This window comes from Onychomys torridus, chromosome 5, assembly GCF_903995425.1.
Source record: "Onychomys torridus chromosome 5, mOncTor1.1, whole genome shotgun sequence".
NCBI lineage: Eukaryota > Metazoa > Chordata > Mammalia > Rodentia > Cricetidae > Onychomys > Onychomys torridus.
In genome coordinates this window covers 92,114,829-92,244,321 of record NC_050447.1, presented here as the reverse complement: position 1 = coordinate 92,244,321, position 129,493 = coordinate 92,114,829, and the positions used below count along the sequence as shown (strand labels likewise).

The following is a 129,493-nucleotide window of genomic DNA, read 5'->3' as shown; positions in this document are numbered from 1 at the left end:
TCTGCAGGACGGTGAAGCCTGTTGCTGTCCTCTGGCTGGAGACAGATGTATCTATTAGCAAGCCATTTTCTTTGAACATTAGAGGTAGGCTACAGGACCATTAAATGAGGTCCCTTTCACTGGTGAAAAGGGAACCGTTTCAAAGCCAAGCCAGCCCTAAGCACAGCCTTACTCTCTCCACAGCAGAAACTACCCCCCACAGGGTGTCAGGGTATTTCCTCATATTCTGTGCATTTGTTATTGTTGTTGTTGTTGTTTTGTTCTGTTTGTTGTTGTTTGAGTCAAGGTCTTACCATGTAGCCCTTGCTGACCTAGAACTAGACCAGCATACCTTGGAATTCACAGAGATCTTCTGACATCTCTCCCTCTAGAGTGCTGAGATTCAAAGGATGTGACATCAGTATTTGTTGTTTTTTAAATAAATAAATAAAAACCTGAAAGCATCCATATGCATTAAACATTGATGTTTAGCATGAGGTACTTCGGGGCCCCTCCCTGTTCTTCTGGCCCACAGTGTCCTTGGGCTGGGCACTGTTCCTGTATCTTCAGATGCAATTGGCTCAGGGAGAGCAGAGAAGCAGCTAACTTTCTTCTACTCTGACTGATGGTGATCTACTTGGTATCCCAGGAAAACAGGACAGGGCTGGAGGCAACTTTAACCAACTTGACACACTGTGGTCTCTTTGGCTCTCTAATGCTCTTTCACAGAAATTACCAATGTGTCTGTCTTAATTCTATTGCTGTGAAGAGACACCATGACCACAGCAACTTCTATAAATAAAACATTTGAGGTGCCTTACATTTTTAAAATTTTTATTTATGTATTTATTTATTTTTTGGTTTTTCAAGACAGGGTTTCTCTGTGTATCTTTGGACCCTGTCCTGGAACTTGCTCTGTAGATCAGGCTGGCCTCAAACTCACAGAGATCCGCCTGCCTCTGCCTCCCAGGTGCTGGGATTAAAGGCATGCACCACCACTGCCTGGCAAAATATCTATGTGTATGAATGACCTGTCTTCATGCACACCGGAAGAGGGAATCAGATCCCATAATAGATGGTTGTGAGCCACCATGTGGTTGCTGGGAATTGAACTCAGGACCTCTGGAAGAGCAGCCAATGCTCTTAACCACTGAGCCATTTCTCCAGCCCAGAGGTGGCTTACATTTTCAGAGGTTCAGTCCATTATGATCATGAAGGGGAGTGTGTCAGCATGCAGGCAGATGTGGTGCTGGCGCTGAGTGCTACATCCTGACTCAGAGGCAGCAGGAAATCCACTGACTGTCATACTGAGGGAAGCTAGAGAAAAAAAATCTCAGAGCCTGCCCCCACAATGACACACTTCCTCCAACAAAACCTCACCTCCTAATAGTGCCACTCCTTTTAGGGTCATTTTCTGTCAAACTACCACAATGTCCCTCCATTGCCAAATCTCAGTGCAGGACTGAGGATCTGGCTCATTTGGTACAGTGCTTGCCTATCACACACAATCTGATTTGATCTCACCATCAGCACCACATAAACCTGGCATGATGGCACAGCCTATGATCCTAGCACCCTGGAAGCAGAGGCAGGAGAATCAGATCATCCTTGGCTATATAGGACATTTACAGATAGCTTGGGCTACAGGATACCCTGTGTAAATAATAAAGAACCTTAATGCAAACCTGGAAATTACTTTGGCAGACATTTTATTTTACGTGTGTATGTGTGTGTGTGTGTGTGTGTGTGTGTGTATGTGTGTGTGTTATGTATGTATATATGCATACACACACACCACAACAAGAGTGTGGAGGTTAGAGATGGGCCTGAACCCACAGTTGCGGCGTTAAATTCAGGAGATGGGTTTGGTCACTGTCTAGAAATTTCCCTATAAGCCTTGTGCTACCTACAGATTTGGCAAGTTTTCTCTTTCCAAACATTGAGGAGCAAGAACACATTGTATCAATCTCTACAATGTTAGCAACATCATTTTAAAAATGTAATTGTTCAATTAACTGATCTTTGACAAAGTCTGCTAACATACAACCCATATTATATTATACACAGGTTTTATGTAGAGTGCCTTATGGTTCTCTCTTTTTTTAACTTTACTTATTATTATTATTTGTGGTGGAGGCACATATGTGTAAAAATCGGAGGACAACTGGTGGATTCAGTCTCCCATCTTTACATGGGTTCTGGGGTTCAAATTCACATCAGGAGGTTTGGCAGCAAGCACCTTTATTGCTGAGTCATATCACCAACACTGGCTTATGAATTTTTGTTTTTTTATTTACTTTTTTTTCCTAGACAGGGTCTTTCTTTGTAGGCCTGACTGTCCTGAAACTCACTCTGTAGCCCAGGCTGGCCTCAAACTCAAGAGATCCACCTGCCTCTGCCTTGCAAGTGCTGGGATTAAAGGCATGCGCCACCAAGTTTACAGACTTTTTTAATGCTCTCTGCCAGGTTCCTGTGAGGTAATAGCTGAGCATTGTCTCACAGAGAATGGCATATCATTAATTTGATGTATTATTTGGGGATGAGCACAGTGTAGTGGTTTGAAGGAGAATGGCCTCCATAGGTTCATCTGTTTGAATGCTTGGTCCCCAGTTAATGAAACGTTTGGGAAGGATTAAGAGATGTGGCCTTGTTGGAAGTTTCAAAAACCCACATCAGGCCCAGTCTCTCTCTCTCTTCTTACAGATCAGGATATAAAGCTTTAAACTATTGTCTCAGCACCATGCCTGTCTGCTTCCTGAAATGATGACCATGGATTAACTGTAAGCAAGCCCCCAATTAAATGCTTTCTTTTATAAGAGTTGCCTTGGTTAGCCAGGTGGTGGTGGCACATGCCATTAATCCCAGCACTTGGGAGGCAGAGGCAGGCAGATCTCTGTGAGTTCAAGGCCAGCCTGGTCTACAGAGCAAGTTCTAGGACAGCCAAGACTACACAAAGAAAAAAAAAAAAAAGAGTTGCCTTGGTCATGGTATCTCTTCACAGCAATAGAACACTAAGACACACAGAGTCCTGGGAGCCTTGACTCTTGCTACTGATGGTCGCTGACCATATACTCTCCAAACACCTCTTAGGATCAGCTGCATCCTCCTTTTCTCTTGATTTAGCCAAACGCCAAGAAGAGAGACATCTTTCTTTTGAAAAATTAAAGGCTTTTCTGCATGAGTCCTATCACTCTGGTATTTATTTATTTACTTACTTATTCATTCTGAGACAGGATCTTGCTCACTATGTAGCTCTTGATAGGTTGAAACGAAACATAGGTCAGGCTGACCTCAGGCTTACAGTGATCCTCCTTGTTTTGCCTCTGTAATTCAGAGGTTCCAGGCTTGAGCCACCAAACACAGATTCTCTTTGGTACTTGTACAATTCTTCACTAAAAATCACCACTGCCCAACCCACTTGAGCCTAGTGTGGTGGCACACAGTTTTAATCCAAGCCAAGTGGTTGGCATGCAGAGGCAGGATCTCTCTAAGTTTGAGACCAGCTAGAGCGATATTAGTGAGACCATTTCTTTAAATACATACATACATACATACATACATACATACATACATTCATATATACAGTCATACATACATTCATACACACATACATACATATATACATTCATACATTCATACATACATACATTCATACATACATTCATAAATGACCTCCCCCCTAAAAAGTTCCCAGTTATGCTGGGCGGTGGTGGCACACGCCTTTAATCCCAGCAGAGGCAGAGGCAGAGGCAGGTGGATCTCTGTGAGTTCCAGGCCAGCCTGGTCTACAAAGCGAGTTCCAGGAAAAGCATAAAGCTACACAGAGAAACCCTGTCTCAAAAAACAAAACAAAACAAAACAAAGTTCCCAGTTACACCCCGAGCAATTACACTCCATGCTCAGAAGACCCACACTCGGTCCCCTGGTCGGAAGCTACAGCCCACTCACAGTGTCTCACCCTGCCTAAGTGTGCTGTCCATTACGAGCAGGAAAACTTCCTTGGTGGTACCAACTGACACAGCAATTCAAACTGCCTCCTTCTCCATGTCCAGCACGTGCCACAGGCCCAGACATTTCCAAACCCACCAGCTGGGGTCCTCAGGCACTAAGCCTTCTGCAAGGCATCTCCTGGGTAGCAGCCACTGTGGATTAGGAGGTAAATGATACCATGGCCAGGTCCACATACCCAGACATCCAGCCTTGTGCAGGCACTCATCAAAGCCTGTGCAGTGTGTCAGGGCTATAAATAGCCCTCCGGCTCTGCTCTAGGTTCAAGGTGTTCCTGAGAGTAAAGGGCACTGCTGAGGTGAGGGAAAAGAACATTTTTATGATTTCAAAAGCATCAAGTCAAGCCTGTTATAGAATCCAGGATTTTCAGGTTAATTTCCTTTGGGATTTAGATTGGGTTTGTAGCAGCCAGAACCAGACAGTATAAGGCCAGAAACCTTAGAGACTGGGGCACTGGCTGGGGATGGGGGTGGGGTGGGGAAGGGACTCGAGACTTACTTTCCAAATAGCTTAATGACCCAATTTACTGAGAAGCAGAGAAATGTCCTACGGCTTCCACAGCAGGCCCTCAGCAATTCAGTCCCCTCAAGACACCTAGCTGAAAAGTCGCACCTTTCCAGGTCACTGTGGAGGTCAAGACCCAACTTCTGAGAAATGGGATTGGGTTTATTCCATGACTGTCCAGAAGTATGGACCCTGGGTGGCACCCAGCCTGATTCAGGGAAGAGGTACTCAGACCCTGCCTGTCATGTGCTAGGGTCTGAGGCATATGCACCTTACCTAGCTCAGATTCACGGCATTTCCGATGCTGACCTATGCTTCACTGCATGCTGTTGGGGGTAAGCCCAGCAGGATGGGCTCCAGGCACTGATTTTAATGCAAAGGCCACCCGCTACCCTGGCATCTTTATTACTATTTCTCTTGAGCCACTGAGCCAGACTCCCACTAAGAGGAAGGTACAGTTGGACCTGGAATCTGAGAGCAAAGACGGACAGGCTGAGCCTTCCTCCTATCTGCCCATGGGAGGTCTCAGAGAGGGTGAGGTAAGTCTTGTCTCTGCCTGAAGAGTTTTGTGGAGGTGGATAGTGCTGAGCAGTACCTCAGGCCCGAGGGAAAGAATGCCAGAATGCTAATGCTAACAATCCAGTCTTCAGCCGCAGGGGACAGTTTAGCCCAAAGAGAACACTTGTTCACTCTTTGTTTTGTTTGTTTGTTTTGAGACAGGGTTGCTCTGTGTAGCTTTGGAGCCTGTCCTGGAACTTTCTCTGTAGACCAGGCTGGCCTTGAACTCACAGAGATCCATCTGCCTCTGCCTCCTGAGTGCTGGGATTAAAGATGTGTGCCACCACCGCCCGGCTTCACTTGTTCACTCTTTAGAGGAAGGCAATAGGGCTGGAGGGGTGGCTCAGCAGTTAAGAGCACTGGCTGTTCTTCCAGAGGTCCTGAGTTCAATTCCTGAGAACCACATGGCAGCTCATGGCCATCTATAATGGGGTCTGATGCCCTCTTCTGGCATGCAAACATACATGCAGATAAGTTTTAAAAGATGATAAATTACAAAAAAAAAGAAATTTATTCAGGGCTCCTTTGCTTGTTTGTTTGGCTGGTAGGTTTTGTTTTATTTTTGAGGCAAGGTCCCTTGTAGTCCAGGCCTCAAACTCTTGATGCTCTTGCCTTTATGTCCTGAGTGCTGGAATTCTTATGCCCCTATACCCAGCTAGGACAGCGGGTTCTGAAGAAGTGCCTGCAACTGCTCTCTGGCCAGTGGCTTAGACACCCATCATTATGGACAGAATTCAGAGTGTTCTGCTAGAGGCAGTGTGGGCACCCAGGCCAGAAGTCTGTGTGGTAAGCTGGCTGTGCTCTGCAGGCCAGCGTTGGCTCACTTTATCCTCTGCTCCCACAGCATTTACACCATGGTCACCTGTAGTAGAACATTATTTTCAGGTGTGTTACTTTTGTTTATGTTGCATTTGTTTAACTCTGTAAAGCTGTGTTACTGTGCTTGTCTGAAACACCTGATGGTTTAATAAAGAGCTGAATGGCCAATAGCGAGGCAGGAGAAAGGAGAGGCGGGGCTGGCAGGCAGAGAGAATATATAGAAGGAGAAATCTGGGAGGAGAGATCTAAGATCTAAAAGGAGCCAGAGAAGGGGAGTACATCCTCAGAGCCAGCCACCCAGCCACCCAGCCACCCAGCCACCCAGCCACCCAGTCACCCAGCTACACAGCTACACAGCAAGCCACTGAGTAAGAGTAAGATTTACTGAAGTTAGAGAATGGGAAAAGCCCAGAGGCAAAAGGTAGATGGGAAAAAGGCTGGGCATTCATGAGTAAGAATAAGCCTCCATGTATGATTTATTTGGGAGCTGGGTGGCGGATCCCCCCCCCCAAAAAAAAGAGCCTAACAACAAAGAACAACAGTCACCACTCACAGTAGGGGTTTTGAAAAGACCCCTTCTCTGTGCTTGCCCCATATCTCCACCCAACCCAGAGCCCAGGCTGGTCTGATGTCTAATCAGAGCCCAGGAAGCCACCTCTGTACACACTGGCCACCTCTCCATTTCCCTCACATTGTCACATACACCAGAAAAGGGAATTACATACCCATTATCCATTGCAGCCCCTGTTTCAAGCTTCAGAACCCTTGTGAAGACACCCTGTGTAAACATGGGACAGAGACCAGTGCTGAATCCCAGCACCAAGCTCCACTCCAGCCCTGTCTGGCTCTGCAGTCATTATCAGAGGTTCCTGCTCAGATAGCCTCTGGTGAACTCAGCCTCTTTGGTTTTGTTTATTTAATTTTTTTTTTTTTTTTTGAGATAAGGTCTTGCTATATAGCTGTAACTGGCCTGGTACTTAATAACTCCATATGTAACCCAGTTAGGCCTCAAATTTTCCATCCTTCCTTGGCTTCTCAAGTGATGGGATTAGCAAATCGACATCATCATACCTGGCTCTGTTTCTGCATTTTAAGTAGGTTCTGGCTACGTTGTCCAGGCTGAGCTGGAACTTACGATTCTCCTGCCTTCGCTTCCCATTGCTGGGGTAGCGGCATGCAACGTGACACTGGAGAAGGCATCCACCTTTCCTGGGAGGAAAGTCTGGACTCCTCCCATAATTATCATCCAGAGTGCTGGGTTACGCATCAGACACCAGGCCCGTAGGTTGAGGACAGGACTGTTCTCACTAGAGAGCCAGGCTCACAGGAAATGCTCAAGATTGTGCTTCTAGAAGGTCCAAACTAGACAGAGCAAATGCTGTTTTTGTCGCTATATGAAGGCGTAAACTGTTCTGACTCTCAAAAACGATCTTCCTGCACACAGACGGCAGGGCTGAGCTGAACATCCCTGAGATGAGTCATCTGAAGCATTGCTATTCATTTCTTCTCCTCGTGACAGTCTCATTTCAAGCTGTTGAATCATCACAATCAACACCACTCCTGAAAGCACAGGGTCTTTTGTTCAGAAAGTTCATGGGGATCGTCTTAGCTAGGGTTTCTATTGCTGTGAAGAGACACCATGACCACAGCCAACTTCTTTTTGTTGTTGCTGTTTTGAAGTGTTTATTTTGTTTTGTTTTGTTTTGAGACAGGGTTTCTCTGCATAGCCTTGGCTGTCCTGGAGCTCTCTCTGTAGGCCAGGCTGGCCTCGAACTCAGAGATTCACCTACCTCTGCCTTTTGAGTGCTGGGATTATAGGCATGTGCCACCACCACCCAGCTCATGGCAACTCTTTTTTTTTTTTTTTTGAGCTGAGGGTCGAACCCAGGGCCTTGCGCTTGCTAAGCAAGCACTCTACCACTGAGCTAAATCCCCAACCCATGGCAACTCTTATAAAGGAAAACATTTAATTGGGAGGCTTCCAGTTCAAAGGTTCAGTACTTTATCATCATGATGGGACATGGCAGCATGCAGGCAGACATGGTGCTGGAGAAGGAGCTGAGAATTCTACATCTTTGATCCACAGACAACAGGAAGTAAACTGAGACACTGGGTGTGGCTTGAGCATATATGAGACCAAAGCCAGCCCCAAAAGTGACACAGTTCCTCCAACAAGGCCATAACTATTCCAACAGTACCACTCCCTATGAGCTTATGGGGGCCAATTACAGTCAAACTACCATGGAGATATAAAGACACAATGATGAGATTTCACATTGAAGGTAAGGGGCCATGATGTTGAGGTCAACTGTGGTAAATTTATTTACTATTATTCTGTGAGTATGCACGTCTGTCCTACATATGTGGAGGTCAGAGAACAAGTTGTGGAAGCCAGTTCTCTCCTATCACATGGATTCCAGGGATCAGACTCAGGTTCTCATGCATGGTGGCCAGTCCCTTTACCTGCTGATGCATCTCACCCCTAACTCTGGTCCCTTGTCCTTTCCTGAATACATTTTAAGATACATGGGTCATGACACCTGCTGGTCTTGAAGCAGGAGAACATTTGGGAGTACCATTATTCCCTACATGACTCTCACTACAATGGAGGCTGGGCCCAACTTCTAAGCCAGGGTCTTAAAACCCACACCTGAGGCCATTTCTAAAGCTGACACTTTTATGTGCAAGCACCTGCCTTTCTGAAAACATTGTGCATGATATCCTCTGAAGCAAGGAACCACCATCTTGGGGGGGTTCAGCCAGGCCTGCTTGCAAAAGGATTATCCCAGCTGGGCTGTTGACTCTTTACATCCCCTCATGGAAGGGTGGGGAGAGTCACAGGACTCTCATGGGTGAATCCTGCCACTCACTACTACCTACCTGTTCCATGCAATTTTGCCTTTTCCATGCAAAATTGCAATATGTCCCAAGGGGAAGAGTGAAAGTATATAGGCCAGAGAAGACCAGGAGAAGGTGTCGAGACCTATGTGGACTATGGGGAAGCCCTCATCCCCATTAGGGAAAGGCTTTCCACATGCAGCTTTTGGGGAAGGAAGACCCACACCATTGTGTGCAACCCTTTACCTGTGCACTGTAAATAAGCCCAATAAACTCATTGCTTCCCCAGAGTGAGCTTGGGAAATCATGTCTTGGTTTGTCATTGGAACCTTAGGAGGAAGGGTCAGCATTGCTTATGTCTTCTCCAGGGAAGGAATTTTAGAAACAGAGACTGATGAAGGTGTTGAATCTCATTAACACCCAAAGCAACAGGACTGTGTATACACACAAACAGGCGCACGCACATGGGTGCAAATGTGCACATACATTCATGTATGCACACACTTACGAACAGAAATGTGGACTGACACAGGCTGACCAGACTCCTCAGTCTCTCTCCCTTCCACTCTGAATGAAGACTAAGCCTTTTCAGGCAAGAGCTGGTCCTCTCTGTCCAGGCTGACCCTCATTCCTGCCCCACTTCTACAATTCTGCCTTTGCCTTCATCCATTGAACAAGCCGTTGCTCACATCCACTCATCCCTTCCGACACAGACTGTGTTGATTTTGCATTCCTGGCCCACAAGGAATGTTCGAGGCAGAGTCTGAGTATGCCTGTGTATGAGGCCAATGTGAATACCATCTCTTCACTAATTTTTTTCATTGTTGTGACCAAATGTCTAGCCAGAAGCCACAGAAGGGAAGAAAGTCTTGTTTGGGCCCGTGGATCAAGGGCAGGCAGGCCTGTGGCAGGAGTTCAGGGTTGTGGCAGCCAGAAGCTGCTTGCTTACATCTGAGCAGGTCAAAAAGCAGAGATGAGACAGAAAGTGGAACTGGGAACCTCAGGGCTGGCCGGTGACCTGCTTCCTCTAGTCAGGCTTGGCCTCCTGAGGGTTCCACAACTGCTAAAACAGCACCCCAAGCCTGGAACAAGTGTTCCACACGAACCTGCTGGAGGGGTGCGTTTCACATCCAAACCAGAGCGCCCTCCTTCAAGCCAGCTGGCTCTGGTACCCTGCTGATCAAGAGGGAGAGTCAGAGGAAGGAGTTATAAACTGCACTATGTTCCTCAAAGTCAGTTCTAGCCCTGGATTTCAGAAAGTCATCTTATTTGGAAAGATGGTCTTAAGTATAACAAAATGAAGTCATTGGGGAGAGGCCTAGTTTGTTATGTCCTGTGTTCTTGTAAAGATGAAATTGGAATGGACACATGCTTAAGGAGGACACCATGTACAAAAGAAGATGCTATTTACAAGGCAAGAAGAGGTGCCAAAAGAAATCCTTCCACCGTTTTTAATACTTGCACCTATTTGCACTGGAAATAAATTTTTAAAAAATCTGGCTCACAACACAGTAAGTACTAAGTATGGTAGTGTAGGTAGTGATCCCAGTACTCAGGATAGTTGGACAAGCCTGGCCTACACAGTGAGAAGTTATATTAAAGGTTAAAAGCGTATCACAATCAGATTTCTGATTAATCTTTTTTTTTTTTTTACTCAATATTATCCTTTATCATCAACAACAAAAACCCTGTATTTACCTATCTCAAAGAAATTAAGGGAAATATATTCTTCAAAGGGGGCCTGTGGCATGCACTTGTGGTTCCAGCACTCAGATGGCTGAGGCAGGAGAATTGCCATGACTTTGAAGCCAGTCTGGGCTATATAGCAGGTCCCAGGCCAGCCATATACATAGCAAGACCCTGGGTCAAAAACTAAGGAAGAGGGCTGAGTTTTTAATCCTAGCACTTGGGAGGCAGGTGGATCTCTGTGAGTTTGAGGTCAGCCTGGTCAGTCTACATAGTGAGTTCCAGGGCAGCCAGTGCTAAGTAACAGAGAGACCCTGTCTCAAAAACCAAAATAACGATAATGATGATGATGATGATGATGATGCTGCTGCTGCTGCTGCTGAGGACAACAACACCAGATTTCTAATGGGAGAAATGTCAATAATGAAGTTGTGTTCTTACCCCTTACATGCCCACCATGTAACTTATTTTTTTAACTCTTCTATTTTTCTGCAGCCAGCGGTTGGCAGCCCATCTGGCTCCTGTCACTATTTTTTTCTGGTCCCAGAAGTCACTTGTGGTTCCACAGCTGGGAATTTACCTATGTCTGGGGAAATGCCAGGGACACAGTGGGCCTGTTTGGAGAATTGCAGGGGCGGGAGGTTGACTCTACAGGAATTAGCACAAGTATCATTTTCCGGTAGAGACCTGGTCCAGAAAAACCTGGGGGATGAGCAGTCAGCACACCTTCTAGTAAAAGCACAGCCTTCCCTTGTCAATCCTTTCAGAGCCAAGCACACAAACTGGGGAAGAGGAAGAGGAGGAGAAAAGCATAGGTACATGTTTTCCACTCAGGGCCCCAGTGGCCTGGGAGTTGGTGGTGTCTTCTCAGAGACTGTGACTTGAGGGAGCAGCCATACAGACCAACACAGAATGTGGGCCTTGGGTTCCAGGGGCTGCTGTGAGTTTTATTTTATTTAATTGATTTATTTATTTGGTTTTATGAGACAGGGTTTCTCTATGCAGCCCTAGAAGTTCTGGAACTTTCCTTGTAGACCAGGCTGGCCTCGAACTCAGAGATCTACCTGCCTCTAGCTCCTGAGTTCTGAGATTAAAGGTGTACACTACCACTGCCCAGCTGCTGTGAGCGTCTTATACTGCCACAGCTATGGGAGGGCTCTGAGCCCCCCCCCCACTGGGGGATATTGCAGGAACTCATACTACCTGTGCTCTGACACAGGAGATTGTCCTCCTGAACCTCTATCAATCTGACCTGGGAGGATGGGTGTGGGACTGAGAGCATGAGGTGGCAGTGGTGAAGGGACTCTCTGAGATGAAACACTTTGCCTCTGTCCTCTGGCAAAAATGTCCCCTCAAATCTATAATCTACTGTGCTCTTCATTGGGGCTCAGCAGTGGGGCAGCCTGAAGCCTCAGCCATGATATGGAAGGTTCTCTGTGGGCATCAGGGCTCCCCTGGGTCAAATCTTCATGGTGCGACCAAGATGTGGTTCCCCTCACCCCACCCCATAAGGATGGAATTCAGGAGCTCAAGAATACCTTCTGGCTTCCAAGGGTACTGTATGGATGTGATGCACGCATATACATATAGGCAAAACACCATACATATACTTTTTTGTATTAAAAAGCAAACAAAGCCTGCCTGGGCTACAGAGTAAGTTCAGGAACAGCCGGGTATTAAATAAATAAGAGCTGGGGGAATATAGCCCAGTGGCTGAAAGCTTACTTATCAAGCATGAAGTCCTGGGTTCCATGCCCAGGACCATACAAGAGTCCAGTTTTACTCTTTTGCATGTGGAGATCCAGCTACCCTCAACCCATTTGTTGAAAACACTGTTCTTCTTTTCCCTGAATTGCCTTTTTTGTGGATCATCAGTTGACCATGAGTAGGTGTGTGGAGGGCAGATACAGGTTACCATAAACAAAATACTGACTTGAACTTGGGGTAATAGCCAAGATGTGCCAGATGCAACCCTTGCCTCCAGGCAGCCAAGAGGGCTCCTGTATATATCTCAGCACCTTTGAAGCATCTTGTCCTGTGGTCCTCAGTAATACTGTAGTTTTCTCTTACAAAGGGAAAACTGAGCTTTAGAAAGATCATGAGATTTAGGTATGGCCAATGAGCTAGTAAGAAGCAGAGCCTAAGGCCAGCCGAGGTGGCCCTGTTCCCAAATGCTATGCTAAGAAGGGGCCTAGCCCTGGTCTCCCGTTAAGCTCTCAGAAAAGAAATGAGTGTTCCTGAACTCAGTTGGTAGAATGCTTGCTTGCATTAGCATGCATGGATTCCCAGCACTAAATTAAATGGTGTGTGATAACACATGTCTGTAACTACAATATTCAGGAATGGCAACTAGCAGGTCAAAAGCTGTGTCTGGTGTTTTAGGCCTATAATCCCAGCATACAAGATGTAGAAGCAGGAGAATCTCCGTGAGTTGGAGGCTAACTCGTCTACACAGCAAGCTCCAGATCTGCAGCATAATGAGACCCTATCTCAACAACAACAACAACAACAAAAGTGCAAGGTCATCCTTGGCCTATATAGTGAGTTCAAGGCCAGTTTGGGGTATGTAAGACCCTGTATACAGAAGGAAGAAAAGGAAAGGAAAAGAAAATACAATACTGTTGTTTGTAAACAGAATTCTGCATAGCAGGTCTACAGTGGTCCTGGTCCACTCCAAAGGCACCATCCTAGGCGCTGGGGAGCTCAGTTTGGCCTGTAGGGTTTAGCATAACAGCCACCAGTTCCTGGCCATGTCTGCAGGCTTCAGGGCCCTCCTGCTCTGGAGGGCAGAGCGTCTGTGTCAAAGACTATTTCTGGCTCAGTCATGAACAAGCCACAGTGCACAAAAATGCTAAGGATATGTGCTTGTTTTTTTTTTTTTCTTTTTTTGGTTTTGTGTGTGTGTGTGTGTGTGTGTGTGTGTGTGTGTGTGTGTGTGTGTGTCTGTGTGAGTGTGTGTGTGTGTGTGTGTGTGTGTGTGTGTGTGTGTGTGTGTGTGTGTGTGTGTGTGTGTGTGTAGAGGTTTGGCTTCTTCAATTCTGCTAAAGGCTTAGCTATCTATTTCTGGAGAGATTTAGAACACACGGCATGCACATGCTCACAGACACGTGCACACGAGAGCTGGACTGTAGCCCAGCTCCAGAGAAGCTGCTTCCCTGGAGACAGTTATTCAGAAAGGAAAAGCCCACATGTGAAAGCAAGTCATTGGGCTGCCTAGAGTCCATCTATCAATAGGATGCTGTAGTCATCGGATATTCAGGAAATGAAGATGCTCCAGGTGCTGAGGAAGAGAGGTTCTTCCTTCAGAGAAGAACTCACAAGGGTTCCGGAGAGAGAAGAGTTAGTCTGCTTCCTCCCCAAGGGGCCAAGAAGCCCACACTTGACTTTGACAGGCAGGTGGTGGGAGCCCCACAGAAACCCACAAGCTAGAGCCCTAGGGGCATAGGAAACATGCCCCTTTTCCCCGTAGGTCCCTGTTACTTTGTAGATTTGGTCCACGCCAAAAGGGGGGACAGGCCAGAAAGGGGACACCTTCCAATAACAAATAAATATGTGTAAGTCCACATGATACAAACTATGCCTGGATAAGGAAATAACAGAGGGCTGCTCCTGGTCCAAGGTTCTGAATAATACATGTGACTGCATCCCCCTGCAGCAGGTGGAGCCTATTTCCAAAAAGCCCAGGCTCCAGGGAAATTGCAGGTTAAAAAGTAATTTAGCAGGAAAGACCCAGCAGACCACATGCCCCACACCACATGGTGAGGGGCACATGGTAGTCAGCGAGAAGTCTCTTTGTCACTCCGTGTTTGTTCTAGAAGCTCCGATCAGAAGACAATGCCAGGGAACTGAAGAACGGTCTGCAAAACATCTGACCAGGAGCCAAGCATAGTAGCTCACATCTGTAATCCCAGCCCTGGGAGGCAATGGTAGGAGGAACATGAGTTCAAGGATATCCTCAGCTACATTTGAGTTGGAAGCTAGCCTGGGCAACATGAGACTCTGTCTCAAAAATAAATCAAACCAAAGCAAAATGAAAATATTTGACCAAGGACTTTAGCGTTGTCAAAATTATTAAAAAAACAAAGGGCTGGGCGGTGGTGGCGCATGCCTTTAATCCCAGCACTCGGGAGGCAGAGGCAGGTGGATCTCTGAGTTCAAGGCCAGCGTGGGCTACAAAGTGAGATACAGGACAGGCACCAAAACCACACAGAGAAACCCTGTCTCAAAAAACCAAAATCAAAAAAAACAAAGAAAAGAAAAGAAAAGAAAAAAAAAAGAGAAACAAAGGAAGCTTAGGACACTGCCACAGCCCAGAGGAGCTTCAGCAAGCACAGTGACTACAGGATGTCCTGCCTGGCTTCCTGGAGTGGGAGACTTTGGGTGAGGAGCACCACAGCCCAGAGGAGCATCAGCAAGCACAGTGACTACAGGATGTCCTGCATGGGTTCCTGGAGTGGGAGACTTTGGGTGAGGAGCACATAGCTCTGAAGGTGGGAAGAACTGGAGCATTTGGTCAGTACAGGACCCAGGCTTGCATCAAGGGTCCTCTGCACCATTCTCTCACACCCCCAATCCAGACTCTGGCTACCTTGACACCAAGGGCTCAACTACTTTTATGACTGTCTCCTGTTCAGTGCATGGATGGTGGCAATGGTTCCCATAGTGACTCTCTTGCAGTACGTGTCCATGGCCGGAGGCTGGAGTCTCCCCGCTGTCAAGTATGTGGGCATGACCCCAGCCGCAGAAGGCACCTCCTGGTGTTTTTACATCTGCCAAGACCAGCAAGGGAAGACAGCTTTAGGGAGCAGATGGTGGGAGGGCTGGATGATCACTGTGGACAGAATTTGAGGCCAGATGGAGGCCACCTTGGAGATGACAGCGCTTTCGGCATACAGTGTAGATGGCCATTCAGTCCCAGCTCTGGAGGACAGGCAGTATCACCTCACCATAGAGAGGACACCAGAGAGGCTGCCGAACAGCTGGAGGCTCCGGGGAAGCTCACTGTGAAGGGTACTGTGGCCTCACAAGAGCTACAAATCTTTGCCAGGCTCCCTGGGATTGACAGACCAAAGAACCAACGGCACCAAATTCCCCATTGCAACGGCTCCCCAACTGCTTCCTGTAGTACTCCCGCTGGGCCAAGGACCACAAACCCAACCAGATGTCCCTTGGAGGCAGTGGGGACAGCAGACTCCCACTCAGCACCAGCTTTGAGTAGCCAGTTCTTGACTCTGGAGCCCCAGACTGCAGTAGGCTCCTCTTGCTGGATGGAATGAGTGAAGGGAGACAGGTGCCCTTGGGAAGACGCCTGTCACATTCTATCACCCCTCCCCATTCTTCTAAATAGTCAAGTGGAATACGACACACATTCCTCCTAGCCCAAACTCAGCTGACAAGCTCTTGGCATAGAGCAAGGTGGGCCCTGCCCCATTACTTCTCTGGGAGCATTACCTCCCATTTCAGAATGAGCCCCTCTTGTTGAGTTACATTAACTACCCTAGTAAACACACTCGCACATAACTATGTGGAGAAAGTAAGCAGGCCCTGGTCAGGCTCCCACCAGGTTAATTTACAGAACAGGAAGGGTCACCAGGAGATGGAAACAGACAGCTAAACAAGGTAGACCCAAGTGGGAGTCTGGAAACAACAAAGAGAAGTCAGATACCCTCTCTGTCTGGAGGCCCTGGGTCTGGCTTCCTGACTTGAGGACCCTGGCCAATCTCAGGTTCAGAGAGGGCTCTGCCCAGAATGAACTCCCCACCCTACCCTACCCCCCCATGTCTCTGGGCTCTCCAAGCTGTGGAGTTCCTGAGACCTAATAATACACACAAATCAGAAGGCAGGCCACAGTCCCTAGCCATGCAAGGACAGGAAGAAAGTTGATGCCTGCCCTGGCCTGTCCCTGGCTTTGCCCTCAGGCAGCACGGCTGCCCAGGGCCAGCAGGGCCTATATTGAGAGCATGAGCCTGCTGGTGGGAATGGCCGGCATGCACCCAGCTGTCACAGCAGCCCTGCCCAGCCACCTGGCAGAGCTGAGACCACAGGGACACTGCCATGGCACTTACCAATTCTCTCTTCCAGTTGGAACCCAACCACTGCACATGGGGAAGGGATGTCACTTAGGGCTTGACACCATGAACCAAGGGGGTCATAGGTACTGAGGAGACCCTGCCCAAAGTCTAAGTGGGACCCCAAATCTCTCATGGGGAGGGAACCACCTGGGGCCCCACCATGCCAGCACTTTCCTCAAGATCTCATGACTGCAGGCAGAGGCTCTCTTGTTACTATGGTATCCATGGTATCCATGGTCATGGCCCCTTCAGCCTTGCTCTTCAGATCCACTAAGTCAGACTCCTCAAAAATCTTCACCTCAGCAGGCAGCTCCCAGAGGGACAATCCCCTTACCCAGGTCAAAATAAGCAGAGACGCTTCCCCAATTGGCCCTGGTGTGAGGGAACCAGTTATGAAAGGAAGCTTGGTCTCCACTCTCCCGAAGTTTCTGAGATTTACAAGGTCCAAGTCAGAGAATGATGTCTGAAGGAATGTGTCTAGAAGCTTGAGGCAGGGTTACTTCCCACTGGGGACCAGAGCCCATCTGGACCCCGGAGGAGTGCCTGTCAAAGCTGCTCTCAAATTTGCCTTTTAGGCTCTGCTCACTTACCTAAAGTGAGCAACAAACCAGAGCGGGCTTGTTGGTGCCCTCTGCTTCCTGCTGGGGTCAGGCAGTATTGAGGAGAGGTCAGCTGCTGCCACGACTCCAGATCAGGGACCTGGGCCGGACAGGGACTTGCAGTGAGCCTCAGTGTGCACAGAGGCCCTGCCGAGGCTCTTTTTCTGAGTGTGGGGTTTGTTCTTTCTAAAGACAGACCGATAGGTTTTTGATTCTTCTCCATTAGGCCCACAAACTGGCAGCCAGTGTCTATCCTGGACATGTGGAACACACATTCACTTTAAGTGTCCACCTCCCCACAGCATGCCAGGAAGATGCTTGTTGCTCCCACCTCACTTGGGTCCCTCTTCTGAGAAGGTTTACAAAGCTTGGTTTAGTATCCCCTTTCCAGAGAAAATGGAGAGAATGGAAGCTTAAAGATTCCGACTAATGGGTCCAAATTACCATCCTTTTCAAAATGGCAGCCCCAGGGCTTCTGTACGTGGTTTTCCTGTTTGCTTCTGATACCTAAAGAGTCCTCCCATGGGTGCCTGTGCCCACTGTTTTCTGAGCCCTGCCTGAAGCAGCTGCCTTTGGTACCCCAGCCTGCTGCTGCTGTGCTTGTAGATTCTGTTTCCAGAGCCTCCGGTGGTGCCAAAGGGCCTGTAGCTTCTCGGCCCTGCAGGGCAGAGGCCTACTAAATCCCTGACTCTGGAAAAGACAAGGAGCTCCTAGTTCCAGAGAGTAATTGCTCTGTAATTCCTGTGTAGATTTTCAAATGCCTCTTTCAGTCCTTGCCCTCTACCATCAGATTCCCCTCCACCAACTGGAGGGCTTATTTCATGCAAGATATGAGCAGGCGCTGGTATAAAAATAGAGGCAGGCAGTGGGCGCTGCTCAGTGACTCACTAAGGCACGCAGGCTGGTGGATGGCTCTGTAGACAGCTGCTGAGAATCTCCTCCTTCCCTCCCCTGCCCCTCGGCAAGATCCCCTCCCAACTAGTCCTTTCCCCTCCCTTCCCTCTCCCTCCCTGCTCCCAAGCCTGCTTACAGAGCAGGGCCTCCAGAGCACACTAAGGGTCAGGCAGGACTGTTGTGCACAAGATAGGAGGGGCCGAGGCAGCGGGGGGCTCTCGCCCTTCAGTAGTCTCGGATTTTCTACACGGAGCATTCCAATTCCAGTTTCTACTGACAGTTTCCCTGTTGGCCCTAAGGCGCCAGTGTACTGAGGGGAAGTGAAAAGACTGAAGACCAAGTCCATGTTACCCCAGGGCGCAGACTGCACCCCTTCCCCCAAGACCCCTGGCCAGATGATTGGGTGCTGGGACCAAACCCTGGTCCTCTGCAAAAGCAGCCAGTACTCATCCCTCCAGCTGTCTCCTGTTGTCCTTATGATGTAGAAACAGTATGTGCCCCGCAATGAAGTTCACACAGTGGGGCAGCTACCCTCAGCTCCTTCCTAAACCCTACACCCTCCCCAGCCACAACCTCCCTTCAAGCCCAGCCATGGCCTTGCAAGAGCCTCCCTTCTCAATACCTGTCAACTCCTCTTGGTCCCCTGCATCCCTTCCCCAGCACTGTGGCTGAGTCTAACCCTTCTCCGTTATAGCCTGTGTGGACCTGATGGCTGATAAGCATGTACCCCCCTTCCAGGCAGTCGACTCCTAGGGGAGGAGGCACCGATTCTCTGCTGTTTCTCCTGCACCCAGCATTTACTGTCTCCCGCTGCATGCATTCCCTTGTAAACAGCACAACGTCATTCATCTTTATGCTGAAAACCCAGTTGTGTATATACACCCTGTTTTCCTCATCTTTTCCTGCCGATGGACACCTAGGTTGGTTCTGTAGCTTAGCTATTGTGAACAAGCCGGCAGCAAACATCGATGTGCAGGTGTCTCTGTGGCTTGACTTGGAGTTCTTGGGTAAATCCTCCGAAAGGGAAATGAAACTGTCCAGCAGAGCACAGGGGACGAAGGGAAGAAGGGAGAAGAGAGGAAGGGGAGGAAAGGGAGGGTGGATGGAGGAAATGCTCAACATACATTTAAGTGAAAGTGTCCTTATGTAACCCTGTGCCATGTGCAGTGAACATAATGCCAATAGGAAAAGTGAAACAATCCATTATCCCACCAGGGCCTGGCTGATCGTTAGGCAGAGACAGCCTCAGCCAGGACTGAGGTGGTGGCTCTCATGCCTCAGCTGCCCTGGCATAAGTGACCATATGTAATGTCTTTCTTCTTCTCCTCCTCCTCCTTCTTTTTCTTTTTCTTTTTTAAGACAAGGACTCACTATGTAGCTCTGGATAGCCTGGAATGCTCTATGGAGACCAGGCTGGCCTCCCAAAGATCTGCCTGCCTTCTCCTTCCTGGGTGCTGGGACTAAGGGTGTGTATCACCGCACCCAGCCTTATGTGATTTCTGAGGGACTGTGGTCCCACTCCCAGATTCCTCCTTTGTAGGGCAGGGCCAGCATGGTGTCAGTAGGACACCGCCCTCTCCCCACGTTGACTCCTGAGTCTGTCTGGGAACTCTTAGGGAGCTCAGGCAGCCCTGCCTGGGCCTCGAGGAACCCCAAGTCCTAAGCGCCCCATCTGCTCTGTGCTGCGCACTAGAAGCTGGAATGCAGATTAGGAAATTCGCATTTCAGGAAGGAGTCCAGGCACATCTTAAGCATTTGTCCTGGAGACGTCACCTTGTCTACGGTGGCTTGTGTTGGAAAGAGGGAAGGTAAAACAGTTGCATAAAAGTCTTACAAGGTGTGGGAGATAAAAGATGTGGATCCCTTGTCATAAACACAAGTTTGACTGTGTTTGATAGAAAATACTAATTTTAATGTTATTTTTAATAAATCCCACCTTGTTTTTAAACGTTTTTCTTCAAACTCATTAAGAAGGAGTTGGACTTAATTTTCCCATTGTCTCTTGGAGTGAGAAACTGCTATGAGGAGGGTGAAGTGCCTGTTTAGCTGCCTCAGTGAGCTTCTCAGTAAGGCCCTACTACAGGGAATCAATTGTTCCATTTATTCATTGGCATGGTTTAATGGGAGCCTGCCTTCCTAGGGTTGATTCCCTGGCCAGGAGACAGACCTGACCAGAAATTCTAGTCTCTTGACTAAGAGGACCTTTCTCTTAACAGGCCTTCATTGCTACGCTAACATTCTGCCCCCCAACCCCACACCCCTACCTTCTACCCCCTTACCCAGCACAGAAGTAACCCTAGAATCATCTGTGTAATACCCAGGTGTAGGGAGGAAAAACAGTCCTTGCCTGATGCCTGGAGAGAGACTGAGGAGGAAGTAAGGGCAAGAGTTATTTGCATTACAAGTCCTAGGCAGGGAACCAGGAGGCTGCAGAACGTGATATTTTAAAATGTACAAATCAAAGTCAAAGAGATTAATCAAATTAATCTCTTGATGGACTCACAAGAGCCTCCAGGTTTTGGGTCCCTCCTCTAGTTGCTAAGCTGTTCTCCAGAGTGATGAACCCAGGATCTGCTTTCTGGCCGTTTGATAGCTGTAGGAGTGTTTAAAACCAGTGATAGTCCTCTCATAAGGATTTTAGATAGGGAGAGAAGAGAGATTTAGCTATCTTTTTTTTTTTTTTTTTTTTTTTTAGCTGAGGATTGAACCCAGGGCCTTGCGCTTGCTACCACTGAGCTAAATCCCCAACCCTATCTTTTTTTTATTTTTATTTTTATTTGTTTTAGAACATCGCTGTCTTCAATTTCATACACACACATAATATATGGTGATTACATTCCACCTTTTTTTTTGGTTTTTCAAGACAGGGTTTCTCTGTAGTTTTGGAGGCTGTCCTGGACTAGCTCTGTAGACCAGGCTGGCCTCGAACTCACAGAGATCCATGTGCCTCTGCCTCTCGAGTGCTGGGATTATAGGCGTGCACCACCGCCGCCCGGCCTTATTTTTTAAATGAACATAATATTTGCAATTGTGATCATTTTTAAGTTCACAATTCAGTGGCATGAATTACATTCAAGATATTAATTACACTCATGATATTCATTAATTACACTCATATTAATTGTATTTGTGGTATTCATTGATTACATTCACAGTATTCATTCAGTAACTATATTTATGCTACTCATTAATTACACTAATTGTATTGATTTATTACATTCATGATAATATGATACTACTATCCGTTTGTGGGGCTTTTCCATCACACCAAACAGAAATTCTGTGTTTAGAAAAGCTATCATTTAATGTCCGGGCTAAAACAATAGCTGGGAATGGTGGCCTGTCTTTGATCCCAGCACTTGGGAGGCAGAGGCAGGCGGATCTCTGTGAGTTCGAGGCCAGCCTGGTCTACAGAGTGAGATCCAGGATAGCCAGGGCTACACAGAAAAACCGGGCTGAAAGCAAAATAATAATACAAACAAACAAATAAACAAACAATAGTGGACCTATCTTTCTTGATGACAAGTATTCGCTACAGTGAGCCAACAAGGTTCGAAGTCTCATATCTAGGGATTTTCTTTTTTTCTTCCTTCCTTCCTTCCTTCCTTCCTTCCTTCCTTCCTTCCTTCCTTCCTTCCTTCTTTTCTTCTTTCTTTCTTTCATTCTTCTTTTTTCTTCTTCTTTTAACATTTTATTTAGTTAGTTATTTAATTTGTGTGTGTGTGTGTGTGTGTGTGTGTGTGTGTGTGTGTGTGTGTGTGTGATGGTATATGTGCATAGCACACATGTGGAGATCAGAGGACAATTGAGTCCCAGAGATTAAACTTGGCTAGTCACACTTGGAAGCAAGTATTTTTACCTGCTGAGCCAGCTTCCTGGCCTGCATCATTTCTTTTTTTAAATCAAGAAGAGAATCATTAGTGAAATGAGAAATAGTTGTATAAATAACATCTTATATAGATTTTAGCCTAATATTTGGGGAGTGTGATCCCTTGGACTGTTGAACACACTGATCATTTTAGATTTTGGCTATGCTTTCTCATAATGGGTTTTAAAGACCATGTAGGTGTCCAGAATTAGTTTTTTTTTTTTTTTTTTTCACTTTTTGTAACGTCAAAGCCAGCTGAAGTTCTAGTTCTCAGGATCACTTGGACTTGAGAGGAACCTCTGGCTCCTTTAACCTTTCTCTTACCAGTTTTCTCATCTGTGTGAGGATATATCAAAAGGCCTTGCTTGATTGTGGCTTCGATTGGAAGAGTTGAGAAAAATTTTCCTGTGTTGACCCTCTTCATAAACTGGACACAGATTAGAATTTACCAGATATGGTCTTCATGGCCTCCCTGAGTAAAAGAACAGGTGACTTCCCATAGTTTCAGAACATTTCAAGATATACCCACAGTCCCCTGGAACCTAGTTGACCTTGGGGTCAATGTTCTCCTTTAATCTCTCTGGCCACATTACTATAGGCCTCCAAATAGACACCCAGAAAGTCAGTTACTATGGTCTAATACTTTTTTTTTAATTTTAAATATATTTATTTATTAATTTTTTTCCATTTTACATACCAACCCCAGTTCCCCCTCCCTCCCCTTCTCCTGCCTCCTCACCTCCCTCCCGCTCTACCCCCATCCACTCCTCAGAATGGGTAAGGCCTCCCATGGTAGTCAACAAAGTCTGGCATACCAAGTTGAAGGAGAGCCTAGCCCCTCCCCATTGTATCAAGGCTGAGCAAGGTATCCTATCACAGGGAATGGGCTCCAAAAAGCCAGTTCATGCATTTGGGATAAATTCTGGTCCTGCTGCCAGGGACCCCACAAACAGATCAAGCCACACAACTGTCCCCCACATTCAGTGGGCCTAGTTCGGTCCCATGCAGGTTCCCGAGCTGTTAGTCCAGAGTCAGTGCTCCAACTAGCACCAGTCAGCTGTCTCTGTGGGTTTCCCCATCATGATCTTGACCCCCTCTTCTTCTTCTTCTTTTTTTTTTGAATGTAGAATGCCGTTTATTGAAGGAGGGAGGAGATCTTAAATACAGGCTTACAGCAGTAATGGGAGAACCCCGGATGGAAGAAGTTCGCTTCTGATGTTTTGTTTGTTTGTTTGAGCTGAGGATCGAACCCTGGGCCTTGTGCTTGCTAGGCAAGTGCTCTACCACTGAGCTAAGTCCCCAACCCTGCTTCTGATGTTTTACAATCTTGCATCTAAGCTGTTAACGCCCAAAATACTGGATACTCAGACAAGGAGCTTCCCTTAAGCATTCAGGAGGGTGGAATCTCACAGGGAATTAGCATAGGGAGGATATCAACGTCAAGGTCAGCAAGCAATGCAACAGTTACCCAAAACGGGGGGGGGGGGGCAGGGACCTATAGGTTCCCCCCCCCCTTTTACTAAAAAATGAGCTTCTGACTTAGGTTGGATGGGATGTCATCAGGTCACCTTACCCGTCATGGAGACACCTGTCCAGGCCACACAGGCGTTCTGTCTTAGGTCGATGAGCATCCCCCAGGCATTACCCGTCTCTGAATACTCATTATCATACAGGCTCAATCATGTGAGAGCTGCAGAGTTAACTGTTGCCAAAGATCTCTAAGTGGCGCTGGGCTTGCAATCTGTGTGTTCGACACAGAAAGACCAACAGAAGTCTTAACCCACCCATAACCGGTAGGCTAAAGGCAACTGAGCCATTCCCTTCCTTAATGAGCCTTACTGCAAATTGGAGACCTTGTAAGATGGTATCCTGAGAGCAAATGGAATTTGAGTTTGTAAATTTATAGCTTTCAAAGCCAATTGAAATGTATATAACTATTGATTTAAATTTGTCATGCCTAATAGAATGAAATATTAATTAACTGTGGTAGCTACTTTTGCTGCCAGGGTCTCCACTGTGCTAGCTATAGTAACCAATTATGAAATGGCAATCCCAGAAACAGTAATAGCAGTGGTCATCAGTGTTATAACAGCAACAACAGTCGCAGCGATGTCAAATTCTCTTCTGGAGCATGTGGATATTCATTGGCATGGACACTACTCCAGGAACATGAATCACTGAAGTCCATTATTCTTGATCCCAGCACGACTTAAGCTGGCAGCTCTGCAAAAGAACAACTAAGAACCATAAAGGAAAAACAGGCAGCTCACAAGGAGCAGAACTAATGGTCTCATAATGGCTACATTCAGACTCACAAATTTTAAGGTATCTTCAAAGGGGGCTAAATGAATTTCAGGAGGCAAAAAAATGTTGCACAGAGCCACTCCTGATAAGTATGTACTGCTCCAGCTTGAATAGGATTGTGAGAATGAAAATGCTTAGCTGGCATGCTACTGTTAATAAATGGAGGTCAGTGATCTTCAGTGTTATCCTTAATCTCCTAGGTGTCTGGGTGACATGTTCTCAAACATACTTGAAAAACAAGTTACCATACATTACCTTCTGGAGAATCCAACTGCATGGCTGCAGTTCCTAGGCTTATGTTAATGCTTGCCAAAGCTGGCCATGTTGGGCTTTCAATCCCCATTGGCATCGGGAGGGGAGAGTTTTTCATGAAGGCCCAATAGGTCTCTGCCATGTTGGGCTTCAGCTGCAGCCACAGGGTGCACTCAGTGCTCAGAAACCCAATGATGAATTTCATTGCCCTGAGGAAAGACATAAGCAGAACCCCAGGCCCACACCAACACCAGATCGGGTTCCCTCCAAGTGTCAGTAGAAAGATCCTTCCATTGCTCCAGAGGGTGATTTGCAACAGGAGCCCTCTGGTGCTTATCTGTAGTGGATACTCCAGCAAAATCCACCAATAAAAAATTTTAAATATATAATACAAGGGAAAGAATAGAATGTGGAGAGGAATGATGAGTCCCTAGTTTCCCCTTTTTGCTATAGCAAAATATGTTTTTTAATAGTTCAAATTTTTCTTTTCTTTTTTATTTTTTTAGATTAATTAATTAATTTATTTTTCTGTTATCAGCTTGATACAGTATAAATTCTTACCTTAATAGTGTAATGTTTCATTGAGGGTTGCTCAGTAATTGAGTAAAACCAGATCTTATTATAAGCAACAGTCATCCTAAGGTCCTTCACGTCATATATATATATAGCCTTATGGTTCTGTGGGTTGCAGTCTGATTGTTCCTTGCTTTCTATCTAGAATCCACTTACGAGTGAGTACATACCGTGTTTGATCTTCTGGGTTTGGGTTACCTCACTCGGTCTAGTACTTTTAACTGCTGTATAATATTTAGATAAACCTTTCTCAAAAATCAAATACTTCAGGCACAGGCCTTTAATTCCAGTGCTCTGGAGGCAGAAGTAGATGGGTCTATATAAATTCAAGGCCAGCCGGGTCTACATAGTTCTAGGTCATCCAAAAATATATAGTGAGACCCTGTCTCAAGAAACAAACAATCAAAAGACCCTAATACTTCTAGATAAACTTTCATTAGACATACTTTTTTTGTTCTTTAAGCCAGTTTTTAAAAATTGTTACCAAGGACAGATCAATAGCTCCATCATTTTAAGCAGAGCACCAATACATTAAACTTCGGCACATTCCTTTAAAACCAGCACTCAGGAGGCAGAGGCAGGAGGATCTCTGAGTTTGAGGCCATCCTAGTGTACAGAGCAAGTTCCAGGACAGCCGGAGCTACACAGAGAAACCCTGTCTCAGGAAAAAAAATAGTATTAAATTATGACTTTACAAACTTTAATACCATATTCATCATCTCTAAGTCTCAGTTTTTTGCATACCTTAATAACTTACTCAGATCTTGTTAACTTGCATGAACTTTCTAGTTTTCCTTTGCATTCTGGAAACATCCAGCCACTGTCTTAGTTTCACATAGAAACTTTTCTTTACTAAAACAATTTCACATTTTTATTTTTGTTTGCTTGTTTGTTTGTTTTATGAGACAGGGTCTCACTATTGTAATTCTGGCCATCCTGGAACTCACTATGTAGACCAGGCTGGCTACGAACTCAGAGATGTGCATGCCTATGCCTCCTGAATGCAGTTTCCATTTTTGCATCTTTTTTAACATTCTCTTACTTATTGCTTTCCTGTCTTAATACCATGAGACATTGTAACGGAGCCCCAGCCCTTAGTAGGCCCCAAGACCTTAGCACAACTGACTCCATGATGGAAGTACCATTCAAGCTGTAAAACACAGCACATAGACAGCACTACCCACCAAAAGTAAAACGAAGGCCTAACACATAGTTCTAGAAAAGTCTTTTTTTAAAAGATTTATTTATTTATTATGTATACATCATGTATGACCAACCAGAAAAGGACACCAGACCTTTATTACAGATGGTTGTGAGCCGCCATGTGGTTGCTAGGAATTGAACTCAGGACCTCTGGAAGAGCAGTCAGTGTTCTTAACCTCTGAGCCTTCTCTCCAGCCCTAGAAAAGTCTTTAAATGTACTAACCTTGTTTTTTGACTTCTGTAGTTCTGCTTCTGGCTGTTCTTGTTAACTGAAGTATACCAACTCAGGACATGGTTTTTATGCTTAAAAGCTCACGCTGAGAAAGGCCTGGGTTCCACTGGGATCCTGAACGACACTCTCTGTTGGCTTAAGCCCATGTCCAAGCAGTCATCTCTGGTGAATACTCAGCAATAACATAATATCATTAAGAAATAAATTCACAATCTGTTATGAAAACTTTCCCTCTGGGGAGAGGGGAACTAAGCAATGTTTGTCTCCTCTTCATAAGACCCCAATGACAACCCAAACTTTGGTTTTGTCAAAGTTCCCCCTGGGGGAACTTACCTACGGAGCATGAGTGAAGGATCACTGGCACGAGAGTGGGGTTCAAAAGCAGCCCCAGTGGAAGGTGCTTACCCAGTGTGTACGAGGGCTTCCCCACAGCTGCATACATGGTCCCCCGTCTCCCTAGCCTTTCCTCAACCCATATACTTTAGCTCCTCCCCTAAAACCATCAGACCACATCTGATTAGGGCAGAGTTACACACAGCTGGCTGGGAGGAAAGGCTGGATACTCAGATGAGGGTCCAATGACACTCCTTAGCCACTCCTACTGCAGAGCACTTACAATCAACAAGCCCAGCTGTCATGATCTTTTATAAGAATCCACAGTTGGTCTTATGAGGATGGCAGTTGTTTGCTTAGAGAATACTGCTGTATAGTACCTTCCTAGGAAAGAAAGCTGAATCTAAGCTATATACAGAGGATAATGTAATAAGTTAGTATTACTTGTGTATACACTGTTAAGTTAGGCTTTGTAAGTCCTCAGATAAAACTTATAAGAAACACAAGACAATCTTTATATGTATACATCCCATCGGTTCTGTACCTTTAGAGAACCCTGACTAATAATACACCATCCTGGCCACCTAAACTAGAACCCCTGCGGCTGGGACAGTGTAGCCTTTTCCTTTACTTAATTATTTGGTTTTGATTTCACTTCAACATTTTAGTATTAACATGACATATATTTGCTGGAAAAAGAAGTTGGAAGGAACATGGAAGAATGAAAAAGAAGAAGAAGAAGAGGAAGAAGAAGAAGAAGAGGAAGAAGAAGAGGAAGAAGAAGAGGAAGAAAAGCAGGAAAACCCAACCCCAGCCCTCATGCTACCCACGGAAGCTTTGTGGTGATTTATCACTCTGACCTAATTCCCTTGTCAATTTGCCCTTCATTTTGTTCTTTTTCATGGTTCAGATGGTTCATGGGCATGTTATGTGTTAGCTTTGGATTGCAGGGCCCCCAGGCCCCCTGGCCTCCCAGCTGGTGCTCGACCTCCTGGGGACTCGACTACTCATGTTTAGTCCAGAAAACAGAGAGCTTGAAACACAGCAGCAGGGCTAGGGGCGAGCTCAGCTTGCATAACATATGTGAAGTCCTGGTTCTACCCCCAGCAATCCATAAAACAGGCCATGCCAGAGCACCTCTGTAGTCCCAGAGGATCAGAGGTTCAAGGTCATCCTCTGTCTTTGGCTAAAAGAAACCACTGGAAACAACAACAAATAAACCACATTAACAGCAGAGTTTGGGGCAAAATACCCCAGGCTCCAAGCAGGAGTTGAGCAATGCTTCAGAAGCAAGGGAGAGACGTTGACACTTTTCTAAGACCTGTGGGCTGTGTCTTCTGTCTGTTCTTGTTCTGTTCTCCTTTGCAGAGTCTAAAGTGGTGCTTGGACCACAGCTCACCTGCCTGCTACCCATGGGTTTCTTAATAACGCTGCTGTTACTTCCCACTGTTAAGCTAGAGCCCCAGGGAGGATGAAAAGTCATCTGACTGCACATTGACATGTGCTCACACTTTATTTCTTTTCTTTGTGTGTGTGTGTGTGTGTGTGTGTGTGTGTGTGTGTGTGCATGTGCCTGCCTGCTGTGATGTGGTTTGTGCCATGTTATGTTGTTTTGTGTTGATACAAGGTCTCATGTAGGTCAGGCTGACCTCAAACTTACTGCATGTAGGATGACTTTGAACTGATGCTTTTAACTCTCCACTGTTGGGATTACTGGCATGTGCTAACACATCCAGTGTGTGTGTGTGTGTGTGTGTGTGTGTGTGTGTGTGTGTGTGTGTGTGTGTTTCTGTGCTGAGAACAAAAATAAATTTCTCTCATCTTTATTTCCTAAACAATACTTAAGAACTGACATGTGTACTGAATCTCCAAACAGCTTTCAACAGCAACAACAAAAAAAATCTTACTCCAGTAGGCACCAGATAATGGTGAAAATTGTTGGTTCCCCCACTTTGCACAAATGTTTGTGTGTTTTGGTTTTTGTCTTGTCATCTTTTCCACACAAAACACTACACTGAATTTTCAGGCCTCATTTTTAACACAATTTGTCAGATGTCAACTGTAACAGGGCCCTAGACCTAAGCAGCCCCCAGGCCTCAGCACAACTGACTCCATGATGGTAGTACCATTCAGGCTGTAAAACTCAGCACGTAGACAGCACCACCTGCCAAAACTAAAACAAAGGTGTAATCCATCAAAGTCCATATAGTTCTGGAAAAGTCTCTAAACGTATTAACCTTGCTTTTTGACTTCTATAGTTCTGCTTCTGGCTAACTGTTCTTGTTAACTGAAGAATGTCAGCCCAGGACATGGCTTTAGTATTTAAAAGCTCACCCTGAGAAAGGTTCCGTTCTACACTGGAATTCCAAACACCCAGTGTAGTCCCTGGCCAGCTAATAAAGAGTTTCTATTGGCTTAAATCCGTATCTGAGCAGTCTTCTCTGGTGAATACCCCACAACATCAACAACTTTCTCCCAGAGCATGGAAAGACACAGAACACTAACAAAATGTATAATGCTTACTTCTTTTCAGTGAAATATCAGGGGAAAGAATGTAATTTTAGGCTTGATACATCTTGAATAAAATTATACAGTTCATAATTTTTGTCTCCTTTTTGCTGGGAGAGTGGGTCTTAGATGCTAATTGGTGCTCAAGGAAACCATTTGATTCCACAGTGTCTTCAAAGTTCTGTCAGCTTCAAAGTATCTTGAGTTGCTTACTGATTGATTATCACTGCAGGAGAAAAGGACCATTACCTGTTGTGGTCATATTTAAGCCTCTGGCTCAAACATGCTCAAGATGGGCATCTACCTTAGAGAATACTGATGCTTTCCCAGGCCATTTGCTATGCAAATTATTCAGGCTGTGGATGGGGTTCAGCTATGTCCAGCATTAAAGACACTATTGTGTACCAGCAGATCAGACATGCTTATTTATATTTAGTGTTATCAATAAATGCTGAGCTCCTCTGTAAGGCTAGAAAATGGACCGTTTTAAACTTTCCTTCATGCTGGGTGGAACAAACAGGTGCTTCTCAGTAAGTCTAGTACCATGTGCCCATTGTGATAAAGTCTGACGCTTTATTTAGATGCCAGTTCTTCTGATCAGTCTCCTGAGGGGGTGTGTGTGGAAACTCCTGGAGCTTGTCAATAGGAAAGAAAGGAGGAAAGAAGCCCCCAGCCACATAAGCAACCCTATCTGTAAACAGGCTTCTAAGTGAGTTCTTTTCTCCCTTGAGCTGGTGGTATCCATTTTATTTGGACCACTGCTCTTAGAAATATTGACTAGGAATAGAAAGCTACTTGTAACAGCAAGTGGGGTCTGGTGATCCTGGTGCAATGCCAGCAATGGAGAGACTGAGGCAGGAGGATGACTGAGAGCTCAAGGCCAGTCTCCACTGCATATGAGAGCCTGTCTAAGACATAGACAAGAGCAGGTATTGTTTATCTCCTGTAGGATTTCAAGCTGTCATGGTTTGTTTCACATTTGATGGTGGCTGGGATGTAGCTCCGTGATACAGGGCTATTGTAGGATGCTCAAGGCACTGGGTTGGATTTTTAAAAATGGTGAGTGGTAACCAATTCTTGTTTGTGCTTATGTTTTCTCCTATGAGCCTGGCTGCCAGCCTTGGACTTTGCTAGCTGCCTTCCACAGTCGCCTCCTTTCTGCAAACTCCAAATCTTTCCTTGCCCTCCCTCCCTGGTAGCTTCTCCACAGACCTACAAGAAGAGCAAAGGACTTCCCAGTTTGGAAGAGTCGGTGACTGTTAAGAGTTTTCATTACATGCAGAATACACGTTTTTGGTTAGCTTTGAAGATCCAATTCCAGCCCTGGCTTGAAGGCAGATTTGAGAGGAACTCTGGCCAGCACCACGGTCAGCGCCCCGCTGACTCAGCAGGCGGTGGCCGCAGCTTTTAGGGAGCTGCCTAGGGGGAAGAAGATGCCTCACCCAGCAGCCGCCAGGAACCAGGCAAGCTTCTCCAACCCCCTATGGGGGAGTGGCTACGATTCAGAAGGGGAAACCGTAGGGTTTAGGTGAGAAGACCTAACTTCCTAACTTTGTTTCCTAAGGAGCAGCACCCAGTTGGAGCTCTATTAAGAGTGACAGGTGGGGTGGGTCTTTCTCCTGCCCACCCCCTATCCCGGGTAAATAAAGACAACACACGCTTTGTTGCAGCAAAACAAAATGGCTGGCTTTAATGCTTCAAGTTTTCCATTTCCTTCCACAGGGCTTTGTTTGAAAAATAACAAAATGAGGTAAAACGAGTCAATCTCTGTACAGGACAAAAACAGGTGCTGGCTGCAGTGGTGGCGATGGAGCCATGGCATGGAGCCATGGCGGAGGATGGATGGGGCCACCCTGCAACCACAGCACGATCGTCGTCGTCCTGAGGAGAGAGAGTGAACGCAGATGAGGGTGCGCCTAGAAGCATTTGCGGTGCACAATGGAGGGGCCGGCCTCGTCGTACTCCTGCTTGGTGATCCACATCTGCTGGAAGGTGGACAGCGAGGCCAAGATGGAGCCACCGATCCACACTGAGTACTTACGCTCAGGGGGGGCGATGATCTGTAAGAGAAGAGTGTCAGGTGCCTGTGTGTCCCCCCGCCCCTGCGTCTCCGCCCACACCAGTCGCATCATCCACCTTGATCTTCATGGTGCTGGGAGCCAGAGCTGTGATTTCCTTCTGCATGCGGTCAGCGATACCAGGGTACATGGTGGTGCCCCCTGACATGACGTTGTTGGCGTACAGGTCCTTCCTGATGTCAATGTCGCACTTCATGATGCTGTTGTAGGTGGTCTCATGGATCCCCGCAGATTCCATGCCTGGTGCCCAGGAAGACGCAGTGTGAGCAACCACAGAGTCAGGACACCGATGGGTCGAGACCCGGTACTCTGAGGCGTGGGGGATGGGGTGGAGGGGGAGACAGATCCCGGTACACTAGCCTATACCATCCTAGCGGATGGCTCACCGATGAAGGAGGGCTGGAAAAGCGTCTCCGGGCAACGGAAGCGCTCATTGCCGATAGTGATGACCTGCCCATCAGGGAGCTCGTAGCTCTTCTCCAGAGAGGAGGAGGAGGCAGCGGTGGCCATCTCATTCTCGAAGTCCAGGGCCACATAGCACAGCTTCTCTTTGATGTCGCGCACGATCTCACGCTCAGCTGCAGGGGCAGAAGCAGTAGGGAAGTTTCAGGGCAAGGCCTGGGGCGCATGCTCACCCTCCGTGGCCCGCCCTAAGCGGGCGTTGGAAGCACGCACCTGTGGTCACGAAGGAATAGCCACGCTCCGTGAGGATCTTCATCAGGTAGTCAGTGAGGTCACGCCCAGCCAGGTCCAGACGCATGATGGCGTGTGGCAGGGCATAGCCCTCATAGATGGGCACGTTGTGGGTGACACCGTCCCCAGAATCCAACACGATGCCTGCGCGGGGAGGAGTGTGCATAAGCGGAGGGGACCAGCAGGGAGAGCAGGGACAGCACTGGGATAGGAAAGTGGACATCAGGGATTGGATGGGTATGGTGCAGGGCACAGAACCAGGAGGTAGGCTAGGACATTATGTTGGGACAACACGACCTGGCCCAGAGTGGGCCATATGTGGGCACTTACCGGTGGTACGGCCAGAGGCATAAAGGGACAGCACCGCCTGAATGGCCACATACATGGCAGGTACGTTGAAGGTCTCAAACATGATTTGGGTCATCTTCTCCCGGTTAGCTTTGGGGTTCAAGGGGGCCTCAGTGAGCAGGGTCGGGTGCTCCTCAGGGGCCACACGAAGCTCATTGTAGAAGGTGTGGTGCCAGATCTTCTCCATGTCGTCCCAGTTGGTGATGATGCCATGCTCGATGGGGTACTTCAGGGTCAGGATACCTCGCTTGCTCTGGGCCTCATCACCCACGTAGGAGTCTTTCTGACCCATACCCACCATGACACCCTGTAGGTGGAGACATCAGACACTTGTTACTACAAATGGAGGGAAACACGGGCTGGACTCAGCAAAGCTACCCTTCCCTGGCAGCAGACTGACCTGGTGTCGGGGGCGGCCCACAATGGATGGGAACACAGCCCTGGGGGCGTCATCCCCGGCAAAGCCAGCCTTCACCAGGCCAGAGCCATTGTCGCACACCAGAGCGGTGGTCTCGTCTTCGTCGCACATGGTGTCTTGTTTCTGCAAGGACAAGGCCATAGTGGTGTTGAGTATTAGTGTGTGTGTGTGGTGGGGGTTAGGATGACGCTCCGCCCAACCAACCTTCCCTTTGGAGATCCAGAGACTCCTTTCCCCCAGCCCCTTGCAGAGGGCCAGAGGATACTGTCCCAGTCCAAGGCTGTGCTTTTGCTAAGGGAAGCACGGTCTCTAGGCCACACTAAGTCCTCCAACTAGGTATGCAGGGGACATCGTCTGGAGACCCAAGGCTACCTTCAACCCACAGCTGACACTAATGCTATCCTCTCTACTTCCCAATGTCATCTGTGAAGGAGACATTAAGGCCGGCTGCCCACCTGCCTGTCCTGTGAGAGGGTGGAGGACACTGGCCAGAGAAGGGCAATACTGTCCCAACTATGGAGAAGTTGCCTGTTTGAACACCCACAATATTTCCAAACTCAGAAAGGACACTTGAACCTGTCTCCTAGTCCAGAGAAGATTAGCTAGGCCTTGCTGACTTTAGAAAAGCTTTAGACTCAGAGGGAGTTGCACCAAGGCTAAGACAATGCTGAATCTCTCCAAACACATTTTCAAATCAGTCTCCCAGGGCCTGAGGTATAGCTCTATGAGCCCAGATTTGGTCTCAGCAGAGAAAGGGTGAGAAGGAAGGAGGGATGAAAAGAAAAAACGATATTTCAGGGAGAGAAATCTCAAGCAGCCAAGGCTGGCACGTGGCTCAGTAGCAGAGCACTGGCTTGCTCACTTGCAGAAGGCCCTGGATTTAGTCCTCAGGGAGCGGGGAGGGGGAATGTGGGGGTGGTGATGGGTAGATATCAGAGCTTCAGGCATATCCTAAATGCCCAGTCAGCAGCTCAAATGGTCTGGAGATAAGTTTGGAGAAATTTCCAGAGCCAAGTCTCCTCTTTAAACAGTCCGCCTCTAGGGCAGAGTGTGATGCTAGACACAGGCCCAAGGCTAAAGAGTTTGATCTGCTGGGTTTTCCAGGGCACCCTCCCCACCTCCACCCTACCTGCTGCTCTGACTCTGGCCCTGGATGCCGAGGGTGGGATGTGAGGCTTCACGTCCTGTGACCGCCTGTCCCCTAGCTCAGGTTTTATATAGTTCTTGGGAGCTCTCCCTACACCGCCCCGAAGGAATGTTGCTGCCCTTCCCAAGCCATATTTGGGTGTCGGGCACTAGAGTCCCTTCCTTCGGCTGGTTCTCAGCCTGGGTCCCCGCCCGGGTCTTCTGCACTGACCAAAGAAGGAGAGGACTGGCCCTGGCCCAGGTAGCTAGGACCGGACCGGGCCATATATGGAGAGTATCATCAGATGTCTGCCCCTCCCAACCGACTCCAATGCTCACTGCAGGGCTGGGCTGGGCCAAAGGTCACTGTTTTTGCAGATGACTGGTCTGCACTTCCCAAACTCTACCTGTTTCAAAGGTCTCCCCAGCTCTGCACACCCTGGGCACATGAGCCGCTGAGAAGGTACCTGATTCCTGACCTGACACATTACACCCCGTTTATGGGTTAACTCAGGCTACTAAGCCCTGGTGCTTAAGCCCAAGCCCTGGGATCAGGTGAGCAGGGAGGGGTCACAGGCTCCAGGTAGGGATGGAAAATAAGCTGCACATTTTGAACTTCATTTTCTTTCCCACTTCAAAACCCGTCCCCCCCAATCCAGAGATCTGACCCCACCCCACCCCCCACTCCGAGCAGGCTATCAGTCAGTGTAGGACAAGCAGCTGTCACAGAGCAGACAACTGTTGGAGAGAGGGGGAGGCGGTGGTGAGAGAAGCCATGGGGGCTTTGTGGCTCTGACACATGGCATGTGAGACCAGGGCATTAGAGCTGTCCCCTACGTTCTGCAGTACACTCTTGGAAAGAATAGAGGGGTCAGTGTGTGTGTGTGTGGTCCCTAACTCCAGAACTGACTTTCATTTAGTTGGCTGGGTTGAGCAAATGATACCCCTTCCCCTTTGGTGGCACTGTGTCCCTCCCCTGGGCCTGAAAGGGTCACACCCACTTGGAACTATTGGAGCCTGGAGGGGGCTGAGGCAGAGAGGTGGTGATGGAAGTCCCTTCTAAGGAGCACCAAGACTTTACACTGGAACCCAGGAGTGGCTTCTCCCGGGCAGATTCATCTTTATATTTAGAGGATGATGCCTGTCAGCCCGGCTGCTTCCCATCCACCTTGGAGCCACCACCTGCCAGGCCTATTTATACCACTGATAGATGGGGATCCTTTGGGTTTCTAGGAGCTACTTATGGAAGGTGGAGTAGGGGTGAACAGAGGTCGTTTGTCTCTTGGCGCCTTTCTCAATTTGGGTAGGGAGGACAAGAAAGCCCAGGAAAGTGTTCTGTGGTCAACCAGATGACATACTTTGAGGGGTACATCAGAGCCAAGCTGCCATGGAGCCGTTCACTTTTCGGATGGCTTAAGCGTTCCCAAAATAGCTGTTCACATTTGGAGTGGAACTCAGCAGCTGGGACAGGTGCAGATCCTCTGCTGAGGCTCTGAGCTGAGCATGCTCCTCCAGACTCCCACCCAGCTCGTCTGAAACTGTGAGCTGCACAGCCTAAGAGGGCCATTATTAGCTCTGTGGCTTTGTCTTTACCCTACGCTGGGACAACAGAACTACAAGAAAGAAACAAGCAGCAAACGCACAGTATGCACAACTTTGGGGAATCATTTATTTGGGCCGTGAGCGTAGGGAGAAATGTGCTGATGCCCTCCCTTGACATCAGAGGGGCTGGAAGTACTGCCCCAGATTGCAGCAAGCCTGCTCACTGTGACTCTTGCTTATCCCACTACAAAGTTTTCTCAGCTCAGCATGACATTCAGCACATCCAAAGTCGACCTTGAACAAGTGTCTTCGAACTCCAGGAAACCTCCTGCACCACACCCGGCACAGCAGCAGCAAGCAGGTGAGCAGGGCAGATGCACTCTCTAACCTCAGCTGCACTGTCTTTTCCTTCCCTGACAAGGTCTCTTTCTCTGGAATCCTGGCTAGACTTGAACTCATCATCTTCCTGCTGGCTTCCCAAATGCCTGTGGGTAGAGCTGGTATGTTCACACTTCTTTTCTTTCTACTTTGCCCCTTCACTTCTCACACCCTATTCGTCCTCACACTACCCAGAGGCAAACAGGGCAGTGAGCAGGTTAACGTGTGACAGGTAGCAGCACAGGCCAGCTCTACCCTTCTAGCCCTGTGGCAGCTCTGGAACCACAGAGCCCAAGGGAGGCGCACATGTGGAGCTCAGAGGACAGCTCTGAGGAGCTGGTTCTCTCCTGCCATCATCAGGTAGATGCTGGGGACTGAATTCAGGCTGCCAGGCTTGCTGAGCTTGCCCACTGAACCGTACACTGGCCCCAGAAATGGACTCCTATGGAGCAAAACACCCCTTGTTTTAATTAAGGCCATGGTACATCTGTACATGGACCTGCCATCCTAGCAGGCGAGGAAAAAGGCTTTGACTGAGAACAGTCAAGGTGTGCCAAGTACTCACCATACCTCATATAAAACAAAAGATGGTCCAATACCGTCCGGGGCCCATTTCAAAATAGGAACCCAAGGCTTCCAGGTTAAACAGTTACTTGTGTATATTTTCTCCACATGCCTTAAGAAAATGTTCTAGCCAGGGATAGTGTTGCATACTTGTAGTCCTAGAACTTGGGAGGCCGAGGCAGAAGGACTGAGAGTTTGAGGCAAGTCAGAGCTGCATACTGAGACCTTATCTTAAAAAGTTTGTTTATTTATTATATATAATACATACATATACATGTGTATGCTGTAAAGGATATATACACATATCCATATTGTATGACATATACATATAGTGTATAGACACATACAATAGATATGCATATACATACATACACATACATATACTTTTCAGTACATATTGCATGAATGTGTAGGTTCTTGTCATTTTTGAGATGGAGTCTCACTATATAGCAGTGGCTGGCTTGGAGCTCTCTATGTACACTAGGATGGTCTCAAATTCAGATCCACCTAGCTCTGCCTCCCAAGTGCTAGGATTAAAGACCTGTGCCACTATGTCATATGTGGACTTTTTATACATGAATATATAGTCATTCTGAGGACAGAATGGGAGTGGGTGGGGAAGGCTGTAGTGGAACTGTAATTAGCCTGGAAATACTCAAGAATATGGGACCATGAAAGCCTAAGATGCCATGAATCTGTCTTGAAGATTTCTGGCCTTTCTCACAGCATCCAGTCAAGAGGATGAAACAATGAAATCTCTGCCTCTATGCCCCACACAGGCTGCCTGGGCCCCTTCCTGGGGTTTATAGAACAACATCTATGGGCAGACTGGCCTCAGCATTACAGTGTTTGTGAAGGGCCAACTGTGGTGAAACTAGGAACCACCATGAAACCACTGACCCAGGCTCACTGAGTCAACACTGCATTACAGTCAATGTAAGTACCACGTTTGGTAGCAGTGACAATTGACTGACAGCCCAGAAAGCCACACAAAACATCTTACTCACTAAAACCTTTCATTAAGATTCATCCATTATTGATGCATGTGGTGAACTTTAATCCCAGGACTTAGGAGGCAGGTGATCTGTGTGAGTCTGAGGCCAGCCTGGTCTACGATAGTGAACTGTGAATTCCAGATCATCCAGAGCTTCATAATGAGATCTCTAAAATGTTTTGTTGTTTGTTTGTTTTAATCAGTGCAGAAAGTGAGCAACATTTCCAGTGAGTTACCAGCTGTCAACTCTCATGAGTTAAGACCCACTGTTTTGTTTTCTCAGTCATATAGTAACTCAGTAAAACCTGACATTCATTTTGCTAGGTAGGTACTTCCTTCTGGCTCTGACCTAGAGATATTAGTATCCCAGAGACTTCTCAGTGTACCACACCCAGAGTCACAGTGACTCCAGAGACTGATTAGGGCAATCTTTTTTTGTTTTTGTTTTGTAGCTTTGCCCCTGTCCTGGAACTCATTCTGTAGATCAGGCTGGCCTTGAACTCACAGAGATCCACCTGGCTCTGCCTCCCAAGTGCTGGGATTAAAGGCGTGCGCCACCACCGCCCAGCTAGGATAATCTTGAAAAATATGGTTTTCCTTATTTTTTTGAAATTAAAATATAATTGAATTGTTTCCCCCTTCCCATGTCCCCTCCAACACCTCACATTATTCCCTGCTCCACTGCTCTTAAATTCATGGCCTCTTTTAATTGTTGACCTAAATATACAAACACAACCTGCTCAGTTCATAGACTATTACTTGTACATCTATTATTTGAGGGCTGGTATTAGTTAACCGATTAGAAGTAAGGGAGGCAATGTTTTGTTTCTTAAGAGAAGATCTTGCTTTGTTGGCCAGAGTGGCTTTGAACTCAGTATCTTCCTGTCTCAGACTCTAGTGCTGGGATTATAGGTGCAGGTCAAACTTGACTCAACCTTACACTCCTCAAGACAGGCATAGTTGCACAAGGGGGCAGTGCCAGAGAGAACTGCATGCCTCACTGGACCAAGGGAGGCTGGAGAAAGGGCAGTAACACAAACAATGGTGACTTCATGTGGAAAGTGAGAAGAAAATATGCTACAACTGAAAGAAAATTAGGATTATGCCCACTTCATATTATAGCTCCCAAATAAAGCATGAAAAAACCCGGCTGCCACAGATGAAACTATATAAACTTCAAGTTGATTAAAACCTAGTTTTTTCAGCCTCAAATTTTTTATAAGCAAATATTTATACAAATTTTAGAACAACCATTTCTACAAATGTCACATCTGTCCTTGGACATAATACTCATAATTTGCTTTTAGAACAAACTCAAAGTAAGGGTTGGACTTCAGGCTTCCCAGCTGCTCTGCTTGAAGTAGGTCCTTCACCTCTGGCAAGTATTCGCTGAGCTGGATGCCTGCAAGCAAGAGACACGGTCACGTATGATTTCAGAGACTCCCCAGTGGAGGAGAGGCTGGTGGTAGTCACTGGGCTAACAGGCCCCACACTGGAGCCTCCTTCCAATCACAGTGTCCTCCCTCTGACAACAGCCTCTTCAGAGCCACCTGCAGGCCCTCACTGGTCAAAGCAGCCACTCCAGGTGAGGTCTGTAGTAGAGTCTGCAATTTTCATTTCCTACCATTTAAGAGACGCCTTTAATCCCAGCACTCAGCACTGGGGAGACAGAGGCAGGCAGATCTGAGTTTGAGAACAGTCTGGTATACAAAGCGAGTTCTAGTTCCAGGACAGTAGGCGTTATATATAGAAAAACTGTCTCAAAAAGCCAAAAGACATTCCTTCAATGTAGAAGTTTTCAACTAATAGTCATTTCTGTGTTGTCCTATTTGGGGTATAATGTAGTAGAAATACTGTCACAGAGCTGGCCACGATACTGTAAAGGTGTCACAGTTTAACCTGGGTGCACCCTTCCAGCACTTAGGATGCTGAGGGAGGAGGGTCCCTTGAACCTGAAAGCCCAAGTCCAGTCTGGGCAGCACAGCAAGACTCTGTCCCAAAGAAATGAAATCACACATACTGCAGCATTTCAAGTCAAGTCAGAAACTAGGACAGTGGGATCAGGAAAGCCAGGAAGCACCAATCAATGGACTATTGAGCCACAGCAATTACAACAGAGCATGTAACCCCATTTGACAAAGAAAATGGGACAAAACTTTTGCATGAATAAGAGCATATAATCTGTTATATTACGACCAGGTTCTCTAGTTTTAAGGAAGATACCCTTGAGAGGAGTCTCTTGTCCAGTAAAAATATTCTTGAAGCATTCAGCACCATCTTTTTCTATTTGTTATAATGATTAGTTGAATAATTCTGCAACATCAAAAAACAAAGGTCTACTGAGCAACTATGTGCCAGGTAGGGGCAGGCATGTTTTATGTAGATTAAATGATATATCTTGCATGTGAATGCCACACCAGTGAATACCATTCTTATTCATTCTGCAGGATCACTGGACTTAGGATACATGTCATTGTATGTTCCTCAAATATAGCATCTCTAAATTTGAAAGGATCTGCCAGAGGTAGGTTAGCTGGTCTGTACAATATCTGGACCTGGCATCCTGTGTTTTGATCTAACAGATTTGTGTTTGTTTTTTTTTCAAAACAGGGTTTCTCTGTGTAGTCCTGGCTGTCCTGGAATTTGCTCTGAAGACCAGGCTGGGTCTCAACTCAAGAGATCCACCTGCCTCTGCCTCTTGAGCGCTGGGATTAAAGGCGTGCACCACCACCAAGTATTCTGAACTAATAATTCTTAAGAATCAGACTTGTTTCTGTGTATGAACTATACTGTCCCTTGTGCCTTTTCCAACATTCTTCATATCTTAAGCTCCCAGGATATGGAAGGCAGAAGTCTCTTTTTGAGATAAGATTCATCTTTCCTAAAGAAGTCCAATATTTGAGCCCTTTTTAGCAAATGGAATTTTTTTGCTGTTGTTTTGGTTTTGTGAGACAGGGTTTCTGTGTAACAGTCCGAGCTGTCTGGAACTCACTTTGTAGAGCAGCTTACCTCAAACTCAGAAATCTGCCTGCCTCTGCTTCCTGAATGCTGGGATTAAAGGTGTGAGCCACAAATGGTATTTCTCTCATAGAACATAGGCATAAAACATATGGTTACTTTGATTTCTAAACTGAATGTTAGTCGTAATGTCTAAAATGGATGTGTATATATCTTGCAATTTCACTTTTAAAAAGATTTTATATGTGAGTATTTTGCTTGCATGTCTGTGTGTGCACATGTGTCCTGTGTCCTCAGAGGCCAGGTGTCCTATACCCTAGAAATGGAATTACGGATAGTTGTGAGCCACCATCTGGGTGCTTGGAATCAAAAACTCAGCTCCTCTTAGAAGATCAGCAAGTGCTCTTAACTGTTTTTGCCATCTCTCCAATCCCAATTTTTAATTTAATACATTTTCTTTAAAAATATTTATGTTTATTTATTTTGTTGTTTTATGTGTTTTGCTGGCAAGTATGGATGTACATATACCACATGTGTGCCTGCTGCCTGCAAAGGTCCCTGGGACTAGAGTTACAGACAGTTCTAAGTCACTATGTGGGTGCTGGAACTGAACAGATGTTCTTAACTGATGAACCAACTCTCCAGGCCTATCACACACTCTCTCAGTGTGTGTGTATGTGTGAAGGTCAGATGACAGCTTTGGGGAGTTGATTGCTCCTTTCACCATATGGTCCTGGTGACTGAATTCAGGACCTCAGGCTTGGTCTAAGTGTCTTCACCTGCTGAGATGCTCAGCAGCCTTTGTTTTTATTTCATGGAAATGTGTTTGTGCCATGTGTGTGCAGGTGACCATGGAGGCAAGAGAGGGTTCTGTTTACTACGGAACTGGAATTACAGGCAGTTGTGAGTGAGCTTCCTGACAGGGGACTTGTGCTGTTACAACCAGAGTCTGTGTCCTCCAGTGCGGAGAGTGGAAAAGCAGCTTCCCTGAGAACAAGCTTCATCCTGTATGTGATCTTGTTCCATCGGACCCTCTGTTCCATGTCACGGTGGCAATACCCAATTCCCATGGCACGTATCCAAAATCAAGACCAACATTTCATTTCTTTCTTTCTTCTTTTTGTTTTTTTATTTTTGTTTTTCAAGACAGGGCTTCTCTGTGTGACTGCCCTGGCTGTCCTGGAACTCACTTTGTAGACCAGGCTGGCTTTGAACTCACAGAGATCATCCTGCCTCTGCTTCCCAAGTGCTGGGATTAAAGGCGTGCGCCACCATTTCTGGCTGTAACATTTAATTTCTAACAGTTAATAAACGACTTACCATCTTTTATAAGTTTCTGCAAAATCTTTACAAATACACTGTCTTTAGACACTTCAATCGGATCATCTTTGCCGTCTGAACTGGACCAGCTGGAAAAGAGAATGATGAGGGAAACTGAGTCATCGTGGCAGCTGAGACAGACGGTTTTGTTTGCTACTGTGGCTTTCTCCTGATGGCCGTGGGAGAGTCAAGTTCTGTGATCCTGCTTCAAGTTATCAAAATAATGGACTCTAAGTGTGGGACACATCGAATCTGTTTTGGCTTAACTACACCGGCAGCAGATGCCATCACAACCACCACATCACACAAGTTTAAAAAGGCTTTTTGGGGGATGGGGTGGGTGGGGCACAGCATTCTGCTATGTAGTGGAGGCTGGCCCTAAGCTCTTGATCCTCGTGCTCACCTCTCAGGTGCTAGAATCACAGGTGTGTATCATCATACCCAGTGTGAGGCATCTTTCTGAAGAAAATGCTTCAAGTAACAAATCTAGTTAGCATCCTAAAATGCTGTCTGTCTGTCTGTCTTGGCGCGAATGCGCCACAACAAGGCGAAGAAGAGCGGCTTTCTCTCCAGTGCACATGAACACACAGCGTTGCTTTCTGGGGCTAAAGGCATGCAAGCCTCAGGCAAACTCAGATCAGAAGCTCGGGCAAAGGCTGGCAAGGCAGCTCAGTGGGTAAACATACTTGCCATGCCAGTCTGATGCCCCGAGTTTGATACCTGGTAAAGGTAGGTGGAAGGAGAGAACTCATTCCAGAAAGTTATTCTCTAACCTCTACATGTGTGCTGTGGCCTGTGAGTGCGCGCGCGTGCGCACGCGCGCGCGCACACACACACACACACACACACACACACACACACACACACACACACACACGTTTTAAAAAAATTTAAACCAGGACAGGGAGTTCTCATCAAAATTAATTATACCCATACTGTGGCTCCTAATTGTCTGTAATTCTAATTTGGGGGGGATGAACACCTTCTGACCTCTGTGGGTACTAAGCATGCACGTGTTGCACAGACACACACTCAGCAAAACACTCATAAACTAATTAAAAAAAAAAAATGAGCCGAGTGGTGGCGGCACACACCTTTAATCCCAGCACTCTGGAGGCAGAGGCAGGTGGATCTCTGTGAGTTTGAGGCCAGCCTGGTCTACAGAGTGAGTTCCAGAGCAGCTAGGACAGTCAGGGCTACACAGAGCTTCAAAAAACAAAACAAAACAAGGATAAGATTACCAATGAAACTACTACTATGCTCAGAGCATGCCGAAACACCCAGAAGCACACCAGCCCATCTTGTGCACCAAGTTCCAGTTCTGGTGGGAGCGGTCCCAGCCTGTGGACCTGGCACCCAAGCCAGGACTTACTCATCTCTCTGCAGTGCTCTGCACAGGATCTCCAGCTTCAGCTCATCGGTGCTCACGTCTTCCTCCTTCACAGCAAAACAGAACAACCCGATTAAAACTAGGCTTTAAGAGTAAAACGTATATTTAAAATTTAATTATATTAACCCATAGTTAACACTGTTGTTCTACATTAATTCATAACCACCACCACCACCACCAATGTCTATAAAATTTTTTATGTATATGAATATTTTGCTTGTATGTATGTTAAGTGCACTGCATGTGTGCAGGATGCCCAAGGAGGCCAGAAAAAGAGCACAGAATCTTCTGGAACCGGAGTTACAGATGGTTGTGAGCTGCCGTGTGGGTCCTAGGAACACACCTGGGTTCTCTGCAAAAGCAGCAAGTATTCTTAACTACTGAGACACCTCTCCCAGCCCCCTTTCCTCTCTTTCTTTAAAGTGCTAGTGTTGCTGATATCTGTTCATCAGGAACTCTGAGGTTAAGATTCTTAAAGGAGGAAAATCCTAGTGAGTAAAGTGTTTGCCTTGCAAATATGAGGATCTGACCCTGGAACTTAGGTAAAAACGTTGGGTGTGGTGGTGCACACTTGGAATCCCAGCAGTGGGGAGAGAGAGAAAGGAGGATCCCTGATTCTAACTGGCCAGTGTAATCTAACTGATGAGCTCCAGGCCAACAAATGACCTTGTCCCAAAGGATGTGGATGGTGCTCCTGAGGATGATACTCAAAGTTGTCCTCTGACCACCATACTCAAGTGCACAGAAGTACACATGCACATATAAACATGAATGCACAGAGGACAAAAAAACCAAATGGTTGTTTAGCCAGGTATGGTGGCACATACCTGTGAGCTCAGCAGTTGGGAGGTGGGAGGCTGAAGTAAGGATTGCTGGCATACCAATATCCTGCCACAATTCCCCCACCCACTTCAAACCCCAAAACAGGCCAAAGGAATGGCACAGCAATTAACAGCACTTTCTTATAGAAGAGCTGGATTTGGTTTCTGGCATCCAGATGGCAAGTCACAACTGTCTGTAAATTCAGTTTCAGGGAGTCTGACGTGGTCTTCTGGCCTCTGCAGGCATTGCACACACATGGTATACTTAAATGCATGCAGGCAAACATTCATACACACACACACACACACACACACACACACACACACACACACACACAATCCCTCAACAAAAAAAAGGTGTGAAAAAAGTTAACATTACGACTCTAAAGCCTACCTAACAACTTCTGATCACACAGCCAAACAGCAGAAGCACAGATCTACTGCACTTGCATTATGACCTTTGAAGTGGAAAGGCAGCTTCCATTAGGTGGCTATGGAAGAATACCTCAAGACTTCGAAAAGTTCCATTATAAAAAATTTCAAGGACCAGTGCTCAGCAGGTATGGGCACTTGTCACAAAGCCAAATGACCTGAATATGCTCCTGGGAACCCACCTGTTAAGGAGGAGAAAACTGATTCTGGCAAGTTGTCCTCCATACACAAACATATAGATACCCATCTCCAATTTTTTTCCCCCTTGCACAGAAAAAGCCAAGTGGAAACTAAGAGGATTCTCTAGAACTGGTGTTTCCTGTCAGCTCTTCTAACAGTCTGGATGGCTCTCTTCCAAGAGCCACAGGTGTTAATATTCTGACCTGCCCTTGAAATCTCACCCCTTTGGTACCGCCTGCGTCCTGACATAAAAGCCCACTTCTAAGGAATAACTCTCCCCCTCCTGCTTTTCCTCCCACAGGGCACGCATCCCCCCCTCCTTCTCTCTCTTTCCTATCTTTCTCTTCATCTCTATTATAATAAACTCTCCAAGTGGATGCAGTGTCTGGATTGTGAATTACATTGCATGCATCTGCTTGCTCAGCTCAACGCTGCATCCGTCCAGCATGCCAGCATGTTTCCCTGCATGCTCAGGACACCCTTGGTGCTGCCACGTAATAAATAACAGGGAAGTAACCTTAGGCTCTTAACCAAAATTAAATCTTTTCATGAGAACATTTTATGATTGACCAAAAAAAGTTCTTTTCCTCCTTTTCTTTTCTTTGTTTTGTTTTGTTTTGTTTTTTTGAGACAAGGTTTCTCTGTGTAGCCCTGGTTGTCCTGGAACTTCCTCTGTAGACCAGGCTGGCCTTGAACTCACAGAGATCTGCCTGCCTCTGCCTCCTGAGTGCTAGGATTAAAGGCATGGGCCACTATGCCCCCGAGACAAAGTGATTTCTTACCTCATCAATATATTCCAACAAATCCAAGGCTTTCTTGAAATCATACTCATTGGCTCTTCTGTTCTCCTCACAGATGTATAGCTGCAACAAGTCCCCAGGTAGACAATTACCCAAGAAAGTTCATAAAGGAAACAAGTCATTGATTTCTTTCATATAATCTGCACATATTTCTGTAGCCGAGAACAATGTCACATTTGGGAGCTATATTCTGGCTACAGCAAATTGTCTGACAATGCATATTCTAAACCAGAAATTAATTTCTATAATGGGACATACGTTCTTTTTTAAAACACCAGAAAATGTATATTCTGAGATTAAGAAGATTATACAAGCTTTTCACCAGGCTTTCATGTATAATCTTTGACATAAATTCTTGTTCTTGGGCTCACAGGGGACTCAGTGCATGGCTTTTGGAATGCTACTTGTTCAAATGGCTTTAAAAACCACAACCTAGCATACAGCTGGGCTTAGTGGTGAGTACCTGCCTAGCATATGAGGCCCTGGGTTCCAACGTTCAACACTGTAAAAGAAGTAAACCAACACTTCCTGTGTGATCAAGTCTCCCTGATGAGTTAGATGCTAGATAACTGTACATGTTCCCCAAAATCCTGCCATTTTTTAATCAATATGAATTTTTCCTATCTTTCTCTGCTAACAGCTATATGTAATAGGACAAATTTCATTTTTAAGAACAGCATATAATCCTTTATCAATATAAGAAATCTTTTATAAATAACCTATCTCTCCTAGTTTTCATCTCCACACAGGATTAAACCTAATACTTTGCAAAATCCCTTTATCTCTACCTTTGAAACTGGAGAGTAGCATTTAAATGGGTGATGTGTCTGAACAAGGCTGGCACCACACTTTCCGTCTTAGTGACACATAAAATACTGGTTCTTACAGCCCACATTTTAGATCTCTCAGGTAAATGCTCTCAGGAGAGAGCACCATTCAGAAGCTCAGTGTCCACAGCGGCCTACACTCAAGACTCTGACTGCTTGCCTTCCTTTAACTACAATTAGAGAACACTCGTGAAATGCCTGAGAGGAGGAGGAAGACAGTATGCACACAACACCAGATGCTCATCTGATGCAACCTAGATGTTCTGGTCTTGCCTTGGATTATTTGGTTGCCAGGAAACAGGTGAAGGCGGTACCTGAAGCCTGTGCATTTTGCTAAGAGTCAACACAGTATCATTCTAGGGGATAGTTACCGCACAGCACACACTCCTATTCTGAGAAAGCAAACTACCATGATTCCTACGAGTCCCCCATGAATGAGCACCTGCAGAGCCAGGGGAAATGCATCCCACTAATTCTGTCTGCTCCTAATAGCTTTTCTTGGGGAAAGGTCTCTGGCAGGTGGAAAGAGGGAAAAGATCCTGCTGGAGGCTCCACAGTATGGCTTGTTGAGTGTGGAAACAGGACAAGGCCGTGACATATACAACACTTACACTGATGAGCTGTGGTGCAGTCAACACAGGCATCGCACTAAGACTCAGCTGTCTCTCGGTCAGAAGCTGCTCTGGCAGGGTCTCCTGGTGTAGCAGGAAGCGCTCTTGCTCAGCCATTGCTGGTGATAACAACAGACAATGAGATCTTCATTTCTGCTATCATCAATCAAATGCAAATTAAAAACCAAACAACTCTAAAGGCAATTCATTGCTACCCTAGAGTCTCCAGATGTTATGTCTTTGTTTATTCTTCACTGCTAACAACGTATTTACTGTTTGATCCAAGGGCTATACATGAGCGCAGAAGCAGAAAGCGGCTGCGGAGAGAAAGCTCCTTAGGTACTTCTGGTACTGCAGGCCCACTTTAGAGCATCTCAGTGGAAGAGCATGGCAGTATCATTCAGAAACCACAATCTATCAGAAGAAAAACAAAACCTGAGTTTTTTTCTATGTGCACTCATGTATTAATGGATAAGAACACCCCAGTGGATGAAGTTCCAGGCTTTTACATGTTACAGATTCTCTGCCCCATGCACTGGGCTGCTGGAGAAGAGAGGATGGACTGCTGTCTGTCCGCCCCAGCCATCACAATAGACAAAAGCACAGCATTTCTACTCACACAGCAGCAGTGTTCCACAAATTGCCAGCAAGCAAAACACAACCAAAATCATAGTAGTTACTTCAGGAGGTGGAACCTCCAAACCAACACAACCCCCACCCCTTTCCCCATAATTTAAAATTTCCCACAGGAATTACTCTGTAGTGGATAGCCATCCCAGCATTGGCCTGGAAGTTCCAACCCCCATTGAGGCTTCAGTAATGGTCATGTCCACAAGGGAGGGCGGAGGAGGAAGCGGAAGACTGAGGATCGAGAGGAGGTCGCTCTCGCTTGGTTCCAGGACCCTGGACACTCGAGGTAGACCGAGCAGAGTTCTCCAGAGAACACCGCCGGACTGCACTATACCTTTGCCAGACCCTGCAACCTACCCCTTCATTTGTAAACCCCACAAAATAAACCTCCCTTTTAACTATGTGGAGTGGCCTTAATAATTTCACCAATATTACTCATAGAACCAAATTTTATTTATTTAATTTTGAGACCTAGATCTGCCATCTTCTACATCTTGAGTGCTAGGATTAGGGCGTGCACAACCACACCTAGCTCTTCCAACTCCTCAATGAGACAGGTCTCACAGAGCCAGGCCTTCAGTTTACTATGCAGCCAAGAGTGGCTTTAAAAGTCCAGTTCTTCTGCTTCAGCCTCCAAGGTGCAGTGCTCACAGGTGTCGGCACCATGCCTGGTTTTCCTTGTCTACCTAGCCCTTTGCTATTTCAGGGATGCTGCAGGCATCACAACATTTAAACGCTAAGTACTTCAGGATCTTCAGTATGTATTTCTAAGCAAAAGGACACACCTTTAATCCTAGCATTTGGGAGGCAGAGGCAGGTGAATCTCGAGTTTGAGGGCAGCCTGGTCTACAGAGTGAGTTCCTGGACAGCCAGGGTAACACAGAGAAGCCCTGCCTGGAAAACAAACAAACCTGCTGTGAGATAGATATCTTTCTGTGTGCTGTGAGCATGTGTGGCTCCACTGGCTCCCACTGGCTAATAAATAAAGCTGTTCTGGCCTATGGCAAGAAAGCTTACAGCCAGGCTGAAAATGCAAGCAGAGATAGAGAGGGAAGAAGGGCAGATAGATGCAGGAGAGATGCCAGCCACTGCCAAAGGAGCAACAAGATGTCAGCAGACTGGTAATGCTATGGCCACGTGGCAACATACATATTAATAGGAATGGTTAATTTAAGATGAAAGAGCTAGCAAGAAGCTGAAACCATAGGCCATACAGTTTGCAATTAATATTATAAGTAGGACCAGTGGGTGGGAGAGATTCATCTGGACTGCTGGGCAAGGCAGGATCAGAGAAATTTACAGCTACATAACAGAATAAGGACATCTAATCACAAGCAGTATTACTAAGCCTACAGAAGTTAAGAACCTTATGGTAATATTATCTAATATTAAATATGCTCATTCACAGCATTCAGGAGACTGAAGTGGGAGGGCTATAAATTCAAGGCCAACCTGGGCTTCATGGTGAGACCTTATTTCAAGAAAAAAATTAGTTCAAATTTTCCTAGTTGTTCCTAAAATATTCATCAGTTGTTTGGTTGAAGGATGGCCAAAGATCCAATCAAAGGTGTTAATTTGGTGACCATGTGCCATGGCTCCTTTCATCTAAATCAGTTTGTCTTTTTGTCTTCACATTACTATGAAGAGTCCAAGCTAACCAAGTGTACAATGCCGTATTCCCTTGTGATGAGATGCAGGTGCAGGCTAAGCCCTGGCAAACGGATACGTGTGATGAGATACATGACCATGTCACAGCATACTTTCAGAAGTATGAAACATGGGCTTGTCTTATCTGAGAGACACTGAAACACAGGATTATCTTTTCCTCAAGCCCTCAACTCAATGGTTTAGCTTTTGTATGTGTGTAAAAGCCAGAGGTTGACACTGGGTGTCTTCTGCAATTGCTGTGTCTTCTTTTTTTAGATAGGGTCTCTTAAAAAAATTGGAGCTCTCTCATTTGGCTAGACTGGTTGGCCAGCAAGCCCCAGAGACCCTTGTTTCCTACTCAGCAGAATAACAATGGTACTGACGATTCCAAGTACACGTTTGAACGATGAAGATGGACGTGGAGTAAAACATGCAGCAGCATTCCTACTGAAACGGAATGCCTACAGGGGGTCACAGTGCAACTGACTCGTGTGCCTTCTCATCCTGATTCCTTCTTACCTTCAATTTTCTCTTGCAGCGTGTCCTCTGAAAGGTCTGAAGCTAATGCAGCCAGTTTACTCAAGCCAAGGAGGGTTTTTTTCTTTGCAAAGTAACGAGTTTCTGTGTTTGCCAAACCGAGCAGTGTCATGTGAGCCTCCAATAAACAAAACAAGAAAATCACAAGAGGCTCTTGGAAGAGCTCAGCAAATACCAAACCCATTTCTTCTCAAAGAGGTCTGAAAGAAGACATGCTGGTAGGCAGTGAACCTACCTGGGACCAGTGCCAAAGCACTAAGCAATACATGTTGAACTCTTTAGTGAACACTGGCAAGCACTGGAAAGGGAGAATTAAAAAATACCCACTCCCTAACAACTGTGCATTCACTCAGCACTCCGTCACTAGCACAACTTTAACCTGCACCGTTTTTACTCATAATCTGAGTTTTGCATATATTGTCTTCCTGTTTTGCACATGCACATATATGTGTGTGTATATATATATATGCAGGACAGCAATGTTTGGTGTCTTTATCAGTTGCTCTCTGATTTCTCTTATGAGGCAGGATCTCTCACTGAACGTGGAGCTCATAAACTAGGTAAGGCTGGCTGTCCAGTGAGCTCCAGGGATCTGCCTATCTCTGTCTTTCCAGTAGATTATATGTGTGCACTGCAGGTCAGGCTTGTCACATGGGTTCTCAGGAGCCTAACTCAGGTCCTTACATTTATGTAGCAAGCACTTTACTGACTGAATCACCTTCCTAGATCCCATGATTTGAATTTTCATTACAAGTCATTAACAAGAAAAGACCAGTGACTTTTATATAAAATTAATAAAATGTCTGTAATGTTAAAAATTGTAATAGACCAGATACAGTGACCTACATTTGAAGTATTAGAAGTAAGATAATGCCATTGCAGTGACTTATAGGAGGTTTGCTAATGAGATTTTTGACAACTTGACACAAACCTAGATGTATCTGGGAAGAAGGGATCTCAATGAGTGATTATTACCTTTCTCAGACTGGCCTGTGCACATGTCTGCTGGGATATTTTCTCTATTGCTAATTGATGTAGGAGGGCTCATTATGGGCAGTACTATGCTGGCCAGATGGGCTTAGGCTGTATAAACAAGGTAGATGAATGGGAGCCTGAAGAGAAGCCACTAAACAACTTTCCTCTATGGTTCCTGCCTCTGCTTCTGTTTGGGTTTCTGTCTCAACTTCCTTCAGTGCTCACTGTGAGTTTGGGATGTGTAAGCCAAATAAACCCTTCCTTCCCTAAGCTGTTCTTGGTCACAGTGTTTATCACTGCATCAGAAAGTAAATTTGGACAGGAAGTACATGTGTTAATAATCCATTAGTAGCTTGGTTTTTTTTTGTTGTTGTTTTTTTTGTTTTGTTTTTCGAGACAGGGTTTCTCTGTGTAGCTTTGTGCCTTTCCTGGAACTCACTTGGTAGCCCAGGCTGGCCTGGAACTCACAGAGATCCAACTGGCTCTGCCTCCGAGTGCTGGGATTAAAGGCGTGTGCCACCACCGCCCGGCTAATAGCTTGTTTTAAATAAATTAAAAAACAAAAAACAAAAAACAAAAAAATCCCACAACAACTGTATGTTGACACATCTTAACTATATCTATATATTCATAAAATGCAAAATGGAGTTTAAATATATACATACAAAAGAAAGGTTAAGGCTAACTAACATATCTATAGCGTACGAACTTACATTTGAGAGTCTGAGATGGCTCATCAGATAAACACAATTGGCACCTAGCCTCACCATCTGAGTTTAATCCCTAGAATCTATGGGAAAGAACTAACTTCCTCAAGTTGTCTTCTGACCTTAAACCCATCCCCACCCAGTGCTCATGCATATGCATACACATACAAAATGATGCAAAAGAATTTTAAGTCAGATATGGTGGCATTTATTTTTAATCCCATCATTCAGAAGGTAGAAACAAGTAGATCTCTGTGACTGGTCTATATAGTGAGCGCCAGGCCAGCTAGAGCTACAAAGTGAGGCCCTGTCTCCAGTGAGAAAAGAAAAAGTCCAGGCTGCATGGTAATAAACAACACTTTAATTACTAAGACTCAGATTAATTAAAAATACTGAAACTGCACAACCAGCTGCTTCTTATATCCAAACTGTCTTTCTTACCTTTTCTAGTTCTTGACTATTAATTTCATGTAACCAGCTGAGATGCTCATGGGCTTGCAAAAAATTTGCCAACTGTCCATGTTGAGAAATGGGCTGAGATAATAGTTTGCCCCGCTTTCCTTTTTCCAGGTACCAACGAAAGAGAAAGTCTGAAAAATTCTACAAAGAATACAATAAGAATGTATCAAGTTAGTAAGGCAGCTTTAAAATATAAAACACTAAGTCCCTTTCAAAGACCTCCTAGTAGAAATCTTCACATTTGTATTTTACAATTGTTTACTTGTGTATGTGCATGTGTGTGCCCTTGTGCACATGGATGTGCCACAGTGCACATGCGGAGGTCAGAGGACAACTTGAGGAATGTCTGTTCTCTCTACCATGGAGGTTCTGGAGCTCTAACTCCATCAGGCTTGGCACGAAGCCACCTTGCAGTTCCCCAAATAGAATCTTTTAGCAAGTAATTCCTATATTCTAAGAATACCTGTGCTGGGGCTGGAGCGGTGGCTCAGCATTTAAATCACTGGTTGCTCTTACAGAAGAACCAGGTCCAATTTCCAGCACCCACACATAGCTCACAATTCTAATTGTGACCCAACACCCTCTTCTGGCTTCCTTTAGCACTGGGCATGCATGTGGTATATAGACATACATGTAGGCAAAACATCCACATACATTTGATTAAAAAGCAAAGCAAAGCAAAACAAAACAAAACATGTGTTCCATACAGTTAGTGTCTATCCTACATGGACAATGCATTCTTAATTCTGAATTCAGCCATCTCTCTTGACAAACCTCTGACTGGGTCAGCAGGGAACCTAAGAAGCAATGGTATGAGGCCTAGAAAGATAATTAAGCAGTGAAAAGCACTGTTGCTCTTGCAGAGGACCACATGATGGCTCACAACCAGCAATAACTACAGTTCCGGGGGATCTGATGTCCTCTTCTGAGCTCCTCAGGCATACATATTTGCATGCAGGCAAAACACTCATAAACATAAAGAAATTAATCTAAAAAGCAAGAAGGAAAGGAAGAAAAAAAGGAAAAAAATCCCCCTGGTAGACTGGCACACATTGGCCTTCATGAGAGCCGACTGCCGAATGCTGCTTTTGGAACTTAATTACATTAAAACCTGTTTTCAGCTGGGCATAGTGGCTTTACTCCAGCACTTCAGAGGGAATGGCAGGCTTAGTCTACAAAAGGAATCTCAGGCCAGTCAGGAAAAACATCCTATCTTGGAAAACAAAACAAAACAAAACGTGTTTTCCTCAGGCACACTGGTCATACCTCAAGCCATTGACAGCCACTTACAAACAGTGGCTCCCTTTTTGGATAACACAAATATCTCAGTCATCACATGGAATTCTATCAACAGCACCAAGAAGTGACATCCTAGAATGTCACCTTAAGGTGAAGTTCCATACAGATAACCAAATGAGCAAGTTGCCAAAATGCAATTCAGAGAAGCCCAAATGTCATGTGGTCTGGTGGTCCCCATAAGGCATGCACCGGGTGTTGGGATGCTGGGAAGAATGACTGGAAAGCAGCAGTAAACAGTCCTTTGGTCTCCAAGTTTAGGGACTCTGCAGTTATGAGGAGACTTGCCCAGGACAAAAAGGGCATCTCTTTCTAGTCTCATGGCTTTTCAAATACATCTAAAACTCAACTAAAATATTACATGATGAAGCAGAAAAGCCTCATTGGCAATGTAAAAAGCAGGCAGCTGAAGCCAATTGGAGAATGACCAGGCCGTGACGTCGTAACAGGACTCCAAAGTAATTACTAAACACATTAAAGAAAAAGGACAAAAAGCAAGCGGTGGTGGCACATGACTTTAATCTCAACACTTCGGAGATAAAAGCAGGCAGATCTCTGAGTTCAAGGCCAGCCTGGTCTATAGAGCAAGTTCCAGGACAGCCAAGGCTATACAAAGAAACCCTGTCTCAAAAAAAAAAAAAAAAAAAAAAAAGAAAGGAAGGAAGAAAGAAAAAGAAAAAAGTGGAAAGAAAGAAAGAAAAAGCGGAAAACAATAGAAAATGTTAACAGACAAGAATCCATAAAAAGAATTTTAAAAAGCCATGACCTTCAAAAGCATTTGGCACTACACTAAGACACATATTGCACTATGCCTAACACATAGGCCCTGTCATACAAACTCGGTAATGACAATGTCAACACAAATACAACTGTAGACTACTCAACACCATGGCGTGCTCGAGACCATGTGCTCAGCAGAGTCGTCTGCAGTGGTGTTCCGGAGTTTAACAAAATTCCTCTGCTAGTAGACTAACTAATACTTCACTCCAAGGTGAACTCACGGGGTAAACTGGCTAAATAAGGGCAGTCTAAATCACCCTGCAGCATCGAAACAGGTACTTTGTCTAAGAACAGGAAGCTGCCTCACAGCTGCTGACAGCAGAGCCTTGAGGAACACCTTGGGCTCTCTACAGGCAAGCTCTCGCTTGTGAGGACACCTGCTTCAAGCCTCAGTCATGCTCCTGCTCCTAAGAGGTCTTACACTTTAGGGAGAGAATAGAATTGAAAGTTAGCCAGACCTGCTAGCTGGTGCCTATAACTCTAGCACTTGGGAGGTTGAGCTAGAATCTTGAGTTCCAGGCCAGCCTGGTCTACAGAGTGAGATTATGTCTTAAAAACAAAACAAACCCCCAAAAGTAAAAGTTTAACATTTCTCAAAGGCCAGGAAACTTCTCAGTGTCTATGTGGTAGTTTGAATGAGATGTCCTCTACATTTGGACATTTGGACAGTTGGTGCACAGTCAGTGCACTGTTTGGGTAGGTCTAGGAGGTATGGCCTTGCTGAAGGAACTATGTCACTGGGGGTGGGCTTTGAGAATTTAAAGATTCATACATTTCTATTCTCTCTGCTTGTGGTTCAAGATGTGAGACCCCAGCTTTCTATGGCCATACATTTGCTCTACCATCACAGACTATAACTCTCTGAAACCTTGAACTCAAACAAACTCTTCTACACATTGCCTTGGCAATGGTGTTTTATCAAAGCAACAGAAAATTAATGAATATAATCTATTTACATAAGGAAGTGTCTGCTCGAAAGACAATGTAATGTGCAAATCTGCCATCTTCCCATCTAAATCATTCTTTACCTCAAAACCAAAACAGCATTCTGGAAAGGGAAAGCCTCAGACAGTGTGGTATGTTTATAAGCCCCCTAACACACACACCAGTGTGGTTACCTGGTCAGCAAATTGGGTCATGTAGCGCTGGAGTCGGGCCTGGTTGTCTGTCTGCTCACACATCTGTACCAGGATATCAAAGTCACAGTACTTCTCTGCCAGAGAAGCTGCCCATGGATACTGGCCTAGTGTGACTTCAGGAGAAAGAACAAATGTTATGATATAAACTATGCCCACTTCTGATCCATCTGAACTTTCTGAAGAGGGAAATACAGCCCTGGATCCATCATTACCTCCCCAGGTGAGACTTCCATCACTCACTAGAACAAACCTTCCTGACTCTGGATATGAAAGAAAATTGCTTTCTGTTCAACAGCCACATTGTGCCACCTGTGCCCTTCACCAACTACTACTAGGTTCTGTTCTAGAACCAGTTACTCATGGGAAGGCCTGAGGGGCTGAGTTTGTTTGTTTTGACTAGGCCTCTCAGTCCTGGGAAACGCCACCAAGCTCAGCATGCTGAACTCAATGACTAAGAGCATCTCCACAGCTTAACTTACTGTTTTTGTTTTTTGTTTTGTTTTTTTCCAGTCAATTGAACCTCCTATGGTATTTGTACCAGAATAGTAATTTTAAAAAGTTGGATGTCGGCCAGGCGGTGGTGGCGCATGCCTTTAATCCCAGCACTCGGGAGGCAGAGGCAGGCAGCGGATCTTTGTGAGTTCGAGGCCAGCCTGGTCTACTGAGCGAGATCCAGAGAAACCCTGCCTCAAAAAACCAAAAAAAAAAAAAGTTGGATGTCATGAACACAGAAAGCTATGCAAGCATGCCTGGCTTTGTCTTTGTTCACAGGTAGATGAACTCTGCATGGCCTGCACTGGGTGAGTTCCCCAACCTCCGTCTGTCTTGCAGCCCACAGCCATTTCTAATCCCGACACTCACGAAGGGGAGAGAGGAGCTCCGATCTCTTCTGCAAGTACTCTACTTCCAGACTGCTGTATCTTTCTTGGTCACTGGATTTCTCTAGAGACTTCAGCTGGGAAACGTAACTGTCCAGAAAGCAGTCAATCAGTGCCACAAGCTGCTCCATCACAATGCTCCGGAGGTTGCTATCAGCTTGAGGGTACACCATCTGCAGGATGATCCCATGCTGGCGCATGATTGCTGTGCGGATACCGGACGGACCACTCGTAGCTGCAAAGTCCACAAAGTAACTTCCTAAGAAAGGGTTCCATGAGGGAAAGGGAAAAGACCAACTGCCTAAAAAATCAGGTTACCTCACTGCTCTGGGAAAACAAAACAGTATTCAGGTGATGCCTGTTCATGCCCTGGTTGAACCCCATCTTTCTTCTCAGTGGAGATTTCCTTATCGCAGGTCCATGTGATTCCTCTTCCTACTCAATTCTTTTAATGCTATTCTACTTACTCTGTGATATGAACATAACACAGAGCCTATTCCTCCAAAGCCGGCATCTGTGTCCATGAAGGACTTGGTACTAAAGCCTAACAGATGCATCATAAAACCCACTCAGATAAAGAAATAACAGGGTGGATCAATAAATACGCCCAAGGGACCCAGTGAGTCTAGAGATGTCACTTGACTGTTCCTTCATCTTACACATGAACATGCCCCAGGGACTAACGCAGCATCTAACATGCCAGACCGACAGGAACATGTTCCGAACAGCTGTCAACACTCCAGCATGGTACCTGTCCACGGCACATACTCTGGTTCCTCCCCTAGTGGTTCTTCCCGACTGTACATGGAGCTTCTGTTTAGGCGATAATGAGTGGCAGCCTGTAGCATGTCCTGGGAAAATGAAATGCATCATCACACAGAAGAAGCAATAGGCTGTTGTTAATGCCATAATTCAGTTAATTTCTTTCTGTGGGATGCTGTGTCTAAGGAAGACCTGCAATACCAGCCTACTAGTAAGAAAAACATTCAGCACTTACGGGTTCTGCCTTCAAAAATTTGTTTTATTCCATAATTTAACTTCATTTTGGAAAACTATGATAGCCAAAGCAGGGGGGAAAAAGGCACTATAAAGTCTAATAGGTAAAACTGAATGAAACCCCTTAGGAAATAATTTAAGAAACCAATTTTGAGTTATAAAAATAGAAGGCAGATGTAGTGGTATGTGTTTGTTCCAGGTAACTAGAAGGCTGAGGCTGAAACATGAGTTCAATACTAGAGAAACGAATGGATTTTGACAGCTACATTGACACCAATATCTCTGCAACGATATAAGAGAGAAAAGTTTCCTCAAAGAGAAACTTTACTGAAGAGAAAAAGATCACAGAAACTCATTAGGATGCACAAAGGAAATACTCAGAAATTTCATTAGTTCATAAAAATAGTAGCTGTTCTAGCTTTCTGAACTTTCCAAACAGCTGTAAGCTCACTAGATCAGGCAACAGAGAAGGCATCAGATAACCACTTTCCTGTCCCGCCCTATACTGGACTGCCGTTTGTTGACATCATTGTCGTGGTGCGGTACCTTGAGGACTGTATTGACATGGATCGCCACCTCTGCCCACTCCTGAGAGTCCAATGCAACATCACGAAGGACTTGCTCCTCATGCTCCAGCAGGCACTCGCAGATAGTATCTACCTGGGACACCTGAGGGCAGACAGAGTCACAGTCATCAGACCCATAGGGATAATGGATCCCACCTGGTAAGCTGTATCTTTCCATCATTCACCAGACATTAATATATTGACTTTATGGTGAAAGCAGATGTAAGACCAAAAAAGTCTTCAACTTTTTATAAACAGATATTGTCATTTTAGGTAATAAAAGGAACCAAGAGATGATTTACAGTACACTAGAAGATGTGTGTAGTTTGTATCTTACACCATCTTATTTACAGGACTTTTAGATTTAGGGGGTCTATAGGGTGGGGGATCTGAAACAAGTTCTCAGCATACATCAAGGATGACTATCTAACATAAAAGCAAACAAAAGGCTACATGCTCTTACCCCAGTCTTCAGTGGTAGCAAACACAGCTTATCTCTGAGTGGTTGGTACTACTTCCCTCCGTCCCCAGGACAAGGTTTCTCTGTGTAACAATCCTGGCTGTCCTGAAACTCACTTCTGTAGACCAGGCTGGCCTCAAACTCAGAGATCTGCCTACCTCTGCTTCCTGAGTGCTGTGATTAAAGGCATGTACCACCACCACCTGGCTAGTTAATACTATTTTTATGAAGCCTTGAATGGTCCTGGGCCTCTTCCCAAAGTGAGTCAATGGCAAGGTGGGGGCTGCACCTCCAGAAGCAAGCCTATATTGTCCTTTTACTTTCCATAAGGGCTACCAAAGCCAAACTCTCTCTCTATGGCTGATCCAAGCAACCCTCTCTTCTTAAAACACTAGCACCCTTTAGGAATGTGATGTTGCTACTTGCAAATGGACAGGAGAAAAGCAGTGCTCCAGAGGAGGGGTGAGGGGAGGGATGGTCACTGAGACATAGGGAGTCAGCTGCACAGAAGCTTGGGCCAGTGAGACAACTCAGCAGGTAAAGGTGCCTCCTGCCATGCCATATGACTACTTTGATCCCTGGGACCCGCATGGTGGAAGGAGAGAACTCTTTAAGTTGTCCTCTAACCTCCACATATATGCTACTATGTGTCGCATGTGCACACTTGCATGCACATGCACACACACACACACACACACACACACACACACACACACACAAATGAATAAAAACAAACAATTTTTTCTTTTGTAAAGAAGCTGGTCTTTGACAAAGGGAAAATGCCAACATGCTGGAGTGAAGCTACTCTGACCTTCTACCTGCTCAGTGCCCCAACTCTTCACTCTAGCAGCAAGCTAGAGGTCTGGGAGCCTACTAAACAAGAACAGCTTCCTGTGCTAGTCGCAAAGGAGCTGGAGAGACAAGGGAAATGGGGAACCCCTTTCTCAGTCAACCATAAGCCCCTCTTACAGGGCAAACAGTAAACAAGAGACACCGAGTAACAGGATTCATCAAGCAGGGAGCCCAAGCCAACATTTCAGTAAGGTCCTTTAACACTCTGCCCCACCAGGGATGTCCACACATGGCACAGTGTGACAAAGACACAGGAAGACAAGAACGAGGGTGTATCTGACCTCTCGAAAGAAGACATCAGCAGGAGTCAGGCTGGATGGGACCTCACACTCCCTCTTGTTCAGAGCGAGCAGGATAGCTGCATTCACCAGGTCAGGCAGCCGAGAGTGATGGTTTTTGAGCGTGATGGCAGCTGACAGCTTTTCTGCATGTTCACAGAGCAGCAGTCGGGTGGTCATGGGCGTCCCTCTGATTGGATAAGAGCTCAGACGTCTAAACAAGCCGACCTCACCAAAACAAACAAACAAAAAATCAAGCACTTGTTCATTGAAAGCACTCATAGGAAATGTGGCCACATCCTCCTAGGAGCTTCCCTGCCATAGGCCACCTCTGGCTGCCATTGTCCCCAATGTGTACAAGGTATACTCATACAGCACCCACGCAGAAAAACACAGAGGTTCTTGTCAGAGTCACCTCACCGTTTCTATCCATGGCTGTTACAGTTTTCAAACCACTGTTTAGATATCATAATGATCAAATGGCTTTTCTGATTTGTACCAGTGACCTATCCTGGATCACAAACCTTTGGAAAAGGGAAAACTTGGATTTTTGTTTTGTTTTGTTTTTTTGAGACAGGTGTAGCCTTGGTTGTCTTGGAAATATCTCTGTAGAACTCACAGAGATCCATCTGCCTCTGCCTCCCAAGTGCTGGGATTAAAGGCGTGTGCCACCACTGCCCAGCCCGGCTTATTCTCACAGTAAAAGTTACAGTTCCATGATTTGAATTCATTTTCCTGTTCTCTCAAGGTCACCAGGAGTGCTCAGGGGAGCACTTTGAGTGCGGCTGCAGCTGTGCACTAAGACCATCCAGCCACCCACCAGGACCACAGCCACAGTGCTGGCTAGCATCTCTTCTACTCCATTCAGGAGAGAGTGGCTGCAAATACACAGGGCTTCCTCAGAGCACTTGGTTGTCTATCTGTCCTGGCTATGAAGGCAAACGCTACCTGCTCAGTGACCAAGCTATGGAGATGAGCTGGGCATGATGGCTCACTCACTCTTTTGGATCTGTCTGAGGCCAGCCTGATCTACACAGTGAATTCTAGGCCAGACAGATTTATACAGCAAAACCCTGGTTTAAGGACAAAACAAACCCCTCCTTCAAGCCACAAAAAAGAAAATGCAAACACAAAAGACACCACAGAATCAGGTCTGCACAGAAAGCTAGAGCTGTTAGCAGCTGAGATACCATTAAGGCCCCCACCTTGCTGTGTGCCCACACCCAGGTTGCCTGTGGCTTCTGATAAGCAGTGTATCCATGTTTGTCACTAGCTCTCAGCACACAGCTTTTCAGTGTGACTTTGGTCCCCTGTCCCCTACACCTTAAGAAGATAGCTCCTTGGATTGGGGATTTTGCTCAGTGGTAGAGCGCTTGCCTAGCAAGCACAAGGCCCTGGGTTTGATCCTCAGCTCAAAAAAGCTCCAAACTACCCCCCAAAAAACAACAACAACAACAACAACAAAAAACCCCAAGAAGATAGCTTCTTGAGCCCTTCCATCTGGCCAATGCCTAGGTCCTCCTAACAATACAGAACCAATGTACAAAAATACAAAAATCTATGTTTTTACACAAAAGCATGAAGAAAATCTGTATGAGATTGTACAAATTGCTAGTTTTAGGCTAGTGAGACAGCTCAGTGGGTAAAGGCACCAAAACTGACACCTGGGTTTGATCTCCAGAAAGAAAGGACTCTCGAAATTTGTCCTGTGACATCCACATGTGTGCCAGGGCCCTGGAATTGTTTACTTCTGCATCAGTATACAATCCAGGTCCCTCCAAGGACATACCCAGAGGGCAGGGCTATCTCACCAGGCTAGAATGCCAGGCCCACCCCTTGGCCCAGTGCTGATGCTTACTTGGTGAAGGAAGTCCACCAGGAGGCAGTGGGCTTTCATCTTGTCCTCCAGCTGGTGCAGGATGATCAGTGATGTGTTGCTCAGCCCAGGGGCCTCTGTCAGAACACAGCAGCAGGGAATAAGGCACAAAGGCAGTTCAGAACAGTAGCTGCTACAAAGTAACAAGTTAAGAGGATGGAGAAGGAGAGGAGCACCAATCCTTTAAAAAGTTAGAGTACTCCAAGTGTTTTAGAACTGGATAGATAACTCAGTGGTGACTCACATTTGTAATCTCACCTCTTGGTAAGCTGAGGCAGGAGACTGCTGAGTTCAAGGATAACCTGGGCTACAGAGTAAGTACCAGGACATCCTAGACTACCAAATGAGACCTTGCCTCAAAAGAGTTTCTAAATTCGGAGGAAACCCTAGTAGGGTTGGTACTGAACTTACTTAAAATAAAAGGATACCCTGGTTTTGCCACTGTATGGTTTGGCTCCAAGAAGACAGCAAGGGAACTCCCTAGTCCCTGGTAAGGCTCAGCTGATCTACCTGAAGAGGGACCTTTGTGCAGAGACTTGTATCTGAGACACTTTCTGGTAATTGGGAATGCAGAGTAGCACAAGGGGGTAGTGTGTACACACACACACACACACACACACACACACACACACACACACACACACACACACTCATTCTACCAGTTCTGTTCCTCTAGAGAACTCTGACTAACACAAACACCAAATTCTTTTTTTTCCCCCCCTGGTTTTTCGAGACAGGGTTTATCTGTGTAGCTTTGCGCCTTTCCTGGAATCTTGCTCTATAGACCAGGCTGGCCTCGAACTCACAGGGATCCTCCTGGCTCTGCTTCCCGAGTGCTGGGATTAAAGGCGTGCGCCACCACCGCCCGGCAGGTTCTTTTAGAAATAAAATGCTGAGACTCATGAGGACTTGTTTCAATGTCCTCTCAGACTTTCTCTAACTGACAAACAGGGCCATCTGTTCTAGGGCCCTTCTCAAACTGTGCCATCGGGAAAGTTACCTTCAACTGCTTGAGAAAGTAAAAAAGTATGCCGAGTGAGTGATCACTGAACGCAGAAACAAGTATTCCCATCTGCTCTGTATTGTTTTAATTCCTCCATAGTAATGAATCAGTCAACTTACCCTGGGGGACTGACTCTGCCCACCGTGGGTCGGAGGCTGGGTAGTCATCCACCAGGTCCATGCTGATCTGAGTCACAGCCTTGTCTAACTCAGAGTCCGAATCCAAGTCAGTGTGAGAGGAAAACAAGTCATCAGCCATCATCTGAGCACGGCCCAAATCTTTCCTGCAGTAAAATGGAACACGAAGGGACAACGGAGGGAAACATTCCCAAACTCAGCACAGAAAAGTTAACTGTGAGGGTAAAATCACATGCATAGCTTTAGCCCAAAGGACTGTTAACAAGACCTCCCTCCTTACACAGAAGGAAGTTTCTGTGTGGCTATGGCTTCAGCAGTACTCTGAATATTTCTGACGGGGCCAGGCTCTGGACAATGACTAAGACTGAAACCAGCCCTAGACGTTAAAGTCACAGCGCCAGGAGTCAGACCACGGAACAGCAATGGCACCTGCAGAGGCAAGGACGCAAGACAGCAGCGGTGACGGGTCCTACTGCCAACTGACAGGCTCTAGAGTCACCTCTGAGACACATCTCTGGATTGTTCCAGTTTGAGGTAAAGGTTCATCCGACTACCAGACTGAACAAACGGCGGAATGGGAACGGAACTGTGTAGGCCCATTCACTGTCCTGCTCCCTGCCTGCAGATGCAATGTGACCAGCCGCTGTCATGCCTCCTCCTCCCCTAGGATGCAAAAACTGTTTCTTGTCAGGTATTTGGTCACAGCAATGAGAAAAGTAACTGACACAGCTCCAAGCACAAGGAAGGACACCAAACCCATCAGAGGGCATGGAAAGCTCTCTGCAGGAAGAGGCCAAGGGGACGGAGAATGAAGTGGGTATCAGCCACTCACAGAGCACGCTCTGCTGGTCAGCAAGGAAGCCACATCAGACATGAAAAACAGGTCTTCTAGGAAAGGGAGTCTGGGGGGAAAGTTCCAGAACCTGAAGGACAGTGAGCCCTAAAAGGAGGACTCCTCTAAACTTGGCGGACATGAGAAAATAACCAGACACCAATGGGGCCAAGAGGAAGGTAAATGTAGCCTTACATTCAGAAGGAATAAAACTGTTTAGTGGTGCCCCCACCTGGACAGGACAGGGAGTGCAGCAGATCATTACAAGGCAGTCTTAGATTGACAAGCTCAGTATCTAATACTCTGAGCAGTCACCCTGCACCACTGAGTGGGATGTCAGGTCAGGACCTAAGTAAGAACTTGGCAGTAGAGGCAGTAAATGCTAAAAAAATCATTTCTTCAAACCAAGATGTGCTAGGCAAACTATTGACCCTTCAGTCTTCTCAACCACACACAAGAGAAGAAACAGTGTCAGAACTGGGAACTATCTTGCCCAAAGCCTCACAGCTCTGGGAAGAGGCAGACTCAGCAAGGCTTGGCCATGATTTTCCCAAGTGTGATGAGAAACAAATCTGCCGATGAAGGAAAGTACGTACTAAGCATCAAACATGCTGATCATAAGCTGAAATGTGACCCTGTGCCCATGACACCTCTGCTGTAGACTTATGTCCATGTACCTAGACCTCATGGTTCTGAGGGTGTTGTGCCCCAAGCATACTCTAGTACATTAGAAATCCTGCATTCCACAAACAAGCTCAGATAGCCAGTGAGAGAGTGGAGTGGACAGGATGGTGTGCAGTTAAGTTCCAGAGGCGCTTTGGACAGATGACTCATCTGCTAAGGGTAAAGATACAGGGTCAAGACAAAAATGGCTGCAGTGATCTTGAAGTTTGAACAGCCAGGTTGAAGCTGGAAACAGTCGTACTACAGGTTGTAGGAATACTTGTACAGGACCTGACCAATAATTACAGAAGCTGTTTTCTTAATTCTCATGAACAAAAAAAAAACATTTATATTTACATTTTTTGAGTAGAGTAAAATAAAAACCAAACAATATGAAGTTAAAAAAATAGACAATGCTTGAAAGTTTTATTTTATGTTTGACTCAGAGGCATTTGACAATGTTTGGAGACAATGTGATTATAACAAGTGGGGGGAAGGGCCATTGGCTTCTAGTGGGAATAGTCCAGGGATACTGCTAAATAGCTTGCAAGTCATCAGATGCCCCCAAATGGTTACCTGTCTCAAACATCAACGCAGAGATCAGAAGCCACAGGAAGCAAAGAACTAGCCAGTCAAGGTCCTAGAAATGTGAGGAGCCCAGGCACAAAACTGGAATCTGGCCACAAGAGCCCAGCTGGGACTTGGCCAACTGCCAGCTGACCTGATCTCCAACAGCCAAACTGCAGAATCCGAGCTTGGCTGAAGAACCACTAGGTTCTGTGATAACTAAATCTCAACGAATGGGTAGGGTCTACTTCTTTCGTAACACCCAGATAACTCCATCTGCAACTCATCTGCTGTGATGTTTTATGAGAGAGATTTTATCCACCGTCTTTAAGGCTGCCAATTTTAAGGGTCATTGCTTCCCATGGAGGCTGGATTAGATCTGATGCTCTCAACCTATGTGGGGTGGGCCTCTTATAAGCTGCCACATTCAGATAATTATGTTTAAAACCCTAGCACTCAGAAAGAGTTCCTTGAAATGGTACACTACCACACTAGCTCTCACACTACCTACCAGTACACAGTAAGCATCAGTAAAATGTGTCTCATATATAAGGTAAACTGTGGTTTAAATGTGCTGTGCCAGCTGAGCATAATGGGCATGCCTATAATCCCAGAGGCAAGATAGGAGGACCAGCCTTGTTAGACAGCAAGACCCATTAAAACAACAGTGGGGGCAGGGAGAAGCTGTTTAGGAGCACCTGCTGTTCTTGCAGAGGACCTGGATTTGGTTCCCATCACCCATACCAGGTGCCTCACAACTGCCTGAACCTCCCCCTCTAGGGGGATCTGATGTCCTTTTCTGGATTCTGTGGACACACAAACACCTTAAAAAAACAACAAAAATGTGCTATACCTGCAGTACTGTAGGAATGCTGCTTTAAGTAGTTTTGTCTTATCTTCATGGACTACAGTTTCATTTTTTGTTGTTGTCTCAAAAACCATACTCTACAAAACAAAACAAGAATCAAGCTGTTGCTTGCAGGTGAAAGGAAGGTCCTGTGCTAGAACATCACACCCCCAGATCTGTTTGGCAACGATCAATCAAAGCCCTACAGAAAAGGCAGGGAACTCAGGGCTTTTTCATCATGGCCAGTGAAACTGTCTCAACTGTCCCTATACTGACCACAATATGCATTAACAAATGGAGAATGACACAGTGGAGCAGGACTAAAGCACCCTGAGAAGAAATGGAACAGCATAAACTAATTCAGGAGTACGCAGTAGGACTACTAGATAACCACGTGATCGCAAACGGAATACCTTACAGTCTACAGGAACTGCCAAAGCAAAAAAAAATTTTTTTTTCCCCCGAGACAGGGTTTCTCTGTGTAGCTTTGCGCCTTTCCTGGATCTCAATCCTTAGACCAGGCTGGCCTTGAACTCCCAGAGATCCGCCTGCCTCTGCCTCCCAAGTGCTGGGATTACAGGCGTCACCACTGCCTGGCAGCAAATTTTTTTGTTTAAATTTTTTGCTTTTATTTTTTAAGTGTGAGTGTTTAACTGCATGTATATGTGTACACATGTGTGTTTTGCCTGATGTGCCCAGAGGCCAGAAGAGGACACAGGATCTCCTGGAACTGGAGTAACAAATGGTTGTGAGCCACTATGTGCGGGCTGGGAATTGAACCCAGGTCCTCCTCAAGAGCAACAGATGCTCCTGATTGTTTAGCCTTCTCTCCAGCACCGTCTCTCCCTTTTTTTGAAACGGGGTTTCACTATGTAGCCTTGGCTGGCCTGGAACTCTTTATGCCTCTGCCTCTCAAGAGCTGGGATTCCAACCGGCTTCTTTCACTTGAATTTTTAAGGATTTCTTTTCTTTTCTTTTCTTTTTTTTAAAGATTTATTTATTTATTATGTACACAGAAGAAGGTGCCAGATCTCATTACAGATGGTTGTGAGCCACCATGTGGGTTATGGGAATTGAACTCGGGACCTCTGGAAGAGCAGTCGGTGCTCTTAACCTCTGAGCCATCTCTCCAGCCCTCACTTCAATTTTTAATTATGAAAATGTCTACACAAAGTCTCCATGTGGCAGCACATGTCTGTTATTCTAGTGCTTGGGAGACTGAGGCAAGAGGATCGTGAATTCAAGACCAGCCTGAGCTACATAGCAAAACTGTCTCAAAAGAAAAAAAAGAAAAAGTCTACGCATGAAGATTATAGACATTAGACAAGCCAGTGTCTTATGGTAAACGAACTCAAATATGTGAATTTGTCATGTATTTCAGTGGAAGAAGATACTTACATTTTGGCAAATTTGAAAATATTCTTTGAAAACATTTTTATGTTACCAGCTTTAGAGTTTGCTGGGAGATAAATACAATTGGTTGTGTTAGCATCAAAATAATGGTTCTTGTTTGAAAAAAATTATGTATATATTTCATATACTATTTAAGTGAAAAAAAATCCCTACAAAATATTATTTTTAGCCTTCTGTGACTGAAATATTTTTTTCTGTTTAAAAACCCCAAACCTACAGATAAAGTTACCTCAGGTTTCAAGATAATAGAAAGTTGGGTTTTTTTTGTTTGTTTTTTGAGACAGGGTTTCTCTGTATAACAGCCCTGGCCATCCTGGAACTCACTTTATAGACCAGGCTGGCCTCAAACTCCGCCTCCCAAAGGTGTGCGCTGCCGCACCTGGTGTAAGTTGATTTCTTGTTTATTTGTGTTTGATCTCATCAAGCCTCTCAGAATTCATCTGCTGCGGTCACTGAGATGGCTCAGTGAATACAGACACTTGCTGTGCATGTTTGGCAACCTGAGTTTGATCCCCAGAGCCCAGGTAAGGTGGCATCCAGGGCTGCCTAGCACAGGTCCTCAGGGTCTGGACAGTGAGACAAACTGCAGGATAAGCCTCATCACTTCCCAAAGTGACCACAGGAAAAACTACCCCAACAAGCAACAAAGCTGCTGGACAGTGGGTGGACTGTCTTGTCTCTGTGCTTCCCAGGCTCAGCGAACCATTCCAACACTCATCACCCTGCCGTCACACTCCTAGGGAAGGCAAAGGAGAGGAGGAAGCGGACGTTGTTCTACGACCTTGTTTTAAAACTGGTGACTTGGAAACAGTGACACACACATTCGGCTCAGAGATGCCGAGGACAAAGCAGAAGGAATGACTGAGGCCTACAAGGAACTGCCGGGCGGTGGTGGCGCACGCCTGTAATCCCAGCACTCGGGAGGCAGAGGCAGGTAGATCTCTGTGAGTCTGAGGCCAGCCTGGGCTACAGAGCTAGTCCAGGACAGGCTCCAAAGCTACAGAGAAACCCTGTCTCAAAGAAAAAAACAAAAACAAAACAACAAGGAACTGACTTCATCCCAGCCTTTCTACGTTGCCTGCCTTTTCTGGTATGAAATGCTGATAAAGCAAACACTAAGTGCTTTTTGGACCACCTTACCTCACTGCCCCGTCCACCAACTGAAGAGGCCAAAGACTCTTCCAGGTCCTCTGCTAATAGGGACACACTTTCCCTTGGAGTGACAGACACCAGACCACTGTTCCTAGAGAAAAGGATCGGAACACCGCCGCAGGAGCCTGCGCCCAAAATGCCATCTCCTGAGAAAAAAGTACACAAAGATGCACAGAACAGTTCCTCAATCTCCACCCCAACTATCCCCATGACCTGCGTCCCTCCTCCTTTATGACACCTAAAGTAAAAATGTTACGGTATAAATGAATTTAATAGAATTTAATTTACTTTACTTTCTTTGACCAGGCTGGTTCAAGTTGAGAAGCTTATGCTAATACCTGCCTCAGCTCCCAGAGTCTATGCTCTCTACTTTGGCCTCAGATTTAAATTCCAAAAAAATCTCAAGACCCTGTTGCTACTCAATGCAGCAGACCGTCTTTGCACGTTAAAGACAGGGGAAGCTGGGCTGCAGAGACAGCTCTGCAACTGAAGCACTCTCTGCTTCTTTGAGTCTTCGTGACCTCACCGAGAGGCTCACAACTTCCTGTGTCTCCAGCTCCAGGAGACTACACCCTCCTCCTCTGGCCTCCACTGGTGTTCATGTCCCTCATAAATAAAAATCTAAAAAACCCAAACCAAAACCAAACAACAAACAAAACCACCGAAAAACCACAAACGACAAAACTCATTCCTGCAAGAGAAGAGTGAGCAGAGCCTCCTCAGTCCCTCCAAATTCCTTACTCTGTGAAACTCAGGATGGCAGCATCCGCCCTATGGTAGCCTCTGGCTCCTTGCCTGATGGTCTTTCTCCACTGGGCCAATCCAGGCAGTAGCCAGCCTGCTCCGTGCCTTAGGAACAGCCCACAATACTGTCCCCGTGTGGACCACCACCCAGGCTCCCTCTGTGGCCTTGCCCAGGCCCTGTCCTCTGTACAGTCATAGAAGGGCTATACCCTGGTCAGTATCTACTCGTCTGGTCTGCATTTTAGGCCAGCTCCCCAGGATTCCTCCTGCCAGGGGTCTGGACAAACTAGCTTACAGAGTGTTAACCCAGAGTGAGCCACTCACACAAACCAATACGAGTATGTACATCTCTGTGTTAATTCTTACTTTCTTGTCTCTTCTGAGGAAAAAAAAACCTTTTGTACTAATTTTGCCTGTAGATAACAGCTTGTGTAAATTCTACCCACTCTTGGGGATTCAGCACGGCTGTGACTAGAGCTGCTGCAAACAGCACTAATATTTCCACCTGGAAGGCAGCAAACCAGGGCGAAACGTGCAGTAAAAGAGGAGAATCGGCCAAGAATGGCTAGCGAGCTGGCCGTAGTGCGTGAGTTTAAGAATTACTTACTAAAGACTGTATAATACTGGAGGATGGACAGACACATATACAAGGAGAACAGGAGAGTCCACAAAGATACCACATGCATATGATTAACTGAATTTTTACAAAGGTGAAAATACAATTCACTGGAGAAAGAACCATCTTTTCATCTAAAGTAGCCATCCACGTACCTTGTGTATCAAAGACAATTTTCTCCTGAGGAAGAGAAAACTTTCCAGTTCCCGTGGAGCACACAAAAATGGCATTCTCCATATAGAGATAGGTCATCTGGCTTGAAAAGTTTGGCACTATCAATCGACATGTAATCAGGTCTTCAGACTGAAAGGTAAATTTAGGATTATAGTTAGTAAGAATTAAGGCAAAACTATGTGTGATTTTTATAACCACATTTGTATGACACCATTCCACAAAAATGTTAAGAATTCTCATTCACTGATTTTCCTTGTGAAAGTAACACATTACAGAAGATGACTCACTCACAGGAGAGGTGTACCGTCATTGCTGTGGCTTGGACATTTGTGTCCCTCTAGAATTTAGATGCTGACTGCTAACTGTGTTAACATGTGGAGTCTCTAAGAAGGCTCTGCTGAGCAGGCTTGTTCACCTCTATGTGAGGACACCAACAAGAAGGCGCCAAGGATGAGGAATAGGCTACCACATCTGGTGGAACCTTTATCTTAGACCTCGAACCTCCAGGACTTCCTATAGCTTATAAATTATCCAACCATAGGTATTTTGCTGCAACAGCCCAAATGAACTAAGAAATTATTTGTTGAGCTGCAATTAGCAAAATTCTAAAACACTTACATGGAGTTAGGATTATAGGCCCGGAGTAGTAGTAGTAGAATTAAACATCTTTAATCCCAGATCTTGGGAGGCAGAGGCAGGCGGACCACTGAGTTTGAGGCCAGACTGATCTACAGAGTAAGTTCCAGGGCTCACCCAGAAAAACTGTCTTTAAAAAAAAAAAAAAAAAAAAAAAAAAAAAAATCAAGCAAGCAAACAAAAAGATTATAACTAGAAGCTTGTAACAAATGAGAAACAAAAAGCTCTAATTTGCTATATTATCTATTTTTAAACTGGTAGATACAAAAGACATTATGCTTCCTTTTTGTTGAGACACAGTCTTGCTATGTACCTTGGCTGTCCTGGAGCTCCCTAGGCTGACCTTAAACTCACAGAGATCTGCTCATCTCTACCTATAAAAAGGTGTGTACCTCCAGAAAAGGGTGTGCCACTGCACCCGAATGGCTTTTACTTTACCATCCGGTATCATGTACAAGCCTGAATTTAGCAAGCTTGAGGCCTCCAAACAAACTCACATACAAGACAATTGAATTTATTTGTTCACATATAAAGTCAGAGGAAGAAATACAGTAAGAACTCACTAGACACAAAATTAGGAGATACTAATCACCAACTATTACTAAAGAAGTATTAAAATTTTATAAAAATTATTTTTAATGTGCATGTGTGTGCCTGTAGTGGGTATGTGCACATTAACGCAGATGCCTACAGAGGATAGAAGCTTTGGATCCCATTGAGGTGGATATAAGCCACCTGGGAACCAAACTTAGGTCCTCTGCAAGAGCAGCAAATCACTAAGTCATCTCTTTAGTCCCCTAAAATAATTTTTAAAGCATTTCATTAAAGTGAGACTGTAGAATGTTTTTCATTTTCAAATTGTTTTCTTTATATTCTTTTGCACTTTCTGAAAAAATTTAAATGATGTGGAGTTATGATTTCCAATTATACTAAACTGAAACACATGGTAAGGTTTATTCTTGTTAGAAATAAAAGAACAACAGGTTTTCTTATGGGATTCAGATAAGCAAGTACATTAAGAATATTTAGTAGCAGGAGAAATGGCTCCGTGGTTAAGAAAGCTTGCTGCTCTGGCAGAGAATCCAGGTTTAATTCCCTGCACCCATGTTGGGTGGCTCACAATCAACTGTGACTTCAGCTCCAGAGGCACATATAATGCCTCTGTCTTCTACAAGCATCTGTACGCATGTACAAATACCACCACCACCCTAAATAAATAAAAAAGCAAATAAATAAGGGCTAGACATGGTTACATACACCTTTAAAACCAGCACTTGGGAGGCAGAGGCAAGCAGCACTCTGTGAATTCCAGGGTGAGCCAGAGTGAGACTCTGCCTCAAATAAATAATAAAGACTAAAGAGAATTAAATGCTACACAAGGTTAAGGGGTATGCTGCACAGCTGCCATAGCTTCCCCGGTAAATATCAGTTATTAGATAATGTCTTTAATTGCTGTTTACATACTCAGCACTAGTGCAACTATCTTCCAGTGACTTACTTTGTAGAATATGTAAATACAGCCATTCCCTAGGCACATAGAATTCTTCCATAATATAAAAGTCTCAAAATTAAACCCCAGGAAGATAGGGTGGCACACACCTATAATATCAACAACTTGGGAGATAAGAGACAGAAAGATCTTGACTACATAGTCAGACTGGGCTACACAGAGTGACCCTATTTCAAATACAACACGCACGCACGCACGCATGCACAAATGCATGCACCAAAATCTGAATCCAAGTATTTCACCATGCACCTCATCATCAAATTTCCTTTCTACTCAAGAAAGAGCTACAGTAGAAGTCAGAGGACTGGCTGCTGGCTACCTTCATTGTCATCTTTCGAGAATTTGAGATGGAAAAACAAAAAAGTAGTAATATCTGAAAGTATTTCCAAATCTTGCAAATGACACCTTAAAAGACACCAATGGTCGGTCATAAAGGAAGCTGATGTTGTGGCTTCTGTGTGATTTTACTTACCTGGAAAGGTGGGTTGTACTGAGTAACTTCTACGGTGATGGTATCTGACATTTGGTTACCATTGTCTTCCACTGTTATCAGAGAGTAATAGATGAGGCAGGGACTGTCTCCCAGGTGCCACGCTGCTGCCAAAACCAGGAGCCCATCACTAGATAAGAGGGGGAAAAAGGTAGGCTTCTTGTGTATGTGTTTTGTTGTTGTTTCTTTGAGACTGTTTCACTATATAGCCCTGGCTGTTCTGGAACTCATAGAGCCCCAAAAGCATGTGCCACCACACCCTGCAAGCTTCTCATAAAAAGTATGCCAGATTACTACAAAATTAAATACATTCACCATACATGCTAGAGTCCTGCACCTACATATTTACCCAAGGGAGAAAAAAAATATTCTCACATTTGCCTTCATGTAAATGTTTACACTGACTTTGTTACAGTAGCTAACCTGAAAACAACCCAATGTCTTCAACTGATGAGTAGATAAATCCTGGTCTCTCTCTATATATATTCTCTTGAATATTATTTAGCAATGAAAACAAAGAAATTTCTAAATTAGTTTTAAATCCACCACATCAAAGCTATATTTACAGTACATGATTCATTTATACACTATTCTGAAAAAGACAAAACTTTGAGGGCTGGGGATTTAGCTTGGTGGTAGAGCGCTTGTCTAGCAAGTGCAAGGCCCTGGGTTCGATCCTCAGCTTAAAAACAACAACAACAACAAAACAAAACAAAACAAAACAACAAACAAACAATAAACCTTTGAAGATAGAACAGATTAATGACTTTCAGGGGCACAAAGGAATTTTGGAGGAAAAGTGATCTCCTTCCCTACCTTCTTCCCCCTCCCCTTATTTGAGGTTCAAAATCTGCCTATATGTAGATACTGCTCTACCACTGAGCAACACCCCCAGCTCTGTTCTATGTCATGATTATGGTCCCAGCATTTGGGAGGCAGAAGCAGGTGAATCTCTGTGAGTTTGAAGCCAGTCTGGTCTACAGAGCTAGTTAGGATAGCCAAGGTTACACAAAGAAATTCTATCTCAAAACAACAAAACAAAACAACAAAAAAAGATGACTATATGCACTTAGCAAGACTCACAGAATTAAAATCAAGCATGGATGGTGGCACACACCTGTAATCCTATTACTTGGGGCATGGTGGCAGAAGGACCTGGAGTTTAAGGCCAGCCTGGACTACATGAGAGGAAGCAAGCAAGCAAGCAAAACCTCATAACTACAATACCAAAATGGATCAATATCACAACATGTGAATTATAGCACAATGAACCTGACCATAAACATTTTTTAAAGGATCAACACATGAATCTGGGAATTAGAACAGTCCATTCCTCAGGCGAAGTAGAACCCAGGCCTGGATCTAATGCTGTGATACAGCCACCTATGTTCACTTAGCACTGCTGAGGTGGTACTCTTGTTACTCTGGACTGCATAGCCTGAAACATGGACCTAAAACACTTCAGAGGTAAGTCACAGGGGATTGATTAATAGTGTGTTCTTCACAATTTACCTTTGGTTAGAGAAAACAAAAACAAAACCACTTCGTTTTCAGTTTGAACTCTCAGTTCTAGAAATCCAAGCTGCTGTTTAGGTGAAAACTCATTTTTTTGCTTGTAAAAGCTTATATGTTCTTAACCTATGTTGTTGTGCAACAAAAAAATTAAATATTAAATACAAATTCTTCCAAGGGAGCACTGTGAGCAACTTTCATTCAAGGATCTGAGATCTATGGGGTAGCAGCACCTCCTCTGGGCAGCTATTTCTAAGCACTGCAAGGAGGGCCCAGGGGACGCTCCTCCCTTAGTTCTCCCCGGCTGCCACGCAGACAACCAAAGGAATTCAGGAAGTCCAGCTCACATGGCAGCACACTGGTACCAAGCGAATGTTACAAGTGAGGCCTCAGAGGAGAAAGCCATGGTAGTGTCCTCTCTATACCAAGCAGCTGGCACAGTGGGTCATGTCTATGTCAGGGTTGTAAGAAGGGGTCACTAGCAGTGGTGGAGGCGCACACCTTTAATCCAAGCACATGGGATGCAGAGCCAGGTGGATCTCTGTGAGTTTGAGGCCAGCCTGGGCTACAAAGCAAGATCCAGGACAAGCTCCAAAAGCTACAGAGAAACCCTATCTCCACCCTGTTCCCCCACAAAAAAGGAAGAAGGGGTCACTAAAGAGTGTATCACCATGCTACCAAGTGTGGAAACTCATCTAACAGTGTTAACAAAGTAGTCCTAGGGCCATTATTCCTTGACAGCTTTTTTTTTTTTTTTAACCCAAATTCCTAATCTGAAAAGAAAACACAGGGCTAGAGAGACAAGACAGTTCAAGTGCTATGAGTACTTGTTACTCTTCCGGGGAGTGAGATCAGTTCCTGGTACCCACAACAGGAGATCAGGAGGATCACAATCATGAAACTCCAGCTCCAAGGGATCAGGTGCTGTTTCCAGGCCTCTGCATGTACACACATGTGCAGGCACCCCCCCACCCCACCCCCACTACGAGAGAAAGAGAGAGAGCGAGCGCGAGAGAGAGGAGAGGAGAGGAGAGGAGAGAAGAGAAGAGAAGAGAAGAGAAGAGAAGAGAAGGGGGGAGGGAGGGAGGGAGGAAGGGGAGAGAAAGAATGTAAATCATTAAAAAAACAAAAAAACCACACTTGGGAAGCAGAGGTAGACAGATCTCTGTGAGTTCCCAGGCCACACAGTTACACAGTAAGCCCGTCTCAAAACAACTCCTCCCTCAAAAAAATCCATGAAGTTATTTTTGATAGTGACAATAATAGGCACATAGGTACATAATCACAATTTTACAGATCAGTAAAACTTTGACAAATAGTTTATATAAGAATTTACATATTGGGGCTAGAGAGATGGTTCAGCAGTTGTAAGCACTGGTTTCTCTTCCAGAGGACCCAGGTTCGATTCCCAGCACCCATATGGCAATTCATGGCTGTCTGTGGATCCAGTTCCAGGGGACCTGACACCCTCACACAGACATACATGCAGACAAAACACCTATGCACATGAAATAAAAATTTTTAAAAAGTAAAATAAAGGAGAATCTACACATTAATAAACTGAAATGGAAAATCTCAATCAGGCATGATCACACATGCCTGTAATTCCAGCACTCTGGGGACTGAGTCAGCAGGATCCCAAGCCTAAGGCTAACATGCTACAAAGAAGACTGTTACAAAACAAAACCCTAAGTTTATATCTACAATGAAGAAAGCTCAGCCTTATCAGTAACAATCCAATAAAAATTCCTAAGTCTGCTCACTTGAACACGTAAGCTCAGATTGTGGCTATGAAAAAAAACAGCAAATTATCAGTAAGAGTCAATGATGACAAAGGAGACATGATGTTCTCACACAGAAGAAACCTCATACACTCCAATTAATGAAAGCTCATGACTGAGAGAGAACAGTCATCAAGAAGACAGAGAACAAGAGTGCTTTCCAAGTTTCTCAAGGACTTATGTCACAGAAGAGTGGAGTCTCAGAGCAGCAACTCCTAAGCATGCTTTATTCCTCATTCTCAACCTAAAAAGGTTATGGCAAGCCCAGAGGGCCACACCCTAAATTTCCAAAAGTCAGATAAATGAAATCAAGTATGGTCTTTAATAAAAATGCTTGTAGAAATTAAGGAAACACTATCATTTTACCTCGTTGGTAGCTTTTCCAGGGTCTTCAAATACTGCTGAGAAACATGTTAACAGTCTCAATAGTGCCAGTGAGATAACCACACATCACTGTAACAACTGTAACACCCTTCTGAGAAACAACTGTGCTATACCAAAACCAGAACACAGTAAACACAACTCTGAAACACATGAAGTCTTTAAGTGCCAGGGGTGGTGGTACACACCTTTAGTTCCAGCACTCTGGAAGGCAGAGGCGGGCAGCTCTGAAGTTGAGGCCAGCCTGGTCTACATAGTAAGCTCCATGCCAGCCAAGGCTATATAGTGAGACCTTGTCTCAAAAAGGCAACAAAAGTCTTCAATTTTGTTTGTTTGCACTAGGGTCTTGTATATAGCTCAGGCTGGCCAGGATCTGACCTCCTGCCTCAGCCTTCCTGAGTGCTTTGGCCACGAACTGAGCTGCCAAGGCCTGCCTGAGAACTGCTGCTAAGAGGAAACTCACTCCAAGCATAAGTCATGCTGAGTCTGGCTTGCAGTGGATGGACACAGCCTCATCACAGCTTAGCCAATGACTACGGGATACAAGAGCTCCTTCACTGACAGTGATGAGAACCTGAGAGCAGGGAGACTACTATTCTGGACTCCCCTGGCAACAGAAAGGAGGGGGTGTTTGCCTTAAGATGGAATAAAGACAGAGCTGGTCCAGCTATGCCAGCCAAGAAGCTTCAAGTCTAACAGGGACAGGAATACACCACTTACAGCTGAGGAATGTTTCAATCTCCCACATGAACCGCATCACTATGTAAGGAACAAGAGACCACCCAGAGGCTTAAGAGACCGTGAGAAGAGCAGTGCCATCAAAGCAGGCAGCAGGACACACATTACCACAAAGATGGCAACTTGTTACCCAACTTCCTTAGGACAAGTTAGTTGCTTACCAGTTTTGCTTCAAGTCCAAATACTGAATGTTGACCCCTTCTTTAATAGCTTCGTAGTTACTCTCAGATCCCTAAATGGAAATAGCAAAGTGTAAGCAAACTCCCAGGATTTACTGTGTCTTTCTTTCCATCCAATGAACTCTGAGCACCTGGAAAAGTGTTGCATCCATCTCTCTGATATCGACCAACCTGGTCTACATAATAAGGCAGGGCAGTCTAGTGAAATCATGTCCTTTTTTTTGGGGGGGGAGGTGTCTTTTTCGAGACAGGGTTTCTCTGTGTAGTTTTGGAGCCTGTCCTGGTACTCACTCTATAGACCAGGCTGGCCTCAAACTCAGAGATTGCCTGCTTCTGCCTCCCAAGTGCTGGGATTAAAGGCGTATGCCACCACTGCCTGGCAACCCTGTCTTAAAAAAAAAACTAGGTCAGCTGGGTATGGTGGCACATGATTATATTCCTACTGCATAGGTAGCGAAGGCAGGAGAATCAACTACACAGTGAGTTTGAAGCCAGCCTGAGCAACATGAAACTGTCTTATATCTTGCCACACCACAAATTAGCAAATTAACCACTGATTTCTATTACAGATAGGGATTAAACACCCAGTTATACTTATTTATAAGTATATATAATAAGTTGTATATATACTACTTATTACATAGAAATGTGTTTCAAGGAGGCAGATGGGATGACCTTGGCAATGCTTACCTATAATTCCAGCACTTGGAGGCTGAGGCAGAAGGACTTAAAAGAGTTCACAACCAGCCTGGGCTACAGAGTGAGTCCCTGTCTCAAAGAAAACAAAGAAGGAATGAAGTTACATACCATAAACAAGCCAGAAATAGCCATTACTGTTCCTCACCCAAATAGCATCAGTAATGCTTTCCTTCAGGGCTCTGTGCATATCCCAACTGTGAGCCTGTTTTTCTGAAGAATCATCCAGTTCCCATTTACAGATGTTTGAACTTGTCAGGGTATAGAAACTTGATCTTCCTCTGTCCCACAGAACACTGGCCAGCTGTGCAGAGAGAAAGGGGGTCATGCTGAGATTGACTTCAACTTCATGTGCTTTACAGCTTTCTGACTAGAAATCTTTCCCCGGCTCTGTAGGAAGGAATAACTCTGAAACAGACCTTGAAAGCAAGGCGGAATCTCCAAAGGAAAGGCCTGGGAAGAGCAGAGCTGGAAAGAACAGAATTGGAAGATGGGAAAGTTACAGAATCCTCAGAGAACCAGTGTCTTATTAAATTGGAACTATATGTAAGAACTCTTTAAAGAAACCACAGCAGAGTCTTGAGTGTGTGTCTATAAACCTGGTGAGTCAAGGAGATGTGCATGGCTTTTGAGTCTAGCACTTGAAGGGAGCCTGGCAGGGAGGACACACATCAGACACGGGCATTATTTGTATGAGTAGTCACTTTTGTATGAAATGGATGTGTTTAAGTTGAATGCACACAGTGGTTTTTAGTTTAAACCCCCAGTGAAACTCCCATTTTTCCCATTACAGAGCAAGAAGGGCCAACAATGAGGCGGTCCAGGGCTTTGACAGAGAAAGAACATGGGATGAAATGCACCCAGAAGCATCTGGGGAACCACTGGACGTACGACAGAGAGGGAAGTGTAGTGACTATCACCACGGTTTGAAGCCTGGGTCACTTGAGAAAATGGATAGTGCCATTAACAGCAACAGACATGTCAAAAGATGAAAAATGGGCTGGAGAGATGGCTCAGAGGTTAAGAGCACTGCTTGTTCTTCCAAAGGTCCTGAGTTCAATTCCCAGCAACCACATGGTGACTCACAACCATCTGTAATGAGATCTGGTGCCCTCTTCTGGCCTGCATGGATATGTGCAGACAGAACACTATATACATAATAAATAAATAAATCTTTAAAAAAAAAAGGATGAAAAATGTGTGTTTAAACATGCTGTTTAGGTTTAAAGGACATTCAAGGGAACAAGTGAGAGTGAGAAACAAGCAGTATGTTGAGGAGCTGAGCTTTAATGCAGGCTTGAGTATGACAGCAGCTCACTACCTCAACCTCTTCGGCACAATGGAGAGAAAGGGCTCTGTTTCACAGAGAACCAAAGCAGCTGGCAGATCTAGGCCTATACGCTCCTCCTCCCAGATGGGTCAGGAGGGCAAATATGAGTCATCCACACAGAACTGGAGGTGTGGGAGAAGACACACTTCAGGCCAAATTCAGCCTTAAAAACTCATTACAAACTTCCATAGTAGAGCTGGAGATGTGGGTCAGTGATCAACAACACTTAAGTGTTCTTCAAGAGGACCCAGGTTCGATTCCCAACACCCACAAGGCAGCTCACAACTTTAACTCTAGTTCCAGGGGATTTGATGCTCTCTTCTGGCCTCAACAGGCACCAGGCAACCATAAGATGCATAGAAATACATGCAAGCAAATACTCATACACACAAAATTAAAAAGCAAACCCAAAACACAATAGCTTATATTCATATGAAACCAGTAACACTGTCCCAGGAAACTTTCAATTTAGAGTAAACAGCTCTTTGTAAACATACCATGAGGTCACTAGTAGGGGACAGAATCCCAAAAAGGGAAGAAACCTTTCGGCCAATCCCTGAGAGCATGCCTTGGCCCTGGGGCAGGACGTGCTGGTGAATCTTCCCTGAGCTTTCAGGAATTAATCGAATTAGCTGGCTCCCCACAGAGGACAGGATGAAACTTCCTCCCTGTGAACAAACAGAACAAGATAAACTCCGAATACATAGAATCTCAGGACCAAGAACTACCCAAAACACCTGTGACAAAGCCTGGTGTGGTGGTGCATACCTAAAATTCCAGCACTTGAGAGAAACTGAGGCAGGAGGATTACCATTAATGCCAGCCTGGGCTGCAGACCAAGATTTTGTCTCAATTGAAAAAAAAAAAATTTTTTTTTTTTGATAGACAAAACTTACCCTTACCTTAAATATACCTGAGAGGATTTTAAAAAGGTATAATATTCCATTAAAATCCTTTCACTAACTAATACACAGAAATACTCTTACAACAAAGAAAGTTTACCTTTTAAAATCTGAGTTTTAAATTAAGGGTTTACTATTTGTAGGTTTAATAAATGTCAGACTTCCTTTTCTTTTCTTTTTTTTTTTTTTTTTTTGAGGCAGCCTCACAAATTCATTCCAAGGCGGCCTTGAACTCAATATGTAGCAAAGGATGACGCTGAATTCCCTATCCTCCTCCTGAATGCTGGGATCTTAGGTATGCACTATTACATCTGGTTTAAGCAATGCTGGGGATGGAATCAAGGGCCCTGTGCATGTTAGGCAAGTACTCTGTTGTCCAAGTCCTAACCCTAGCCCCAGAATTCTTCCATAACTGCAGAGTATACACCAACAAGCATTCTCCTGTGTCTAAGAGTTAGTTTCCTTCTTTTTATTTATTTATTTTTTGCTTGTTTGTTTTTTTTGAAACAGGGTTTCTATATGTAGCCCAAGCTGTCCTGGAACTCAGAGATCTGCCTGCCTCTGCCTCCTGAGTGCTGTGATTAAAGGCGTGCACCACCAAGCCTAGCTTGTCTAAGAGTTTGTTTTCCGAGACCAGGTTTCTCTATGTAGCACTGGCTGTCCTGGAACTAGCTCTGTAGACCAGGCAGGCCTTGAACTCACAAAGATGAGTTCTCTATGAGAACTACCTGCCTCTGCCTCCCGTGTGCTGTGATTAAAGGTGTGCACCCAGCTTGTCCAAGAGTCTGTAATAGTTACTTTTGTAAAATAATTAAAGGGAATGAACCAACAGCCTACTGCCCCACAGAAAGGCCGCCCTGCTCCAATTCATACCATAGCCCTCACCCTCTTCTCTTCCTGCCTTTCCTTAATGCCTCCCAGGTCCCTGTGATTGTTCAGAATCCACAATTCCAGCTTCAGATCTTCCTACCAGTCCACACTACAGCTCTCATACACACCTGCACTGCTGTCAGGAACCTACACATCTTCTCGCCTCCCAAATCCACACAGGTCTCTGAGTAGGTGTCTTCCCTGGCGAGGCTGGGCCAGTAGCGGATGGACCCCTCTTTGGTAGCAACCATAACAGCAACAGCCTTAAAACAAAACCACAGTCATCAGCAACAATGGAAGAAGGCCTCAAACTCAGGAGCCTATGACATGATACTGATGAAAACAAGACTTTCTTATTTTTATAATAATTTTATTATTATTTTACATATTTATTTATTTATTTATTTTAGAGACGGTCTCACTATGTAGCACTGGCTGCCCTTGAACTCATAAAGATCTGACTGCCTCTGCATTTCAAGTACTGGGATTAAAGGTGTGTACAATCATGCCCATCAAAATTCTTTTTTTTTTTTTTTAAGATTTATTTATTATGTATACAGAAGAGGGCGCCAGATCTCATTACAGATGGTTGTAAGCCACCATGTGGTTGCTGGAAATTGAACTCAGGACCTCTGGAAGAGCAGTTGGTGCTTTTAACCTCTGAGCCATCTCTCCAGCCCCAAAATTCTTTACTTTTAAGATTATGCAACAGTAAAACCCGTCTTCACCTTTCTGTTCAGGTTTGTGAATTTTAACATGTGTAGATGGTGTAATCACCCACCCTAAGGGTACAGAACAGTTCCATCATCCAAACCTCCTAATGCTGACCCCTGATGGTCATGCCTTCCCTGCTTTACCCTGGCAACCGTTCCATCACTGTAGACTTGGCACTCTGAGAACGTCAGACAGCAGAACAGACGAAATTCCAACCCTGCTTCTCTATCTACCACAGCTTCCCTGAGGTTCCTCTGGGTCACTGCGCCAGTTGTCTGCTAAAGGACCCACTGCTGTTTCCAGCTTCAGCTCTGCAAATAAAACTGCTATAACACAAATGACTTTGTGTGTCTTCATTTCTCAATGAAATTTGCAGGTAGATGGACAGAACTGGAAAATATTCCATTAAATGAGATACCCAGGCTCAGGGAGCTAAACACTGTATGTGAAACACTCACATGTGAATCTTAGCTTTTACTTCTTACGTATTTTTATTCATGTGGCAGTGAGTTCATACAGAGATCAGGAAACTAAAATGGGGGAGAATAAGAGGTGCTGAGGGAGACGGGGCTGGTACTAGAACACATGTGATCTGAGGGTGGGATAAGGAACAGGGAGGTGGAGGAGCCAATTAAAGCTAGGTTATAGACCCTATAGTAGAGGCACACACACGCCTTTAATCTCAACACTTGGGAAGCAGAGGCATGTGGATCTCCATGAGTTCAAGGCAAGCCTGGTCCACATAGTGAGTTCCAGGACAACCAGAGCCACATGGTAAGACCCTGTCTTCAAACAAACAAACAAGCTAGGCTATATACAAAAATGCCTTAAGAAACTTAATAATATGTATATTTCTTTCTCTCTCTCTCTCTCTTTTTTTTTTTTTTTTTTTCCGAGACAGGGTTTCTCTGTGTAGCTTTGCGCCTTTCCTGGAACTCATTTGGTAGCCCAGGCTGGCCTCAAACTCACAGAGATCTGCCTGGCTCTGCCTCCTGAGTGCTGGGACTAAAGGCATGCACCACCACTGCCCGGCCTATTTTTCATTTTTTTTTTAAAGAGAAATGGCCAGGAATGGACTGTTAGGTCACAGGGCATGTGTACTCTTACTTTATAAGAAACTGGGAACCAATGTATGCAGTTTTACATCCCACCCAGGAGTTCCAGCTGCTCCACATCCTGTCTCATTTAGCAGTGCCAGGCTCATTAGCCATCCTATCAGCTGTGCAGCAGTGGTCACGGGTGTTGTCTGCACTGTTCCAATGGCAATGTCGCGAAACAGCTCTTCATGTGCTTATCCGCCATGCCCAGACTCTACAATAAAGTAATGTCTGTCGAAGACCTCGCCCTGTTTTGTTCTTCTTTCCTTCATTTATATATTTTATGTGTATGAGTGTTACCTGCATGTACATATATGCATCATGTACATGTCTGGAGCCTATGGAAGTCAGAAGGCATATGACCTCACCCCGCCCCCTAACTACGGACTAAAAGGACACCTGCCCCCCCCCCCAACTCCAAACTCTGAATTTGGTCTTGAGGATCAAAATGATGATTCCCTGGAACTGGAGTTACAGATTACTCTGAGCCACCACGTGGCTGCTGGGAATCAAACTGGGGTCCTCTGCAGGAACAATTAGGTGCTCTGGACCTCTGGACCATCTGCCTGTTTCTAAATTGGATTGCTTGTTTCCTCATCAAACTTTGCTTTGTGACTTTTCTGTATTCTGGATGTAAGTCCTTACTCTGTAGCTTGTTGTCTCATTTTCTTATTTTAGAAACGGTATTACTTGAGACAAGGTCTCATCAAAACTCCTGTTGGCCTGGGGTTTGATATAGACCAGGCTAACTTTGACCTCAAAGAGATCCACCTGTCTCTGCCTCCTCAGTGTGGGGATTAAAGGTGTATGCCACCACACCAGGCTCTCAATCAGCTTTATTTAAAAAAGATTTAAAAAATTATGTGTATGTGTGCACGTCTGCTTGTCTGTAGGTTCACCACCTGCTTGCAGGTAGCTGCAGAGGTCAGAAAGGATTGTCAGATCTAGAACTAGACTTACATACAGTCATGAGTCACCCAAAGAGGGAGCTGGGAACTGAACCCATGTCCTCTGCATGAGTTTCTCCCCAGTCCCTTAATCAGCTTTTCAGTCACCTACCTGAACGGAGTGTACTTCACCTGAGGTTGCAGCATGAGAGAGTGCTACCAGGTCAGCGCTCCAGGGGAAATCGCTAGGGGGCAGCTGGAGCTCTTTGCAAACAGAGAACTGCAAGACAGACAAATAGAAAAGCCTTCACCTTCAACCCAGTTTGTTTATTCTGACTTCTTTGTTTCCTCTGTGTATTTCATGTGAATTCATGGCCAGAATATTATTTTAGAGTATCCTTTCTTTTCACAGCTCTTTTTGAACAGGTACAACAGAGAATCTTAAGAGACACAAAAGCAGGAATACACAAATGCTAAAATGGACTACTGTATGAACTAGTCTGTGTGCTCATACTAGGCCGAGGGCTCAACTGGTTAGCAGTGGTTCTCAACCTTCCTAATGCTGCGACCCTTTAACACAGTTCCTCATGCTGTGGTGACCCCTAACCATAAAATTATTTCATTGCTACTTCATAACTGTAATTGTGACTGTTAAGAGTCGTAATGTAAGTAGCTGATAAGCAGGATATCAGATATGTGACCCCTGTGGGAAGGCAATCCACAAGTTGAGAAGCACTGTGTTAGGAGAAGTGACCAGGTATCCTGCAAAATTTTCCCAGCTGAGGTATAATTTATTTGACATGTAAAATTATTATAGCCAAAGAGAAATTATACCAAGTTTCCTTGAAACTATTTCTTAGGCTTGCAGCTGAACATTTTGCTCTGCTAACTCAGTACATTAAGAATTTTCCCTCACTGCTACTTCTAACCATACACATCCTTTCTAATCATCTGAGGGAGGACAGCAAGTCTGGAGACACCAAGTGTTAGGGAGGAAGGAGCCTGAGCTCCAATGGAACAATGACCTACAAGGTAGTGACAGTAGCTGGAAGTCGGGCTTGAAAAGAGGCTGCTGAGAGAATATTACAGACTTCATCGATGGGCCCACTGTTAGGAGCTGACAGCTCAAGGTTGACCTGCAAAGTGCACGCCTGACTCCAGCTTAGGAAAAAAGCATGCTCAGTTCTTCGTACATAAGCAGCTTAGCAAACTGCCCAGCACTGTGGTCCCTGAACATTCTCAAAGCTTCTAATTTTATTAAGTGCAAATAATACAGATTTTGCTTTAAAATTGAATGGTTGAAAGGATAAGGAAGACAGAAGGGCTCTCTGTGCAGGAAAGGAACCTGTTGGTTGAGTCTGGTCCCCTCATCAATGCTGGGGATTCTTTCTGAATCCTCTCCCGGATGGATTTCAGCTGAGTAGGGTAGTCTCAGCAACACCTCCAAGTTGTTGGGTTTCGCAGGATTGGTAGCTGGGCCCTGGGTTGGCCTCAGACAGTGTTCAGATCTGTTCTGGTCTCGTCCCACGGAGATGGCTCCTTCCCCGGGTGTTGGGATTAAAGGCATCCTTGTTCCAAGCTCTTGTTTTCACTAACTCCTCAGCGGGTGATAGCTCAGTTTCTGGTTTTTATTATGATTGTGTCTAGGCCACCACCTGGCCGCTCCACCTGCCTGCCTCTCAATGCTGGGGATTCTTAAGACTGGCTGAGGATCAGGGCTGCAAGGTCTATATTTATTCTACATGGAAGGGCAACATTTTAATTCCTCCCTTACACCTTAAGCCATTCCTATCAAAAGTTGATGTTAGCCATGGCCCCTCTTCTCCCCACCTGCTAATCATTTTGGAGTCTGAAGCAGGAAGAGACAGTAAGAGATTGGAGGGAGAACATTTGTGCTGATTTTCCAGGATTATCTTTTTTTCTCTCTCTTGAGACAGGGTCTATATATATAGCCCTAGGAGTCCTGAAACTCAATATGTAGACCAGGCTGGCCTTGAACTCATAAAGATCTACCTGACCTGTCTCTGCCTCTCGAGTCTGGAACTAAAGGCATGCACCACCACATTGGGCTGTTTTATTTAATTTTTAAAATTTATTTTATAAACATGAGTGTTTTGCTTACATGTGAGTATGTGCATTACAGGTATGTCTGGTGCCTATAGAGGCCAGAAGAAGGCACTGGATACCTTTGGAACTAGACATAAATGTTTGTGAGCCACCAGTGGCTGCTGAGAACTGAGCTGGGGTTCTCTGGAAGAGCAACAAGCACTCTAAACCACTGATCACCTCTACAGCCCTTTCCAGGGTCTTTAGAGGCAAAGAGGAGAGTTACCTCAGGAGAGAGATGGATGGGCAGAGTAACTCACAGGACAGGAATCTACATTCTCAGTGTGTGGGAATATGGGCATGCATGCACATACACACACACACAAACACCACTCCCCCCGACCCCCATCTCATGAGGCTTCCAAGGCTGAAAGTTATTTCCTCACACATGATGAAGGCTCTGAAACCCTGTTGGACTTTCATTAAGATGTAGAAAAAAAGCACTCAGCACAGTGTGGTACATGACAAGGTGCAGGATGCTGTGGTGGGTGGATTGAGCTGGTCCTCCAGAAAAACCTCAACTGCAAGGATAAGGCTGATCATCACATCAGGGCAGCTTGCAGACCCGAGAGAACACAGTGTGGAAAACCAAGTACGGAGAGCAGGAGGAAAAAGGACACGATCCAGAGCCCATGAAGCCCATGAATAACATCTCAAGCTCATGCTCATTTACATGGGCTGCAGTGCATCTTTTGAGAAGGAAGAAACTAGAGACATCAAGAAAAGTAAATTATTAAAAGAGGAGCAGTTTTGTTTTGTTTTTCCCCAACAAACAAACTATGAATTCACATTCGTTATTTCATATTATGAATTCCTAATGCTTACACAGATTGACCAGCATCCTTCATGAACTTTAAAGAATAAAGGCAAAAATAAAGAACCAGTTGGGACTCCTTTTCCCCACTTGTTATCTAAAGAGCCGTTACCTTAGTGACAGGTGACAGAGTAATCTTCCAGACGAGGAGTTTCTCTTTGCACACCAGGCAAGCCCACCCACCTTCATCTATGTGGACAGATAGCTGATCGTCAGCTGAGGGAAAATAAGACATACCATTAATCTCACATTGAGACTAAGAAGAGTTGTTCAGTCTCCTTATATCAATAGCTTTTCTACCATATTTGTCATCAAAACAGGTAACAGAAGCACACATACATTAACTCAGGGGCTGGCGAGATGATCAGTGGTTCAAAAGGACTTACTGCTCAAGCAGAGGGCCTAGGTTTGGTTACCAGCACCCACTCGGCAACATATAACCACCTATACAGAACTTCAGTTCTAGAGGATCTGATCCACCCTTCTGACACCCACAGGCTCATGCATATATATGGTACACATATATACTTAGGCATGCATATATAAAATTATCATAAACACTAATAACATAAAATTAATTTTAAAAAACAAGTCACATAACAATTTCCAAATATTTAGGAATGATCAATATCCAAAATGAGATTGATTTAGCTTTAATAATTACCTTTAGAAACATATCCAGGGGCTCAGCCATTAAAGGCTAGGCTCACAACTAAAAATATAAGAAACATATCCAAAGGCAAAAAATTTTGGGGTTTATGTTTAATACTCTTTCATTTTTGTTATAAAGACAACCTCAGCTAGGCATGGTGGCAAATGCCTTTAAATCCAGCACTCAGGAAGCTGAGACAGATGGATCTCTATGATTTTGAGGCTAGTCTGATCTACCTCTATCCCATCCTACCCTAAAAAATCAAAAACAATTTAACTTCTGCAAGAATTATTTATAATTTGATAAATCAAACAATAATCCTCCCATTAACTACTATTTTCAAAGAAAAAAACCCACAATCCTTCAAAAGAATATGATTTTCAACTAGAGCTCCTTAAAGATATAGTAAATCATTTCATCAAGAAACGCAAAGAGCATTGTTATTCAGGGAAAACTAAGTCAACGTACTACTATGTCTAAGCACCAGTGGTAAGCTTCCACAAATGTGTTCACAGTCTTGAGAATCTTAACTGATTTGAGCTTTGCTCTTTGCATATAGACAGGGCAGTGGTGCAAAACACACAGCATTGGAAATGAACGTGCTAAAATGTAGAATCATGCCCAAGCTATGCACAGCTTTCTGCTCAACTGGAGTACCCTGCTTGGGAGAGTTCTCAGCTCTCAAGCCTTGAAGATCTGACCTCATATCAGATGTGGTCATTTTATAATGAAGGAGAGTTCTTTAAGTCTGCACCACTTGTGGGGCGGTGGTGGCACACGCCTTTAATTCCAGCACCAAGGAGGCAGAGTCAGGCGGATCTCTGTGAGTTTGAGGCCAGCCTGGTCTACAGAGCGGGATCCAGGACAGGCACCAAAACTACACAGAGAAACCCTGTCTTGGGGGGTGGGGGAGTCTGCACCACTCTTTTCTTTGTAGATCCCAATTTCTAGAGACTCACTCTTGAATTCCTAGAGTGGGGGCTGTGTACTGCTTAAACACAGACTTGAGGCATGACCCAGAAGTATGCTGAAAGGTGTAAACATGGCATAAGTTAAAATTTCTGGAGTGACAAAGAGAGAATGAAGTGGGGAGGTGGGGATGAAAGCCAGGTGGAGAAAATAATGCACAGCAGAGGTTGGCAGCCTGAAAACCACCACCCTAAAGCCCCAGGGACTGGCAGCCAGGATGCCTACCTAAATCCAAGGGAACAGGAAACATTCCTTTTACAGGAGAATACTTCTACCCACTGTTATTCATGATAAGAATTAATTTGAAAAGTAAATGGGCTGGCTCAGTAAGTGCCTGCTGTTCAAGCCTCATGATCTCGGCTGCTCAAAGTCGTCCTCTAACCTCCACATGCCTTTGAGCACACTGAGTGACACACACACACACACACACACACACACACACACACACAAACTCTAAACATTTGAAAAAAAAAATTAGTGAGTGCTGAGATGCACTCTAACATTTGATCTCCCTTCAACACTTCCCATGATTTCAGTCACAAGCCACAGTCTGGCAAACATTGATCGCTTTAGGAAACTGTGGAGGTCCAGAGTTGGCCTGGACTAAAGTGACTTGGGTAGAGGTGAAGGCCTCTTGGTCTGCACTTCCCTCCTCACTCTCACTACTGCCTCGTCTGTGTCACTGGAGCCTCCCACCTCCTGCGCCATCTTTACCCAGCAGTCTTTAAAGGCACCGCGTGCAACCCTGTGATTGTGTCACATGAACTGTGGGACACCACACAGCACACACAACTGGAGGCAGAACTTGACCTTAAAACATCATTTAACCCAGCAGTGCAAGTTACTGCATTTTGAAATGTTTTAAAGCTAAGTTTCATATATCCAATCAACTCAAAAGTTGGGAATATCTGAAGTGGGCTGAAATTTATACACATCGTACTTTGACTCACTAATGACTTGATGTGATCATATTAGAAAAACTTACAGCCAGGCAGTGGTGGCGCACGCCTTTAATCCCAGCACTCGGGAGGCAGAGGCTGGTGGATCTCTGTGAGTTCGAGGCCAGCCTGGTCTACAGAGCGAGTTCCAGGAAAAGCGCAAAGCTACACAGAGAAACCCTGTCTCGAAAAAAAAACAAAACAAAAAAATAGAAAAACTTACTCAGCTTTACAAACATATGCCTCAATGATAGTGAAAATGAGCAGGCTGCCTACTTCTTTGGCAGACAAAGCCAAAATGTCATTGCATTTGACCTGGTTATTGAGTGATGTCAGGGGCAAATGAAAAGATGACACCTGGGCTGGAGGGATAGCTCGGTGGTTGGGAGCACTGACTGCTCTTCCGGAGGACTGGGTCAATTCCTAGCACCCACACAGCAGCTTAAAGCTGTCTGTGATTCCAGTTCTAGGGGACCTGACACCCATGGCAGAAACACCAATGCACATAAAATAAAAATCAATTAAAGTAAATAAATAAAAAAGAAGAAAAGAAAAGATGACACCTACCCTCAGCCAATGTCAGAGCTTCCATGATCTTAACAGGGAGAGACGATCCGAACATTCTCACGTCGTAGTTCACAGACTCTGATATGGAATGGTGAGGGAATATTCGTGTGGGTGTTCCTCTAAAGCAAAGAGACCAAGTAATATTACTTGTAATCTGAAATTTCCCACTATCTCAGCCTTTACAAATCTACACAGAAGAGATCTCTGATGAGGTATAACGGTGAAAGACACTAGCTTGTATGCATGCACTATGTAATTAACCACATTTTCCAACAGAACTTAGGGAAACCTGGTGTTTTAGTTTGCTTTCCATTGCTGTGATACAAACCATGACCAAAACCAACTTGGGGAGGAGTTGATTTCATCTTATACTTCCAGGTTAACAGTCCGTCACCAAGAGAAGTCAGGGCAGTAACTTACACAGGGCAGGAACCTGGAGGCAGGAACTGAAGCAGGAAAAATGGACAAATGCTGTTTACTGGATTGATCAGTTTGCTTTCTTATCCACTCCAGGGCCACCTGCCTAGGATGGCACTCACTACCCAGAGTGGGCTGGACCCTTCTACATCAAGAAAAAAAACAAAAAAACAAAAACGGTTGGGGATTTAGCTCAGTGGTAGAGCGCTTGCCTAGCAAGCTCAAGGACCTGGGTGCGATCCTCAGAACAAAATAAAACAAAACCCACAGGCATTTTCCTAATTGAGCTTCCCTCTTCTCAGATGACTCTAGTTTTTGTTGACAAAAAATAAGCAACATGCCTGGCTTTTGACCATAAGCTCAGTAATTAGGAGCACACGTCTACTTCTAAGATCAGTACTGTTAAGAACTCCTTTCAAAAGATAAAAGTCAAAGCCAGGCATGGAGAGGAGGCAGAGGCAGGCAGATCTCTGTGATGTTGATTTATAAATTTCCAACCATTAAGCTTCAATCAGACTCAGTATTTCTTGTTTTCATGCAGAAGGAATTCACTTAAAATTTTTATTTTACTAGCTGGGCGGTGGTGGCGCACGCCTGTAATCCCAGCACTAGGGAGGCAGAGGCTGGTGGATCTCTGTGAGTTCAAGGCCAGCCTGGTCTACAAAGTGAGTTCCAGGAAAAGCACAAAGCTACACAGAGAAACTCTGTCTCGAAAAACAAAAACAAAACAGAACAAAAAACCCAAAAAAACCAAGGAAATTTATTCTACTTTTGATTGTGTGTATTCATACACCTAAGTGCAGGTGCCTAGAAGCCAGAGGCATTGGAACCCTTGGAGCTGGAGTTGTAAGTTGGAAAGTGAGCTCAGATCCTCTTGAAGAGCAACAGGTGCTCTTAACCTCAGAGCCATTTTTCCAGAAATTCACTTTTGAAAGAGGAATAGAATAAATTTCTCTGGAACAAAGATTACCTGATTCTGGATTTTTGTATTATGAGGAGGAAGGTAACAATTCTACTAGACATGTGGATTGGGCACCACACCAACAGTTTTAGTAAATCTCAATCTCTCTCTCTCTGAAAGTGTTTTATGTAACCTAGTTACAATGTCACATTTTGTGGCCCAAAGTCCTTGCTTTGAAAAACCATTTTGCCAGGATTTGTAGGCTTTTATCATGAGTCAGATCTGTATGGAGAACTGTATACTGACTCTTATGACTTTGGTAAGGATGCTGAGATCCTGACATAAAGACGGAACTGTTAAATAAAATTATGATAGCACTAGCTTGCCATAATTTAATTGAAAAGTGGAGACAGAGGATTGAGCAAAAGCCAGCCTTGGGTACATAGCATGACCTGTTTCAAAGTGGGCAGGACAGTTCTGGGCTGCAGTTCTACACTAGATCACAAAGAGATTAGATCAAACCAAAATGAATCACTCGTGCCAAATGTCACAGCGTCAAACCACAACTTTAAACAAACAGCTCCCTGAAACTCACCTGATTTCCTTTCCTGTCTTTGTCACTATAATAACCACCTTTGCTTTAACCTTTAAATATCTGAAGCATGTTTCTATCTTACAAAAGCATTGCTTTGATACTCACAAGGTGTTTTCATTCTTTTCTGTAGCGCGAAGACTGAGTGAATTCATGAATTCAATGAAAAGTTAAGCAAAGGGAGTGCAAACGGAGGGCCACCATCGAAGGGAGGCAATGATATGCAAGAGTGACTACTTTCCAACTGTGCGGCAGCTTCCCCCGCTGCCCGGTTCACCTGCCCGCTTTGGAGCTGAACCTGCTGGTCGCCGAACCCCCCACTTACCTAGAGCTCACCGAGCTGCGCCGGCCTACCGGAGAGAACAGCACTGGCGAGCTAACTGCAGACCCCAGAGACAGACCTCTTCTGCTCGCCCTAGGCGTGGACGCCGGCCCAATTCCGACTAGTGGACCCCTTCGGGTCCCCGGCCCCGGGGTCCGCGGCGAGGAGACGGATGGAAACATGTCTTCAGGAAACGTAGAGGAAGCTCCACTCGTGAGAGAGAAAAAAGAGAACCTCGCGCGCCAGGAGCTTGAACACTAAGTGGGCGGGATAGCGCCTACTGATGACGTACAGGGGCGGGACGCTAGGCGATGATGTACAACTAGGGGAGGGAAGGCGCGTAGTGATGATGGCAAAGGTTGGTGCCGAGCTGCAAGGCGGGGTCGGAACTGGAAAGACGTGTTGATGTCACATCCAGTACGCGGAGGCAAGCGATCTTGAGTCCGAAGCTCTTAGTTCATGGTGTGGCTTGAATGCGGCCGTCACCTGGAGCGGTTCGGAGTCCAGAGCCCCCGAGGACATAGAGCTAGAGAAGACGCCCGGTTCTCCAGCGCTCAGGCTGCAGCTGACTCTCCTGGGGGAGCGCGGACTGGAGAAGAGAAGTCACCGTTCTAGTGTCTCTGTGTACGGTGGCGATTCTGTAGCGCGCCTTAAGATCGGTCCCACCCTAAGATCGGTCTCAGGCTTGGCTTCCCTCTGGACCACAGCTCCTGCTTCCCAGTCGCATTGTGCACTTCGATGGGTTTGGCCTACTGCCCGAAGCACGAAGAGGGCGGTTTCGTTCCGCCCCTCTCCCCTTGTACCCAGAGACACATTTCCCCCACCCCCGAAGTTCCAGAGCCTTGAAGAAGTCCTATGGGCAGGCATGCGCACAGCTCTACGTTAGTCTCCTGCGTCTGTTTTGGAGGATCGCGGTGCTTGTAGGGGGTGTGTCTTCTTTCCCACTCTGCTCCCTACACTATCAGCCAGCAAACTAACGTAAGCTCGAGGCTGCACTAGAGTTTGTAAAGATCTAGGGCTGATAACCACCCAGGGGTTACTTGCCGATGCCTGTGACTTAACTTCGGTGGCCTTTCCCTTTTTCATCGCTTCCCATTTGGGTTCCACAATCTACGAATTAAAGTCCCCAATGCCATTGTGCAAATTTCTTTTTCCTGGATTGCCTGCCCTTCCTGGCAGGCGTCCACCCGCATCAAATTTGGCGCTGCCATCTCTCAGAACCTTCCTTAGATCAGGGATGACCTTCCTCCTCCCTGCCCGCGATAATATATACAATATATACTTCTGATCTTCCTAACACCTTTGTGTCCACAGTGGCCTCAAATAATTTCGGTTTTGGTATTTTTGGTAGCCGAGACAAAGTCTCATGTAGCCCAAGATGGCTTTGATAACTCCTGGTCCTGCGTAGATTATAAGTGTGTGCCACCACACTCGACTCAAGTAGCTTCTTCTAAATGCCTTTCTTGGGGGCAGGGGAGGGGGCGGTGTTTTGAGACACTGACTCACAACATCCACCTGCCTGTCTCCCAAGTGCTAAGATTAAAGGGGTGCTCTACTGCAGCCAGCTATTTCTAAATTATCTTTGAGAGGGTGACTTTGTTACCTTTGTGTCCACTGTAACAAACGCACAGTAGACTTTCACATCATCTTTGCTGAAATAGGGGAATTGTTAAGTAAACACTGGGCAGTAAATTTTAGGTGGGGACAGTGTTCCAGTTGTTCATATTCCCTGAGGTTCACATTTGTACTGCTGGCAGTTATCTTGTATCTTCTCCCAGCTGAGAGAAAGTAACAGGTTTATCCTGTTCTGTAGCTGCTTTTGAGTCTTACAAAGCCCAAAACATTTCCCCTTTGTTTCTGTTTTACTGGGAGGGGTGTGCAGCAGTAGGGGGTGGAGATGGTGGTGTCTGAAGAGGTTTGGTGGGGTCAGCTTTGTTCTTGTACCTGAAGGACCAGGATTGTTCAAAGCCACCTTGGGCTACATGAGACCTTGTCTCAAAAAACAGAAAAACCAAAAACGTAATTACTCGAGAGACCACTGTAGAGGAGTAGTTGTTAAGCAGATCAGAAGGTCAAGTTTGTGAACCACCCCTTGTATAAACCTCTGCAGGAGCTGGAATGACTTGCCAACACCTGTGAGCTGGAACATTCCCTGTGTGGAGATGCTGGAGTAGTGAGGACTAGGTAATATTGGTATGACTACATTTATGGATATGAAAAAAAAAGCCCAGAAATATAAGCAAGCTGAAGGAAAAATTATACTCAAGAAAATCACTGCTGGGTGTAGTGTTACATACCTTTAATCCCAGCATTTGGGAGGAAGAGGCAGGCAGATCTCTATGAGTTCAGGCCAGCCTGGTCTACATAATGAGTTCTAGGATAGCCAAAGCTACATAGTGAGACCGTGTCTCAAAAAAACAAACAAAGAAATATCTCAAACAAACAAAGCCAAATGTGTGTGTGTGTGGGGGGGATGCTGGAGAGATGGCTCAGTGGTTAAGAGTGTTTACTACCTTTGCAGAGCAAGTTCAGTTCCCAGCCCCCATACACAAATCACCTGTAACTAACTCCAGAGTCCAATACCCTCTTCTGGCTTCTCTGAGTACAACCTTCTCGGAGGTTGTCCCCCGACCTGCTGTAATGCTTTCCCAGCCATGATGGACCGAATCCCTCAGGAACAGTAAGGGATCTTCTCCCCCTAAAGTTGCCTTTGTCACGGTATTTAATTAGAGCAATGAGAAACTAAGACAAGTAGCAAACCTTGGGGGCATGGCACCTAAGTGTCTGTCTGCCTCACGGGACTGTCAGCACCCAATGTCACGTGTACATGCAATGGCAACCAAACAGCCTCCGAACACCTTGCTGGCCACAGTATTTTGCCAGATTTTTGTTTAACTGACTTTTGCTTGCCTCTCCCCTCCCTACACTAGAAGGCAGACACTGCTGGATCCCTTCCCATGGCCTCAGCACTGTTCTCGTGGCGGGGCAGGGAATATTTAGTAATGGAACTGGAGTAGCTGGACAGAATGCTAATAAATAGCAAACAAATGAGGCCATTAAGAGTCTCTGATGAGGAAAGGCATGGAACTTGTAGTCACTACTCTGTGTCTGGCATGTTAGATTAAAACATTCTCTGTGTCTCCATAGCAAATTCTATTAAGAAACTGAATATGCACAAAATTTTTAAAAAAGTGATAGACATGAGGCTGAGGATATGGATATAACTCAGTGGTAAAGTGCTTGGCATGTGTGAGGCCTTTGGCTCAGTCTCAGCATCGTAACAGACAAGACAGATTAAATTCACTATAAATTTTAATCTGATATAAAATGTTAAAGACAAACATATTAAGAAATAAAGTGTGATGACTCAATTCAGTTTTTTAAATACATCCGTGGAACAAAGGGGTTTCCCACCAACCTATCAGCAGCTGTTTTGTCTTCTGAGAATCACCCTTCTTCAAGTTGAATACACATGTGGACAATGGGAGATGACTGTCACAGAGGTGCTGTTTACTAACTCAGAGATCACCACACTCCTTCAGGGAGCCTGCCTTACTGTCAAATACTCTGACATAACATAAACTGTGAGTCTGTGCTTCTCCTGAAGAGGGTTCTTCCAGTATGGCCAGAGGCAAATGGACACAGCAGGTGTATCCATTTAACACTCAGTGTCACTATGCCTCAGGCTCTACATCACCGGCAGAAAAAAGCTCTTTTTCTTGAGGCAACATCCATTTAATAGCACTGATACTAAAAGAAAAAAATGTGGCAAATCTGTAAGAACGAAGACACTGTAGGTGACTAAAACTACAAGCATAGGAGAAAAGACTACTCATCTCCTTGTATAGGGCAGTGCCATATTAAGGTCCCACGTGTTCCATAGAGCAGGACTTTCAAACTCTTCAGATGAATTTGAAACTAGGTCTCATGTCCTGGCTGGTCTCAAACTCACTACTGTAATGCAGGGTTTGAACTCCCAGGTGCCGGGGTTAGGGGTGTGAGCTGACATGCTTGTTTTTTTCTTTTTAAACCAGAACAATTGTTTCATGATGGACTGTCGCAATCTTCAAGATGAACTGGATGCTGCAACAGTGACCTCTTGGCTTTAGATTGTCCCTTCACAGAATCCATGTTTGAATCTATGATAAACAATTTTTAGGTGCTTCATCTGCCCGGTCCCAGCAGTGTTTTACCTCAGCCCGGCATTCCAGTTATACCTTCTCTTGCGCTCGGCAGGGTAGCCACATTTGCCACAGCAGCAAGACAATATGTATATTATTGCAACGCTTTCCAAAAAAAAGACAATGTTCCTTCTGTCATCGTGCTTCTGCTACTGAGGCCAAAGAGCCACCATATTCAAGGCTGAAAATTACTCAGATTCAGCCTTATTAGTGAAAATGTAAAGTATAAAACTATAATTAATATATCTGAGGATTACATATTTTAAACAGGTATTTTTTTTCCAAAATACATGCTTCAACAAATGTAAAATTGATTTTCATTCACTTTTGTTGCTAATACCTGGTCATTTGTACCTTGCTTTTCAAAAGGAGTCATAAAACAAGGAAGTGAATAAAAAAATAGAAGTGTTTCTGTTTACAGACTGGGACTTCCTCCTTTGGCAAAGCACATCAGGCTCTTACACACCCTGGTGCTTGCAGCCTATGGTGTTCCAGAGCTCTGACCCCTGAGATGTGGGGGACAGACAAGGCAAGATTTCCCTCAATGGCTCCAGGTAGGTGCCTCAGTGATTGGCAACCTGGCTTAAAGTAGTTGGGCCTTTAGTTTAGAATTCCCTTTTTAAAACTGTCACCTGTCAACAGCTTGACTCTGGCTGCAAAGGAAGTGAGGGCCTGTGCTAAGCTAACAAACATTCCAAACCTCCAGCAGCTTGCCTGTTTCAGAAGTTTCGAAAGTTACAGTTCAAAACTGACTAAGACGATCTGAGAGGACAGGCACATCTAAAAGCAGGATTTTACATTCTTTGTGAAGATAGGCATGTTTCAAATAACTGAAGTATGATCCACAGGTTTCATACAGTCTCTTAAGATCCGTTTTCTCCAATGCTGTTTGGTTTTAAAGTCTCTCAGAAACTACTTCTTTGTTTTTGTTTGTTTTCAGACAGGGTCTTGCTATGTACATGATGAAGTCTTCACAATCCTTCTTCTCTAGCTTCCCAATAGCTGGGATTACAGGCTGCGTACTTTGACAGCTCCAGGAACTGATCCATTATACTGACATAAAACTCTGCTTGTTCATTAGTTTTCTGTAGAGCCCATTGGGCTTCAAAAGCAGCTCTTCATGTGTCCCGTGTTCACTGATTTTTCCTTGGTCAAGGACAGCAACAAAATTGGCATTCTTAATGGTGGACAGGCGGTGAGCTATGATCAACACTGTCCTTCCTTCCATCAGCCGGTCGAGGGCCTCCTGTACCAGATGCTCATTTTCAGCATCCAGCGCACTGTAACCGGCAAGGTCACACACAAGAGGAAGCAGAGACGTCAGAGATGCAAACATGGCTGCACACCTTATTGACACACATCACTGAGACACCCTCCAACATGGATACACATATTAGACAACTCTAACATGATTATAGACGTCACAAACATAACCTCACCTGGTTGCTTCATCAAGGAGAAGAATTTTGGGATTCTGAAGAAGGAAGAAGGAAAATGATTTATTAGCAAACATAGCTCTGAGTAGTAAGAAGAAATGACATGGAGTGGTGAGAAGGCTCAGCAAGTAAAGGCACATAACCACCAAGCCTGACAACCTGAATTTGATTTCCAGATCCCACATCATTAGAGAGAACTGACTCTCACAAGTTGTTCGCTGACCTTTTGTGTATCCCTGACCCCAAGATAAGTAAATAAAATAAACACATTTAAAGTTAACTATTACAGTTTTAAAAGACAGAAGGGGGGGATGGAGATATGGCTCAGTGGTTAAGCTCTGTTGCTCTTCCAAAAGACCCAAGTTCAATTCCCAGCACCCATATGGCACCTTCTGTAACTCCAGTCCCAAAGAATCTGATGCTTTCTACTAGCTTTTGTAGGCACCAGGCACAGGTGTGGTGTACAGACATACATGCAGGCAAAACACTCACATTACACACACACACACACACACACACACACACACACACACACAGAGGAAGAGTTCTGACCTACAAGGTGGTATTGCTGCCCCTACAAACAATGGACTGTCAAGCAGTCAGACACAAAGGATCTGTGAGTCCACCCACATGAAATGCCTGGCAGGCACCAGGACAAAAGGCTGAGAAGCGGCCTTCGGGCTGATGTGGAGGACGACAAGAAGAGAGCTGCTACGGAAGGGCCCTGCTGAGTGACAGAAACTAGAATGTTTCCAGCATCCCACGGTGAAGGATGAACCAGTTTAGTGCACCAAGGCCCACAGGACTGTATTTGGATGGGAGATTGCTGAATAATAATAATAATAATAATAATAATAATAATAATAATAATAATACAGCCAGGCAATGGTTGCACATGCCTTTAATCCCAGTACTTGGGAGGCAGAGGCAGGCAGATCTCTGTGAATTCAAGGCCAACCTGGTCTACAGAATGAGTTCCAGGACAGCCAGAGCTGCTGTTACACAAAGAAACCAACTCAAAAAAAAACAAAAACAAAAACAAAATCTTAGTAAAGAGAACGTGCTCCTAAGCAACTGCATGAGTGCATGATGGAGGTGAGTATATCAAGCTGAAGCCACTGTCACTGAAATCACTAGATGGAATTGGCTTAAAGCATTGTTACCGGGTTGGGGATTTAGCTCAGTGAGCACAAGGCCCTCGGTTCGATCCTCAGCTCAAAAAAAAAAAAAAAAAAAAAAAAAAAAAAAAAAAAAAAAGCATTGTTACCTGTTTATCAGCCAGGAAACAGAGAATCTGAAACCAGCTAACTCCAGTCCTCCCAATAGATTATTTAAGAATAGCAAACTATACAGAGTGAGTTCCAGGAAAGGCGCAAAGCTACATAGAGAAACCCTGTCTCAACATAACAAAACAAAACAAAAAACAAAACAAAACAAAACAAAACAAAAAACCCAACAACAACAAAAGAATAGCAAACTAATGCATAATGCAGAAAAAGTAAAATTGAGCCAATATATAACCAAATTCTAGTTTTTTTCCTAAGAATCAATCTGTAAGAGATGAAAATGTGACAACAAAAGGTACTTGCCATGTTCAAATATTACAACAACATTCAAATCAATTGAGGCACAGACAGCTCACTGAGTGAGCACCAGAAGGAAGTTCTCAACAACACACAGGGAATTCAGACATTTCTGAGTGCTATGAGCAAAAATGGAGAGGTGTGCTGTCTGGTTCCTTTGTCTGGACCATCCAGAAAGGCAAATCTAAATAATTAGTGTTCCAAAGCATGGCATCCTGGGTAAGGTGGCGAGTTAGAGTGTATGGGCAAATGTGCACTTACAAAGTACATTTAAACAGGTATCCTATGGAGTCATGTTTCTGTGATGCCATCAGAAATCACCTACATGCTGAGGAGATTTGCTCCTCCCACCCACAAGACAGGGTTTCTCTGTGTAACAGTTCTGCCGTCCTGGAACTTGCTTTGTAGACCAGGCTGGCCTTGAACTCACAGAGATCCATCTGCCTCTGCCTCCTGAGTGCTGGTATTACAGGCATGCACCACCACTGCCCTACAAGATGTTGCTTCCTTAAAAGAAGAATGTCTTGCTCCCCACCAGGAGGTTCTTCCTGCCCCTGGCTGGAGTCTGTTGGCCTGAGGCTTCCGATCTTTACCTCAGCAGAACAACTGAGTAAAGTTTAGACATTAATATTGGCACCATTCTGACATTTTGTTAATAACCTGTCACCAGTCAATTGATTCTTCTAGATAAATGTCCACATGTTAAGCTTTTTCCCATGCTGATACTCCTTTAACACTGGACTCTTGGGAAATTTCTCAACTATGACAAATGCTTGGACAATGAGACCTCAGTAGATCCCACCTTACCTTTTTTACCAGACTGTCAGCCATATATGATATACATGCAAATATATCCCCCTCCCCCCCCACAAAAAAAACAAGTAGAAACTGGTGAAGTCATCAACAGTCAGCTTCCTTACCTTCAGCAGGGCCCTGGCTATGGCGATCCTTTGTTTCTGCCCACCTGACAGAAACAAATGGTAAAGACAAGCTCACCAAAAATTCTTAACAAATTTTCTAATGAGACAAGTGACAATTTGAAGATAACTTCTTCCATTTAACCACAACTGATGGGCAGTACAACAGAAGTTTATTTTTTATACCTACTGTCTTATTAAATAGAAAAAAATGAGCAATTACCACAGTGAATATATACAAGGATTTGCTTCACAGAAGACATTTTCTAAGTGCGTCTGGCATGCTAATCTATAACAATCGTTCTTGGAGGCAGGCCCTATGGTTACTTTCATTTCTTACAGATAAAAACTGAGGCACAGCCAGGCGTGGTGGCATAAACTTTTAATTCTAGTACTCAGAAGGCATAGGCAGGCAGACCTCTGCATCTGCACGTTCAAGGCCTGCCTGGTCTACATAGTGAGTTTTGAGCCAGCCAAAGCTGCATAGTGAGATCCTGTCTCAAAAACAAAACAACAATAAAACACTTACACACACCACAAGAAACTTGAGGCACAGTGTGAAACGTCTCACAGCTGGCAATGGAGGGAGCTTACACCTACACTGATGGGAGGGTCTTCACTTCTGGCCTTCACTCAGACATTCCTCCAGCACGCTGGGGGAATTTCCAACTCCTTGGAAGCAAAAAGAACCAGTGATGCTGGGTGCACACCCTTGCTCTGTGTTGGCACACAGCTTTCAGTCCTTCCCTTCCTGTGGCGTTCCGCCTCCTTGTACCACAGCAGTTTCAAGTGGACATGAAGCTAGAGGCTACAAACTAGGGAAGCCCCTTTTCTTTTAAGCCCAAATTCCCCTCAAAGCCAGGGAACAGGTAGAGTGTTAAGATGCAGGCTTGAAGCAAGCAATCTGCCTTGCATTTGGCTCTTTCCCTCAAGGACCCCATCTTCCAGCAGCCAGAACTCCCAGAGCCTCACGCCTCCTTATGTGGATTGTCTAATGAAACCCAGTCCTTCTTGAGGTGCTAACAGTCCTCCTTTTAAGTTGACTATGGATGGAACATCTTCATTCGTGGTGATGCTAGGTAGCATGTCACTTCATCCAGGTGTTCGTCATATTCAACAGATGCTGAGGTGCCATACTCACATGGAGCCATTGTGGGATGCAAGGAAACCCCTGCCTGGCCCTCTGAAGTAGTTAGCTGAGTGCCCCAGAGTGGTTTTTGGAGCAACCTGGGGTGGGATCCTGGAGCAGCAGCTAATAGCCTCTTGGAATATTATCCTCAACACCAACTAATATACTAAAAACCATAATTAAGTGTCTATTCCTTTCAAACTGCAAAGGCATTTGGGTGCAATGGTATACACCTAGAGTTCTAGCTCTTTGGAGGGTGAGACAGGAAGATTCAACATTCTAAGCCAACGTGGACTACACAGTGAAATTGTGCCTCAAAAAACCAAAAAGACTGAAGGACCTGTAGCTTCCTTGACTGCAAACTGAAGCATGAGAATCCTGTTAAGAGGTAAGAACAGGCAGAAATCATTCCAAGGGAACAGAGGATTGCTTTGATGAATCTCCTGTGATGTCCATCCAAAACACCAAAATCATTCCCTACTAGTTTTTCTTTTAATAATGCAAAATAATCACCACCTTATTTCATTTATCCTCTGTGATCTAACCTCAGAGCTGGAAAGGACCGCTGCATGGTCTAGCCATCAGACACCTTAGAGGATGGGAGCTCAGAACCTCTAGCTTTTGCACTGAAAAAAAAAAAGTTTGTGTCTAACTAAAAATGTGCTTCCCTTTAGCTCTGCTACAGGTCCTACTTCACATTCTACAGCAAGTCAGAACAAGCTTTCCTTTCCCCAAAAAATGTGGTACCCACAGTGAGCAGTTGTCTGCTGGCCTTGAAGATGTCCTGGGATGGCCAACTCTGCCCCCCAGAGATAAGGTCTTTCAACATGCTTGGGCCTGAAGGCCACATAAGGATCACAGTCTTGTCACAAAGCCCTCAAGTGAAGGATGTGCTTTACATTTTTCAAGGGTTCTTTAAGGCAACAAGCACAGGCTAGGAGTGTAGCTCCATGGTAGAATGTTTGCCTACAATGCTCGAGGCCCAGGGCTCCATCTCTGTCACTACACAAAAAAACAAAAGGACATCACATTTGACAGAGATGATAGATGGTCCATTAAAGAGTTCCCCCTTTGTCCTTTCTGGAAAATTCATTGGCCCCTGGTACACACTGGAAAATAAGAACACTTTTGTGGCAATATGAATTAAAATGACTCTCATTAGCTCATATATTTTAATGCTGCATCACCAGGGAATGGCACTGTTTGAGGAGGATTAGAAGGATTAAGAGGTGTGGCCTTGTTGGAGAAAGTGTGTCCTTGTTGGAAGAGTGTTGCTGGGGGTAGGCTTTGAGGTTTCAAAAGCTCAAACCAGTCCATCCTGCTGTCTGTCTGTCTCTGTCTCTGTCTGTCTGTCTCTGTCTCTCTCTCTTGGCCTGCTTCCAATCAGGATGTAAAGTTCTCAGCTACTTCCCCAGCACCATCCATGTCTGCCTGCCTGTTGCCATGCTCCCCACCATGATGATAATGGAATGCCCTCTGAAACTGTAAGCAAGCTCCTAATTAAATGCTTTTTTAAAAAAAAAATAAAAATAAATAAAAGCTGACTTGGTCATGACATCTCTTCACAGAAATAAAACAGTAACTAAGACAACTTTCACCACTGGGTTTCTTTGGGATATTCTTATTTTCCTTGGGCAGGTCATCATCTACCACCTAGTCACATCTCCTTTTCTTTAATGCCCTATAGCCTCAGGCTTCAGAGAACACCTTTCTCGGCTGGAAACAAAGGCTTGCTTTCACTGGGTACTACTCAACAGTCCTGAGGAAAGTTCTGGGTAGAAAGTGAAGGAAACACTTCCCTTCAGAGAGGATGAAAGCCTCATCTATAAATGACAGTACACTGGAAACCATGTGAGGATTTCCTGGAGTGAGTGCTTCCGCTGCGCTACACAGCAGGGCAGTCAGTTATATACATGACAAGAGAAAGCCAATAAATAAAATACAAGCACCACATACCAGATAGGAGGATGCCCTTCTCCCCGACCACAGTGCCGAAGCCCTGAGGGAAGCTGCGGATGAAATCTGCGGCATTGGCCACTTCTGCCGCCCTCTCCACCTCCTGGGCTGTGACCGAGGATGGGCTGTCAGCACCATAGGCGATGTTTTCTGCCACAGAGCAGGAGAACAGGACCGGCTCCTGGAATTTGCAATACAGCACATCTGTCAGTAATTCCAGCCAACTTCAGCAAGGCACCCTGGGTACCAAGATGTTGAGGACAGGCCTCAGCCAGGAGTGCCACACACTCCCAGAACTGGGCTCCGCCTGGAGGTCCTGCTCAGAATCTACATCTTCACCCAGACAATTTTAAAAGTTCCAGTTTAGGGGCCAGCAAAGTGTCTCCGGGGGTAAAGATGCTTGTTGTCAAGCCTGACAACCTGAGTTCAATGAGGTCATCCCCAGAACTCACACAGTGAAAGGAGAGAACCAAATCCCCTTAAACTGTCATCTGACCTCCATGTGTACACTATGGCATGTGTGCACACATATACACAAAACAAACAAATAATGCATTTAAAAAAAAAAAGAACCAGTTTACTGTGAATAAGACCAGCTTGATCTGTTGTCTTCACAACTGCTGGCCTATGACAACCTTGTCAATATCAGCTCCTCCCTTAGGGCTAGCAAGGACTGAAAGACTCAAGTCCAACTGCCTACCTTCCATTACAGACAAAGGGCCCATGTGCAGCCATTGCTTTCTGACAAGAAACCAGACCCCACCACAGCATGCTGACAGAGCCCCGTGAAGCACACCAGCCTCCAGTCTCTCCTCTGCCCTCTTGACTCACACTGCTAAGGTCTAGTCAGTATCCATGGCTACACCATCCATCCATCCATCCTAGTACAGAGGGGTCCCCCATCAGAGTGCAGAAATCGGAGGTGTGAGTGTGACAACAGGTGCGCAATGATAAGAGAAACTGGCTGTGACAGTTTTGTTGCTCCATGCAGCCTTGAGCAAGCAGCTGTAAGAAAAGGAACCATGCTTGGTTCCCAGGCCCATGCATGGGAATTGGGAAGGACAGAGACAGCTTCTGTGACTCTTCCTCTCTCTAGACTCTCTACGCTGCAAAGAAGCATCAGTCTCGGTGGTGGTGGTGGTGGTGGTGGGGTGGTGGTGGTGGCGGTGGTGCACGGTGGGGCACACCTTTAATCCCAGCACTTGGGAGGCAGAGGCAGGCGGATCTCTGTGAGTTTGAGGCCAGCCTGGGCTACAGAGTGAGTTCCAGGAAAGGCACAAAGCTACACAGAGAAACCCTGTCTTGGAAAAACAAAACAAAAGTCAGCACTTCAACTGATGAAGTATTTGCAGTCTTCGAGACATAGCCAACAGTTTGTGTGTGGAATGGGTGTGGTCCATCTGGAAGCCTCTGTCCCTCTCCCGAGAAACATGAGATCATGAGATCAAACGAGAAAAAGCAAAGGAGCGGGGTGGTAGTGGCGCATGCCTTTAATCCCAGCACTTGGGAGGCAGAGGTAGGTCAGCCTGGTCTACAGAGTTCCAAGACAGCCAGGAGCCAGGACTGTTACACGGAGAAACCTTGTCTCAAAAAGAAAGAAAGAAAGAAGGAGAGAGAAAGAGAGAGAGAGAGAGAGAGAGAGAGAGAGAGAAGAAGAAGAAGGGAGGGAGGGAGGGAGGGAGGGAGGGAGGAAGGAAGGAAGGAAGGAAGGAAGGAAGGAAGGAAGGAAAGAAAGAAAGAAAAAGAAAACAAGAAAGAAAGGGGGAAGCAGTTTCAACAAAGGGAGGTGAAAGGAAGCCTGTCTTCTTACCTGACTGACTGTCCCAATCTTGGATCTCAGCCAGACGGGGTTTAGCTGACGAATGTCGTGGCCATCAAGACTGACTGTTCCTGTTTGGGGGCAAGAGGTCACCTTAGGTCAGAGCTGATAACCAAAGTGAACACAAAAAGGACCCAGTGGAAAATTCCAGATATTTCCCCCTCTCCCCCTCCCTCCCTCCCTTTCTTTCTTAGATAGGATCTCTTCTAGCTTAATTAACTTCAAACTCTCTATGTAGCTAAGGATGATCTTGAACTTCTGATCCTCCTTTTCCTACCTGGGTTATAGGAGTATGCCAAATAGTGATTTGACCCCTCTCCCCTTAATGCTGTACTGGGGATCAAATCCATATTTTTACACATGCTAAACAAGCAGTCTACCAATTGATCCATACCCCCAAACCACAGGCAATTTTCAAAGACTAAACATATACTCTGGACTTGGAGTGTGGCTAGTGGTGAAGTATATGCTCAGCATATGCAAGGGCCTGGGTTTCATCCCAACCACTGAAAAAAACCTTACTTCCCCGGTGCCTACATGGAACCTAAAACCAACAAGGTTAGGACATTCAGAGCATGAGGGGTCTTCTGGAACGTCTGAGGCTAGGACCTCCCTAGTGGATGGCAAGCCCAACTAGCCCACCTTCCTGAGTCTGTAGTTTGCTAGAAGCTGGGGTACCTGGTAATGTTGGTGTTCCATGAATCTGATGTCTTATGCAGAGCCTTGATTCCAAAGAGAACTGTGTGAGACAGGGGAGTACACAGCACCCACTGGCTAGCAGTTCAGATGGCAGCCTCCTGACTCTACAGTCTCCTGATCATGCCAGTATCAGAAGAGACCATGATGGCCTGGCTCAGGGTAGAGTTCTGTAAGTGTTTGCAAGTTTAAACTGGAGTCTATCTTGCCACCTCATCTAAGATTATGCAGGGCATATATACATATATCATATAAATGAATGGGACTTGTCATACTTGTTTTCTAAATCCAAAAATTAAAGCTCATGCACAGATCATCTACTCTAGGCAGGAAAAGGGATAAAGACATAAAATAACACACTTTTGTTCTTAAAGGGGGGTATAATCCAATTGAAAACATAGTTGGGTATAGTGGTGCATGCCTTTGATCCCAGCACTTGGGAGACAGATGCAGGCAGATCTCTGTGAGTTCCAGGCCAGCTAGAGCTACACAATAAGACCCTGTGTCAAAAAAAGAAAAGAAAGAGGAAAGCACAAACCCAAACTGGAAAAGTTCACTAAGAAAATATCGGGGGGGGGGGGGGGGGGGGGGTAACGGCTCCTGTAGAGCAAGTAGAGTGCTGCCACAAAGGTGAAGACGTGCATTCAGTAAAGTGCATGACAGATCACAAAACAAAAACCAAAACAAAAACCATAGTCCATCCAGGCCTTTAACCCCAGCTACTCAGAAAGCTGACGCAGAAGGATCACAAGTGTAAAGTCAGTCTGCAAAACCTAGTGAGAGCCTGTTTCAAAAGAAAAGGTAGCTGGGTAGTGGTGGTGCATGCTTGAATCCCAGCACTCAGAAGCAGGCACAAGCAGACCTCTGTGAGTTCAAAGCCAGCCTGGTCTACAGGAAAAATTCCTACCAGTTCAGCACTCTTAGCGGCAGCATCACCACCACATGGAAGTGGACCCCTGGTTACCAGATTACCTATTTCTAAAACAACTAAGAAAGTGGGCATGGTGGTGCACGCTTGGAATCCCAGCACTCAGGAAGCAGAGGCAGGAGGACTGCCACAAGTTTAGGTTAGCCTCATCCACATAGTGAGTTCAAGGCCAACCCTGCCTTTAAAAACCCAACCAAAGTAAAAAACAAACAAACAAAAAAGCCAGCCTAGAAACAGTCTTGAGGCAGAAGCATCAGAAGATGATTGCTCCCTCAGCACTTGGCAAAGCAGTGTTCCAGTGTGGGTATGGGACACTCCACAGCACCCTTGGCTGCTGGCACTAGAAGGCATTTTCTGGGTACTGCTGGGCACAGACTTGCTGACTGCGCTGGCTAGGCTAACATCAACTTGACACAAGCTAGAGTTATCTGAAAGGAACCTCAATTGAGAAAAGCCCCCCAGAACATGTAGCTGTATGGCATTTTCTTATTTAGTGATTGATGGGGGGAGTGATTGTGGGTAGTGCCATCTCCAGGCTGGTAGTCCTGTGGTTCTGTAAAAAAGCAGGCTGAGCAAGCCATGAGGAACAATCCAGTAAGCAGCACTCCTCCATGGTCTCTGCATCAGCTCCTGCCTCCAGGTTCCTGCCCTGCTTGAGTTCCTGTCCTGACTTCCTTTGATGATGCACAGCAATATGGAAGTGTAAGCCACATAAACTCTTTACATCCCAACTTGCTTTTTTGTCATGGTGTTTTATTGTAGCAATAGAAACTCTAACTAAGACACTGACCTACATCCAAAAGTAGGAATGAGCACTATACCACAAGTTTCCTCCAGGTGTGACCTCTCCTGGGCATGGGGAGGGAGCAGGCAACAGGAGAGTACACACACAGCTCAGGGATGCCTCTGCCCACAGTATCATTAGTCACCTACCAGAAACAGGGTCATACAGCCGCAGCAGGAGTGAGACCACTGTTGATTTTCCAGAACCACTAGGGCCAACAAGCGCTGTGACAGATCCAGATGGGATGGAAAGACTGAAATCCCGGAACACGGGCATTTCCGGGCGAGCAGGGTACGTGAAGTGCACATTTCTGAACTCCAGGGCACCCTGGAAGCCTTTCTCATCTAACACTGTCCCCTCTGAAACACAAGAGAATACTGAAAGCTAAAGCAGAAATGGAGCTCATGGCAGACTGTGGCTCCCGTGCCTGTCTGAAGCAAACAGAAATAGATGTCTTTTCCCAACGCAGTTCACCCTGGAGGAGCAGGCCTGTGTGCTGGCTGATCATGCACAGGACAACGTGCATACAGTCTTGTGTGCCACCTTTTCTTAGGAGGATTGTAGGGCTCTACACAATAGCTTGCTCAAGTTAAGTGCCATGTGAAGACCCGCCCTTGGGGCAGTTTGGTTTCCACTCAGTGGCTTTCCTCAGTGCCATTGCACTCAAGTAGCTCCTCTGCATCTTCATCTGCCCCAAACAAGCATTTGGAAAGCACAATGATAGGGGTTGCAATATAGCCATGAGGCTAAGGAGGGTCAAAGGTTTACTTAGCCTAAGTGTGACCCTGGCCTGATAGGGAGGACATATCTCATTTATCACTGGATTGGCCCGATAGGGAGTGAGTAAACATCTCACTTATCACGACTTCACGCCCTAGATCTTATCATACTGGACAATACCAACATCCAACTCACTGCACGGCAAGTGCCTAGCAACATGCAGGTGTCCCTGGGGCTGAATGTTGCTATGTATGGCCACCTTCCTCCACATCTCCTCCAGGTGGTCTAGGCCCATGGCTCAAAGGAAGTTGATGACAAGGAAGGAGAAGGAAATGACACTTAGTACCAGCATTCTCAAATGTCAAGAAACGTAAAGCCCTTTATTAATTTTCTTCCTCCCTATTCCTGTAACCTCGTGCAAATGCCAGAATCACTAAGAAAGATTCTAGAAAGCCACCTGGGTGTTCCTATTTACACCAGGCCTGCTTGCTGCTGTCCTGATCCTGGTGGTAATGACTGGCTGCAGGGCCATGAGAAACATGTCATGTCATCAGCCTCACATTTCCAGAACATTCCCTGAAGTGTACCCACCAGTGTCCCAAGGGAATCCTGACCTTCTACCTGCTCTGAGGCAGAGGCCACCTCCTGGCAGTGGCCCATTCTCTGAGGATGGTAGAATACTGGTCTCACTGTCCAAAGCTTGCTTTTTAAAACCCCAGCAAAGACCCACCCACCCCCCAGACCCACCATTAAAAGGCAGTTGTGGCTGTCTCTCCAGCAGCTCCCAGAGCCGCCCACCAGCACCCAGGCCTTTCATCAGCTCGGAGTAGAAGGAACTTAGACCTGAGGACAAGCAGAGTCTATCGTTAGCTGACAAGAAAGGCCACAGGCTCCCCCTGTCCTGGGGAGTCCTGCAATTGAAGCTCTCAACATGAAATCTGCTACCTTCACTACAGGAGCTGAGGCTGCTAACTGCTCCACCCACCCACCTTTACCCTCCTACGGTTCCTTTTTCTCAGGTTTCACAGATTGCTAGTAAAAAAGGAAACCTATGTGACCACACTGATCACCAGTGAGAAGTCACAGTATTGCAAGAAAAGCAACCTCCTCAGACAGCACAGCAAGTGCCTCGGGGGAACTACTCCCGTGAACGGAAGTTCCTAGAAAAAAGATTCTACAAGGGCTATTAGGCCATGAGAGACAGAAGAATCTTAAATGTGCATTAGTAAGTGAAAGACACCAGCCAGGAAAGGCTGCATGCTTTATTGATTCCAACCCCATGACACTTGAAAACTTCAAAGCTTATATAGGTGGTAAAAAATGATCTCTGGATGCCAGGGTCAGAAAATTAACAGGTAGAAGTGGAAATACACAGGGCAGCAACGGCAACTCCTTTGTGATTTTACAATGGTGAGTCCAGGACAAAACACATTTGCCAACTCACACAATGTGTGTGTGTGTGTGTGTGTGTGTGTGTGTGTGTGTGTGTGTGTGTGTATATATATATATATATATATATATATATATATATGTATGTATGTATGTATGTATGTATGTGTATGTATATGTATATACATATACATACATATATATCACCAAGAACTAAACCTGATGTTAGCTTTGGTAACAACAATGTGTCAATGTAGGCTCAGCAACTGTGTAACAAATGGATCACTCTGGTGAAGAGAATGACTATCCTGAAGTGGGGGGGGGGGCAGCCTCTGTAACTGCAACAATGTTGCTTTTTAAAAAGAATTCTAAGGCCTCTGTGAGTTCTCTGCCACTCTGGTCTACATAGCAAGTTCCAGGATAGCATAGACTACACAGAGACTTTGTCTCAAAAAAAATAAAATAAAAAATCCAGGCCGGGTGGTGGTGGCCCACGCCTTTAATCCCAGCACTCGGGAGACAGAGGCAGGTGGATATCTGTGAGTTCGAGGCCAGCCTGGTCTACCAAGTGAGTTCCAGGAAAGGTGCAAAGCTACACAGAGAAACCCTGTCTTGAAAAAAAAAAAAATTCAAAGCTCAGTAAGGTGGCCAACATTTATAATCCAAGTATTTGGGAGACTGAGGCAGGAAGACAGATTTCAAAGCCAGCTTGTGCTATACAGTAAGACTCTCAATTAAAAAAAAAAAACCTAAATATTTATTTAAATATCTATGCATGCCAATGTACAAATGTCAGCTTTTCTCAGAGAACCCTTTCCTTGTAGTGAACAGCAGTGAATACAGAGACTCAGCCAAGATGCTAAAAATCGGCGAGAGATTCAGTTGAGAGCTCAGGCCTACACAGGGCATTTATATCACCCCCCCTAGGGCTCAGGAACATCTGCCAAGGAATGGTCCAAAAGAACATGAGAGCAAGGAGATAGGAAGAAGGGCTCTGAAATGCCACCTTCCAGGCACGACATGTCACAGCAATCGTGAATGAGTCTGGCCCTGCAACCAATAAGAAAGGGTCCTACAGGGTCCCACCACTCACTGCTGAACTTCTGGCTGCCCACAGACTCTGGGAAGGAGGGAGTCATTGTCTTCAGCTGTTACCCACTGGCGAGCCTACCAAGTTCAAAGCCAGTTTAGAGTCACACTGTCAGTCCAGGTTAAACTCAGTGGACACAAAACAGAACAAAAATTCATGAGCATGGAGAAGAGATTTGTAGAGACGAGAGGAGGAGGAGAAGAGGGAGCTGGGAAAACAGAGTGGACTAGGTACAGGGCATGTAAGAAACTGCCAAAACCAAAAGACAAAAGTGACAGAAACTTATTACTACTTCTGAGGAAGGCAGAGGAAGGAGAGACTGAATATGGAGAGTTTAAGACTCGGGGCAACAGAATGTGTGAGGTGCAACTCTCACTAAGCGGGCTCAGGGTCTCCATCCACTCCGGCCAGCCACTCTCCTCTCCCTTGGGTACTGGGAGACACATTCCATAACAGCAGGCTGGAAAACACAGCTTCCCCATGGTCCTGAGCTGTGGAAGGACACAAGAGCCCCGACCCAACTGGGAACCCGCTCACCCACTCCCATAACTTCATTTTTGCTGAAGGGAAGGCACACTAAGAATGGCTGTCCAATGGGGCCCGGTTTCCAATGTGCACGCTCAAAGCCTGTTCATGTGATATACCTCCGATGCTCAATCCAACCCAGAAAGCGTACATGAGGAAGGAAGAGAGCTCGCCCACTGTCATATGGGCGCTGCCCATCAGCAGGCCACCCTTGTACAGGACAGACAGCACAATCAGGTTTCCTGAGAGCCCAACCTACGGGGGAAGAAGAAAACAAAGGTCAGTAACACCACAGGCCTCTTGGGACACAAAAGTATAAACTAAGCCTTTTAATATATAAAATTTCTCACACAAATAAGGTTTGAAATACAACAGTGAAGAAAATACTTGCATCCCCACCTCAAAAGTTTAGATGCTGTTGCCCCTCAGGCTATTTCCCTCAACTACTCAGCTTGTAAAATGTGAGAGCAACAACCAGGCCTCCCTAACTGGAGATGAACCAGTGTACTGTGTTCATAGCTCTGAGGCGATGTCCTCCACGCGGCCCTGTCGCCCTGCCTCTAAGCTCTGCTCTCCACTCCGGGAGCTTTGGGTCCCCACAGAGGTCTTTTCAGAGCTGCTGCCTCTCAGTCCATTAAACAGCCTCCGAGAGGTTCTTTCCAGTTTAGATGGAAATATTTCAGTTATCTTTTTTTCTGGTTTTTGTTCGTGTTTGACAGTCTCACTATGCAGCCCTGGCTGACCCAGAACTCACTATGTAGACCAGGCTGGCCTCAAACTTACAACAATCTGCCTGTCTCAGCCTCCTGAGTGTGCCCAGCACATATGGTGGTTTTCTATTCAGGGCATCTTGGTACTTTGTGGTTAGTTCTCTTTCTTTTTTTTTTAGGTTTATTTATTTATTATGTATGCGGTGTTCTTTCACATATATGCATGTAGGCCTGAAAGAGGGCACCAGATCTTATTACAGGTGGTTGTGAGCCACCATGTAGTTGCTGAGAATTGAACTCAGGACCTCTGGAAGAGAAGCCAGTGCTCTTATCCGCTGAGCCAATTCTCCAGCCCGTGATCAGTTTCTTTTACTTTCTTCTAGAATGTATTGAAGATATATAATCCTCAACAGGAGTAGCCAAATGAGGTTACATCTGAAGGACCCAGAAGCCAGGAAAACATGCTGTGGCACAATCCTAAGGTCCACATGGTACAGCTACTCAATGCCAGCGGTTCTCAGAGCTGCCTGGCCACACACCGGGGGTGAGCACCAGATCTTACACACATTACTTTTCTCTGATTCCACTTTTTTGTTCTCCTCTTCTTCCCTTAAAATAGCTTAAAGTCCAAGTCATTCTTAGGGTTGAAATAAAATCACTTCTGCTGTAAATCAAACAGTGAAGGGGAAGATGAATAGGAATCTCACTTACACAACTTATGTAAAACATAGCTCTCTGAACAGATGAAGATAGGTTTCTTCTGTAGTCCAGAATCTAATCAATATTTATATGTATAATTCAGCTAATATTTGGCTTAAAAGGGCTTATTGGGAAACTTTATCATTTTTACTATTTTCTACAGAGAAAATATTTTCCAGTTTCAAGTAACTCTGGACTTTGGAATTATAACCTGTTTTTATGTTAAAAAAAAAAAAAAACATTTAAGTAGAAAATGCTGAAGGACCACTGAACTCAATGTTGTATTACTTATATCTGTATAAAATAATGATTATAAATGTTTCTTTAAAAAGGAAAAAAAAAGAAAAAAGAAAAAAAATCACTTCTACTGTCAAGAGCCACAGAACGAAAATCTCTTGCACTCTCACTGCCCACAATGATCTACTTACTGCTCCGTAGAAGCCAGCTTGTGCCAAGGCCTCCTTCCGTGCTAGCTGCAGCAACTGGTCCACGTGGCTGGTGTACTTCTCCACTTCCATCGTCTCCTTCCCAAAAGCTCGGATGGTCCTTATGTTTCCAATGCGCTCCTCAGCTAGCTGAGAGGATTCAAACACATAGCATGGGGCTGGAAAGAGGGCTTCACAGTTAAGGATACTTGGTGCTCTTGCAGAGGATCTAGGTTTGATTCCCATCACCCATGTGGTGGTTCTAGAAGATCTGATGCCTTCTTACTTCCATAGACACCAAGCACACATGTGGTGCACAGACATACATGCAGGCAAAATGCTCACACATAAACACATACTCTCTCTCTCTCTCTCTCTCTCTCTCTCTCTCTCTCTCTCATGGTGATTGACAGCAAAATTAAAAAGGAGGGCTGTATGTGGAGCACAGCCAAGCAAGATCACATAGTGGAGTACAAGAATCCCTCTTGCTGTCAGAAAAGATAAAGTGCAGGAAGTGCAGGGCGGGAGGGATGCCACAGGTGGTTACCAGTCCTTACTGTTCTTGCTGAGGAACTGAGCCTGGGCACATTAACCTCAGTGAGTAGCTTACAACTGCCTGCAACCTCAGCTTCAGGGAGTCCAATGCTCTCTTCTGGCTTCAGAGTGTGTGTGTGTGTGTGTGTGTGTGTGTGTGTGTGTGTGTGTGTGTGTGTGCATGTGCACACACACACAGACACAACACAGACACAGATGCACACACAGCACCCACACACTTTAGACAGACAGACAGAGGTGATGGGGCAGCAGAAGAAAAGACAGGTGGGAAGACTAAACTACAAAACATTAATGACATGAACTCTGAATTATCAAAGAATTCCGGATTATCTGCAATTGTGGATAAACAGTATTATCTATGTTTTTGTTGTTTAATATTTCCATATTTCCAGTTATAAAAAGGTACGCTTTTTGAAACATGAAAATACAAGTATTTTGGGTTTTAAAAGATAGTGCTGGGATGGAGAGATAGCCTGGCTGTTGAAAGCATGTAATGTTATTTTAGAGGACCTCAGTTTGATTTAGCACCCACATCAGGTACATACAACGGTCTGTAACTCCAGCTCCAGGGGATCTAATGCCCTCTTCTGGCCTCTGAGAGTAACTGCATTTAGGTATACATGCATGCATACATACATACATACATACATATAAAACTAAAACTAAAATCTTTTCTTGGAAAAAAAAAACACAATAGTGCTACACAGCCTGCCTTACTAGTTAATGAAGGACATAGTGCCAGTTAGATATTTTCCCCAAAGTATATTATTTTCTATTTTTATTTTTGTCTTTTAAGAAAAGGTCTAGAGAGAGGGAGCCTAGGCCAGTCTCAAACTCACAATTCTTCTGCCTCAGGCTCCATAATGCTGGGCTTACCAGCTATGTCACACCACAGCTGGTCATATTAGCTTTTTCTTGTCCTATCAGGAGCAGTGGTAGAAAACAGTGAGAAGTTGATAGAAGCAAGGTACGGAGGCTCACAACTGTAATCCTAGCACTTGGGAAACTGAGGCAGGAGAATTACCATGAATCTGAGGCCAGCCTTAGCTATACAATGAATTCCAGGACAGCCTGGGCTACATAGCAAATTGGACATACTCTGAGGTAAGTAGCAAGCCAGGAGGAGAGCCAGGAGGAGAGCATTCCACATCTGTATTTCACTGAGGTCTATTGGGAGAAAAGGAAGGCACTCTGTTTCTTTCCCTGGTGCTGGAAAGGAACACACCTTGCACACCATCCATTCTGCCTGTTGCTCTGAGCCCACACCTAGATAATGCACACATGGGAGGTCAGTACCTGTGTGGCTTGTGCCAAAGAGTCCTGTGTGGCTTTGGACAGTTTCCGTAGATATCGTCCATAAATCACAGCGAGGATAGAGATCGGAGGTACCACACTCAGAACAAAGGTGGCCAGACTGGGTGACATAAAAAACTGTCAAGAACAAAAGTCAAGAGCATGTATTCCTTGAAGTGGCCAGGCATCCTCAGACCTACAGTGTGTAGGAAGGAAGACACTGTCTCCAAGCCATGCCTCTGTTTGGGTTGGATTTTCCCAGCATCTTTAATTCTTACAAAACTCAACGTCAAAGCTGGCACAGGCCTTTAAATCCCAGCACTCATGAGGAGGCAGAGGCAAGTGATCTCTATGATTAGAGGCTAGCCTTGTCTACATAGTGAGTTTCAGGCCAACCAGGTCTACATAGTGAGAGCTTGCCTCAAAAAAACAACCACAAAAATTGAAGGAGTGCATTCTACCAAGGAGAACTGTGGCTGCCACAGCCGTAGGCAAGATGTAAACAGCATGTCCTCTGGACAGCTCTAATGTGCTCCAATATGCCAAACCACATCTTCAACAGCAGAGAGGCCTATTCTGCTCCGTACTGGTCAAACCACACCATGAGCTCTAAACTCAGCCATAATTGTCCAGAATTGTTCCCACCTAGGTCAACAAGTTAGAGAAGTCACCAAAACACTCACCACATTGCAGAGTTGGGAAAGTTACTTAGGCCAGCAGGGCTGGTCGGAACACAAACACAACCTAGAGTGGGCTGAGATGGGCTGAGCCACCAGAGATGAGCAAGACAGCTGTGGAACACAGGCCACCTTGCAGGGGCACAGAAAATGAGGTCTACACCCCTTAAACCTGACACTTGGTTCCCAAAGGGGTTCTTTGGCCTGATATTCCTAGCTGCTTCACATCCTGGTCTTACACATCTTCAGGAAAAACCATTCTCCAGATTAATACTCAAGAAAGATACAGGCCAGGCCAGGAGAGATAATCCCCATGTCCCCACAGTCTGGGGCAAATGTTCTTGATTCTATATGCTTACAAAATGACGAGAACATCTCAAGTCCCTCATGCTCAAAAGCCATGGCCCTGAGAGCCTTGACAGAACGCACCGAGAGGAATAGGCTGACGTACCATCATGCCAACACCAACCGAAGCCTGGGCCCCAGCTCTCAGTCCATCAGAGAGGTTTTCAGTCACTGAGCGCCCCAGGAGTGCAGTATCTGAGGATAGGCGGTTAATCAATTCTCCTGTTCGGGTCTTATCAAAGAAAGCAACCTCTTGCCTTAGGATAGAGGAGAACAGTGAGGTGCGCAGCCTGTTCACAATGCTCTGACCTGTAAAGCAAACAGATCAGCTTAACAGTGCATGCAGCCACCTGCCACTCACGGGGCAGCCATATTAAAAAAAAAAACAAAAGCTATTATACAGCCCATTGTCAACGCCAGTTTGTAGAGTAAGCACATCAACTCAGTGGATCCTGGCATGGATCCACATGGACTCATACAGGCCAGCATGTTCACTTCCTGTTAGTAATTACAGACTGTGGGTACAAGGGAAGTCGAGATCATGATAAAGGTAACATGGGCTAGCAAGATGACTCGGCAGATAAAGGTGCCTGCCTTGTAAACCTGACTACCTGAGTCATCAGCTGGAACCCTCAAACCCATATAGAGGTAGGAGAGAATTGACTCCAGAACGTTTTCCTCTGACCTCACCATATGTGCATGCATGCCTGCACATGTATGCAAATATACCATAACAGCAATAAAAATACATTTTAATTTAAAAAAAGGTAAAATGTTCCTCTGTGTGTGAAGAGCATCACATACCCAGGAGGCTAATCTGTTTGTGACTGGCTGCCCTTATATGAATTGCACTTTTCAATGGCAGGAATGGGTCAGTCACCTAGAGCCCATCTTACTAACCATGTAGTTATAGAATGCAGTCCTGGGCTACCAGCACTGGGGCCGTTCCCTGCCTGCTAAATAGACCTTTCTAAAGAAATGACACTCGGGTTCCCATCCCAGTAGCTACACAGCATGAGCAGACAGGTCTTGCTTGTACTACCTGCTCAACCCTGACCACACAAAGGTAGAGAATATACTGGACGATCATAATGTCATCTTGATGGGATGTGGGATCTATCCCCAAGGAATGCAATGTCAGGAAGAGACTGGGGCCTGGAGCAGTGGTACTTGAAGCCCTGATATTATCCCAGGTCTTTTGTCATCTTTGAGATGACCCCCCCTCCCCCACCTAATGACACTGACCTGAAGATTGCATGAGGTAGACACGAATGGCGTTCGCAGAAGCACCACATAGGAACACACAAGTGAGTCCAGCACAGAGGTGAGTCAGGCTGTCGACATAGTCCCCGCTTGGGTTGGTGTAAATAACATCAATGATCTTCCCCAGGAAGAAAGGGGCAGACATGGTGATGACACTGGACACAGCAAGAAACCCAACAGCAGCTAGAAGACAGGAACAACACTCGGAACTCAGACCATAGCACAGGGCAGGGGCCCAGCACAAAGGGCCTCAGACCTAAGTAGCCTCAGTGGCTGGGCTTTCTCCTCCTTCACCAATGGGCCTGACTCAAGGAAGGACCAGATGGCTTCAAGTTAAGAACAAGATGCATGGCTGTGAGGGATGTGTGTGCCCAGCTAGACAAGAGGATGTTATGGTTTGTGCATTCCTTCCTTGCTAGGAGACCCTGAGGCTAACCATGGACAACTGACTGGCCCCCTCCTGTCTGCAGGTCTTGGTACTCATTTCAGATCCTGCCTCTCCTGCATTTCTGCTACATGCTGTTACTCCTTGGCATCTAACTACACCTTAGCTTGATGTTCAGACTATCCAGGGAAAGTTTATCTTTTGTATGTATGAGGGAGGGGGATGCTTTTTTGAGACAAGGTCTAACTCTGTAGTCCAGGCTAACTTCAAATTCACAAATGTAGCCCAGGTTAGCTTTGAACTAAAAAGACTTAAAAAAGACGTATCTTAGCTTCTTGATGAGACTGTAGGTATACACCATTGTGCCTGGCTTAATGTTCTTGACTGTGCTTAGTATTTCAAAGGTCTCTATATAAGCTTTGGAGAACAGTTCCTGGGATCCACTTTGCATGTAGTATATGTCCCTTCTTAGTATTAATTCTCTGGGAATATTCTGGGGAATACATGAAATGACAATAATCAGGAAATTAATTGTCCATGTAACTAAACAACAGATAAGAGGCTTATTAAGAAGTGGTGATAAATGCCTGTAATCCCGGCACTTGGGAGGCAGAGGCAGATCTCAGTTCAAGGCCAACCTTTCTACACAGTAAATTTCAAGTCAGCCAGGACTACGTAGTTGGCTAAACAAACAAACATCTAAGAAAACCCAGTTGGAAAGAACACATATCACAGACAACCACGTTCATACAAAAGGGACAGCCAATTTTCTACTCGTGAAACTGGCAAAGATTCATGCTCACAATGTTGGTGAAGATGTGGGAAAGAAGGAGGAGGCTCTCATTACACTGACTGATGGAGGAGCAAGTTTACACCAGCCACAAGTGAGACCCTAGGTGAATAATCTCTTTGAATTGTAGTGGACTTCTGAGAATTTTACTTACAAACTTCCACACACAGTGTGGAGAAATAAATCCAAGGACGTGTAGTTAGAGTATTAATTATATCAGCAAAAGAATCCGTCTCTTTCTCTCTCTCTTTTCTCGAGACAGGGTTTCTCTGTATAGTTTTGGTGCCTGTCCTGGGTTTCACTCTGTAGACCAGGCTGGCCTCGAACTCACAGAGATCCACCTGCCTCTGCCTCCCAAGTGCTGGGATTAAAGGTGTGTGCCACGACCGCCTGGCAAGAATCGGTCTCTTTCTTTTTTCTTTTCTCTCTTTCTTTCTTTCTTTCTTTTCTTTTCTTTTCTTTTTTGTGTGTGTTCTTTTCTTTCTTTCTTTCTTTCTTTCTTTCTTTCTTTCTTTCTTTTTTTTTTTTTTTTTTTTTTTTTGTGTGTGTATGTAGCTGAGGATCAAACCCAGGCCCAGGGTGACACAGGGCTGATATCCAGGAGGAGGATCACAGGTTCAAGTCTAACCTCAGCTATAGTGTGCGTTCAAGACCAGTCTAGGCAACTTAGTGAGATACTATCTCAAAATAAAGAGAACTTTGGATGTAGCTAAGAGCTAGAACACTTGCCTAGCATGGGCGAAATCCTAGGTTCAATTCCCAGTACTGTTAACCCAGAGAAAGACAGACAGACACATAGACAAAGACAAATAATTAGTTAAAAAACAAGTCCTAGATAATAATTCTACCATCTTTTGGGTTTTCCTGTTTTCTCTTTCCTCAGAGTTTATATGAATACAGAACTTTTTGTTTGTTTGAGACAAGGTTTCTCTGTGTAGCCTTGGCTGTCCTGGAACTCACTCTGTAGGCCAGGCTGGCCTCGAACTAAGTGATCCACCTGCCTCTGCCTCTCAAGTGCTGGGATTGAAAGCATGCGTCACCACCACCTGGCGAGTACAGAACACTTTTGGAAGAATATTAAGAAAAAGCATGCCGGTTTGTGGTGGCGCACGCCTGTAATCCCAGCACTCGGGAGGCAGAGGCAGGTGGATCTCTGTGAGTTTGAGGCCAGCCTGGTCTACAGAGTGAAACCCAGGACAGGCTCCAAAGCTACAGAGAAACCCTGTTTCGAAAAACAAAAACAAAAACAAACAAACAAACTAACAAAAACAAAATGAAAAACAAAAAAAGAAAGAAAGAAAGAAACAGCAGCCCAGGCTGCTCCTCCAGTCTTCCCTGGTTTGGGACAACAAACCTCTTCGAAGACTTGCTGGTTTATGGCAGGATTGCTGGTGAATCTGGGAAGAGTTCCCTGGCCCCATCTGCAGAGGATGGGTACTTCTTTCTTCTTGGCCTAATGTTCACACTTCAGATGAAGAGATCATTCTAACACAGGCTTGAGAGAGCATGGACCAGTGTGGCAGTCTGAATAGGAAAGGCCCAATAGACTCCTGTGTTTGAAGGCTTGGCCACAGAGAGTGGCACTATTAGGAGGTGTGGCCTCACTGGAGTACATGTGGCTTTGTTGGAGGTAGTGTATCACCAGGTGGGGAGGTTTTGAGGTCTCAGAAGTTCAAGCCATGCCCAATGTGGCATTCTCTTCCTGCTGCCTGCAGGAACTCTCAGCTCCCTCTCCAGCACCACGTCTGCCTGCATGCCACCATGCTTCCCACCATGACAATAATGGACTAAACCTCTGAAACTGTAAACCAGCCCCAATTAAATGTTTTCCTTTATAAGAGTTGCCTTCAGCTTAGATGCAAGATTGTAAAACATCGGAATCGAACTTAAGACCTCCTCCCTCCTTCAATAAACAGCATTCGGCATTCAGAAAAAAAAGAAAGAAAGAAAGGAAGAAAGGAAGAAAGGAAGGAAGGAAGGAAGAAAGAAAGGAAGAAAGAAAGAAAGAAAGAAAGAAAGAAAGAAAGAAAGAAAGAAAGAAAGAAAAATTGAAGACAGCGATGTTTTAAAACAGGAAATGGTGATGGTGTCATGGGCCTATGAGGATGCTGGACTAAAGTCTATCAAATTGTGCAAACAGGAAAATTGTACACTCTGTGAATTATCTGTCAATAAAGATCATATACATATTTGCCTTGACATGGTCTCTCTTTGCAGCAATATAAACTCTAACTGAGACAATCAGGGAGCAAGCAGAGCTCTCAGCGTATGTGTCGGGGCAGTGGGCTTTTCAGCAGGCAAAAGGCCTTGTAATCTTTATCCTAACATCGCCTTTTCAAAGCACCAGCTCTGGAGCCTCACTTAAAATGAAGACATGTGACACTGCTCCCTGCCCTTTATTTGTCTCCCACTTTCCATCCTGGAATTCTAAATGATATCACAGGCTCACGGTTTACGTGTGGTTTGCTTGCTGCTGTAAGAGCCCACCAGCCTCAACTACAGCACACAGCAGGAACTCAGTCAATACTTAATGAATGAATGAAGGGGCAGGGTGCCTTTGGCAAGGGAAGCAGGAAAGTATCTTATCAGAGCAAAGTCCTTTTGCCAGCTCAACAGGGAAGGTCAGATCTGGCCACTCAGGGAGTTCACACACCAGCTTTTAAAACTCATAATCGAGAGTGAAAAGATCAGGGACCTGAGAGATGACTCAGCAGTCAGGAGCACTTGCTCTTACGACCCTTGTCCAATTCCTAGTACCTACATGGTGACTCACACCCATCCATAACTCCAGTTCCAGAGATCTAATGCCCTCTTCTGACTTCTGCAGAAACCAGAAATACATAGCTGGGTGTGTTGGCACACCTGCAGTCCCTTCCCACACCCAGGAGAGAGGGGGAAGAGTATTAAGAGCTCAAGGTCATCCTCAGCTACCTATAGAGTTTGAGACTATCTCAGGCTACACATATTAAGAATAAAAAACAAACCAACATAACTCATAATCTCAATCCAACTGGATAATGTGAACCAGGACAGAAGCAATTCCCTTTTGATGTAAAGCAGCATGCTCCCAGGGATGGACAGGGCAGGGAGAGTGGCTGACTCTATTCCACACAGCTCAACCCTAATTAATGAACTGGGAGATGCCATCCTGATGAATAAAGATCAGGGCAAAACCCTTCCCAAACAAAGACTCTCCTCCTCTAGTTTTTCTCTTCTTTCCTTTCCCCCTTCCTTCTTTTTTTTTTTTAAATTAAATTAATTAATTAATTTAATTAATTTTTTGAGACCAGGTCTTGCCAGCCTGGAACTACGTACAAACCAGTAGTGACCCACCTGCCCCTGCCTCCTGAGTGCTGGGATTACAGGCATTCCTGAACACATTATGCAGAGCAGACTGGCCTCAAACTTGCAGTGATCTTCCTGCCTCTGACTCCTGAATGCCAGGCTTCTATGGTTTCCTAAATGACACGAAGAATCTGCACTTTGTGGATTAGGTATCTTTGGTTCCAACTGAGTTCCTACACAGTAGGGGCATCCATACAAAGATGAGGAGGAAACCTGATTTGCTGAAGCATGACTGCAAGCATGGTCTCCCTAGCCAGTTCCAGGCCAGCCAGGGTTACACAGTGACATAGAGTCTGAAAAAAAAAAAGGTAGGTGAGTGGGGCTATTTGGCTATATCTAAAATCATCCCAGTTGATTCCATCTACTTATTAATTTATTCTATTATTATTTTTTAAGTAAATTTAAAATTTACTTTATGTATATGGGGATCTATCTGCATGTACCTGCACGCCAGAAGAGGGCATCAGATCCCATTATAGATAGCTGTGAGCCACCATGTGGTTGCTGGAAATTAAACTCAGGACCTCTGGAAGAGCTGCCAATATTCTTAACCACTGAGCCATCTCTCTAGCTCCACTTTACTATTTAAAAACATTTTTTTAAAGATTTATTTATTTTGGTTGGGGATTTAGCTCAGTGGTAGAGCACTTGCCTAGCAAGCCCAAGGCCCTGGGTTCGATCCTCAGCTCAAAAAAAAAAAAAAAAAGATTTATTTATTTTACTTTATATGTATGAAGGTTTCACCTGTATGTATGTATGTTGGATCTGCTGGAACTGGGGTTATGCATGGTTGAGAGCCACATATGGATGCTAGGAATCAAGCTCTATAAGAGCAACCGGTGCCGAGCCATCTCTCTAGGCCCGATTTATTTATTTTTAATTCTGTGCATACATGTATGTATGTATGGGTGCCTACAGAGGTCAGAGCTGTCAGATACCCAGGAGCTGGAGTTTTAAATGGTTGTGAGCTGCCCTATATGGGTGCTGGGAAATAAACCTTGGTCCTCTGGAAGGGTGCTACACACTCTCAACCATTGAGTCTTCTCTCCAGTCCCAAATTTACTTATTTACTTACTTACTTATTTATTTATTCATTCATTCATTTATTTACTTACTTACTTACTTACTTACTTACTTTTGGTTTTTCGAGACAGGGTTTCTCTGTGTAGCTTTGCGCCTTTCCTGGAACTCGCTTTGGAGACCAGGCTGGCCTCTAACTCACAGAGATCCACCTGCCTCTGCCTCCCGAGTGCTGGGATTACAGGCGTGCGCCACCACCGCCCGGCTCTACTTATTTATTTTTAATACAGGGCCTCATGTAGACCAGGATATCCTCAAACTAACTATGCAGCCAAGGATGATAGTTCTTCTGCCTCCTGCTCTAGAATGCTGGGATTAGAGGTGTGTGCCAACATGCCAGGTTTTATGCAGTGCTAGGATCAAACCCGGGGCTTTGTGTGTGCTTGGCCAAGCACTCTGCCAACTGAGATGTTATATCTTAACCCCAGGTTTATTTTACTATTGTGTACCCCTTTGCATTACAATCTGTAGTGGTTTGAAAGAAAATGGCCCCCATAGGCTCACAGGTAGTGGCATTACTAAGAGGTGTGACCTTGCTAGAGTACATGTGGCTTTGTTGGAGGAAATGGGTCTCAGATGCTCAAGCCAGGCAGCGGCTCACATTCTCTTCCTGATGTCTGTAGATCCAGATGCAAAATTCTCAGTTGCCTCTCCAGCACCATGTCTGCATGTGCACCATGCTTCCCGACATGATACTAGACTGAACCTCTGAACTGTAAGCCAGTCCCAGTTAAATGTTTTCCTTTATAAGAGTTGCTGTGGTCATGGTGTCTCTCCACAGCAACAAAACCCTAAGATAGAATCTGAATGTAAATAAAATGGATTTTGGTCATCTTGATTCTTGGGATATGGGGCTGTGGAAATAGCATGTTCCGCCCTAAATCCCGGTCCTCACTCTGTGACCTGGAATTCTCCACCTTCCCTCTCCACCACAGTGCGGCTTCTATTGCTCTCATCTGGCCTGATGGGTCCTAGTAGCTTCTACTGCTGTTTCCTGACTGACACTCTCAAACATGTGACCTTATCCTCGTTCTACTGAGTCCTGGTATTCAGAGGGGTCAGAAACAATAAATGCAAATGGTCTCCGGTCTGCAACATAGGTGTGGGAGGTCAGAGGCTGAGGAGGGTCAGGAAAGCCGGTTCTAAACAGGAGCCTAACAGCACCAGAACCCTGGCTCTGCCGCCAACCTGTCTGACTGAAAACAAGTCATTCAAATTCTCTGTGCCTCAATTTTTCTTACTATAAACAGAAAAACAACAACGACACCCTCTCACTGAGCTGCCTGGAGGAGATTACATACACAGAAAGCATCTGGCGTGGTGCCCAGTAGCTAGTAAACAAGCATACAGCTACATCTTTATCCACTCTGCTGTCATTTCAGAAATGACCTCTGCTGTGGTTCAGTCCAGAGACAATTCAGCTGTTCTGTCTCAGAGACCAGGGACTGGAAGGAAAAAGGCAAAAAGACAGCTTCCTCAGGAGAGTGGTAGCTGTTTGCAGACAGCTGGGATGTGGGGATGTGGGGTGGGTTCAGGGAGACATTTTCAGGGATGATGTGGTTGTGACAGGGAACAGGGTGGAGGGCAGTTTTTCCCCTAAGCTGAGGGAAGGAAGTGAAGACATGAAGCTGAGCAGGAAACAGGGGTTCAGGAGATACTCAGATGCCTGGAGTAGCCCCCATATGGTAGGCTGTGCCTCTTGTCCCTTAGCCCTGTTCTGCTGGACCACTGCTCTATCTAGGCGTCAGGAAGCAGCAGCTGGAGGCAGTCTCCATCCTTTCCTCTCTGTATTTCACTACGGCCGCTCCACAGGCGTATCTGCAGAAGTCAGCCACAAACTCAGCCAGAGTTCCAGGCAGGCATCAGCTTACAAGAACAGTCATTATCAAGCCGGGCGGTGGTGACACACACCTTTCATCCTAGCACTTGGGAGGCAGAGGCAGGTGGATCTCTGTGAGTTCAAGGCCAGCCTGGTCTACCAAGTGAGTTTCAAGACAGCCAGGGCAGGGCTGGGAAACCCAGCCCTTACCAGTAATTCAAGAGAGGAGCAGGCCTTAACCCTGCATACCTGCACTGTCTGAAACACGAAGGGAAAAGAGTAGAATGTACCATCCAACAGTCTAACTATATAGTCTAGCTAGGAGCCCGCTCTGTGAGCCGGAAGATCCAGCACTCTAGGCATCTTCTCATCTTGGGGTCCACTGCTCACTGGGACATCTGAGCCCTGGCCTCCTATCTGCTAAGCACACAGGAAGCCTGAACAAGCACCTCCAGTCTGCTTTGTGCACATCCAGATGATTCCGGGCTCAGCACCTTCTGAGGGTCCTTGTGGCCAAAGTGATAAGAGGAAGGCTTATCAAGGCAAAATGGCTCTGGGTAGCACTGCAGACATAGTGATACCAAGACAGCCCAAACCCTGTAGGAGTGGGCTGCCTGGAGGAAGAGTCATCATGCTACGTCTGCTCTGGGCAAGCGTCTGCAGACATTTCAAACAGGAGGTCCTGTTTTCCAACATCAAAATCTTCTGGGGGAACAAACAGCTGAAGAGTAGGGAAGGAAGGGTTATTACTGAAACACACCCTGCAGTTTAGGGGATGGTAATTTTCTCTAAAATTAGAAAACTAACATCAGAAGCCAGGCAGTAGTAGTACACACATTTAATTCCAGAACTCAGGAGGCGGAGGCAGGCAGATCTCTGAGTTCAAGGCCAGCCTGGTCTACAAGAGGGAGTTCCAAGGCAGCTAGGGCTACATAGTAAAACATCTCAAAAAACAGAGGGAAGAGAAAAAGAGGGGGGGGGGAAAGAGAGAGAGAGAGAGAGAGAGAGAGAGAGAGAGAGAGAGAGAGAGAGAATGAGAATCTAACATCAGAATTTCTTCTCTTATCTGCTTTTTGGGGCTCTTTAAAAAATTTATTTTCATTTTATTTGCATTGGTGTTTTGCCTGCATGTATGTGTGAGGGTGTCAGATCTTGGAACTACAGACAGTAGTTGTTAGCTGCCATGAGTATGCTTGGAGTTGAACTTGGATCCTCTGGAAGATCAGTCAGTGCTCTTAACCGTTAAGCCATCTCTTTAGCTCCCCCCCGCCACTTTTGGGGCTCTTCAATGAAATAATGACAGGCATGATAGCTCGTACTTATAATTTTAGCATTGGGGAGGTTGAGGCAGGAAGATTGCTGTGTATTTGTGGTCAGTTTGGGCTACAAAGTGATATCTATTTCAAAAACCAGACAGACAGAAAGACACAAACCTACACAACAGCTCTGTTCCCCCAGCATTTCAGAGATGTGCCAACTCTTGCTTAGCATGATCTATTACAAATTAACGGTGACCACGACTTCCTTTTACTTCCACCAGCACCAACAACCAGACGGGCTTTACCTATAATGACTTCTGAAGAGAACATAGGCTATATAAAGAGTTCTTCTTCAGAAGTCCTGAGGACAGAATAGCTTTACTATCTACTTAGAAGCCTTAAGAATTCCTAGCACTAGGGAAGTTGAGGCAAGAGATCTCAAGTTAGAGGCCTGCCTGGACTACAGAGCAAGCCCCTGACTCAAAAACAAGCCCACTATCACTCCAACTGCAGTAAGATTAATTCTCAAATCATACGTTGGATGTTTCAGTAAGGCACACTGACTGCTCTGATGATGGAAGTTGGTAGAGTTTCTGACTTATTTAATGCAGACTTCATAGCATGCTGTCAGGTCACAAGTCACAGAGATGACAGACAAGGGCAGATAGGGAAGGGCTAGGTGACACTAGCCAAACCTGACTCCCCTAAACTTTGAAATCTGAAGTTTCAGAAGCAGAAACCTAGGTTCTTACCTCAGCCCCTTGTAGTCTGGGCACACCCAGTTGCTCAGGTCTCCAGGTTCCTCCATGCACACTTTGCTCTGTACCCCCCACTCAAGAATATATGTGTGTGTGTGTGTGTGTGTGTGTGTGTGTGTGTGTGTGTGTGTATACTTTTTTGGAGCTGAGGATCAAACCCAGGGCCTTGTGCTTGCTAGGCAAGCACTCTACCACTGAGCTAAATCCCCAACCCCTCAAGAATATATTTTTAATCTTGGGTTTGGTGGCTCACACATCTGTAATTCCACACTCAGAATATGGACAAGAGGATCAGGAGTTCAAGGTCATCCTCAGATACATAGTGAGTTTGAGGTCAGCCTGGACTACATTAAACCTGTCTCAATAAAACACAGAGGGGGCTGGAGAGATGGCTCAATGGTTAAGAGTACCAATTGCTCTTTGAGAGGACCTGGGTTCAATTCCTAGCACCCACATGGCAGCTCACAACTGTCTGTAACTCCAGTTCTAGGGGATCCAACATCCTCACACAGACATACATGCAGGCAAAACACCAATGCACATAAAATAAAAATAAACAGTTCATTAAAAAAATAAATAAGACACAGGGGTAAAAAGGCTTACAAAATAGCCAAGAAAGGGACTTTTTCCATTAAAACCTACAACAACCATAGTAAAATGTGTCTTCTTATACCTAAGGACACCACACCCTCCCAACTCCTGTAGATGGTAGACCCATGTGCCCTTGCTCCAAAAGCACCTTTTTCCAAGCCCAATATCTCCCAAAGAGAGTAATTTGTACAGCAAGGGACTCAGCAAGCAACTTGGGGTCCTGCCTGTTTCAAGAGTTGTAGGACAAGGTCCTTCCTCTGGCAAAACCCCCATGCCTATCTCCATTTCATCTCTAATTCAAATATTTTCCTGCCCACTCAGCAGGGAATCCCAGCAGGAGCAGGACTCATTGTGTCTGTTCCCAAGGCACTTAGTCCCCCAGAAGGAGGGCACAATCCATCCTCACAGAAGGAATGTAGATCTAGAAAACCCTCGGGACTCTCTAGATCTCAGTAGAAACATCCCTCCAGTGACTGCTAAGAATGGGGAGTTACAGAATATTTTCATTTAGACTCAGCCAATTCTGATTTATTTATTTATTTATTTTTATTTTTATTTTTATTTTTATTTCTTTCTTTCTTCTTTCTTTCTTTCTTTCTTTCTTTCTTTCTCTCTCTCTCTCTCTCTCTCTCTCTCTTTCTTTCTTTCTTTCTTTTTTGTGGTTTTTCGAGACAGGGTTCCCCTGTGTAGCTTTGTGCCTTTTCTGGAACTCACTTGGTAGCCCAGGCTTGCCTCGAACTCACAGAGATCAGCCTGCCTCTGCCTCCCGAGTGCTGGGATTACAGGCGTGCGCCACCACCACCCGGCCTGATTTCTTTTTAAAAGTCAACCGTTGATTCGGTAGAGTTACTGTCTAGTTTCTTTATGCTGTGGCCAATGTCTGTACTGATCAATTAGGGAGGTGACAGCTAGCTTGAGGTTCACAGTGCTCAGCTTCGTGTGAAATATTGCTGGTTGCTTGATACTGTGTAGCCCTAGTGATGTTTTTAAAAACATTATAAATGTATAATACAACGTAGACATGGTTTTGGCAAAAAACTTTTTTCTTAAAGGAGTAAACTCCAGTTTATTTAGACAATGCCCCAAAGCAGACGCTGCCAATAAGCTGGTGGGGACCGATCTAAATATTCTGGTAACAGGCTCTACTGACCTCACACGGTGTGAGCGCCCGCCAGTTAAGAAAAGGCACCCACAGCCTTCCAACAGGTGTCTGCAGATCTGAACGCCCTTGCCGGGGCAGAGGTCAGGCCGGGGCCCACCGCAGCCCACTGGTCCCCCAGGGTTCCTACCTGACAGCCTCCCGCGCTCTGGGCGCACCAGCCCCAGGAGCTTCCACACGTCTGATCCCCGGGTCGCCGCGGGCCGCTGCCGCGAGTCGTTCCCAAGGTCTCGCACATTGGCGGCGGCTGCCGGGACTCCCTGGAACCTGGCGAACAGGGGATGTGAGCCGCGGGGTCCTGCCAGTATCCAGCACCTGCGGGCCCCTGAGGACGTGGCCCACCGCCCCACGCCACCGGGCAGTCGCGAGAGGGGCGCAGGAAAGCGGAGGCCCCGGGTCGGCTCATGGATTTGGGACGTCCACGCTCGCACGAGCGGGTTCCACTCAGAAGCCAGCCGTGTCCTAGAGGAGGAGGCCGGGGCCCACGCACGCACGGCAGGGCCCCGGCGCGTAATCAGCAGCAGCGCCCTGGCAGGGGGGCTGCGCATGACGCTGCGTCTGCCTGGAGAACCTCACCCGCCAGCCCGGCCGGACGCCCCGGGACCCTCCCGGCCCGGCCCGAGCGCAAGGCGGGGACGCAGCAGCGACCCGCCCCATCGGGCCGGCGCCATGGCCGCGCCTTCCGCCGCGCAGGGACCACCCCTGGGCGGCGACCAGCCGGTGGCTCCAGAGCAATGCCTTGTCTAAGCTGCAGTAGCAAGCGCCTGCGCCCGCGAGCTGCACGCGGAAGATTTTTCGCGCTCTAGAGCCCTTCGTTTGCGAACCCGGGAGCCTCCGAGCCCTTTCTCTCGCCGGCGACTGGCGGAGTGCGCACGCGCGGTGCTCAGGTCGCTGACTACACACCAAGGCTGAGACCATTGGGTGCGGGTTGATACCTAGTCGCTCAGTTCTTGGGCCGCTGTGGTGCGGTTGGCAGACAGTGAAGTCTCCACACCTTGGAGGACTGAGCAATGTAGGAGGTGCCGCAGAGGCCGGGACTCCAGAGGTCCGGAGAGCAAAAGTGGCCCCGCTTGCAGTGGTCTTAAGGAGAGCGGCGGGGATGGGGGTGGGAACCCTAAGGGGGCTCCGGGTGGGGAGAGTTTGTGTTGGACCAGAACGAAATGCATGAGAGAGGCACTCGCCACTGTTAAAAATGTATGAGTTCGGCTGGGCATAGTGGCGCAAGCCTTTCTTTCCAGCACTTGGGAGGCATAGGCAGGCTGATCTCTGAGTTCGAGGACAGTCTGGTCTAAACAGTGAGTTGTAGGACAGACAGCCTGAGGGACATATTGAGACCCTGTCTCGTAGAAAAGAAAAGAAAAAAAAAAAAGATAAAAATTTTAAAGCTGGGTTCACAAAACAACCTCAAAATAAGTACTTTATTTCAATAGTCCTAAAAACCAACACGAATGCGGAGGCGGAGAGGCACCTTAAGGAACAAAACATCAAGACTTTCAAACGCAGAATCCGTCTCTGAATTTGCAGGATTCTTCCTCTTTTTACCCCAATCCCAAGCCGGAAAACGTCACTTATTAAACTGAGGAGTAGGGGGATGATACAGCTCAGTTAATAGAACCTTCTCTTCACATCACCAAGTCACCTGAGTTCAGACAGATGCAGAAAAACAAAAACAAAAACAAAACCAAAAACCAAGCAGGTGGCGCAATCCTCTTGCCTGTTTCCTTGAGTGTCACCCTGGAGTCTGAAACAGGAAGATCACCATGAGTTCAAAGCCAATCTGGCACCGGGTGGCGGTGGCGCACACCTTTAATCCCAACACTTGGAAGGCTGAGCCAGGCAGATCTCTGTGAGTTCGAGGCCAGCCTGGTCTACAGAGCAAGATCCAGGACAGGCTCCAAAGCTACACAGAGAAACCCTGTCTTAAAAAAGCAAAACAAAAACAAAACAAAACAAAACAAAAAAAACAAACAAACAAACAAAAAGCCAGTCTGGCTACATAGAGGATGCTAGGCCAGGCCACCTAGACTCATAGTAAGACCCTGCCTCAAACAAACAAACAGGCAAAAAAGAAATGAGGGCCAATGAAATGGCTCTGTAAATAAAGGTGCACACTGCTGAGCCTGGGTTGGATTCTCAGAACACACATGGTGGAAGGAGACTGATTCCGACAGCTTGTTCTCTGACCTATGTAGGTGTGCTAAGGCATACTCATGCACACACAACCACACACACACACAACCACACACACACATAC

At 45.5% G+C, this 129,493-nt stretch overlaps 3 protein-coding genes across 4 annotated transcripts; all 3 read right to left on the bottom strand.

Moving 5' to 3' along the window:
* Window positions 1-30,884: 30,884 nt before the first annotated feature.
* Acta1 (actin alpha 1, skeletal muscle) lies at window positions 30,885-34,054 on the bottom strand. Of its 2 annotated transcripts, XM_036188944.1 has the most exons (7): window positions 33,896-34,054; window positions 32,749-32,889; window positions 32,331-32,655; window positions 31,983-32,144; window positions 31,694-31,885; window positions 31,366-31,547; window positions 30,885-31,289 (listed from the first exon to the last, which is right to left on the bottom strand). In XM_036188944.1, exons 2-7 carry the CDS (start codon window positions 32,875-32,877, stop codon window positions 31,146-31,148), a joined length of 1,134 nt encoding a protein of 377 aa, XP_036044837.1. In that variant the 5' UTR covers window positions 32,878-32,889; window positions 33,896-34,054; the 3' UTR covers window positions 30,885-31,145. The 2 variants fall into 2 exon arrangements, with proteins under 2 accessions (XP_036044837.1, XP_036044836.1); XM_036188943.1 differs by lacking the exon at window positions 33,896-34,054 and having other exon boundaries at window positions 30,903-31,289; window positions 32,749-32,925.
* A 3,896-nt stretch (window positions 34,055-37,950) lies between these two features.
* Window positions 37,951-91,396, bottom strand: Nup133 (nucleoporin 133). Its single transcript, XM_036188525.1, has 26 exons — window positions 90,937-91,396; window positions 88,702-88,820; window positions 85,688-85,791; window positions 82,828-82,935; window positions 80,086-80,220; window positions 78,683-78,853; window positions 77,004-77,159; window positions 76,142-76,212; window positions 71,551-71,698; window positions 68,914-69,061; window positions 67,387-67,544; window positions 64,840-64,931; window positions 61,907-62,070; window positions 60,767-60,861; window positions 58,912-59,136; window positions 57,299-57,421; window positions 56,508-56,607; window positions 55,740-55,991; window positions 54,858-54,991; window positions 51,646-51,804; window positions 49,505-49,640; window positions 46,709-46,827; window positions 45,253-45,333; window positions 43,020-43,084; window positions 41,648-41,736; window positions 37,951-38,771 (listed from the first exon to the last, which is right to left on the bottom strand). The coding sequence occupies exons 1-26, from the start codon at window positions 91,113-91,115 to the stop codon at window positions 38,635-38,637; spliced, it is 3,468 nt and encodes a 1,155-aa protein (XP_036044418.1). The 5' UTR covers window positions 91,116-91,396; the 3' UTR covers window positions 37,951-38,634.
* A 2,831-nt stretch (window positions 91,397-94,227) lies between these two features.
* Abcb10 (ATP binding cassette subfamily B member 10) lies at window positions 94,228-128,073 on the bottom strand. The gene is made up of 13 exons (XM_036188067.1): window positions 127,370-128,073; window positions 116,036-116,236; window positions 114,897-115,099; window positions 113,772-113,906; window positions 111,924-112,070; window positions 110,206-110,341; window positions 107,830-107,925; window positions 106,512-106,721; window positions 103,946-104,025; window positions 102,136-102,316; window positions 99,054-99,097; window positions 96,554-96,588; window positions 94,228-96,394 (listed from the first exon to the last, which is right to left on the bottom strand). The coding sequence occupies exons 1-13, from the start codon at window positions 127,785-127,787 to the stop codon at window positions 96,163-96,165; spliced, it is 2,118 nt and encodes a 705-aa protein (XP_036043960.1). The 5' UTR covers window positions 127,788-128,073; the 3' UTR covers window positions 94,228-96,162.
* Between the last annotated feature and the right edge of the window lie 1,420 nt (window positions 128,074-129,493).

Coding starts and splice junctions, on each gene's coding strand:
- Acta1 (XM_036188943.1), bottom strand. CDS start 32,907: ATGGCCTTGTCCTTGCAGAAACAAGACACCATGTGCGACGAAGACGAG. Junction 31,886..31,982: donor CTATTCCTTCGTGACCACAG/GTGCGTGCTTCC, acceptor CTGCCCCTGCAG/CTGAGCGTGAGATCGTGCGC. Junction 31,548..31,693: donor TTTCCAGCCCTCCTTCATCG/GTGAGCCATCCG, acceptor CCTGGGCACCAG/GCATGGAATCTGCGGGGATC.
- Abcb10 (XM_036188067.1), bottom strand. CDS start 127,787: ATGCGCAGCCCCCCTGCCAGGGCGCTGCTGCTGATTACGCGCCGGGGC. Junction 106,722..107,829: donor GCCACAACTGCCTTTTAATG/GTGGGTCTGGGG, acceptor CTTGTGTTTCAG/AGGGGACAGTGTTAGATGAG. Junction 104,026..106,511: donor GCTGTATGACCCTGTTTCTG/GTAGGTGACTAA, acceptor GCCCCCAAACAG/GAACAGTCAGTCTTGATGGC.
- Nup133 (XM_036188525.1), bottom strand. CDS start 91,115: ATGTTTCCATCCGTCTCCTCGCCGCGGACCCCGGGGCCGGGGACCCGA. Junction 76,213..77,003: donor GCATTACTGATGCTATTTGG/GTGAGGAACAGT, acceptor ATTTCCATTTAG/GGATCTGAGAGTAACTACGA. Junction 64,932..67,386: donor TTGGTGGACGGGGCAGTGAG/GTAAGGTGGTCC, acceptor TTTGTTTTGTAG/AGTATGGTTTTTGAGACAAC.